Source organism: Oreochromis aureus, linkage group 19, assembly GCF_013358895.1.
Source record: "Oreochromis aureus strain Israel breed Guangdong linkage group 19, ZZ_aureus, whole genome shotgun sequence".
In the NCBI taxonomy this organism is placed as follows: domain Eukaryota; kingdom Metazoa; phylum Chordata; class Actinopteri; order Cichliformes; family Cichlidae; genus Oreochromis; species Oreochromis aureus.
This window is the reverse complement of record NC_052960.1, coordinates 23,236,535-23,380,713: the sequence shown is the minus strand read 5'-3', so window position 1 is coordinate 23,380,713 and position 144,179 is coordinate 23,236,535. Positions and strand designations below refer to the sequence as shown.

Sequence of the window (144,179 nt, the reverse complement as noted above, 5' to 3'; positions counted from 1 at the left end):
GGAGAGATTAAGGGACTATAACAGTATGTCCTCACCAAAAATACTACATTTTTCCATTACCTTTTTTTTCACCTTTTATGGTTTGACTACGGTTTAAAGCTTTTTCGTTTGCATCTGGAAAACAGAACGTGGCAGGAAAATTATAGACATCAGCTCAAATATGTATTTTCTGTCAGTATTGAATGTATTTTTAAATCAGGTAAGTAGAGATATAAACCTAACATTAACTACTCAACCCTTTTACACTTTTACAAATTTTCACATTACAAAGTGTTTACAGTTTTCCCAAATCCTATACTATGAACAACACGAGTTAACTTTGATGATTGACTGTTTGATGTCTAATTGTAAGGAAAAGCGATGCCATCTTGGTCCTTGCGGCATCACAAACCCATTGGATGTACTTACTGGTCTGATGATATAGTGACGCTTGAAGGGTACTTAAAATCATTCTTTGTCTTTGATCGCATTCCCTGCCTTAGTGGACCAAAGCGGTATTATTTTCCTTTAATAGTGCTGCAAATTTTAAACACTTGTTTCGAGACCCTGCTTCAGACTCACAGATGATTTTCTCTGAAGGCTCCCTGTAAAATGTAGAAGAAAAATAAGGCTAATGGATTAAAAGAGAGCGGGGTCAGATGGGGCGAATATGCCGACATGATTGGGGTTCCTGCCCAATTAACTGGAGATCACTTAAATGGTTGGCGAGCTGAAGAGGTCATTATCCTGAAGAGCTCTAAAGAAACCCATTAGGGCTTTTCAAAGCTGGACCCATGACTCTCCCACTTTAGTTTTACATTTCTCCAATAAAGAAAACACATGGCTGATTCTGCTTTATGGAGGCTGTTGGTCTCTTTGTTAAATTCTTTACCTTGATTGAATCTGAGGAACAGATGCAGTCATGCATGTCATGTGTCTGTAGGTTCAATCCTCTACACACTCTATCAGACATCCACTGCTATAAGCTGTGACGCATTGTATAAGCTATAGAGCAACTTTATCCTTTTTACGCCAAGCTAAGCCAAAAGGAAAAAAGACCAAAGAACAAATCAATGTTTTCCACAAACTGAGCACTGCACACAAAACAAATCCAAGAAATATTGACTTTCACGTTAGCCCTGAAAAAGAGATGGTAAACTAAACAAAGTACAAATGTTTCCCTGAACAGCCACAGAAACATGAATTGTAACATCAATATATACAGCTGCAAAGGGACCGGGTGTATAAAAGTGTTTTTCAACTGGATTCCACATGCACGTTGTGTGGGAATCATTCATTCATGCGCAGCAGCTCTACATAATCACACTCTAACTGTGAACATCACAGCAGCATCTCCTGTATTAGTCATGCAGTCCCACCAGCACGTTAAACATGAAGCAGTCTGTTTCAGCCTCCTCCGAATCCCCATCATCCCTTAACTGACTTCTGAATTAAAACTACATTTATTTAAAAGGGGTTTTTTTTTTCAAATGATGGCTGTAGAAAGTGGTTAAAAGTAGAGCATAAAATTATGATAAGATTGGAAGACCAGGGTATGACTGTAAGAGTGTTACTAGTTTCTCACTTTGCTTATATAGATGGACTCTAATTTCCTAACACTGTTACACACAATGGAAGTAAAATCAGCATCAGTGATAAACAGCTAAATTAATCTCAGTTACTTTTCATTTCTGGGTGGATTATGTTTTACCTATTTTTGGTCAACGTATTTACAAATAATCCAGATGAGCCGAGAGCTCATTAGGTTCTGTTTCAAATGGGTTTTTTTAATATGTTCATCACACACTGTGATATTATTACTTTTATTTAAGTGCATAATTACTTCTTAGTAACATTTAAACCTTTCTCTTATTGTTTAACTGTTAAAGAGTTCAAATTAAGTCTGCAATGTGAAAATGTAGAGAAAAGCAATTTCAGCTTGATGCCAAATTAGTCCAGAAAAAAACAAGGAGCACAGTTGCCTTGAAACAGATCCAGCAGATACAGTCATGTGAAAAAAACAAGAGTTTCGCAGGACTCAGTGCAGCGTTGCAAATAACTAAGTCGACTCAGTCAGTAGCATGTAGAACCACCTTTATTAGCAATTACATGAAGTAATTATTTTCTGTATGACTTGATCATTCTCTCATATTATTGTGAAGAATTTTGGCCCACTCGTCATGTTGTTTCATTTCGTTGCAAGTTTTGGGCATTCGTTCATGCACAGAACTCTTAGGATCCAACTTCTCCGATTGGGGTCTGGACTTTGACTGGGTCATTGCAACATCTTGATTCTTTTCTTTTTTCAGCCATTCTATTGGAGATTTGCTGCTGTTGCATGACTCAGTTTCAGCAACTCTTCAGCTCTTGGACAGATCTAGATCAAGTTGGTACACAGAGTTCATGGTTGACTCAATGACTGGAAGGTGTCCAGGTCCTGTGGCTGCAGAACAAAGTCAAATCAGGATATCTCCCCATTTTGCTTGACAGTTGGTATGAGGTGTTTGCGGTGCTATGCAGGGATTGGAATTGAGATCCAGTTCTTGGTAAGAACTGGTTCCCTTTAGTTCAATTCCTTGAAATTCTTAGTCTGCCGCTAATCAATCGTACAATCACCTGATTTCAGTTCTTGTACCAGAAGAGGACATTAGCAGTACAGTCTACAGCACTAATATGGCTACTTTATTTGTATTTTATAGTACTAAAAAAGGACAAGAGCACAATGGTAAAGTCATAAACTGCATCCAGAACAGAAACAACTGCATTATGCTGCTAACACAACTTCATGCCTGCAAGCATCTGCACAGCAGCATTCTAATACTAAGTTAGCCAAGAAAGCAAGAGTGATGTTAAAGCTGGGTGAATGGCGACTCCAGCCCAGCAGCCCAAAACTGCACTTCAACAGGTATCAAAAGCACTGATGAGGCTGCAGCCTCTGTTTCTACCTGTTTCTAAAGTAAAATCACCATGGCGATCCCTTTAAGTCTCTGTGCTGGTTTCCGTCTTTACTTTCTGTTGTCAGCTTTGTGTTCTTACCTAAATACTAAGAGAAAGATCATAGTGTGTCCTCATTAGCATAGGTGTTTGTGTTGGTGTGTGGAACCACACAGCATGCAATTACTTTGCACAAATACCTTTGATCTGCTGCTTAGCGATAGTGGTGAATCTCAAAGGGGAGCCAGTGAGAATCCAATGAGAATCGGATAAGAAAATCGATAATGGAACCGGAATCGCTAAATTCTTATCAATTTCCATCCCTACTGATATGCTAGCATGTGGTGTTGTTCATTATGAGCAAACATCTCCATTTTGGTCGTGTCTACCCAAGAGGCGTTATTCCAGAAGTCTTGGGGTTTGTTGAAATACAATTTTGCAACCCTAAGCTGTGCTGTCATGTTCTTTTCACAGGGAAGAGACTTTCTCCTGGTAAACACTTCAAACAAGCCTTACTTGTTCAGTTTTTTCTCATTTCAATGAGTCCTCTGAAACCGCTCTTTTTCACACGACTGGATAGAAATTTTGCATATCCTCTATCAGGTCCTTACTATCTTTTTGGGCGCAAAAATCTACTTTACTCCCTTGCATCTCTTGCCAGGTGTGTAGCGTGGCTTCTTGTAGAATTCGCACTGCTGGTGATGAAAAAGAGCATAACTTATTACTACTAATGAACTGCTCATTTGTAATGGTGGTACATAATGGTGATGAGCAACAGGGGTTCATAGTTTTTCCCACCTTTTTATTCCTAACCACATCTCTTGCACAGCCCCGGTAGAGACATTGCCATATGACCTAATTATCTCTCATTAGTGGCCTCAGTAATTACAGGCCCTTTTACAGCTCCATCTCCTCTGTCTCACATAGGAGGGGATTTCAATTAGGCTTGCCTTGCAGCTCTGCCTGCCTTACTTTCACAGCTAAGCCACACTGTCACCTGTGTAGCCAAGCATAGCCAAGCGGCATGAAGCCCAATGCTCACAGAAAGCTCCCAGCAAGTGTTTCTGCATCTGAGTTTTATTCATTCCATATCATACCCCCATCAATGAGACATGACAACGAGACAGCTTGAGGAGGTATCTTCTTTCACTGAAGAGAAAAATAACCTTTAATGCCATCTTCTTCAAGTAGCACATCATGAAAAATACATAAGAAACAAACTATGTATTGCAGCAGATCTGCCTGTCACAGGTAAATAGCATGTGATATGCAAAATCTCAGACATCTGAGTGACAGAAAATGCCTCCATCAAGCCACATTCGTCAAACATAACTAGAAGGGGAGAAAAGAAGATTGAATCAGAGGCCCTTACGTTATTCAGCTAAAAGCACAGTCAGATTCATAAGCATAGGAAAGCGGGGCGGGGAGGGGGGGATATGAACAGGAGGAGGCCTGAAATTGTTGAGTGGAGGCGAGGAATTGCTGCACACACCTCTTCCCTCTACTCATGCTTATCATTTAACTCTCACTCCAACCCCAGCGCCAAATCATTCACCCTAATTAAAAGGCCAACGAGGAACACCAATCAATACTGCAGAGGGATAATTAACCCCTTGTGTTCTCAATTGTCTCTACAAAGGTGAAATTGAAATTGATTGAGATTCCCTTTTGTTGGCTAATTGTTGCCCTCAGCTGGGTGAAAGAGTGTCTGCTAATAGTGCGTGCGCTGCTATCAGGAGCAAGGCATTGACGCCGGTTGCAGCAAAGAAGCTTCATGACTACAGTAGAAGGGTTGCTTTTATTTTGAAAATACACTGGGGAGTAGCCACTTTGAAAAGGAAACAGTGTACAGGAAAAGGATGAGCTTTATTACTTGATAAAGCATACTGTATTACCCTTAAGCCTGCTTACCTTTTTACATATGTGCATCAGTGCTGTGCAATATGAGAAATTTTGGTGTTGATCTGATACCAAGGAAATACATGGACGATACTGCCGATACCAGTGCAGATACTAGCCTATAAAGCCAGTTTATGTAGGAGAGAGTGTGTCATGATTTATGAGATGAATCATTATTAGTTTGCAACTTCTGAACACATTTTAATGACCACTAAATCACTGTGATTTTTACTTTCCACAGTAATTAGTAAATGCTACAAAGCACTCTTTTTGTTTTTTTGTAAATGTGCCTGTTTTTAAAGCACTTTGGGGAAACTTCTGTTGTTTAAATATGCTGAAATAGAGACAGTCAACACAAAAAGGTTCAGATATTTTTCATAGTGCATGTTTCAGTTCTATTTTTTTCATTTCCAAGAAAAAAAAGTAACACAATTCAGTAGGCTGCATAATGAACTTAGAGGATAAAAATAGAGGATCAATCACGGTAGTATTGATCCCATACAAATACCAGCGTCGATATTTGGATCAATCCGCCCACCTCTAATGTGCATACAAGTCAGCGCACTTCAAGCACGTGTGTTTAATGGATATTGGAAAAGGAAAACTGCTAAATATGCACAACACAATATGCAAACATATTTCAGCAGCCTGTTGCAGAGCAAGCCGAGGAAATACAGCATTCTCATATTTTCATCATTTTAACAAGTCCACTCTATTGGCACCCTCAGTGACCAGTGGATCCTACTAGAGCCACAGAAGCCCATTTCTCTTTTCACCACAACTTGAACAATGTCTGTCAAGCCCACACTCGGCTCAGCTTCATTTCATTTTCTTTTACCAGGCGTCGAGTCGCCTCAGGTGTCACAACCCCAAGAGAACACTTCGCCCAACAATCCTACTTCCTTTCTGGACTCTTTTTCTCATCTGTTCTAAACCAACCACCTTCTTGCACCTGTGTCCATCTATCCTCGGCGACTAAAGGCTATCCCTGCACATTACTAACCTCATTTGTTCTGGCCTCATTTTACCACCAAAGTTTGGGTTGTTTTTACCAACCTAGTCCACCATGACTTACACTGAAGTCGAATGACAGACGTTTCTTTCTTCTTCATTATGGGACTTCCTACTTTAGGGGCAGTGAACTGTACATACATGATCTCAGTAATAAAATTAGAAAATAGGGCAAGTCTGTAATTTCATTAGGGAGGTTAGGATGAAAGGTGTTGCTGCGCCCCAGCTCGCTGAATGAGGCTGAGCTGCAGGAACACAGAATTATTCCCATAATTCATTTTCTGGGACAGCTGAAGCTTGTGTCAGCACGCACTAAAACACCGAAACTCTACTTTTACCATGATCTGGATTGGTGTGGAAGTTTAGGCTCAATCAGAGGTCGTCAATTTACTCAAACATTCTTAGAAATTAAAATGTTTAGATGCATTCACCTTTTAAGATGCCCGAGGGCAAAGTGAACCAAAAGCTGAACGAAAACAGTGAGTAAGAAGAATCAGCATAAACGACATGTGGATTTACTTTCTGCAATTAAATACATTAACATTAGTCATCAATACAATACATACATAAATATTTGAATCAGAGCTGCAGAGTCTCTCGAGGTTTTTAATGTGGCAATCACCTGACTATCTTTTCTCTTTGAGAATGAGTCAGCAACGAACAAAAGGTCCAGTCTGAAAAGACATTAGACTTCAGGCAGGTTTAGCTTTGAAACCTGCTGTAATGAGCTGTGACAGTTGGAAAGCCGTGGACAGAAATTTCCCTCATTAGCACTGAGAGTAAAGACTAGCTAGTTATTAAATATTGCTTTCTATCCTGGGCAGGACAAGGTAATTTGGGGTTGATGCATGCCACCCTCATTGTAGGTACATATAAATCCATCCCTGCTGCAGGGGAAACAATTTTAAGAAAGAAAAAAAACTTCAAAAACATAGCTTACCTGGTCATCATTCCTCCACTGTCACTTTGGCTATAACAGCTGCACTAGATCAGAAGTATCAGTTTTGTTCCAACAAAACAAAAAGTCTCATTGGTGTTGCAAAACCCCGGGGGGGAGGGGAAGCTATTATTTCACAAAGATCGCGACGTGGAAAAGCAAATCCTTTTAGATATACGCTGCAATCGTATTAGCATTAGGTAATGATGCATAATTATTTGTATTTCAGCAAAATTTTTGAAAATCAATAAGCCTCTCTTCACAGTTTGGAGCCAGAGCTTTCCAGGTAAGAGAGGAGGACTCTGGGGAGTGGGCAGCTCTCTAACAGTTGAAACCGATAAAGGATCAAGGCGGGATAAGGCTAGGGATAAAAGTAGCTAAGCAGAGATGGGAGAGGAAAAATTAATTGCGACTCTCTGGAGACATGGAGTGGTGGACGGACAACCTCTGGAAACCTTAAAACAGGATGGGTAGTCACAAAGGAGTGTGAGAAAACTTCTGGAGTTCAGATGGAATGGGAAGAACAACTTTTTTTTATACTTCCTAACCTTTACCCATAGCAGGGCCCCTGTAGTGACAGAAACATGAATAAAATAGATCAGAGCAAGATTGCATCCGAAGCCATTCACTGCAAAGATATGGTAAAAATCTCACCTTTTAGAAAGGATGGGTAAAAGGCCAGCTCCTCCAGGAGGACCACCGGGGACTGCTAAGAGCCTTTGAGCTGCCTCTGACATTGTGTACGGCTCCATCTTCTACTCCCAACGGGAACAAAACACCGCAACTGTAACATCGCAAACTATACAACATACCCACTAATAACACCACTAATCACACCTCGGGGTACCATTTAGCTTTTAATTTATAAATATTTTAGTCTTTTATTTGACACTGTTTAATTGAAATACCCCAAATATGCTGCTGCTTTTGTGTTGCCTGAGACTCAAACTGGAACACACATGGGTAAAATTTGGCAAGGATTGCGAAAAATGCTAATCTTCTTGCATACTTTGGCACGTACATGCAAAGTTAATAGAAGGATAAAAAATAACAGCCTAATTTCCATGTTCGAGAAAATCCACAGCAAATAATTGTTCAGTAGATAACACAGAGACCTTTGTATGTGTCATTCACGTAAGTGTGCCAACGAATGTGGACGTGTCTCCAGAGATTATCGCTGGTAGAAATTATGGGACTCTTCCAACCCCTGCATGCATACACCTTGTTGGTTTGCAGTAAATTATACATCGCATGATAAAGGCCTGGACTCCAGCCAGAGCTGAGAAAGGGCGTCAGTCAAAAGTGTAACGTGTGATGTGTTCAAATGAGGTCACAGCTATTTTCAAAGATCTTTTCAAAGTGCTTTAAATATCAAATAGGTGACAACAACACAGCTACCCACACACACGGGTAATTATTAGGCTGCCATTACAAATGAATGGGGATTCTACCATTTATCCTTCAGTATCCCAACATCGCCTTCAAGGCATATATGATGGTCTAAAATAGCTTTACTACCTACACACGGTGATTCAAAAAATGTTACATTGACAACATTCCTATATCCAGTTAATCTAATCTCCTTATATGAGCGCAGTCCTTGTGACAGCTGTATTGCAACATATTAGAGGCTCTTTCTGTGAGGGATAATGGCCAGTAAGGAGAAAATTGGACAGGCTTGTCTTTAGAGTGTATCCAACCTGCCCAAACTGACGCCACTGACACCGGGGGCCGCTCCTGAGTGACTGCAGCTTAGTGAGAGATGACATGACAAGCACATAGTGCTTTCTGCTGCACATCCCTGGTGTCATAAGTGACCCACTTTCCCCCCCTCTCTCTAATTGCAATTCCCTCTTTAAAACTGTATTACTATGCACAACGAAGATTCATTGTTCAACTGCCTTCTGCAGTGAATCGCATAAAATGCAAAGGGAATTAGTGTTTATTCTCACAGTAGTTCTGTGTGTTTAGTTTGCAATTACAAGCACATACGTTATTATACACTTTGCCCCCCTTGAACTCATGCGGTGTATTTGTATTATGCGCTTTTATCCAGTGAATTCAAGGGGACTCTTCCTCCTAAAATGAGTCCAGAAATGTGAAAACTAATGTCTCATCAGGGAACTTTATACAGAGACAAACTTGTTTCACACATCCGCCATAACGCTTATCAAACCATCCACACCGAAACATTAAAACCACAGGTTTACAACATATGTTGTGACAGTTTACCTGCACTGTGAAATTTCTAAGTGTTAATGAAAAAGTAAAATGAATTTACTGTGATCAACAAATTGTTCAGAGTGCTAACAAGATACATTTCCATTGTTTCCAATTGGCACTGGGTTTTCATTTGCCTATAAGGTGATATATTTACCAGAGTCATATCAAATGACAGCAGAAGAGGCAAAAAAAAGCCTCAAAACATCTATTGCAGCTCACCAGACTGCAAAAAAAGTGATAAAGTGCAAGAATGCCCACAGACAAACATTTCGGTGTTACGTCTTCATCAGTGTCTCATCGTGCATCACAAGTCCTTGTACATACAATGTGGTTTTGTTATAAATCTCAACTACTGCGAGTTGATTAGGCTCTCCAGAATGCTTCATTAAACAACTTATCAGTGGACAATGGAGTGTAGCATGCCGGGGAGTCTAAAAGACCCGCCAGTATGTCCTCTAAATCAGCAGAAGGGTGCATTGCTTTGAAATGAGACACTGAGCTGATACAGAATCCAGATGCTGAATTAGGCTGCAGTTTGAGGTTGTATTAAATGCCATTATAATTGAATGGAGAGTGAAAAACACTAGAGTCTGGCAACGAGGGAGATGCTATTATCAAGAACGAAGAAAAGCCAGCTCATTTGATGAGGCCTCCTGGACATCCTGTAATTTATGTGAGCGAATGCTGCTTCTCCTGGGTTCCGAATGCAGAACTGGGTGTATCAACCAATCGGTTAATGGCTGGCAGAGAGAAAACCTCCCACACTTCCTGTTTTCCTGCTGGTTCTCACTCACAGGGGATTTTCCAAAAATGAATAATACATCTTTTCCATTTAACTTGGAAAGCAGTCATAATGAGGCATTTCCCATCTCCAGGCTCTCACGTGCCACGAGCACTGTGTGGTTGAATTCAAAGCTGTGGTGAACCAACGTAAAGATGAGGCTCTTAAGACATAAGACAGAGTCATATTTTAAACGGGTGCAAAATGGTGCATTTTATCTCAGAAGATCAGAAAAATTATTTTGTGAAAGGCCCAGCTAAATATTTTAGCATGACAAGCACAACTCAAGTGGTGCTCAGAAGCAAAGCAAGGCTCCAGACAGGGTTTCCACTTGTAACCCTTGTTTCTCTTTTCTAAACCGAACAGTTTCTATCACAAGGGTGTGCAGAAGTTAGTGAGGGTAGTCTCTGCATTTACAGATTACTAGGGCGACCCTTGGAAGAACCTGGTACCTAGTCTAATGGTCATCAAACCATGTCCTTATTGATATATACTGAGGTGTCAAAACCTGTCTCTAAGGGTGCTGGGAGATGGTGATATCTAGTCTTTATGGGAGAAAGAGTTCAAGTTTCCAAGTAAATTAAATTAAATATAAGTTAAATTAGTTCATTTAACAGTAAATGATGGTATTACTGTCAGTAAATCTGTATTAAAATTAAATATATAATGTTTGCCTATAGCACCACATTGCATTAAGTCAATTAAACATAAGCTGGCAAAAGCAGAATAACAAGCTGTGGTTAAAAATTAACAATCTGAGCTGTTTTATAGGTAAGATTAAGAATTCAATCCTCGGCTAGCTTTTCTTTTTTTTATATATATAATTTTGACATTTGTGATAAGTAGTAACAAGACAACGACCACAAATTGGGAACAAATGTGGTTTGTCTGAGTCCAAGGAAAAAAAACACTACCACTGCATCCATATTAAATGAAAAGCACGGCATATATTTTCTCAGAAATGGCTAAAGACCAAAATCAAAGCTGAAAACAGGTGAAATGTGGAGCTGGCTGCGAGTTTTACTGTGTGAATTTGCAGTTCTTTGCTAACATGTGGCCAGTAAGAACTTTAGAGCCTTGTCAGAGCTTTTTTCTAAGGTCTTCTGCCCCCTAGTGGCCAAAAATCAATAAACGTTGCTTTACGTGCTTAACTGAAAACTACATTGCTCAACAAAAGTTAAGAAAACACTTGTTTAATCACAGTATCGTGGAAATCCATTTATCCAGTTAGAAAGCACTAACAAGTGTGAATCTTTTTCCCCATTTCTTCAGTTGTGGTTTTTTGTTAGTGTCCTTATCACTGCTAGCATGAGATGGTGCCTGCAGCCCAAAGGTCAGGTTGCACAGATAGTCCAGCTCCTCCAGGATGTCATACGTGTGCAGCAGTATGGAGGACATAACAGGATATGGGCTGTTAACAAGCAGAGTCATACAGGTAAAACCCAGTTCTGTGCAGGAGTGCTGCTAAGATGTCCAGCAACCTACTCATGTGCACGTTTCTGACCAAACGCTCTAAAACAGATTCCATGAGCACAGCACAAGACTCAGCATCCTTTGATGGGACCTGTGCACACCAGGGCTTGGCAGCTCTACTGGCATTCACCACAGTACATCAGAACTTGCAGGTCCCCCGGCCACGGCCCACATGTGACAGGCACGAAAGAATTTGGAGATGCTGTGGATGGACGATAAAATCCTCAAGCCCATTATCAGAAATTGGGCTTGTGTCATGGGCCCTGAGTTCCTGCTGGTTCAAGAGAACGTCCAGTGTCCAACAAGAGTGTATAGGAAGTTCCCGGGTGATGACAGATATTAATACCATTAACCATGGACAGCCCTTCACATTCTCCAGGCCTAAATCGAACTGAGAACCTTTGGGATGTGTCAGTGAATCTGAAGCCATCAAATAGCACTTGTCATCCAGGTCTGGAAGGAAATCCCTAGGACCCCATCTACCATCTTATCAGTGGTGACATTGTCTGGAGTGAACACGGCCTGTGATTTCAAATTTCAAACCCTCAAGCCGTTTGTGATTTTTGTTTCCACTGACCATTTTGCTCTCAACAAATTACACAATTTATACCAGTAAAGGATTTCAACTTGGATATTTCATTCATTAAGAGCCAATATGTGATTGAAGCACTCCCTTATTTTACTGTGATTATTTGCTTCATATATCCTGATATATTCAGTTAAAATCAAAGAGGAAAGGTGAATTGTATGTGGCTGTATTTCTAAAACATAAACATAATACAGACAGCTTTTTTTCCCATCTGAATGAAGAAAAGTGCATCATGAGGAGCAGGGAGGAGACATATGGGAGTATTAATGTGATAAAGGGGCATGACCCATTAAAAAACCTCCAGGCCCGACTATAACACAGTGACACGCACTCTCACTGTAATTTTACCATAAAGGAGTCAACCATTCCCCGGATGTAAATTTATTGAGGAGGCTGTAACATTTTATAGCCGGTACTCTGTAGTGGATGTGACCACATTTGTTCAGAGCTGTTGAAATTATGATCCCAGACATACTGCTGAGGAGCTTCCAGCCTCGCTGAAATTATTTTCATCACTGCTGAAAATTGCAATTAATGGCTAATTGCAAGCTGTAAAGCAGCAGAAGGTTTTCTGCGTGATAAAGACGCGAGTGTGTTTTTGCTACAGTTCTTAGAACTTATTAGGAGTTTGTACGTAGCCGTGCGCGCACAGCCTGTCGCTGTGATTTTAAGAGAAAAGCGAAAAGTGAGTGAAAGTATCTCTATCTTTGATTTAAACAGTGGTGACAAATATTAAGAGCGCCTCCCGTGCAGAAACAGATGGCATCCAGTTTGCTATATAATCCCCTCTGAGTCACTATCAGAGCATCGGGAGCATGTGGCCTTTATCAGTCTAGACTACTTTATCGCTTAGCTTATTTACAGATCAACAAATCAATTTGGTGTGAAAAACAAAAAGAACACAAAAAGAAAGCAGAAAATCAACGACATAAAAGTCCCCGTTTTCATTTCTTGGTGTGAAGTTATTTACTCGACTTGTTTCCCCGCAGACCCACGCGCTGTCTTCATTGGTAATGAGCAAAAACAGAAATCCTACAGAGGCATCCCGCAGCAGAGGGAGCTTAATTAAGAAATAATTGACTTATATTTTCAATTAATGGGGTTGTTTGAAGTCTGCCTCTGACAAACCATACCTTTAGAAAGCAGGCACCTTGCGCGCATGTTGGTTGAAATGTGGAAAAGACGTTTTTTCAGAGACTGGAGAGGAAAAAAACTATGAAATAAAGGGTTTGAAATTGGAAATCTAACGCGATTTGAGATGCTAAGAGAGAACGTCTCACTTGTGATGCCTGATAGACTGGATGAGAGAGAATGCGATACTCCCTCTGCATATATGTGTGTGTGTTTTTAAAGATGATTCCAGGTATAATTTACAGAATTATGGAAAAAAAAATCATCATGACAAATTTATGTTTATTACATTCCAGCCATTAATTCAGGCTTGGCATGTGCGCACCCACGCACTCCACTTCAAACATGTAATCTCCCTCCTACGGATTCTGCAGAGAATGCAGAAATTTACAGATCACGCAGATCTGTTGTGACATCTAATATGAGTGGCGTTAAGCTGTTAGCACTGAGCATTCCTCCACCTCCACTCCAATAGAAACTCCACTTAGCTGTGGGCCAGGAGCAGAGGAACGTTTGAAATTCTAGCGATGTACGCGTGAAAGGGAATAGAAATGATGCTTAATGTATATGAATGGAAGCCATGGCGTTCAGGTATTTCACACTGCATGCCCTGACAGAGGCTAAAGTGAATAAGTCGTCAACTCGCATTGAAATTCATATTGTATCTCTGGCTGGGGCTGAGCCCATTTTCTCCACTGCGCTCTCGCCATGAGCCATACAATAGTCAGGGAGACATCTAATGAGGCAGGAGAAAAAATATTAAGAGCAAAATCCTTAAACTCAGGAGTTGGCATACTCAATGACCACACTCTAAATTCAATGAGAAAATCTTTTTTTTTTTTTTTTTGTTATGAGCTTCAGGCCGGTGGGAGGGAGAGAACAAAACGCGGGGAGAAGAAAAGATTGAGTGAGTGACTGAGATGGGCTGTGACAATGTCAGCTTTGGTCTGGTCAGCCCGCACAGATGATGAGTGAATATGAGGGAAGCTGGAAGAAGAAAGGCAGGAGGGCAGAGCCAGAGCACAAAACCAGAGCAGGAGGGGGCTACCAAGTGGATAAGGACATTGTAAAAAGAGTGAAAATCTGTGTAGGACAGCCACTCTGCTCGCTACTAGTATCAGGTGCTCTGGGAGACACCTTCTTTCTTGACTTGGTGGGTCAGCAGTGCAGTCCAGCTCGTGTGCAAAGCAGATACCCAGATTTTGCCTTTGATCCACTGGCTCTGCTGCTTCATGCAGCTTGACCTTTGGGTCTTCTCTATAACCTTGCCCCACTCACCATCTGCTTGCCATTCTCAGTACCGGGGCTGCAATGAAAGAAGAAAAAATTGCAAAGTTAGTGGGAGAGGCTGTTTTGGGGGGGGGTTAGCTATGAGAATTTTCTGTACTTCAGTTAATGGCCTTCAATTTATTCCCTCTGTAAGTGCTATTGAAGCCAGAGAGTGTTGAAGTTTTCATTTCAGCAACACATTAAAGCAGCCGGCTCGCGCCTTGTGCTAATCAGGGAGCGATCACCTGCAGTGTTTAGCCGGAATTCTTGGGCTTTTGGTAGCACTCAGTAGAAAAACCTCTTCATAACCTTCCTCCATTTAAACTTTGACCTGAGAGCGCCCTCCTTTCAAAGTCAAGACAACCTGCGCATGCTCATTTAGTGGCATCGCTGCATTTTCTGTCCCTGGGATTATTATTTTTTGTGCAATTATGCTGAGCGTCTCCTTCGCCCTTCTGACTTCCACTCTTTCTCTTCCACATGTTTATTTGTACACTGTGCTGCGTAACATGTCCTTTTTAATAGTCCCTGTTTTCAAACCGAGCTGTGCTGTAATTAAATGTAGCCAGGCCATTAAAATCACAGGCTTTGAAAGCACAGCATACACGCACACACAAACATGCTAAAAAAAAAATCTGCAGCAGATACTGTAAATTTAATCTCCACTTGACACCAAGTCATGCATTTTATCAAACAGCTGCTTGTTGGCAAAGATCAACTTCTGATTTTCCGAGCTTCACTAATTAGACGTAATCACAAACAGGATCCACACACATGAAAACAATTTGAGCGCCTGCTTGTTTTGATGTCTATCATATTGTTTTAAATGGTTTCAAATAAGTAGCATTTGTGATTTTTATGGCCGGTTCTGCTACTGTTTGTCTTCCATTAGAAGAAACACAGGGAGCAGCTGCTTGGATCGTCTTTGGCTACATACTGTCCCCTAGTGGTGAGGCGCTGCATTGTCAGTCCTTATGCTGCACCTGGTTGTCTAACACAACTTATTAAAGATGCCAAGTAACTGGATGGAGGCCAGCTTCCACATTTGAATCAACTAAATGTTTTGTTGGGAGATTATAAAATGAAGTAAACTAAATTTGCTAAACAATTTAAAGAACTCAGAAACTACCTGAAGTTAAGTTTGAATGCAATTAAAGACCGTTAAGAAGAGAGAGTTTTATGATTTTAACACACAAAGTCTGAATTCTTCTTCCTCAAAAGAACCAGACTCAACAAACATTCATTTAAGATGTTAATGCTATAAAAAAAAAAAAAACTAGCAATTGTTGATCTCAGTAAAGTTTTCCATTTCAAAAATAAAAATTTGACACTGGAAATAAACAAAAAGTTGTCAGTCCAGCAAATTTCACCCACCAGCTGCTCCACAGATAAAACCCTACTGACAAATGCGTCATGCATCTGCGCCTCCTTGTGAGTGCATGGCATGGCAGTGGCGCCCAATCATACTGATTGTTAATAAAACATGAGTGAATGTACAAGTTTTGCTTTTAGTATGCGTGCCCTGAAAAACACATTTGTAGCAATATTAATTTGCACAACACTGACGTTCGGTTGTGCCACCCATGCAAGAGCTGCATTCAAGGATTTGTGATAACTGCTAATGAGCCTTTTACATCACTGTGGAGAAATCGTGGCCCACTCTTCTCTGCAGAAGTGTTTTAATTCAGTCACACTAAAACGTTTCAAGCATGAACAGCCTGTTTAAGGTCATGCCAGAGCATCTCAATCGGATTTAAGTCCAGACTTTGACTCGGTCACTCAAACACGTCAAGTTTGACTTTTTGAGACTTTCAGAGGAGGACTTGCTGTTGTGTTTTGGATCATTGTCCTACTGCATAACCCAAGTGCCCTTGTGCTTCAGGGCATGAGCTGATATCCACATATCCTTTTTCATGATTTTCTGGTAGCGAGCACAATTCATGGTTTCATCAATTACAGCAAGTCGTCCAGGTCCCGAAGCAGCAAAGCAGACCGAGACCACCATGCTTGACTGGTGGAATGAAGTTCAACTGACTTTCATCAGTCCACAGAATATTTTCCCAAAGATTTCAGTGATCATCAAGATGTTTTTCTTTTCTTTTCTTTTTTTGGGGCCAGTAGTGGATTTTGGCTTGGAACTCTTCCCATGGACACAATTTCTTATTGTTGAATCATAAGCTCTGACCTTAACTGAGGCAAGTGGAGGTCTTTAGATGTTGTTCTAAGTTCTTCCTTCTGGGTGAGTCATTCATCACTCTTAGAGTAATTTCGGTAGGATGGCCACTCCTGGGAAGGTTCTCCATTGGGCTTCACTGGAGTCCCAAAGCCTTAGAAATGGCTTTGGAATCCTTTCCAGCCTGTAACATGTAAATGACTTTGTTTTGTCAGTTGTTTCTTTAGATCGTGGCACGATGGGTTGCTTTATGAGCCTACTTGACTTTGTGACAAGGTTCTATTAAAGTCATTTCTTGATTCAGCAGGTCTGACAGTGATCAGGCCTGGAAGTGACTAGTGAAACTGAACTTAGCTTTCCAAAAAATCTGGTTATTTATCTTGACTAATATGTTTTTTTTAATTATCTGAAATATGTTTGTGTGATAAGTGTTCAAAAAACAAAATAAATCAAGAAGGAGACGTATACATTTTTTTCACTCAAACTCAAATTTTGGGCCATAGTTTTTGTTGATACTGCAATATTCCTTTAGACAACAAAAACAGTGAAACAATCATTTTAACCACAGGTTTGATCATTTGATCATGAACACAGCAAAAACAAAAATAAACTTTATTATTCTGATGCGTTTCCTGTTGTTGTTGACTTGTGAATAATCTGCAGAAATTACAATTTTCACCAGACTAACAAGAAGATTTCTGTTTTTAAAGGTAGTAATGCATGAAATTAAAGCTAGAATTTTATAGAATATTGTAATTAGTCGAACAAGAAAACTGAAGATGCCAGAACTTAGTGCTCAGCCCGTTATTATTAGTAAAGTCAATAAAAATGTAGAAGAAAAAATCAAAAACTGTATTGAATTGAAATCAGCTGATATTTTAAGTTTAATGGGTTTTTTCTTTCTTACAGTGTGCATGTCAAAAGATGTCTCCTACTTAAAATCTCCCGCTTCAGATGTTATTGGACGATAATAAGACTTCCAGTCTTTTAAAGCTAATTGCTCCAAAGAAAAAGTGTTGCTCTCATTAGATTAGATCTACAAAAGGCATAGAAGTTAAAGAGGCGATATTATTCACATGAGGATAACACTCTAAGCAAGACTGGAGTTTTAGGGGTGGTGGTGAGACAAGAGCACCCATAGAAAGGTTTGAGCTCCCCAACAGTTCTGAGCTTAATGAACTTTTAAGAGGTTTTAGGCTTGTTCACATTCATTCATAATAAAGGTCAGCTAACGCACAGTTTAAAGCTTTATAAACACTTCTTAAACCTTGCTCAAGTAATCAGCAGAGATTGGCTCCTCCACGCAGCTGCACGGCACTTGGAAAATTAGAGTAATTGATGCCCCCAAAGCAGGAGAAGGCTGCAAGAAGACAGTAGGAAGATGGATGTTTCCTCAGTTAGAAGTGTAATTAGGAAATGTTAGTTAACAGGAACGGTGGAGGCCAGGCTGCGGTCAGGAAGACCTGGGAAACTTTGAGAAAATTGTTCATAGGATCGCTAGAGAGGCAAATCAAAAGCGCAGTCTGAGTGCAAAAGACCTTCAGGAAGATTTAGAGTGGTGCCACTGCATTCTGCTGTGTTCAAACAACAACTGTAAATCCCCCCAAACAAGAACTAAAAGACTCCTAGCCGCTACAGAAAGCGCCTTCATGCTGTGATCCTTGCCAAAGGGCACGCTGCTAAGCGCTGACCTATCCTTGCTGTGGGCCATTTTTCCTTTTTTATGTTGAAATTGTGGAATATGCAAATTAAAGAAAAGCAATTTGCGTGAAATATTAAAACAAATGTGTCCTCTTTAACTCGGTGCCTTTTAGAAATCAGGACATCTTTATTGGCCATTCAGAGTCATTTTGACGAGCACTACTGCCCAAACTTCTGCACGGCACTGCACGCAGAGAGAAAAGCAGGCCATGCGAGTGCAGCAGAGGACCTGCGCTGCCTGTCTGAACCAGCTCTGAGTTATTCATAAGGTCGCTCACTGATGTTGGGTGATGAGTTCTGGCTCGCAGTCAGTGTTCTAGTTCATCTCAAAGGTTTTGGATGGGGTTGAAGTCAGGTCTCTGCACGGGCCAGTTCTACACAACTCAAGCATTTCTTTATATGGCTGTTTTTGTTGGTTGGAAAAAAGGGAAATGTAACAATTTCTTGACTGAAAGAACTCTTGAGTTCCGTCTTCTATTTGGTGGATCTGTCCTTAGAAAATGTTCCCCTGGAGTCAGATACTTTTTCTGTGTTTTACACGCTATTAGTAGAAATGCTGTTATTGGAAAGCTGATGGACCAACACTTACTCAGCTGATGTTTCCACTGGCATTATTTATAATAGCTTCAGGATGGAAAGATGACCATTCTCAAAACACATAAACACAAAAGTACTTCAAAACACATTAAATACAGTACTGCCCCTCATTTCTTTATATTTTGCTAGGAAAATAGGAAATAGGAGCAATTTATTGAAAGCTGTGTGAACATAAATGTATGTATATATATATATATATATATATATATATATATATAAGATATATATATAAGGCAAAAACAATTTGTACAAGCTGGAAAGTCAATATTCAGTATGACCACCTTACCAACTTTCGAAGGCAAGCTTTCTTGACATCTCCGTAAGGACTCTTCAGTAATACTTCTTCTTGTCTTGTACTTGTCCTTTTAATTTGGCAATTATGTGGAAGTCTCCATCAGTCCAGTGTCCATTTTTTTAACAAGTTCTTTCACTACAAAGAAAGCTCCAAGTAAGATTTCCCCTCCAATGTCCTTCATGGCACACTGAAAGTCACAGTAAGAGCTCCCTCTCCTGGTCATACCATGAAATTACTTGTCACACGGATAACTACCACGATCAGTGTAAAGGTGTTTATGGTGGTTCTTTTTTTCAGTAATTTTTGCTCAGCATATCAAATTCTCCTCTTGTGTGCTACATCTCATTTAAGGTTCAATCCCCAGCTCCTCGCTGATATCTTTTTTTTTTTTGGGTGGGGGAGATGTGCCGCATCCTTGATTGCAGACTACACAAGTTTCAAAGCATCCGCCTTGGGTAATACAAGAAATTAGTTTTATTTTTAATACAGGGGGGAAAAAAAGAAGAAGATCAAAGCAATCAATGCTGGCATCCACACAATCTCCCCTCCACACACACACAGACACACACCTAAAAACACCGCTCTGGTTTTGGTTGCCAGCGCAAAAAATGGGGTTTAAGAAGCTCTTAAGAGGCCAGAAGGAGGAGCGGGAGAGTCTGGCTCAATGTGAGGAGAGGCAGTCGGGGGGGAACAACAGATGTTCACAAGACACAGGTATACATTTTTTATTTGTTGAGTCAGGATGTTTGTGTTTGTAGGTCTACTTGTCATCATTTCCTCATGTTTTGTTCCATGTTCTGCATGCCAACATTTCTGCTTTCATTCATAATAGTTTATCCAAACGTCTCCTCGCTTCCTGCCCTGTCCATTGTCCTTAGCATCACTGGCATTGCAGCATTTCTGCTTCAAATTGTCATAAAACAACTCAGATCCAGATCTTTTGCTCTTCCCTTTCTATTGTGCATTTCTTTAAGATGATTCATACTGTGTTCTTGTTCTCCCAAAACACTTTTTTTAAAAACCCATTCGCTATCCTGATGAGTAGTAGGAAATGTAAGGTCTTATGAGGAGTTACAATAAGGCAATAACACTCCGAGATTTCATTTATACTCACTGAAATCTCAAAAAGCACAAAAAAGGGTCAAGTCTGGCTCCTCAAGGTCACACTGTGACATTTCAAGTATGGTGAATCAGATAAATAGCAGGCTTTGATGCTGACAAGTACGTCTTAACTGGCCTCTGCGACTGCACTCTTTAATCTGCCACATTTTTCTTTCCACTCTTCAATTTGACAAACAGGATTTGAAGTGAAGCCACCCACACAGTAAACAGCCAAGAGTGAGCTGCAAGTGGATGAGGCAGGTATTTACCACTCTGTGTGTTTACACATCATGCAATCTCTAACAACAGCAGCAGCACCAGCAGCAGCTGGTAGTCCGCTCTTCGTCTTCCAGCGTGGAAATGTCACCGGAGGTGAGTGACAGAGGGCTTGTTTGCTTGGAAGCCAGCAGATATACCTAGAAGTAGCTGTAAATGATAGCCCGCCCTCCCTGAAAATGGCAACCGTGGCTGCTTGGCTTTATTTGGCCATATAAGCCGCTACTTCCTTTTCCAAACTCTGGGCAAAGCGGTGGTTGAGGAAGAGCAGCTGCCCGTGAGGAAGCAGGCGACTGAGCAGGACGTCGATCCGGTTGCTCTTCAACAGGACCTGGAGAGAAAAATGCCACAAGTGATGACCCTGAGCAGGCTTCTCGATTAATCAAGAGATGCTTAAAAGCTGGTAATAAAAATGCGCGCCGCTGCAATCTAGTTTCATTACTGCTGAATTTTGGTTTATTGATATTTTTCATAGCACGTAATGAGAGGCTGCTCTTGCGAGTCTGGATACCAGTGTTCGACAATCATCTTTCTTTGGGGAGGTAAACTGTTTAAGTTAATGGATTGCAGTCTGATGATGCCTTAGGAGGCATATAGACACAAACACTCGCTACAGTTTCTGAATACAAATGCACTTTACAGCAGCCAGAAGGTGCATGAGTCACAGTGATCTACTGTATGTTTGTGGTAAAGAAAAGATGTTTATGCAAGTATTCCTGTCAGAAAAAAAGAAAAATCAGAGAAATGAAATAAAATAATACATTTTATCAACAGCTGGTCAGTGACTCATGGCTTCACTAGGTTTGTACAAGTCAAAAGGCTCAAGAGGTCTTAGAAGTTTCACTGTTGAGGATAACTTCAAAGCTAATGACATTTCTCAGTGTTCTTCACACACTTGTCACTGAAGCAGCCATCAGAGATAACACTTCTTTAATCTATGAAAGCCTTAAACAGTATATAAAAGAAGGCATTAACAAACGTGATGTTGCACTTCAGCTTGTGACATCCCCATTTTTAGCATTTTAGCTGACACCAAGATTAGCCAGAAGCAACTATATTTTGATGAGAGCGCTAAGCTATCAGCAGGTTTATCGCACAGACGCTGAAAGTAAGCGCTGTGAAACACAAACACATAAAACACCATAACTTCATTCATCAAAACTGAAAGAAAGACTTCTTGCATGGTCTGTCAGCACAATCAGTGACACATGGCCCCATATTATTTGTCAGATAATTGAACTGATGACACTCAAAAGGCATCAATACCAGAGTTTTCGTTCAGTGACGTGAATCAACTGAGCTGAAGCTCATTAAACTGCTGCTGGCTACAACCCCGCAGGCAGGCGTCCACTTCTCAATCAAAGGGACAATACTCCTGATAATACAAAGTTTAAAGCCTAATGCAATTTAAATGGATTTTGCATACAAACATTCGTATGTCATACCGCACCAGACCATAGCCATTTATAAATTACAGTAACTGGAATTGGCAAGTTTGAACTATAGTGATATGGGCACTTATAATAATTCTGTCATATTTATTAAATCTAAACTGTATTTGTGAAAACAGATCCTGAATACTCCAGACTTGGTCCAGATTAAACACACATAGTGCAACAGACTGAGTATGCTCACTCTAGAAGAAGTCCAGCTCTCCTAGAGTAGCTGCCTGCCTGCTGGAATCTCCTGTGTGGTCTTGAGACTGTGCTGGGAGACACAGCAAACCTTCTGGCAATGGCACATATTGATGTGTCATCCTGGAGGAGTTGGAGTACCTGTGCAACCTCTGTAGGGTGCAGGTACCAGAAAACAGTCAGAAAAGATGATGAAGGAAAAATATGTCAGGGGCCTCGACCTGTAAAACCTGTTTTGGGGGTTGTCTCATTGTTGCCCCTCTAGTTCACCTACTCTTAATTTCAAAGCAACTGAAACTTATTTACAACCTACTGCTACTTAGCTGACCAGCTCAGTATCCCAGAAGCTTAACTGACTTGATGTTGTACGCTGATTAAAAAGTGTTCCTTTCATTTTTCTGAGCAGTAGCATGTGTGTTCACGGCTCACCTCGCTCCCTTGCCCCAGCATGTGCAGGTGCTCCAGGCAGTGGCGGGTCAGGTTGCGTAGTGTTCCCTCAGCCAGCAGCAGGTTCTCGTGGGGCTCACAGACGAGCGTGAAGCCCAGACTCTGAACCCCCAGCCACAGAGCGCTCGTCTCCTCAGAGAAGGGGTCTCCGGCTCTGAGCCGCACCACGCCGCAGTCTGCGTCCTGCAGGGCCAGATTCTCTTCGCCCGGCATCGTCTCCACTATCAGCCGACCCGAGGATTCCCGGGACAGAGAGACAGCACTCCGGACTTGTCTGAGACACAAAAAACGTTTTGCCATTAGTTAGGATGCTTTCATAGTCACACTAACTGTGGGGCTTGTTTTATTTTGAGCTATTTAACCAGTTTTACTGATAACATTAGAACAACCATTGTCTTTGACAGTAGTAATCACTAGTTACAGGCTGGAACAGGAGAAAAACAAACACACACAATGATTCATGAGTCACTGAAAAAGAATATTCTTGTCTGGCATTTTACACTGTGTTCCTCCATCAAAATAGCAGGATGCTTTATAGGAGAAAACTGAGAGATGATTGATGGTGAAAGAAATGCTATTATGAGTTATCAACAAGAACAAATCCTAAAAAGAATAAAATAAAATAAACCCATAGACAATGCTGTGCAAAGATTTAATCACTAGAAATAAAGCCAGGGTGCTATTTTCAGTATTTCTTAAAATTAACTTCATACAAATAGCAGTAAAAAAAAAAAAAGAAAAAGAAAAAAATAGCTCGAAAGCTAAAATGGCTCTAGGTACTCTTCTGTGCAGTTTTTTTCTTGGCAGGTAAATTCAGTTTTTTCAAAGCAATGAGACTGAGGCCATCTCAGTGTCTGGCAGACCATCTGTATAACAAGTAGTCCTGTGTTCTTGAGTCTAAACATAGCTCCTGTGCTCATTGCTGGATAGCTGTTGGATAGATCTTCGTGGCACTGCATGACGGATACGAATAGAACATTCAAAGAGCCTTTTGAACAATACTGTATGTGACAAACATCAAGAGGCAATGCAGGGACATGAACAGACACCACCCAACAGAACACACAGGCTGCATGTCTTTATCTGGACAGGTGTTAGTTCCAAAAAAAGAAAAGAAAACGCACATCAGCTATCAGAGCTGACTGAGACATTTAGTCTCTGCGTGAACTGCTGAATCCTGTTGTAAACACGAGGGAATAGTGTACATCAGAGGCATCCACAAAGCAGAATCAGAAGACTACCACAACAGGTCCACTGCGCAGGCCTGGGGCACTCTCTCTATCTACCTGGTGGAAAATGAATGAAGCTCAAGTAATGGGACAGAGCCTGGGGCTGTCAACTCATTTCCACTATGTTAATGTAATGCAAAAACGCAGAAAGGTGGTTAACTGAATGTAATTCTGTCTGCTGTCATCATCTCTTTACTCCTATAATCAAAATTACACAAAAAGAGCTTAATTAAAGTGTCCACTTCTGTCCCAATCTGAGGATGTCCAGAAAAAAATAATGACTTCGAATAATGATTTATTTTAAACTGTTAACCACAAACACCCACCTGGCTACTGCGGCCACCTTCTCCTTCTGCAGGAGCCTTCTTTCCTCCGGGCTGAGCTCTCGGTGCCGCTCGGACAGGACTCCGTCATCTGGACCGAAAACCCGGGAGTAAAGAACACGGCTCTCCCCGGCAGACAGAGCACTCACCGGGCACACGGTGTGGATGAGGAAACACCGAACCATGTTCTCGTACTAGGGGAGAAAAAGTCCTCCAAACAGAGCTTTTTACTTTATTTCTTCTGAATCGTTGTTTACAGTGCTGATTTTAAGCACTTCCGCGTTGGTCAGCTGACCAGTCTCGTGCACTGTTGCTTTTCATAAATATAACCACCAGAGGTCGCTCGCAGTCAGCGACTCCCACATATGCTCCCATCAGTGTTATTCAGAGCCATACAGGATCTTTGAGGACTTGTTTGTTTGTTTACACTTACAGATTATTGTTTTTAAACGGCAGCATGGAGCTGTGTGGTGGCGGTGTGTAAAATCAGAATGGTTTAGCCAGAATAACATTGCTTTAGCTGACAGTCTATAGTACACTGATCATAGACAATATTGTCAGGAGAAATTTGGTACTTTGCAGATTTTAATCCAAAATTCTTAACGTAACATTCTATTGAGCTGGTCACACGCAATGTTCCCTCTAATTTTCCATGTGTCTGAGCGAACACACAAACTCCCTGAGCGATCCCTTGGACCACTGTGAGCGACATCAGACGTGTGCACTGTGGTCACACCAACATCAAATCCATCCAAGTTACATGGTTTATTAAAATCAAATCAAATTACAGCAGTTACATTTATGTTAGACTACTTTTAATTAACTGCTTTAGCCCACTTACAATGAAAATGTAAAACAAATCTAGCCATTGGCCTGTGTAGTATGTTATTGGAAGTAAAAATAATTTGAACTCCAATTTCGAAAACACAACTTTCTTTCTTTTTTTTCTTTTTTTTTATAAAGCTCTGACTTGTATTATGAGTATGGGTCTGTGGTCTGGGCGAGTCCTGTAACTCTCTGTCTGCAAAATATAGTATATAATGACCAATGCTGAGCAATTAATTATATAGTTACTACTTCAAAAAAGTAACTGAGTTTAGCAAACAACAACGTTTTTTGCAGCTATTTTTTTAAATGCAGCCAATGCATTTTTAAATAAACATTTCAAACTATTTACAGAACAATCAGGTGTTCTGCATCAAATCTGATGCCACACAAATTATTTGTGCCACTCCAAAAAATAATTTCTGTCCACTATGAGATAAAGGAGAACAACAGCCTGATACCTGCAGGCCTGACAACAGGAGATGTATCACTCCTGTAACACCTGTAACATTCAGCAGTCGCCTCATTGTTTTTATCATAACTCTGGTTTTACGTGGCCTATCAACACAATTTAAAAACTGGTATAAAGTCCACACTTTTCCCGTCAATTGTTCCGTCTGTCCTGCTCACATCTCCAATGGTTGTACACGTTGTCATTAACACTAGAAGTCCCAGGCTTTTCTAACCCTCTGTCAGCCAAGTGGAAGCTAACTTGGCTAGTCTGTTAGCATCAATTCATATGTAAATTGGGTCGTTACCTGAGAATTGTGGAGGGGAGTGGGGGTGTGTGAATGATTGCGGATTTCTAACTGCAAACTGCCTCTTTGTTTGTGTGTGGGGAGGGGGAACTGCTAAAAGCTGTGAACTTCATTTTGTGTTCGTCTTGATGCATTCTCAATCATTCAGGAAAATAAATCTCCAAAAGATTTATTGATAAAAACAGTACAAAAAAAACAAAAAATATTTCTACAAAAACAACCATTTGTACACATATTTACAGATAATAATAAAAAGTGAGTGAGCACATTTCAATCACTCACAATCCTGGCACTGCCATGGTAGCTGTAGTCTGCATTTACCACATGTGTATCTGTAGCAGTGAACACATCGCACAGTGGCATGATTGTTCTTGCATTTGTGTTTGACCTGACACGTGGCTCTTTTTCCAGGGCTAGGTGTGGAGGGTTGTGTCTGAAGCAACTGTTCTTTTCTTGCCTTCTTCTCAGCCATATGAGAGTTAGCCAACTCTCTTGCAAACTCCACCAGGAAGTCCACCCGTCTTTCCTGCGTCCCGGTGCATGCTTGATACAGCACATGTGCATTCAGTGCTGCCATGTCAATCATGTTATAGGACCGTGTACTCCCGCACCATCTGGTCCATCACATCCACGCCACACTTTGTGGTGTTGCAAAGGGTGACAGTGTTTGGCTTCCTTTTGGTGGTGTTATCAGTCTGAACCACGCTGTGCATGCTGCTAAGAATATAGACTGTCTTCTTCCGTTTGGCCGCATACGCCGTCAGCGTGGCAGCAGTGGTTGAAAATACCTAAGAAATAAGATAAATTGTTATTTCCATAGCACTTTTACACACAATGAAACACATAAACATAGAACCACAAAAGACCTGCAGCCTACCTGAGTGGTGAATTCATTGCGATTTGTGTATCTAGCGGATTGAGGAATTTCCTGGCGAATCTTGTTGACTGTGCCGAGGATGGTGGTTTTCCGTCTAAGAAGTTTTTGCGCAAGTGAAAGTGATGTGAAGAAATTGTCCGTGGTAACATTTCTGCCCTTGTCTAGGAATAGTTCCATCAGCCTCATCACTACATTTTCAGACAGTCTCTCCCCACTGGGACGATTGGGGTCCTTGCCAAGATATGGGAGGACATTGCAAATGTACTTGGATTTTAGGTCATGAGGCCACCCAAAACTTGATCCCAAACCTGTTAGGTTTACTTGCAATATACTGCAGGAAACAGCACCGAGTCTTTGATGGGAAGAGCTGTTCATCAACGGTGATATGTAGACCAGGGTTGTAGCACGTGATGCAGTTGGTGACAAATGATCCCCACACACTGGAAATTGCAGCGAACTTATCAGTCTTTGCTCAATCACTGCGGGTGGACCTGTCATCAAAGCGTAGGTGTTGCATGATGTCTTGGAAGCGGTTACGCGGCATAGTTCCAATGATCTGTGGGTTTTCCAGGTTTGCTGACCAGCAGTCACGTAGTGATGGAACCCTAGTAACCCCTCAAGAAGATCAAGATCTTTGATCAAGATCAAGATCAAAGACTCGGTGCTGTTTCCTGCAGTATATTGCAAGTAAACCTGACAGGTTTGGGATCAAGTTTTGGGTGGCTCATGACCTAAAATCCAAGTACATTTGCAATGTCCTCCTATATCTTGGCAAGGACCCCAATCGTCCCAGTGGGGAGAGACTGTCTGAAAATGTAGTGATGAGGCTGATGGAACCATTCCTAGACAAGGGCAGAAATGTTACCACGGACAATTTCTTCACATCACTTTCACTTGCGCAAAAACTTTTTAGACGGAAAACCACCATCCTCGGCACAGTCAGCAAGATTCGCCGGGAAATTCCTCAATCCGCTAGATACACAAATCGCAATGAATTCACCACTCAGGTAGGCTGCAGGTCTTTTGTGGTTCTATGTTTATGTGTGTCATTGTGTGTAAAAGTGCTATGGAAATAACAATTTATCTTATTTCTTAGGTGTTTTCAACCTCTGCTGCCACGCTGACGGCGTATGCGGCCAAACGGAAGAAGACAGTCTATATTCTTAGCAGCATGCACAGCGTGGTTCAGACTGATAACACCACCAAAAGGAAGCCAAACACTGTCACCTTTACAACACCACAAAGTGTGGCGTGGATGTGATGGACCAGATGGTGCGGGAGTACACGGGTCGCAGAGGAACACGGCGCTGGCCAGTTGCCGTGTTCTATAACATGATTGACATGGCAGCACTGAATGCACATGTGCTGTATCAAGCATGCACCGGGACGCAGGAAAGACGGTGGACTTCCTGGTGGAGTTTGCAAGAGAGTTGGCTAACTCTCATATGGCTGGGAAGAAGGCAAGAAAAGAACAGTTGCTTCGGACGCAACCCTCCACACCTAGCCCTGGAAAAAGAGCCACGTGTCAGGTCAAACACAAATGCAAGAACAATCATGCCACTGTGCGATGTGTTCACTGCTACAGATACACATGTGGTACATGCAGACTACAGCTACCATGGCAGTGCCAGGATTGTGAGTGATTGCTGAAAATGTTGAAATGTACTCACTCACTTTTTATTGTTATTTGTAAATATGTGTACAAATGGTTGTTTTTTTTGTTTTGGTTTTTTGTACTGTTTTTATCAATAAATCTCAGCAACAAAGGAAATACACCCATGTGTGTTGATTTCTCCCTAAGGCAAACTGAAACACAAGTTTCCTTGTGGCTCAGGAAACTAACCACTCCCAGTGGTTCAGCATGGCCCCACCTTATTTACATAACAAAAGCAGCTGTTCACAGGTGATTAAGGATATTAGCTAAAAGCCTACCAGCCATTTGGCTCGACGGTGGGTTTTATAGGTAGAAAAGCCAAATGGCTCTTCTCTGGGACTTCTAGTGTTAACGTGGCTTCACTCCACATCAGCCACGCCGCTTTGCTAGCTAAAACTCCAGTGTCGGCACATAAGGACGCTGTCATAGCCTGTCAACCACGTTGATTGGCTGCGTATATACGAATATGAATCGCATCATTGGCTGGACTATGGGATAAGGTGGCATCGTTTTAATCCCATACGGGAGCAGCCAGTCACTTACTGACTAACACTGCAAAACAGAGTTGTTAAAGTTTTAATTTCAATTCAGGTTAGATTTTTTTTTTGTGCGCAACGCAGATTTTCTGTGCGCAGAGACCGTGCCAGCAGTGCGCAATTGCGCACGTGCGCAGCTTAGAGGGAACATTGGTCACACGTGAAATTAAAACTCCTGCTTTCAGCTCAACATACCTCTCTTGCTTCCTAGTACAGCTCTCAGGACTGAGGGACAGGAGAGGCTGCAGAGAGGCTGAGTGAGAACAGAGGGTTTCGGGGTCTCAGCAGATAAACAGAGGCAGCTGGTAATCCAACAGCTGCTGCTGGTCATGCTTCTTTACACTGAGAGGCCCTCCTCTGTGTGTGTGCATGTGTCTGTGTGTGTGGTGAAGAAGAAAGAGAGCATTCACTCTGCTTTGTTAGCATTCACTCCACCATCCTGTTAACCTCTTCACCCTCAGCCCTGAACTTACTTGCTGTGACTGAAACACAGTGTAACAAGACCTGGGGATAGTTCTGGCTCTACATAGGATTTATTTTATTTTATTTTATTTTGTTAGAAGAACCGCTGATTTTATGACATTCAGAACTCCGTATGTCATTATTACAACTCTAACAGCTGGAGAGTAGCATCACGAGGCTGCTAGCAGTCTGGCTTTATTATTAGGTAATAGGGACTCACGTTAGTTCACCACGTTGGTCTAGAATGAAACATCTCAGTAGGTATTTTAGGGATTTCTAGGCTAGACTAAACTAGACTCCTTAGCATCAGGCAGTTGTAAAAGTTCCCTGGAAATCCTTCTTTTGATCCAAAAGGCCACAGCAAACAAGTAACATGGGCAAGAAAGAAGGACTGTATTTCTCCCATATTAGCTTCTCTTCTTTGGCTCCAGGTAAAATCCAGAATGTCATTTAAAAACCCTTTTAAAAATCTGTCTTCTTACATGCAATTTGACATGACGATGAGACCCTGTCATATGTTAAAGATCTTTTAGCGTCATATTATCCCAGTAAAGCACCCTGCGCTCAGAGTGAAGGCTTACTTGTTGTTCCTAGAGTTTTCAAAAGTAGAATGGGAGGCAGAGCCTTCAGTTTTCAGGCCCCTCTTCTGTGGAAACAGCTTCCAGTTTGGATTTGGAAGACAGACACAATCTCTACTTTTAAGATTAGGCTTAAACTTTGCTTTTTGCTAAGGTTTATAGTTAGGGCTGGATCAGGTAACCCTGAACCCTCTCTTAGTTAGGCTACAATAAGTGTAGGCTGCTGGGGGATTCCCATGATGCATTGAGCCTTTCTTCTTCAGTCAGCCTTTCCACTCACAGTGTGTTTATACACCTCTCTGCATTTAATCATTAGTTATTGTTCATCTCTGACTCTCTTCCACAGCATGTCTTCTATCCTGCCTTGCTCCCCTCTCTCCAGCCGGTTGTGGCAGATGGCCCCGCCCCTCCCTGAGTCTGGTTCTGTTGGAGGTTTCTTCCTGTTAAAATGGAGTTTTTCCTTCCCACTTTCGCCAAAGTGCTTGCTCATAGGGGGTCATACGATTGTTGGGGCTTTCTCTGTTTTATTATTTTAGGGTCTACCTTACAATATAAAGCGCCTTGAGCGACTGTTGCTGTGATTTGGCGCTGCATAAATAAAATTGAATTGAATTGAATTGAATTGAATACAACGACTTCTCGCTGCTTTCGATCAGCTTCACATTTTGGTGATTCATCTTCCTGAATTCAGTGGTACCCTGACTCTTCTTTTAGTAATGCAGTTGGGTTTAGTTACCTCAGTCAGGTTTAACCTGAAATTAAGCTGTCTTGTTTCATTATTCAGCTAGGACACTCAAGTCACCTTTGTTTCTATGGCACATTTAAAACAACAGGAGTTCTGTCCAGTTAAGGCAGATGTATTTACACTCCAGTACCATAATTCACATAAAACAACACCAGTCAAATAGAAATAACTACATAAACAATGTCTAAGAATACAAACAGCAGCTGACATAAATGAGCAGTAATAAAACATTCACAATGGACTTGACAAAAACCATGAGGCCCCTCAGACTTAACTCAAAGTGAATAAAAATAAAAGTCAGTCTTCAGATTTGATTTAAAAACAATCACCTGTTTGACAGGTTTTTATATGGGATGGCAAATTATTCCAGAGCCTGAGGGCTATAAAAACAAAGACGCGGTTGCTTTTAGGCTTTAGGCGAAAAGGGGACACTGAGAGACGTTGCTGGAGGATGACCTCGGTGACCTGGAACCTGGAGGCAAAATATGGGCTTAAAACATCCGTGAACTATTGTGGAGCTGATTCTCAGAGGGCTTTAAAAGTAAATAATAAAATTTTAAAAGCAGCTCTATGTTTCACAGGTAGACAGTGCAACTGAGCTAAAAAGGGGGGATGTGTTGTCAGGCAGTTAGAAGTCAAGCAGCAGAGTTGTAAACCAACCACAACTGAGAAAGAGCGGAATTGGGTAGTCCTTACATAAGGAGTTACAGTATTCTAACCAAAAAGTAATAAAGGCACGAATAACTGTTTCTAAGTCCTTATGATAAATATATAAATAAAAATTTGTACAAAGACAGCTTATCTATCATGGATCATATCTTTTTCTGTAACCCCACACAGAAATTAGTTTTTTTTGTTTGAAATGTCTCCATATAAGCAGACAATATTGTACTGTAGCTTAAAATCAGTGTGTAAAATCTTACTACTAGATGTCTGTAGATTGCAGACTGCAGTCAACACACATGGGATGCTTACCATTTGTTCCAGAAGACAGTTTTATATAAATATGGAGGCATTTCATTTTCTTTTATCACCATTTTCCAAAACTATGAGATCACAACAATCTGATTGGTCAATTGCCATGTTGACCAACACAGGCATGTCATATTGACCCAGTACTGTTAGTGTAAAAAATATTTTTGTACCCACTATATTCTAATAATAATAACACTTAGTAATAACTCAGAAAATACAAACCTGTGTGTAAATATTTAGCAGAATTCTATGTTTTTATCTCAGAGACACCTTTCGAATCGTTAGTGAGTGTACTCAGGCAGTAAAGTGACTCTGGACCAAATCTGCCCTGGAGTCTTTTTGCTATCTGGGCAGGCCACTGTTTGCCTCAGCTGTTGATATGCACATCTATTTACTTTTTAGGAGGCTGTAAAACTTTGAAAAAGGAATCGAGTCAATACGAGTTGATGTGTCAGCAATGTTCACTTCTGTCCAATGGCACAGACAGTGATCAGTTGTTGAAGATATCCTGTTAGCTGTTAGCCACCATTAAACTCAGTTAGCCGGCGTTAACTGGTGTTAGAGAAAATGGGAACTTTGAAGTTAATATAACATTATTGAACTTGGACACTTTGCAAATAAACCCATACGAGTTACTCATACGTGAAAATGTAATCAAACTGTTTATCAGAGGGAAAGTGTAATTTTTAGGAAACTCCATTAGCTTGCACAATGTTAGCTTATAAACAGCTGTTGTTTTTATACTAGCTAGCATGAGGTGTCCAGATTCTCTTCTTCTCCGCCTTTTGCAAGTCTCCAGAGGCCTACATAAGATACGATTAGGTGGAACATGATGACCATCTTGACCATTGTATTCAAGATGGCGGAGCAACATGGCAGCTGCCACAAACTGGTGTCAACTCCTGTGTATTTTTAATGGATCAATTCAAAGTTATGCCAATGCATAAATTTGTTGGAACAATTACTGTACATTTATGAGAAGAACATTCTTTTTGACTCTATTAAAAAAATTAAGAAACAACTGACTGTACTTTTAAGATGTGCAGATCACTGGTTAAAATATGAATGTTGTGCAGGTAAAATCATTTTCTTCTTACTCTCAGACAGAAAAGAAACGAATGAATGTAACTTAATAACTAACTATTCTTTAGACCAGTGTGTCAAACGTAAGAACAAGCCTAACAAAGAGCTCAATCTGTACGACTGCGTGGCTGGTGCATTTCTCTATGATGACAGTGAAATGACTGAACATGGAAAAAATTAGTCAGAGCGTTGAAGATGCATTTATTTTCTCAAGACTTCATTAGCTTTTCGTCATCAATTTTTCTGAATGGGTGGTTCATCAAATGTGAACGTTTTCACAATATAAATCTTGAGACTAAAAGAAAAATGATCCAATACTTTTGCGTCCCACTTGAGATCAAGTGGCCCATGAACTAAAACGATTCTGCTGCTTTAAACACTGACTACTTTGGATTCAGTTCAAGTCTGGTTTTGATTCATGCTCGGAAACCAAGAGAGAATTTTCAGCCTACTGTTATGGAGCTTGTCATCAAAATAGACATAGGAGAGCAATATTTCTGCAACACACACATAAGGTAATGATCTACCCAAATCAGTTTGCACACATTGCTCCTCAGCAATAAAGGGTGGAGATCTCTGCAGGTAATAATTAGACAAAATCATTGAGAGCAGTCAGTGTGAAAGTGAAGGCAGATTATGCTGTCATTGTGAAATTTCAGCTTCAAACACCAGCTGTTTGATGAGGATCGCTTTTTCAGCGTGGAGGAAAACAGCAAAGCAAAAGCAGCGAGCGTGACTGAAGTGCAGAAACTTGTGTCGAGATCACCACAAAAAAAAGTCAGAACACGTTTCGGTGTTTTTGACCTATGAGTCACATTTCCTTGTGATGAAATAAAAGCCAGCTGAATATGAAGAACAACAGGATGTGGGTGATGGCAATGGCAATCAGCCAGTCATATGGACCAATAATGACGAGACCCGCGATTTTGAATTAAAGGAAGCTAAAGACAACATGCAGCGAGTGACATAAATAATATTTTGTCTGCTGCGCAGGGTGAAATCTTCTTAAATTGTGTGTGTGTGTGTGTGTGTGTGTGTGTGTGCAGAAAGCAGAACTGTGAGTGAGACATTAAGAAGTTTCTAATCCTCAAAAACTTTGACTTCACCTTACAAAACCACAATCTCCACCCTTTCCTTGAAACCACACTGTTACGCTTCAGAATTTCACCACCCTTGTTGGCCCGTGCGACCCTTTGATTTGCAGGCTGGTTTGTCAGTTTACTGACAATGTCGGCAGTCATCGAGTCGCGCAGCAAACAGAGGTTTATGGGTGACACCCAGGCTGGAGGTTTGTTGAGGGCACCTTTGATCGACTTTGCAGAAAAGGAAAGACAGTAACAGGAAGGGTGGCGAGGTTTTAAGGGCAGCTCTACTGAGCGCTGGCATGTTTTTTTTTATCTCATGTCAAGTCTTTACATATCTTCATCTGATCAAGGAGTCTTTGGCCATATTTGAATTAATTAAACTGATTTAACAGGAACATTGCTTCACACCACCAAGGGTCCACATTTAGTCATTTGACTAAATCCAAACCAAATTAATGAAAGGTCATCAAACACCATCAACCATCAGAGAGTCACACACTGTATATGCAAAGTATAGGTAGTGGGTCTGTGAAGTGAGTGCCTTAAACATGCATTCAGAATTTCCCTTTGTTGCAAAAAGAAGTCCAACGATATAACAAGCTGTGGGAAAACAGCCCTGGGCTCGCTTGAGCCATGCCCCCAGGAGACACTTTCCTCAAAGTTTACACACTCAATTGCTGTTTTTAAGTCTTCCTGAATGGAAAATGTTGTTTATTTTATTCTCTGTTGTGCCCAGAAGGTATCCTTTAGGGCATGTCTGCCTTAAGTTTGACTGAAAACGTATGTCTTCATAATATACACTGTTATCACTATGGTAATATGGGATTTCTCCACTATACAGGGAGTGAGACCTTTATTGTGGGAGGGAAAGAAAGGAAAACATTACACATAAGATATAGTTCCTGTTATATTTTATACAGTTTACATTCATTTAACTCTTTTGAAAGCCGTCAGACAAACAAAGCACACCTTTGAGAACAAGCCACTCGGTAATGCAGCATTCATTCATGGAAATCAGTTTAAGTGTCCCACTGTTGCTTCGCTGAATTCTTGAATCTCCTAATTGGATGAGTCTAATTGTAAAACCTGGCTCAGTTTACTTTTTGAGGACCTGCCAAGGACTCATCTACATTTTAAAACCGACTATTGAGGTGGAGAAGGGAAGCTTGTACTGAAAGGATCTCGCAAGTGTTGCATTATGTATGCCTCGTGTAAAGGTGTGAGGCCTCTCAAATCTAAGCAGCTGGCCTGGTAATTGCAAAAAAAAAAGGCGAAAGATACTGTAGACTCACGGACCAGTATGTGTAAAGACTGTGGAAGCTAAATAGTCTTTTATTAAGCTGTGTAGTGTTTGCTTTTTAGTGCTGCTGTCAGTAATTTTTTTAAGAGGATTTAGGAGAGACTTAAAGCAGCTTCAGTTGCACAATTCAACCAACAGACATTAGTTTCAGCAATTTGCCATTGGCTGTAAATAAGTTAGACTTCACTCACTGGAATGCAAACAAAGCCTTGCCCTTTCGTTCCCACAGCCACATGGCCATTGGGAAACTGTCTGATTTCAAACTTTGGTGAGGTGCCAGCAGGCTTGTGCTTTTACAACCTCCCCTCCTTCATGTCACATGTTTTCAGCACGTGGTGACTGTGATATTTTCCCTCCATTCCTTGTCCTGTAACAGGACAGTTAACCTCATGTCAGGACACGTCAAGCTGCCAGGTACTGCGTTCACAGAGAGGAATGCGTTTGTATGCGTGGACACGTGCTTGAAAGGAGAGGCCACTCCCACGGCCGACTCGAGAGGGAAAATTTGAAAAAACAGGAAGCTGCCTGTGGAAAGAAATCCTTCACCATGCAGAGCAGGCATGCTAAACAAAACGGCAGACGGGCTATTCTTAGAGATCAAATGTGGAAAACTGGCTTTGGGTGAACTCGGACTGAAAGCTGAAGGAAGTTTAGGTCCAGGATGTGTACAAATAATGTATATATCATGGAATATGAATAATGTTTCTTTAAACTGGTCTGTCAATTCTTTCCTACAGTTAGTTTTTGCCAGAAAACAGTGAATAAGATTACAAAAACAAATCTTGTTTAGAGGCTCCTATGTGATTCGTGCAGCTATCAAGAGAGCATTTCTTACATTATAAATCACTTTATTAATCAGAAACAACTCACTGTTTCAACTCGAATGAAATTTCAATATCACATCATCTTGGTCAATATTAATATACAAAATCAGTATTTTTCTTTAACGTAGTTTTGTACTCTGTGTATTTAAGACTAAAGTTAACCCTGAGACAAGAATAAGAGGAAATAAGAATAGTGGCCCTGTTAACACATAGCATGTATATCAATAAATAAGGTGTGAGATACACACATGCTAAAGTGACTTTACTTTGAACTGGTCATTGATTTTCAACACTAATCAGAAAAATAGTCGGGGGAAGACTCCCTCTGGGCAACCAAAAAAAAAAAGGTGACTTGTAAGAGCAACAAACATTCCCATAGGAGACTCAGAAATAAGTGAAGGCTCTTACTTTATAAGTCACTTAAATTACTGTTAATTATTGACAGGAAACCTGCTGCCTTTTCAAAGAAAGCAGTCAATTAGCAGTGTAATAAACTGACTACACTCACATATAATGTATACTGAAATGCATCAAAAGCTGAGAATTGCATTAAAGTATTGATCTATTGAGCCTTTTGTATATTTTTAAATCTAGGCCTTATTAAAGACTGAGATAAAATAAGGACTCGGTTCATAGATATATCTAAGTATTCATATTCATAGCTTGCCAAACCAACTCAACTCCTTAGCAGGACATACACGCTGTACATTGAGACTTTCTTATAGAACAGCTGGTTTCAGCTCAAAGACGTGGCAATCGTGAAGCCAGTGAGTGAGCTGTGGCCATTAGAGTTCAACACTTTCAATCTTTGATCGTCTTGCCAGCACCATAAAGGTTCAAGTTTGTCAAGCTCGACTTAAACCTGATTTTATTGAATAATTCTGACAAACCATTTTTAAAGAATTTTAAGTTTATTTTTAAAAGTATTATTCATTCACAAACTACTTGCAAAGAAATATAATTTTAAAATCCTGCGTGATAAAACACTCACAGAAAGAAGAGGCTACTATTCATCTCATTTCAATGCACATCAGATCTTTATTTCAGCAGCTCCCCCGCGAGCCTGAACCAAAATACCAAAAGCACCCTACTCATTATAAACCAACATTATTAGCTCGGCAGAGGGTTAGACAGTTTTCTCTGGATTTTAAAAGGTGTCAAAGCGAAACAAAAGACTTCTTATTAGACAGAAAACTGTCCACACTTGCTGACCTGCAGCATCAGAGAAATCTCACTGCAAAGTAAACAGGTAGCTTTGTTTGCTTTGGTATCTTCTGAGGAAAATTATTATTGCAACAGATGTAGGTGGTGGTGATGGGGGCAAAGCTCTGCATTAACCTTGTGCTTTTACATGTTATCATTAAATATCCAATTTGCATTTTGGAATGCCTGGAGAAACGCACACTTCAAAGAATACTCAATAAATCATTCTTAAAAAAAAAAAAAAAAAAAAAAAAAAAAAAAAAAAAAAAAGTTGTGTAAATATATATATAAAAAAAAAAAAAAAATCTTGGGGATGGGGACACCTCTCCATTTCAAGTTTTTTTTTTTTTTTTTTTAAATTAAGTGCTGAAATAATGTGGTACATGACATTAAAAGAAAAAATCCAGTGGGGGGACTGAAAGACAAAGTCCTGGCAGTGTGGTCTGTTTGTATATTGTATATCATTAATGCCAGCTTATATTATAAAAAAAAAAAAAAGAAAGAAAAAAGGAAAGGTAAAAAACAGGCAGTAGGTCCTAGTGGTTTGTTTTGTTAAAAATACAAGTTGTTTCAAATCACCTTTATAAAATCTGTTCACTGCACTGCTGATTTCTTCAAGGATCAAGGATTCGTCATTTCACATCCTTCCCTCTTTAACTTGCATAAATAACTAAATTGGCTATAAATGAAACTTGTGGGGAATTTAAAAATCCCTTTTTCTGCTGGTGCAATCACAGAAGGCATTTCTCCTTTGTTAGAGTGAGACATTAGAAACACGAGGAGGTTGTACTGAGTCCGTTTCATGGAGAGGCAGTGTGTTTTAGCGGGAGATTGGGAAGATGAGGATGTGCTCACAGCTTCTTCAGTCGTCCGTACATCTCCCTCTTACTGCGCTCTCCGGCCCAGGTGCGACTCTTGAGGCGGCACTTCCTCAGGTCCTCTTTGAAATCCTCGTGGTGCATGGGTCGGTAAGACTGAGGTTCACATTGTTTCTGCAGAAGAGAACGAGATGAGAGGATTCAGAGGACTGAACAGCTGAGATTCATGTGGGTCTGTGATAACTGATATGCTAAAATGTGAGCATGCAGTTCTTTTGACTAAAATTGAAGCATTATGTTCCAGATACACAAGGCCTCACCTGCATTTATATTTCACTCATTGAGAATCAATCAAAACCAACCTGAAAATGAGGGAAGAAGTCTTTGTAGCCGCCCTTGAGGATGTATAGCTCGGGGTAGTGAAGTTTGGGATACTCGTTCATGGCGCGGTCTTGCTCTCTGACGAAGCGGCACATTCGGGGGCCGCGCTCCGAGGAGAACTCACAGTGGAAGATGATGACGATTCGCTTGTCTGGGCTGGATGGGACAATCGGGTTCTTGAGGAGGAAATCCTTCACCTGTTCCTCCTGGTGTAGGTTTAGCGCTCCCTGGAACAACAACAAATACTTCACTTTTAGAGCTCAGGAATGGATCACCTACAGAGAAGTCTAATTAAGCAGTTTTAAAATCATCTGATTTGATGATTGACTTTTTTAATGGTCACGTGACATCAAAGTGTACTTATTTTGAAGCATTATCTAAATTAAGTAGGTAGTTAAGTTAGTAAATTAAGGATAATATTGCAGAGAAGAAATGTCACAACTCCTCATATTTATTAGAAGTTTACTAGGAAAGACTATACAAATAAATACGGCGTAGTTTCAATACTCAAGTCTGAGATGTTTACTCAAATATAAAAATACATAAATGTAAAATACAACGACTGAAGCACATTCATGATTAACTGAACTCAGCATTCTGTCATGTTTTCAGCTACAGTTGTTACTGAAAACATCCGTCACATCCCATCACCGATTTTCACATCGTTCTGTGCGATTTTTCAACAGAAATTAGGAAACAATCGAGTTTTTTGTATACTGCGATGTCTGTCACTGACTCACCTTGATATGTCCTCCTTCAAACTCATAAGGATAGCGGCAGTCAATGACGATGACTTGTTCAACTACATGATCAAACTGGCCAGTGAGAGCTGCCACCATCTGAAGACCACACAGAACATACTTTTAATGTTTTCAAAAGCAGCATTGATTACTGTGACGGGACTGAGAGCTTTGACACAGTACGTCTACTCACCATGTCTGAGGTAATGTATTTGAGGTCTTGGTGTTTTCCATCCACTGTGGGTAGAACGAAAGGCTAAGAGACGAAAGGATTCGAGAGTTATTCCACTTTTTCAAGCAACTAACTAACTAACAAGCACACAGAAGAGTTTTCATCCTTCCTTACCTTGGTGAAATCACCTATTAGCTCATTAGAACCAGCCTGACTGTCCAGCAGCTTTTCAATCTCTGCCTGGCAGAAGGACTTGGACCTCTGGAACAGTGAGCAGCCCTGGAAAGAGGAGGGGGGGGGGGGACACTTACTGAGGTAGCCAAGGAGAAAATGAAGCAATTTAAGATAAGCTTCAAAGCCTGGAACAATAGCCAGTAAGCCTCAGTGGATGCTTCAGAAGCCAGGTGACAGATGGTCAGTGGAGATTTTTTAAATCATGCCTACAGATCATTGCTGTGTGTTCAGAACAGCAGTTCTATGTTATCACTGGTTTTAAATGTTTCGATCAGAAAAGAACTTAAGCTCGACAGCACACTTTTGTAACACAAGACGGTTTTCATTCGTCTTGCACTGTGTGGCTTAGACCTGAGCAATGCTGGAAGATCAATCTCAGCATGCATGCACTTCATTCTGTTTTCATTTATAAGAGGATGCTGTTACTTCCTCCCATTCACCTCAGCTCCTCATGTTATTGGCCATCATATTAAAAATAATCCAAGTCATCCAACTAACTTGTATCAACTATCACAACAACAAAAGTGATGCAAGTTGGCCAAAGCAGTATGGCCTTACCATTCTTGGGGATTCGGGGTTTTGTTCCAAGGTGGTTACTTGTGTTCCTGCAAGGCTACGCCGCCTCTTCACCCTGACGGGTGTATTCTCATCTCCGGGGCGGTCAGCACGCTTCACAGAGGGACGGGAAACAGGACTGGGCATCGAAGGAGAGCGAAACAGGCTTCGTGGTCGGCACCGAATCACAGGCTAAAGAAATGCGAGAATACGTAAAATATTAAAGTCAACTCACATTGGCGTGAGGTGCTACAACTTATGACAGCAAAGCATCAAAATGTATTCTGGGTGATTGTATCAAAATACACCAGGACTATTCTTTATACTAAGCTGTGACATATTGTGTTTGTTGTAAATTGATTGTCAAGATGGTCAAGTCATCTGTGGCTACTGGGAAAACCAGGTACACACTTTACATACTGCACCTAGAGTACACACACTTACAGAGTCTTCTCCTATACTGTCAGCCACCAGTGGGGCAGTGAGTAAGCTGGCCATGCCCATCGGTACCCCAGAGTCATTCTGCAAACAACAAATGGGTGACGTTAAAAATCAAGTCTGACAAACAGGAATTGCAGAAAAAAAATTAATCCATAAAAATATATGAACGGCAGGGACTCACCTCCATGTTGTCGTCAAGTACTTCCAAAAAGCCATCGTCTTCATCATCATTTGAGGAGGTGAGGGAGGAACTTCTCAGAAACATGGGGCTGGAGTCATGAAAGTCAAGCTGCTGCACCGGAGGAGGTGAAGAAAGCTTTGTAGAAAAACAGGAAAAAAAAGAAAAAAAAAAGAAAGACAGTCAGCATCTTTCTAGAAGCAGATCACCCCTTTTTAACTTGCAGACAGATTCTTCACATACCATGAGGGCTGGTGCAGAGCTGGGACGGCAGGCAAAGGTATCCTTTGACTGCCCGTTGTTAAAGGATCGCCCACGACACCGTGACGCAGGTTTGGTTGGTTTCTTGAATTCAAAGCTTTCCTGAAATTAAATAAATAAATAAATAAACAAACAAACCATCGTTCACTGACATAAAATGCAAATATCCTGTTTTTAAACCAAATGATGAAATGCCGTCTCCACGGCTCATTTAGCATTACCTTAGCTCTAAGGCAGTGAGACTTAAGTAAATGATTTTGGTCTAACCATCCAACTGACCTCTGGCATGTTCTCCTTATTCTCATGCTGAGAGGTGGTTACTTGGGAAGGTTGCTGACCAAATACTCCATAGCGGTTTGGATCATTCTGCTGTCCCTTCAGAGCTGGACTGAAGCCCATGAGCTGGAGCTGAGGGGGGGGGGATAAAAGGGAATCAGTTAGCAAAGCGTTCAGGCTTTTCCTCCACTGTTCTGTTTGTTTAAGTTATATGTATTGTCAACTCCTCTTCAAGATTAAATACTATTCATGAGCCAAAATAACAACTACAACAGGACATATTATCTGTTATCCCCAGAGATAACAGAAAATATGCGTACGCATAATACACAAGGCTGTAAAATACTTACGGGCAATGAGTTGATTCTTCGAATTGGCATTCTCCTATAATCAACAGATGGCAGAGAAAAGAATTGCAGTCAAAAAAAAAAAAAAAAAAAAAAAAAAGCAATGTTGCTTTTATGGGGGGGGGCAAATAATACCAGGTACAAAACTTACTCATTGACAACTCTGCTTGACTCTCGAATGGCTTTTTCAAATCTGTAACAGAAAGAAGAGTAAGGAATGCTTCAAAAATTACAAAAACTAATATATTCTTGCAATAAGATCTGCTAAGAAACGAGACTAGGAAGGCCTCAACTGTCAGTCATTGCATGCTCATAAACTACAAAGAATCTGGGACTCTATTCAGACACCGAGGGGAACGGTTGGACTTGAGGAAGTTGGGTGAATGCATGGAGGCAAGATGTACTCTTTGCATTGGGAGTACAGCCCACCTGTATGCTAAATAAGTGGGCCTGAGAGCTCAGGGGGTGGGAGGGAGGTCAGGGGAAGGGATGCGGAGATCAGCTAATCTACCATATGCCTGCTGGAGCCAGTGCTGCCAAGCCCCCTTTCTGCAAGAGCTCTTTTGTTTGTTGAGGGGGGAGCGTGTCCCATTCAGTGCAGACCACAAGAGGGGAGGGCAGCTGTTCTCTGGGGGTGCCCTGATTTCAATAGCTGATGCAGAGAAACTCCAGCCCTCCTTTCCCTATTGAAACAAGGCTGCAGTGGAAGAGTGTGCCAAAGCTCAGAGGGGGTGGGTTATCAAACCAGAGCACGCACGCCACATCCTCCCCCATCATGGAAAACTCCTAGCAACCTAACAGCTGTAAAAGGAGGTGAATGAAGTCTTGAGCACCAACTGCTGCAAAAGAACTCACATCAGACCTCGGCAGATGTCTGCAGGGCAGACTCACCCAACTAAGAATAAGGAAAAGGGCCACCCAAGATTAGGCAGCTGAGGGTATGCTAACAAACTGATCAAGATAACAACGCTGAGCACAAGTGCAACAGTATTTTCAGTGAGCAGCACTAGAGTTTCCAACTGATTTTATGGAGCATATTGTCCCAGTTGTATTACTTCCCACCTACAAAATTGCAATATTTAACTATTAAGTTAATTCCATAATATGTCACACTACATTGGTTTAGAAAGTAAAGCTCACATGGTGTATCAGCTAATCTGCTTTGTCTAAGAAAAAGGAGCGAGGCCATCGTCTTAAAGTCAACGGCAGAAATATTAATCCCTCAGATGGTAAATGTGCTTAGCGCTGCTGAACCCAAGCGCTGGGGTGGGGGTGGAGGGTCGGGTGAAGGGGCAAAAGGGTAAGGAGAGACTCACTGCTCAAAGGCTGATAACAATAGTCAGAAGGAGGATAGTGTAACTTACGTGTCTTCTACTTCGATGGCATCTAGTGGGCTGGGGAGATCCATGCCCAGGCCTGAAGGAAGAGATATGTGTCATTAATAGATGATACTGACCTGCCACATGTGTATACACACACACACTTCTCATATTACAGTGCATAGGCAAGCTGTCTGGTGGAGTAAGGACTATACATTAGAAGACTTGAATTTCAAATAAATAAAAAAAAAGAATAAATAAAGACTACACTTGATATATTTGAGCCGTAACTGGCAAATTACAATACATAAAATAGTACTGGAGCTAAAATAAATAACAATAATAATAATAATGATACTACATTTCTCATAACCGCATCAAATCTTGTGGCTGAAATCAAATTCAGTCCATGAACATTTGGCCTTATAGCATCAATTAGCACAGACAATAGCTTTAACGGGGTCTCACCAGCATCAGATGAGACGTCAGAGGCAAAGGAGGGAACCTTCTCGAGGGGTGCATGCTTTCTCCTTTTCGGGGTATCACATTGGCTGCATGACAAAGAAAGAAACAGAAAAATTCCCTTAATGTCAAGACCAAAACGTATTGTGCATTGCAAAAACCGATCAAAAGGAATAAACAAATGACAGGGTAGTTAATGGTTTGAAAAACAGGAACTGCAGTTACATGAAAATAATTAATAAATAAAAACGTCTTTTTAGTACCTTCCGAGTCCAGCTAGATTGTTCATGTCCATAGCCAAATTGGTGACAGGAGACAGGACAGCCGTGGGTCCAGGGGAAAACAGATTCCTGCAGTGCGAGGTCTTAGTGCTGTGCTCAGGCAGAGAGAGCAAGGAAAGCTCGGGGATCCGGTCGGGCCTGTTCGTCTTAACAGGACTAATCCTGCTGAAAAAAGATTCCATGTTGCTTTTTTCGCTGTCCAATCTGCGCAAAAGTCACGCGGGAGTACTGCTGTATGATAGATTTGGTTTGAATTTTGAGTCGGAGAAAGCAAGACGGTCCAAATTTCGAGCTAACCCGGAAGCTAATCAGCTAGCTAGGCTGAATTGAGATTACATTTCCAAAAATACGAAGCAAAACACCGGTCGTAAGGTAGACGGTGGTTCCGTGAGGTGTAAAACCTAGATTTGGTCTTTCCAAATTACTAAAGCCACATCGCTGTTGTTTATGCCAGAGAGTTACAGCACAAGGTACCTCCTCTCTGACAACCCCTGATTTGTGAGAAAAAGACTGAGAGGCTGCTCGTATTTATGTTCAAAATAGAAGCTCAGAAGCGGCAACATGTGAGCCAATCAGCGACGTTTTTACATCTGGACAACCAATCAGAGTGCGAAAGTGCCTACGCTGTTGTCCCCTCACCGGATGAGGGAAAAAAGGAGGAGGATATGACACAATATTCATCTTTTTTTCCTCGCAATTCTTTTGTTCTGAGAAGAAATTTGAATTTTTTTATTTTTATTATTTATTTACACCCAGAGAAACATGTCTTCAGAGTGTTTTATTTGTTTTTCAATTTGTGGATTAAGATTTACTTAACTGTAAATGATGGATTTGATAGGGAACTTTGAATATTTTGAACAACAATGGACAGTCTTTCAAACAAAATGCCCGTTTTTGCAAACCTGTACTCAAATCTACGATTAAGGGCATCAATAATAATCTAACCTCAAGTACAAGCTGAAACAAAATGTTCTCCCTCATATTTCATGAATATATCTAGTGAAGGCAGACATATCAAAGTACTTTTTAAGTGAAAGACACTAACAAAGTAAAAAGCATAAAAATGCATGATTTTAAGTACAAAGCATTATCAACGTTAGGTTTAAAACATGAAATCAGTTGCAGAGATTACAAAAATGCTTCAAATGGGTGTTTTTGGTTGTGTGTGTGTAACAAACTTGTCAAATAGAGAAAACAGATATCCATTGTTCTTCAAAAGGCAGTGAAGAAGAATTGAAAAGCAAATGGAAAAACAAATTACAAGTACAATACTTCAATAATAGTTAAGCATAAAAGGCCCAAATATGTTACATAAATCTTACAGATGAACCACAGGTTGTTCCTTTCAGAGGACTGCGCTGCACAAAAATTTGGTAAATCCCATTGTAACACTGATTGTGTGCGTGCTTAATGGCAGACAAGCTAAACCAGCACCCACACAGAGTGAGTCAGTCAAAGAAATCAGCTCCTCACAGGGCGAACATGTAACACCACGTTCTTTCTCTTGTGCTTTTCTTTCCGAAATCATGTTAAATGCATGCAACATTTTATTGATTAGATGAGGAAATAGAACTCATGTTCTAACGAATGCTCCTTGTTGACTGTGAATGCTGTGAGGTGATATGGGAGTTGTTAGGTTGAAGTTCATGTTATTTGAAATGAAACATCACAGCCTTTCTCCTAAAATTACAACTAAATGTTTTAGAAAGCATCTCAAATAGAATGAACCCATTTTCATGCTGCTGGACAATATAGTTTACCACACATCTGTTTCAATTTAAAGCATGTACTTTTAACTGTACAATGTAATGATATTATAAACTGCAAAAAATGTAAATGGTTTATGGTTTCTGTATTTGTACGGCAGGTTATTACGTAGGTTCTGGTTCTAGCTGGTTTCAGCACAGACTTTTTTATTTCCTTTTATGCTTATCCCAATCTCCTATGTGCAGTGGGCTACCAGTCATAAAGTTTGTACATGCTCGCTGTTGACTGATATGCTGCCATATCTCGAACTGAAAGGCACACACCTTCCTGCAACTAGTTCAACCAGACAATTGAAGTTGTCCAACCGACAAAACCAGACAGATGTTCGTAAAACCACATCAGTATTCTGCCTGAGGTTAATGTCAGGCTTTATTTTTTGCTTTCATCCATCTCTGCATGATTCATTACGAAACTTCTTCCACCAGCAGCCCAGGTTTCCCACATTTTGATTGCATTCACAAAGCTAAGGGAGCAGTTGTGTATAATTGAAAATCTGATATCTTATCACTCATTTTAACATGACAACAGTGATTTAGTATTTCAGTGAGAAGATCCTCAGCTAACATTTTCAGCAAATGTAAGCAAAGTCGGTGTGTTGACCCTGTGACCTTCTGGTTTTAATCACTGTTCACTGGACTTCGCTCAGCTAAAGTATCCTTGTAACTGCAATCTGAAATGTAAATGAACTTTCTTTGGAGAGGTGTGAGCACAGAGATACGACCCAAGGCTCCACACCCCGCGAGTGAAAAAGGGAGACAAAAGGTGGGAGAGGGAAGGTGAATCATCCCAAATGAACCCCCATCAAAACTACTGCTCCCACTTGATAGTGCTGGTGCACTCCCACCACAATCTCAGCTGCACAAACATGCAAATAAGACTGAGATTGCTGAGAATCATTCTACTGAAAACAAGACTCTATATCATTCAAGTAATCCGATTGCATAAACATGTTGAGTTTTTGGATTTATGAGAATACATTTTCCTTCACACTTTAAAGAAATAATGCTGACATCAGTTTATGTATTTGTTGTTACTTTAAATAAGTGAATTGTAACCAAATACAGAAAAATTGCAACATGTAACACATGATGCAATTGCAAAAGAAGCACACGTAGGAGGGTAGAATTGGCCAGAAGTATTACATTTTCCCAAAGTTAGCTATGATTACACTTTCTGAGCTTCTGATCATACCAGGCTACAGTTTATTCATAATTGCAAAGATACACATCCACATACACAAACATTTGCAAAACCTCCGACTCGTTCGGCAAAACCACTCAAATGCCTCAAAACTGTTCTTATCTATTTCAAAACCACACAACAATTTCAGATCACACACACAGTCAGTCAAAATAACAACACTACTGAGCATTCAGTACTCAAACCAATCTCTGAACCAAATTTTCTGTCTTTTGTTTTTACCACTTTTACTTAATTAAATAAAGTTTGTACATCTCCTTTTTGCTTGTCTCTAAATATGTTCACCTATCATTAAACACAACTGCAACACATCTGCGCTGTAGTTGTGTTTAACTTCTGCCTGTTGCGATACCCATTACGCATCACAAGTGAATCGGTGTGTCGGGGAGTGATAATGTCTAAGACTACTATGTTTTCCTTATTGTCTCTGGTTTTGTGCTCCATCCAATTTACTGCAAATCACCTACACTTATGATTGCAGTACACCAAGTCAATACAGCTTTAAATATCACTGCAAGGGCAATGGCATTATGCAAAGCATGCTGCTGTGTAGTTTTTGCACCATAATGTACAAAGTGAATCAGTCAGATCAGTTAGCAGGCTGTTATCTGTGGGCAGCTGTCTGTGTTACTGTGGAATCCTGCAAGTGTGACGTTCATCAGTGCTTTTCCACCAATTGTCCCCCGACTAAACCATCTGCACTCTTTTCAACCCCCTCTGCAGATGTGTAACTACAAGGGAGCTGAGACACAGAGAGAGACACACACACACACGCACACACCTTGTAGTCTCATAGGTGTGAAACTGGACTTTCAAGGTGGTCTTTGTGAAAAACTTCTGAATTTGACTACAGAAGCTCATGGAGCTTGTCACTGTGTGAAACTGCATTTTGGCTATAAAAACGTGGCCCACAAATGCATCGCAGATACTCCCAGCAAAATGAACTTCAATTAAGTATCACAACGCAACGCAGTAGCACCAGTGGATCACTGAAACATTTCTATTACTACAGGAAGTGAGTTTACAGGAAGTACCTTTATATTATATGGAATATTTGGGAGCACCTAGTTATTTTTAACTATTAATTAAGGGGGCTTTGACAACTAGCAGACAACCTCAGCAGAGGTTAAGAGCTGATAAAAGCTGGAGCGGTTGATTGGACACTTAGGTACGCATTTGAATTTGTCTTATCTGGAAATGAATCCTGGAAGGAGCATTTACATTCACACTAGTTCAAACAGGCCATTAGCACAGTGGCAGAGCACTCAGACTGTCATGTGGACAGAGGAGACAGCTTACCACCTCAGGCTGATGACACCAGAGGGTAATTAACATGGAAGACTGCTCACAAAACAACGTCTCTGGTAGCTGCTAATAATGATCGCTCTGTAGGTTGAACAGCACTGCTGTAGCTATAGCTTTGTTCCTTTACAAAGAAAGAATTAAACAATGAAATTAACTAAATTTATAGGGATGTTTTCTCACTGTTGTTGCAGTCCAGCATGACTCATTTGAGCTATCTTTATTAACCTGTAAATGCAGACTAATATAAGCCCTGTGTTTCTTAATAGGACAATTAAAATGTGCTGTGTGATAAAAAAGTCTCTGCAGTGTTAAAAAAAAGTGGTACTCTGACAGAAATGCTGCAGTAAGTTAACATTTAACTGCTCCATGTATCGTTCTTCTTTTCATTTGACCAGTTTATTATGCAAATTTTCTTGCTTTCTCAGAGTTATTGCATTTTAAACCTGAACAACCTGCTAATCGATTAGCTTATTTAGCTTTGCTTGAAGATGAAAAGGAGAGGGTAAAACAGCTAGCCTAGTCTGGCTCTCTGCAAAGCTTTAAAAAATGCACTCAATCCAGATTTATGACACAGATTCACAACATTTCTTCTAGATGGAGCAGCTTCTCCACCTAAAACACAACTTGTGGTATTTATAGCTGCACAAAGACATAGTTTGGGTGTTTGTTGTTGTTTCATTTGATAAACCCAGGCTAGCTGTTTCAACCTGCTTTCTATCCTTATGCTAAGCTAAGCAGCAGTTACTGGGTAGCTTCATGGCAGTAGTATAACATTTTCCCATCTATAAAAAACAGTAGGCAAAACACCATATTCCTTATTGTGTTTCTTAAAGTTAAAACCCTATCACAGGATTTCTGGTTTCTCACCAGTGGACTTTTCACATAAGTGTTTTGTCAAGATAAGCATTTGCAAAGTAAGATGCATGTATGTTGCCAAAACACTGTTTCTTGTCATGGAAGCAAATTACGTGAGGTACTGTGCTGAAGTGTCTGTTGCTGCAAAACCCAATTTTAATAGACATTATGTAGAGGTGTTTTGGACTTGCACATTATATTATTATATTAAACCTTTTAGGTCATTTTATAGTGATGAGATCATTTCGTGAGCAGAAATCCTGCTGTAGTCATGAGCCTTGAATGCTTTAACTCGTCCTTTGTATGCTCATAGCCCTCCGCTGTACAGAGGAATGAAGGCTTCATATGCATGGACACAGTCAGGCAGCTATGTTACCCCCATCCTCCTCCCTGGTGTCCATCCATACCATTGTTTTTGCTCATTGTCTCTACTAGTGTCTGTGTGTATAGGTCAGCCTTTCACTCGTAGATACCCCAACTCCCTCCACATTCACCCACACCCCTAGGCGCGGGCCAATGCAACAGGAGTCAATATCAGCTCTTGGAGAAGGCTGACAGATGGACACAGGGGAAAGAGCTCCAGCCTTTGGCCGGAAATTCTGGAGGGAAAGACAGACAAAAGGCGAGGAGGGGGCAAAGACGGGAGGCTGCAGCGGGCGATTGAAGGGGTTAATGAAAGGGAGGAGGAGGAGGAGGAGATGGAGGTTAATAGAGTGAAATGACATCCTGATAAAGCTGAGAGTGTATTCTGTTAATACACAATATTAAAGCAAGAGAAAGCACAAATTTAAAAAAGGAGACATTATTACACATCTTCAGCTCCATTTTTGCTTGAAAGGTGCATATAAATGAAGTCATTCCTTTCTGTTATTATTATCATCATTATTTGAGAGTAGGAAGGAAATGAGCCTTTTCTTAAACAGCTGGAGCAACACAGTCTTCCTGTGTTAGTCTGCTCTTTTATGATTATAAAAATACAAAACAGAGCAGTTTAAAAACAGGAAAGAATAATAAACATAAGTTAAAAAGACCACACCACTAACTGTTACAAAAGAATGGGTAAAACGATATGAGCAGATCTGTGAATTTACATAAGCAATATCCTGAAAAGTCATATTTGAAGCTACAAAAATAAAGCAATTAAAAAATGAAGGATCTCAAATATGTCTGAAAGTTTGTGAAAAGGATTTCAGAAACAAAGCTGGAGGGAGGACTGAGTGTATGTTGAAAAAATGTGGACTGTTAAAAGAACGGGATCATGTTATTGTGTTTTTACAAGATTGTGCACATTCATGTTTGTTTAGATGTTACAGCTTGTTTTGTTTTTCTGGTTTATGGTATTCATACCTGCATGTGTATGCATGGTTAGCACTTTATTCCTGATTTATAACAGGTAGTTCCACATGTTTTCTATCATCGTTTTTAACCGTTTCCTGACACAACACCAAAGCAATCGCCTTCTCCTCAGTTTGAACCAGTGATCTTTCACTTGTTAGGTAAACTTTCATTATTTACTTTTATTTTTACTTTTGATTTATGTTATTTGTATATGGCACATATACCATATACCATACCATAGATATGGTATCTATGTTATATGTTTATTGTTTAGTGTAAATAACAGAAACTGTAAGGCAAAGAAGAAGAAATGTAGCCTTCAACAAACACAATCTTAGCTGCATTTAAATGTAAAAACGACAAAGATAAAGAAAAGTAATACAGAAATGTATAATTATAGAATAAAACAAACTGCTTTTAAGCCGAGCAAACGAGTGAGGCAAAGTTTATCATGTTGCGTTGAGCAGGCTGTTAAGTCGGGCTCCACACTGTGACAAAAAACATGACTTCAGTGGGAGAATTTGTGAGTGAATACCCTCGGCTGTTTACGGTTTCTGCTGAGCAGATCTTTATCTATGCAGCTTGCTGGGGAAATGGATTTAGATACCATCATAGTGTTTTACAGGGACACCTCAGAACAAACTCCACATACTGGTGACATTTAAAAATCTCCCCCTTTTAGCATTTTTAATTACTGTATTCTTCAAAATTGCTATTGACACGTTTATTATAAGCAGATAAAACCTTGTAAGTAGGTCATCAGTAGGAGATGGATTTAAACTTTTAAACTAAATGTGTTTATAACGCATCGTTTGCTTCAAAACATGAACAATTATCAGCTGAAGGACAAGATTTTCCCCCAGAGCTCTCAGTTTTAGGCTGTTTCATGGCATTTGATAGACACTGCTCTGTTGAGAGCAATGAAAAAAAGAATTTCTAAACGGCTTCAGTGACAAAGTGTACACTTATACTACACAGGAAACAGATAAACATATGCAGTACTACAGAGCATAGATCACACAGTTTAATGTGGTTTGTACATGAAGCAGATGCTTTTAGTCTTTGAAAATGTTCCTCGCACATGTTTTTTGGTCAAAAACAGTTTCATTTTTTTATGATAATAAGGCAGTTCAAAATGTCTTTTTGTCATTTTAGTTTTTATGTTCATTTTTAAAGAATAAAACACTAAATTGATGGGCTAGTGGTCTATTTTAGACACACACACACACACACACACACACACAAGAGAGCAATGTGCTTTATATTGTTATATTATAAAGTAAAACCCCAACAATAATATAGCGAAAACACCACCACATTCAAACGAACCCTATATGAACAAACACTTGGTGACAGTGGAGGAAGAAACCTCCAGCAGAACTAGGCTCAGGGAGGGGCGGGGCCATCTGTAGGTGAGGGGAGGGAGACAGGACAAAAGACAAGAGGCTGTATAAGAAAGCTAAAGATTAACAATAATTTATGATTAAACACAAAGTGGTGAATAAACACAAAGAGAGTGGAAACAGGAGCCTTGGCCTGTTGCAGTGTAACTAAGGGAGGGTACAGGGTCACCTGATTCAGGTCTAACTATAAGCTTTATCAAAAAAGGAAAGTTTTAAGTCTAATCATAAAACAGTTAGAGTGTATGTCTGTCAAATCCAAACTGGGAGCTGGGTCCATGCAATAGAGGCCTGGAAGCTGAGGGCACCATCCTAGGAACCACAAGTTTCTAACCTCTTCCTTTGAAAGCAGTTCCTCATTTCACCACCAAGTCTCCTCCTCCTCTTTTCCTTGATTGATTGATTGATTGATTGATATACCTTTATTAGTCCCACAAGGGGGAAATTTATGGTGTTTGTATTTGTCCTCTGGAGATAGGATTTACCTTCTTGGAAGTTTCCCTCAGCAATGCAGCAGATATACATTTAGCTGATATAGTGAGATAGTGAGTATCACTTAGTATCAGAGATACTGAGTGATAACGCGAGACTCCCAGAGTCAGAAAAGGGACAAAACTAAAGGCAGAAAGAGCCACTAGCAAACACTGCACATAGCTGCAGTAAAGTGTCACAATGGCAGAAATGCATGTAACAATAAACATCCGTCTTCAAGCCCTTGACCTAAAGCTCAGTTGCATCTTGATTATTTCATTTATAAGTTATTACATTTGTAATACAGAAAAAAATGATGCATAAAAATAAAGTATGTTACAGATAGCTCCGAAAATTCCTACAGTCATCATTCTATAACATCTCCCAGCTTTTCTCAAATAGCCCAAATTATGTTGCTGTTGTCACCTTGATGAATAACTAAAAGAAAAGAGGGGCAGCCTGTCTAGGAATAAAATCACCATCCTTGTGATACTGAGACTGTCCTTTTGTTCAACTGCCAATGTGAGCCATGGGCACTGTTTGTGTGTGTATATGTATGTCTCCGCGTGCACGCTCAGGCATATGCATCTTGAATATTGCATAGATAGCAGCTGGCAGCAGTTGGGCTGCCCATCTGTCAGAGCCAGTCCAGGGCTTCATTTTCACAGGATCAGACAGAGAGTTATTAATCATGGATGAGGTCAGGGATTAAAAGTTAATAAGTTCCACAAGTATCAGAGGAAACCTTACTAAATATTCGCAAACTCAACAATTAGGAGCTCTTGCCTATTATCACCCAAATGACTGATTCCTTATTATTACTGGACTAATTGGGATTAATGTCATTCATCTGTGCAGGGATTAAACCTCCTGTTCAGAAAACGTCCACTGATATAAACAGTTCCCCACACTTTTTCTGACCAGCAACATTTTAAAAACTCCCACTTTGCAGTCTAAAATGGTAAATGGTCTGTATTTATATAGCGCTTTACTAGTCCCTAAGGACCCCAAAGCGCTTTACATATCCAGACATCCACCCATTCACACACTGGTGATGGCAAGCTACGTTGTAGGCACAGCCACCCTGGGGCGCACTGACAGAGGCGAGGCTGCTGGACACTGGCGCCACCGGGCCCTCTGACCACCACCAGTAGGCAACGGGTGAAGTGTCTTGCCCAAGGACACAACGACCGAGACTGTCCAAGCTGGGGCTCGAACCGGCAACCTTCCGATTACAAGGCGAACTCCCAACTCTTGAGCCACGATCGCCTCGTCTACTGTTTTTTCTTTTGCAGTTAGTAATTTCCCCCTCAAAAATAATCCAAAGACATCTTTAAAATTGTGTTTGTTCTTATTTATTATAAAGTAACTGATTCAACATGTGCTGCAACCAAGTGATCTTTAGCAGTGGTATGCTGCCACCTACTGGTGACATTAGTGTAAGACAAAAACTGAAGTAAGAAAACCTTTGTTGGTTTTTTTTCTCTCTTCTTTAGGAAATAAATGTCAAATTCCAAGTGAGGATTCACAAACTATGCAGATTATTATTATTATTATTATTATTATTATTATTATTATTATTATTATTATTATTATTATTATTATTATTTTGCATCATCTTCATGGAGATGAACTGAATTGATGATTAACTGTTCTTTTACTGGCGGAGAGTTTATGTGAGAGGAGATATTTGGTTTCCATAGGCTCACTTTTAGCTTGCTTGGCACCTCGTTAACTCCTCCCAGCAAATAGAACTTCAGTTGAAGTTATAGGAAGTAGCTTTTACACTAGTTTTGTTCACTAATTTCCCCTGACATGTTTTTGTTTTTGTTTTGTTTTCTGTAACTTTATCCACCCAAGAAAGCAATCAGTTAAACCCTTGACAAATGTTTTGGGGGTGTTTAATGTGTAATAATATAATATAATATAATATAATATAATATAATATAATATAATATAAAAGGTTTTTTTGCTTGTTGGAGTTGTTTTATGTATTGACCATGTGGGTGTTGTGTTGGTGTCACTTGTAGTGTAACACCAGAGCACACGACAGTGTAGAAAAAGGTGCAGTTCCTTTAATGGCCTCTAGAGGCGAGCTCCGAAAGTGAATCAATCTCCTTTTTTTCATTTAAAAAAAATATTTTTACCCGATGTAAACAAAAACAAAACGAAAAAAAAGATTTGGATCTCCAGAGGTGCTATCACTCTTTGAAGCAAACATATGGTGGGTGAATTTCTTTTTTTTAATATCTCATAAATGGACTGGTACTCAATATAACGCCTTTCTACTCCGTTAAAAACTCAAAGTGGTTTTCTACTTTGAGTCGTTCACCAAATCACACACACATACACCCACAAACGCACACATTTGTTGTACAGGTAATTATTAAAATGAGAGGCATGGCTGCTGTGATCAATAAGCTGCAGGTCGTCTGTTTGCTTGCCTCACCTCTCCACGTGCTTCCGGTCTTGCACAAAATAAGTGAGCAAACTGCAGAGCCCAAGAAAACTTTCTAGAAGGAGTTGAGGGAGGTGGTTTGAACGGTACCAATTGAATGGAGAAACAAGGCATCTGGAGACGCAATACAGGCCCAAGTTCTTAGTTCCTACCATCACAGGAGACATATTGAAGGTTCTGAGCCACCCAAAGAGACAAGGTGAATGGCAAGACCTGTGGAATGGCCACACGGTCACATCTATAAGGCCAAATCTGCAGTGAAGAAAGGGAGTTCCAGGGGACCAAAAAGAAGTTGGCTTTAAACAATTAATTCCAGTCACTCCGGACCAGGTCAATGGATATGATGGCAGGGATATTACTCAGATGAATAACTAACACTTTGCAGAGACATGTCGCCAGGTAGTGGTAATGATGGTTAATGGCAAGAAAGTGACATGATTTTGCTAGATACTGAAGCAAATGTGACATTAATCTCTAAAGCCTGTTTAAAAAGAAGCCAGGAGATGCTGGCTGAAGCTGAAGCTGTCTAGGAGCTGCACAGAGTTTTCATTTAGCTAGGGGAGGAGATCGTCCCATCCTTAACTCTGCCTTATCTAGCTATGCTAACTGACTACAAAACCAGAGGAGAGCAGAACTTTAGGATGAAGTAAAGAAATTCCGAACTCTTAAATGTCCCAGAGAGGTGTTCCTCTGGGACTTCACTTTGTTTATGGTGATTACAACTGTTACAGCAGTTTGTAACCTTATCTGTGTTATTTTAATTGAAAAATATATTTCAATATAATATAAATATATTTAAGTTGAAAGTGTTCTGTTAATTCATTTCCTCTTTATCCCCTCCTACAGTCTCTAGCCCAACTTACATTTTACTAATCAATAAACCTCACATGGGTCATTTTTTTCATTTAACAATAAATCTTTGTTTGTTCCGCATCATTTTGTGCTTTGCCTGTTTCCCTTTTCTGTTATGATGATAGCTGAGACTGTTTTGATTCTCAAGGTCCTTCTGATCTTTGAAATTCAAATGTTTTGTAAGGCCTAGTAGACGATGTGCTGTAAAATACTTAATAAATATCCAGTAACTGCCTAAATTAACCATGGATATTAATTTTGGTGACTGTTAAGTTATATATGTGTGACGTATGTTGAACCTAACATGAAAAACAAAATAAGGAGAATGTCACCTACATATTGCATTTGCAGAAATCCAAATGAAAAGAACTGAGATTTATAATACTTTTTTTTTTAAAAAACATATAGATGTTAATAATTGCTGTATGCATTAAGATGTTAATGCAAAGTTTCATTCATATAGGCCTACCTGTTGACGAGGATTTAGGGTACATATGTACATACATAAGCTAAGATCATTATAGTAAGATTAATATGAATGCAGATATGATGTAACTCATGGAAGGTTAGCTCATATCTTAATCGTATGGAAAAATGTACATCTATAAACTTTCTTACTCATTTACTTAGATTTTCTAAATGATACCATGAGAAATAAAGAGCTCCTAAATCATTTTTGTACATTATTTAGAAATGGTTAATCCATCATTTACAAAGTATGAAAATGTTGTCATTAAACATGTTATATATGAATTTATTAGGCCTGAATAAAGCGTTTAAAATGATATAAATGAGGTACAAGCCGTCCAAGAGGTTTGTGCTTCAGTTTTGATAAGTTTTTGGCAAATTAAATTCTATTATTTTACCGGTCTTTTACTGACTGACTGCTTTGTGTACTTTGAACAGCAGGATATTGTGACAGTAGGATATTATAACCAGTTAATACTTTAATTTACTGTAAATGACAAAGGATCATGGGAAAAATAGTTGCGCGTGTGTACATAAGTGCAGCACATTACAGTTTATGAATACAATAGATGATAACTCAGCACTCCACCAGTACTTCAAGGACTGAGGAGAGCAACACTCTTTCTAAGGTGGGCTTCAGAACATAAGCAGGGGCAATACACTGAACATGACTTTGTGACTTTTTTTTAATTCCATGTGGATGTTTTTCATCACTTTAACAGCTTGTACCTCACTTGTCCACCAGATGTCACCAGATGTTTAGCCGTCCCTGGTTCTACCTGTGAGCCTGTGTGTGGTCTTGTTTGAAGTGCTCAGTCTGCCCTTGTGAAAAAACACTAAATAAGCCATTGTGTCCCTTGACTCTTTGCATACTGGAACAGACAGGGAAATGAGATGTAATGTGCCTTTAGGTGGGCCGTCCACTCTAATTATTGCACTCTGTCTATCATGGCCCACATAATCTGCAAATCTGTCTTTGTTTGTCATTTCTCCAAGGAGACAGCAGCTTTGATCTGCTGTTTAAAGCCCTGGTTGCTCAGCTCAAAGTTAGCCTACATGACAGAAACAAAAGACTACAGCCAAGGTGAGCCAACTGTAAACTTTGAAGTGAAGTGTCAAACCATAACATTCATTTACAGTTTCCTTCTAAATGTAAACAAATGTTTATCCCATCACCAAAATTACAACATAGGAATGAAATTAGTGCTTTCAAATTAGATCTGCACAAATAAAAATTGAATCAAGGGTTCCTGAGGGTCAGTCCTTGTTCATTAGTCTTCAACCTTTAATTGCTTTAATTATAAAGAATTCTAATATATCCTACTATTCTTATGCAGGTGATATTTCTATCATCTGTCTTTAAAGTGCATTGAGCAACTCAGGAGTCATTCTGAACAGTGCTCTGAAAACAGTGGTTTGCTAATCACGTCAATAGTGTTACATGAACTGCTTTCTGTCACTTAAAAAATATATGTAAGGTTAGAAGCTTACGAACACAAAATGATTCTAAAAAGAAATTGGTCAATACGTTCACATCAACCAGTTTACATTATTGCAATGCTGTATTTGCCTGATTATCCAAATTATCAATAGGACAACTTTAGCTCATTCAAAATGCACCATCCTTACGGGCACACGGACATTTTACCACTTTACTCCAGCATTAAAGGGACTTCATTGGCTCCCAGTGCAATGTGGAATTATCCCTAAAATATTTTTACTAGTTTATTGTAAAGAATTAGATTTAAGTGTGCTGAAGGTGCTATCAGCTGTTCTGGTTCTGTTCTGTGTAACAAGCTGCCTGCTGACCATCTGTGCATACATTTAAAAACAAACTAAAAACCTTTTTTTACACAGGGCCACAATCAATAGCTGTTTTTATTTGCTTTTTTACATTTAATTTTTAATAAACTTATACTTTTATCACTGCCTTTATGCATGAGGCAAGGGGCTATGACTTAAATCCAATCCACTGGTTTTTGGCTATGCAGCATGTGTTGCCTGTTCACCCAATGAGCTAAACCAGCACTTGCTCAGGTATTCTTCTGCTACATTGGGCATATACAGTTTGATTCAAGTATTTGGATAAAGTCAACTTTCTTTTCATTTTGGTTCTGTACATTACCACTGTATGTTCTGGTTCATTGTCCATCTGTATTATGAAATGCCTCCCAATCAATTTGAGTGCATTTAGCTGGATTTAAGCAGACAGTATGTCTGAACACCTCAGAATTCATTCGGCTGCTTCTGTCCTGTGTGTGTGCTGTGCTGGCTTTTTTAGAGGGTTTTTAACCAATCTAGCCTTTCTATTCATGATGCTTATGAGTGGCTTCCACCTTGCAGTGAACCTTCTGTATTTACTTTCATGCTGTCTTCTCTTTATGGTAGACTTGGATGTAGATATGCCTACCTCCTGAAGAGTGTTGTTCTCTTGGTTTCCTGCTGTGAAGGGATTTCTCTTCACCATGGAAATGATTCTGCGATCATCCTTCCATGGATGTCCAGGTCTTTTTGCATTGCTGAGCTCACCATGGCTTTTTTTCCCTTTCTTTTCTCAGGATATCTTGATGCATGCTTAACCGTCCAGGTAAGTAAATCCCAAAAGGTTGATTCAGTTCATCAGGAAGTAGCATTTTCAGTGGGAAAACGCTCCCACTGAAAACACTACATATCTTATCTTATCTTATCTTATCTTATCTTATCTTATCTTATCTTATCTTATCTTATCTTATCTTATCTTATCTTATCTTATCTTACATCCAGATGAACAGAATCAACCCTTTGGGTCCTTCTCGGGATGTACCAAAATGTAGATTTTACCACTCCTAATATTATAGCAGTTTCTTGGATGGGTTTTTTCTGTTTTCGCAGCTTAAGGATGGTTTGTTTCACCTGCAAAGAGAACTCATTTGACCGCATGTTGTCTGTTCACATCAAAAGATCAAGCTGAGGCTTTTGGTTTTGCATGGTGGATCAAGATCTGACTGTACTTTTCTTGTTTCATATTTCCTTACATTTTAACAGGATCACAGACACCACTGACTTAAGTGCAGCTCCAAACCATGACAGAGCCTCAATCATGCTTTATAGATAGATGTAGACACTCACTTTTGTACTTCATTCCTAATTTCCTCTATGCCTGGTGACAGTAATCTAATTTGCTAATGCAGGTCACATATTCAATCAGCTTATGTGATTATTTTTCAGACAATTTCATAAAAATTTAGATTTTTCACTACATGAGACCTGTTGTCACCTGCTGTCATTTCTTGTGCTTCTTCCCATGCCAGTCTTTTCTCTCCGTTTCCCTTAATAATGGCTTCTTGAGAGCCACTTTTCTACTGAGAGCATTTCTGATAAGGCTCCAGTGAATAGTAGATGGTTCAACTCAGGTCCTGTGTCAGGTCTTTGCTGGATTTTTCCTTCCTTAAGAGCGTGACTTTTAGATATTTTTAATGATAGTTTTTTAGGCCTGCCACTTATTCTTTTGTCTTCCACTTGTACAATTTCCTCCAGTTTCCACTGCACAGCATGCTGAGATCAAACGGTTTTATCTTTGGCATTTTTCATAATTTTACCTAAATAATTGGGAACAAATAGCTTGTTTTTTGTGACAGGCTGCAAATGACTAAAGATGCCTGAAGATGCAATTTTAAATGGGTTCTTTGCTCAGTTATGTGTCTACACAACATTGGATTATGCCTTAAGTTAGGTGTTTTAATCCTTGAATGATTCATAGTTCAATGTCAAACAGACTACAAAACAAAATCAATTCAATTTAATTTTTATAGCATCAAATCACAACAAGATTGCTTCAAGGTGGTTTATGTTGTAAGGTAAAGACCCTAAAGACCCTATTACTGGTTGGGGGTCAGTGGATGAAGACAGGACAAAGACATGCTGTGGAAGAGAGAAATTTGTTTCAATGCTGTTGAAAAAAACAAAACAAGTCTGGCTCCATGAAAGAAAAATATGTAAATCTTTAATATTGCAACAAATGTAAAAAAACATTTCTGTATTTGGTAAGTTTTTTTTTCTATTTTTAGGTTACTATTCAATGGTCAAGATCATTCATATACTTCTTGAGATGTGCAGCTCTTTTAAAAATCTGCAACAAGTCCTCTGTCAGAAAAGGTACTGATGCAAGCTCGATCATCCAGGTAAGGGAATCCCAGATGTTTGTCAGTGTTGGTTGCTCTTTGTCAATGTTTTTTGTTTTTGTTTTTTTAAGTGAAATAAAAACAAAAACAATATAATGCTAGTTTGTACAAAGTACAGATAAACACCTACTAATGCAGGTCACATATTCATTCAGCTCATGTGATTAGTCTCAGTAAAAAAGTTCTATTTTTAAGGCAAATTTCAGCTTTCTACCATTCATTAGATCTTTATTATCAGCCAGACGGTGACCTGAACAGTCGGGTTTGAATATGCAGGCTTGTCATCATTTCCTATAAAAGGCCCGAGGAGCTGAGTGTTGGGGGTGGAGGAAGTGTGGCAGTACCATAAGCAAACAGAGAATGTGAAGAGAGGAAATGGCTTGTCCCTATAATCACAGCCCAGGAGCAGCAGTGCATTGAGCTCGCAGCGCCAGGGTGCTTGGCCTCTCTCTGTCTTCTTTCAATGCTGCAAAACCCTCCAAGAAGTGCTTTATAGACAAGCTCTGACACCCACAGGAAGCGTAAACAGAGGTCAAGTGTTAAAGTCCAACCCGCCAATTCTCACCTCCATTAAAGATAGAGGGGGTCCCTCAAAGCACCTGGGAAGAGCCTCCCCTTTTAAACACTGGAAAGACTGGTTTCAAAAAGAAGCCTTATGACTTAGTGAAGATCTGAAAAGTCTACAATTTATGCATTTATCAAAAGACTAATGGGGATGCTAATTTGACTAGAGAGATAAGAAAAGTTTGGTTATTAAATGTGGTATCTACATCTGACCAAACTTTTCTCAAAAAATGTCTTTATTAAAGAAGTTATGACGATGCCACCTATAAGGCCTTTCACCAATCAGTGTATTTGCTCTCTTAAGATCTCTGCCTTCACTTTTTAATAAAAGAAATGTATGCTCTACTGGGATGAGATCAGGTGACTGACTTGGCCATTTAATTAGATGGATGCTTATTGGTATGGGAACGCACCCTTAATCTTATTACATTTTCAAGACAGACACTGCCAAATTTTTTACTTGAAAGCAAATAATATTATATATGATATTTAAAATCACCATATACCATTTTTCTAAATTTTGCCAATATAAACAAATGCAGCAGATTTTTAAGGAAAGTTTTAAAGATAAAAGACATTTTGTGGAAGTTTGACATTTTGAGGTCAAACGTGACAAAATATTTTAAATCTTTATGCAGTAATTTCTGTGGGTTGACAATACGCAGTACACTTGTAAGCCAAATTTTAATGGATTGTGAACAGGACCCCACTTTGCACCCCTATGACGTTTAATCAAATGTCATTTAAAAAACTGAATGATGACACACCTGCACGCAAATGCAGCTGAAAACATAATCGCCTTGTCAAAGGTAATTCTGGGATCGGGAATTACAGTCAGTCCCCCATTTTCACAGGCTTGAGATGAATTTGAAAGTTGACAAACAGTTTCATGGCTGTGTGAGACCTGTTCCCTTGTTATTACATGGCACATGATGCAAACATAATATCAAAATTCAAAGTGTTGATTTTGCATTTTGCAGCTTTTGGCCGTAATTTTTACTACAGGGCACAAATAGGCCATTTAAAGCCATCAGACACAGAAAAAACGTTAGGAATGGACAAATCAGCAATCTGGTAAATTCTTAAAAAGAATGAATGACCTTCTCAGCAACACCAAAAGGCTTGAAAGATCACAAAAATCAACTAAAGTGCATGATGACAGAATCATTTCCATCCTTAAGAAAAAGAACTTCACAAGGTCTAATCACGTCTCTGAAAATGGAGACTATGTGCAAAAATGGGTACAACTTCTAGAAAGTGTTGGGTTTTTTTTTTGAAAAACTCTTGAATTAAAGCTGAAAGCTGGTATTTCAATAACATCTTGGTTTTTTTTTTCATTTAAAATCCACTGCAGTGGTCAGAGCCATGCAGAGATGTTTGAAGGTGCTCAAAGTTAAAAAGGGGCACAAAGAACCAGGCTGACTAACAACAACCTACATTTATCAAGAATCTAATATGGAATCGCATCATATTATATCACTGTCATCAGGTGGGGACAATGCAAAGCAAACGTAGTCTATGTTTTACCTGATGGGTACAATGTTGCTGTTGAGGGGTTTCTGCTGCTCCTGCTGCTGATAATGCTGGTGGGCAGGGCTGTGCTGATCTGAGACTGTAGACTGTAAAAAGTTTATAGGAGAGATGGTAGCTGATTAAACAAGTGTTATGAGATAATAATAATAATTTGCAAAGATTGGTGACAGTACTTGGAACCATCAGGCAAGAGATTTTAAAAAAACTGTGGGAAATAAACTAGGCTCTGCCTGTGACTCACTCTTTGCCTCTCTTCCTCCTTCATCTCCTCATCTCATCTATCACTCTCCACTTGCTGTCCATCTGAGAACAAGGCACAGTTTACTATTGCATTAAACTATTATTTAGTTATCCACACTTAACAACTCTTGCTCCTAATCCATGATAAAGTAATGATAGAAAAATGTTATAGAACCAAAACATTGTGTTTATTATTGTTTTATACTTGAATACCTCTGCAATGCAACAGCTGGTACATGTGTTATTGTGACCTGTGCTCTTTGTAGTCCAGCTGGTGAGGGATCTTACCCAGTTAGCTAGCAGCTAATGACCAGCACTACTTGTGCAGTTAATAAAAGGACAGGTAATGTTTCGTCACGCTGTTGCACACACAGCACGCTCATTTGTTTCAATTTGTCAGTTGCCACAAGACAACTTACCAATGCGCACATAATAACCTAATACTCCTGTGTGCTATAGTCTACACTGTACACCCTACTTCCTGGTTTTCTTTGCATCAATCTAGGTCTCCCAGTTAATTGCTTCCCCTACACCTCCACTCCGCCCAGGCGGCAAAAAATGTGGTGAGCATTGGTTAATGGTAGTCATGTGACTGATGTAAGCCAGATCCTCGTATTTAGCAAAAATGTGATTAATGGTTAAATGTAATTGTTGAGGGGCACAGGCAGGACTCCACATGCACACACACATTAAAAAAATATTGGCATGGTATAGTTTAGTGCACAGGTGTCGAACTCCAGGCCTCGAGGGCCAGTGTCCTGCAGGTTTTAGATGTGTCCTTGATCCAACACAGCTGATTTAAATGGCTAAATTACCTCCTCAAAATGTCTTGAAGTTCTCCAGAAGCCTGGTAATGAACTAATCATTTGATTCAGATGTGTTGAAACAGGGTGATATCTAAAAACCTGCAGGACACCGGCCCTCGAGGCCTGGAGTTCGACACCCCTGGTTTAGTGTGTCCACATTACATAATAGTATCAATGAGGAATCCAAAAAAACAAATATATCTCCCGACTTCTGCCTCTTTTTTCCAGTATGTCAGTCAGACAAGACCAGTATAGTTGCACAATTTGAACATTCTTGGTGTATTAAAGTCATATGTTGGCTTGCAGCTCAGTTCTAACAGACCAGGCAGATTTGCACCCACAATCATCTGCACAGGCTTCACATACAGCAAGTGTCTCAGTTCATGTTGCAATTTTTTGACATTGCATGCAACAATAAATACCATATAAGGTCAGCAGCATGAATTCCTGTAAGTAAGGGAGAATTTGCACAACTTGGAATATATGGTTGAAGCGCAATGTTGGGCTACACCTTTCTACTTTGATTGCTAGGTTTAGCTTGTTAGCATGCTAAATTTACACTGAATTGTGTTGTGAACACAAGGTTTGCTAATGGGAATTTAATCATTTCTGTAGGTATGTGGTCATAAAGTAAATTAGTAACAAAATTAAGTTTTGTTAAATGTAATCTGGGGTCAGATGATTAGCTGTTAGATCATGAAACTTATTGGAATTCAGAGGAACGGGACATCAATTTCATGGCAAGCAACATCTTTTAAAAACAATCCACTTAAACCACATCTCCACCTTGTAGCAGTCCTAAAGGAAAGACATTGGGGGTTTGTTGACTGAGGACAGAAAGATTTAATATATACATATTTCTGTAGCTGACAGACATGATACCTAAGCTGCTAGCATGGCTGAAAAGGTCCTCCCATCTAAATATTGAAATGCTGTTTTTATTGTGTCTCACCATCACCACTTTTCTCTATCAAATGACTTATTGAAATCCCAATTTTTTTAAAGTTACTGAGGGAATTGGCTCTCTATTTTGGATTTTGCTCTGCTGAAATCAGGGATTGACACTCTCTCTTTGGCCCAGTAGTGGCTTGTCTGTGTCTGACAGCTCGAATACACTGATGCTCCGGTCCCTGTAAAGCCAGTCAACAGAAACTCCTCAGCAAGAAAGTTAATCCTTCATTAAGTTGACAGTATAGACGATTATTTAGGTAAATGGGTGGCAGAAAGCAGCTCATACAGTCAGTTCACAGCTCCGGTGTCGACACTGAAGAACAGAGCTGCAGTAAGGCTGTTTCTGCCGCCACACATTTAAATGGAAAACACACAGAATATACATAGTCACATGCAAAAGAAGCGATTTCCATTACTGTAATTACTTTGTTCATTAGAGAAAGACAAAATATTGCTTTTATACCGATTTTTATTTCTCTCCAGCTCTTTTAATGAGATCAGGTCTTATAGAGCAAAATTAAACACAGCCAGTTTATAACTGCTTTTAAATGACCTGTAGACTGAACCTGCTGTATGATTACAGGTAAATATATTAAAGTTAATGATTTGGCATAGTAAAACGCCAGAAGAACCAAATATATATAAGAAAGTCCCACAAGGCTTATCACAAATGTTATTTATATGTGATTGAAAGATTTTTATCTGAAACTAATGGCTGATGACACGGGTATAAAGTCTTTTACATTCAAAGACTCATTTGCAATTTAAAAGCCTGTGACCCCCCCTCAGTTTTATCATGAAAGTCTTGAGACATGTTGTGACAAAAGCTGACTTATTTCTAAAAAAAATATAGAACAACTATTAAGCTATCGACAGTATATATTAGAAGTCACCACACAGAGACAGAGAATGATATGCACTGGTGTTTTTTTGTTTTTTGTTAATATATCTCAATATTTCTGTGTGTCCTGCCTCTTCACACTTAAACAGCAACCCCTGAGGTTCAAGCACTGAAGCTGATTTTAAAGCCATCCGCTTCTAGCAGGTCAACTCGCTTTTTTAAGAAATCAAAAAAGGAAAAAAAAAAACACTTCGAAAGTAACAATTTTGAAAAACAGGCTCGTGTTATGGTTTCATCTTTAGGGCGTGTGAGGTTCTTCATTTGGCCAACTACAGCCACAGCCTACAGCAGTCCCTGAATGTGTATTGGAGTCAGACGGCGTGTACCTGCCCATTCACTGGACTCTCATTCATAGTCAAGGTGAGGGCCAGAGCCCAGCAGGCCCCGGTAATACCTAATGACTCCCAGTGGCAAAGCGATAGAAACAAGTCGTTCTTGATCGTTTAGTAAGTGGCTTCATAAAGTCATTAGTGGGGAATGTGTGGAGACAGGAAAGACTGAGATTACAGTGTATGTTAAATATGTCGAGCAGGTGAGAAAAAGATCCCTTTCACTGCAGCGGTAATAATGATGATGATGATGATGATAGTGTTTCTCTTTGCTTTTGTCTCATTCAGCTGCATGTGCACAGAGCTAAACAGACAGAGTTGTATAGCTCTCACTTCTCTGTCATGTGTCCATGAGCTGGAGTAATATTTCTGACATCCATTGTTTTAAAATGATGGCTTTGATCCTGAAAACCTCGCAGTAACTTGTAACTGAAAGTAAAACAGGAAAACAGAAGCATGTAGACAAGAGTAGGCTTACATCTCCAGGTGCCGTGTTTTGTTGGAACTTTTAATTCATTGTTTTATTTTACTTCATTCTACTTAAACTGTATTGTTAGCGGAATTATCTTTTATACAAGCATTTATTACACAACTTGATTGTATACCAAATGTGAGAATGTGAGATTCATTTCTGACGACAGCTCTTATGTTTTTTATGATTCTTGTATGCTTTTGATTAAAAACAGCACCTTTATTGTCTATCTTTCTGACTGCTCCTTGGGTAAACTTTCACAACTGACTGAATCGCAAATGAAATGAGAATCTAAATGCCACCCATCATTGACAGACTACTGTGATTTTTTTCCCCCTATAGAAGCGAAGGCTTGCATGTTTGCTGGTTGTATTAACATAAGTTTAATGGTATCTGTCAAAGCAGCTAATGGATCTCTCATATTCCACAAACTGCTGTTAAAACTCTGATGTATGAAAATGTTTCACTTTGTATGAAATTTTAAGATTTATGCATCATGTTAATTAGATGGAGTTTTGGTTGTTCACCAAGTGTGTGTGGAGGGTTGATTTTACTGTATGACCCCTTTATCTTGGTAGAGTTTTGCATCACTCACAGAAGTAAAACAAATACCAAGAGGCGAGAGAAACATGAGCCATCACTACATGCAGCCAGATGCTGAATGACTAAGTGATGCTGATGAGTTTCAAGCTTTTGCTGAGAGCCTCATTTGGGGAGGGTGGCCCACGGAGCCATTAGAGAGCAGCCCTTAGTTGTCTTTCTTCTCTGGAGCCATGACTATGAAAAGGGAACTCCCCTGGACAAAGGCGGTGTATTCCCTGTCTGGCTCCAATACACAAGCACTGTGACTACCTTGACCCAGAGAGGGTTTTTATTTCAGGTTAACTCTAAGAAAAGGAGTGTTGTTGAAGATGAAGTTATGTTATTAGATTAAAGATTTACAGCTGAAATATTGGAGGATTTGGCTGAAAATGAAAAAGAAATATATTAAGCACAGTTCAGAGTTAAAATGGAATTTATTTAATTTTCATTTTTAGCCTAAAATGTAAAGAAAATGCAGGAAATGTGCATCACCAGTCCCCACAGCTCAATGTGAATCCATCAAAGAATTTATTTATGTTCTATATTCCACTTTTGTCCATTTGTCCATCTTAATAGAAAAGAAACCTGGAAATATAAACCTTTATCTAACTTTTGGATCTAAATGTCTCTTAAAATAGACCTAGACTATTTTGTATTTGCTTATTAATTGTCTTGGCCTCACAGGAAGAATGTGAAGTAAATAATTTGTGTATTTTTCAATTCTTTTGATAATTTTTGACAATAGTCCTTTTCTCCGCGTCAGAAAATAAGGCCTTAGTCGACAAATAATTTCCAATGCTGTTTTAACTCTGAAATGTCTTACATTTGCGCACCAACTTAAAGCTTTTCCTTTTCAAGACTAAATGCGAATTAAAAGACTTGTCGGGGCAGAGGTTTTCCGCAGTACACGCCAGTAAACACCGCTCATGGGGTGGGTGGTCCGGTCGTAGAGGCATCAGAAGAAGGATCCTTTATTGTTCAGGCCGACTCGAGAAAGTCTGTGTTTGCCCTCTTCATTAGACATTCTAGTGTCAGCCACAGAGAATAAATAGATCGAACGGAGGTCAAAGGGAATGAGCGTTTCGCTTCGGTGTTTAAATGTGTTTTAACAGTTACTTAAGGCTCGGGAGGCGCTCTCTGCCACTTCCAAATGATGGAAATGAGCCTGGAAAGTTTGCAGAGCTGGCAACAATCCGGGTTGAAAGAGAGGAAGTTTTTTTGTCCTAGGGTTAGTGTAAAATCACCCCCTTTGAACAAAAAAGAAAGAAAGAAAACCTAAGAAGATTCGTTTTAAAAAATAAATGTATGCAAAATAGCCGTGCAGTGATAATACTCAACATTTTGTATTTTTAGACCATAAACAAACCCGAGCTCAGATTTAAGGCTCAGATTTAGAGCAACTTTAGATTGTTTGAGAAATTAAACAAATCAGCCTTCTCTGATGAGCTACAGTGAAACGCCTGGACAGATCCGCCTGTGGATTAACGGAGTAATTGAGATTAGCGGAGCTGCAGTTTGGTAAAACCTGCAGCGCTGCGCTCACCCGCTGAATTTGACGCCTCAATTACGCAGGGCTGTTATTCAGTTTCAAGAACCACACCGTTGCTGCTAAAAGAAACACTTTGGGAATGGAGTGCATTCGTTTTATACAGGAAACGCATCACAAACTGTTAACACACAGACGTGGTGCTTGATTTACAACTGCAAACACGTATCTTAGCGTGGAATTCAGAAAAAAAAGGATACAAAAACAGAAAGCAACACAACATTCCCTTTCTCTGTAGCTTAAAGGTGGTTTCCAATTATGAAGTGACTTGTTACGGTGTGTAAAGCATCTGTCGACCAGCCTGAACTTAAAGGACACCAAAATAAGATGATTTGGTAACATCAAGGCTTTCCCAGCGGTAATGATTACATTTGGACTTAAGATCCATGCAAGAATTTGTACCCTAGCAAATCTCTTGAGTCCCCACCGCCCCAGCCCTCTTCAAAAGGCTGCTCATTCAAAGGGTTAGGATGTTTGACAATCCCAGCTTGTATTACTCCAGCAATTAATTGGATACCTTGTCGGGATGTTCGCCTCTCTCATCTGCTACTTAGAAAGACAAAGGGCCGGCGGGGGGGCTGTTTACACCTCCGTGCGCCTCTGGACTATAAATTGAGACACTCCGCAGAGGAGCAGCATTCACCTTCCTGCTGGACTTGGAGAAGCAACTTTTTTTTCAGCAGATACCTTCATAGGCTAATTTTAAATAACCGTCAGCATGCAGGTACCGAACGGGCCGATCAGAGCTTATGGATACTCCGTGCGTAATTACGCACCGGCGTCGCTGCACCCGCACTACCAGGGAGGGCAGTGCGAGTCGAAACCACCCAGTGGGAAATCTTTCACTATTGAGGCTTTGCTCGCTAAACCCGAGGACACAACCAGCGGCCGCACGAGTCCTGCCCAGTGCGGAGTGAAATACGAGCCAGCACCATCCGCCGTGCCTTTTACCGGACACGTAGGCTTACCGATAGGACCAGCACCGTGGGTCTACTCCTCACCCAACGTGTTACACTCAGCGATCCACACGCAACCTGGATATTCCGTCTACTGTTATCCACCTTTCACCTACCAGCCATCGTGTCAAGGCGCACTTTACGCTCAAGGTAAAAAACAAAAAACAAAAAACAAAAAAACAAACAAAGCAAAAAAAAAAAAAAAAAGTAAAAGTAATTTTTCTGTAGAAACGGAGACGTTTACGTGGCAGTGTGTGGTTACATGTTTCATCTGTTCTGCAGCGGCAATGCCCAAAATCAACGTGGGGCTACATTCGCTCAAAACGAAAGGTGGGAAGTCAAAGAGGATGCGCACCAGCTTCACCAGCGAGCAGCTATCCCGCCTGGAGAAAGAGTTCGCCCGGCAGCAGTACATGGTGGGATCGGAGAGATTCCTCCTGGCGTCTTCTCTGCAGCTCACCGAAGCCCAGGTAATAAAAAAAAAACTTGTCTTACCGAACAAAACACAGTATAGGTATTCTTTGAGACATCTCACACAACTCAATCATCTTATATAAAGGTACTATTTCTAAGTGTCTTCTTTCTTTTTTTCCCCCCCACAGGTCAAAGTCTGGTTTCAGAACAGACGCATCAAGTGGCGCAAACAGAGTCTGGAACAGCAGCAGGCCAAACTGGCCAAACTGGGCCTGGCCGCTCCACCGAAAAGCCCCGGATCTCAAGGGAACGGGGATGAGGGCGATGAGGATGAAGAATTCTCCGATTCGGATGTGGATATTGACGTATCTGACGACTCCAATGAGCACTGCTGAACCAACCACCGGACTTTTGACTACAATAAAAAAAAGAGGATTTTTTTATATATATATATTTGTATGTATATATCTGAGAAAAGAGGCTAATAGTCTCCAACTAAAAATATTTAATAGATTTATAGTTTTTTATTTAATTTTCTACATTTATTGCCCTTTTGATGAGTTTGTTTTTGTATATCTGAAATATTAAGAAAATATATTTTATGAAATGAATGCAAAAACTTGTCCTGTTCATTCCTTTATATCCAGTTAGAGAGAGTTTAGAAGTTTAAGGCAACAGAAGCAAACTCTGCAAATTAGCAAAGCTGATTTTTCACCCATTTACTACAAAGGTTAGAAAAGTCCTGATTTATTATTGCTAGACATCTCAGCAGCTTAAAGTGGTTTGGGAAGCAGGGACACGTTACATCATGTTCTTCATATCTGAATTTTTAATAGTTTGAGTGAATTTGGTGGATGTTTGGTGGGGTTCATTGTTCATTGTCAGTGAAATTGGATCACACACGTATGAAGAAGCAAATGAGTTCATGTTTAAGGGATTCAGATCTTAACAAATGGCACTTATTTTAAACAAACATTAACTTCAAATGTGGTTCACTTAGTGTTTTAGAGAAAGACTTGAAATCCTGTTTTCAGATGCATCATTTAGATATTTCAGAGTCTTATTTAACAAATAAATGAACTTTTGTCTTTGCTACTCAGAGCAACGCTCATCTTTAATGTGTCCTAAGCATGTCATTCTTGTGCCTTTCTGGACTTTGCTCATTTTCCCTCTCATCTCACTCTGCCAAGTCTGAGGATGATGGGAGATATTTCCTTCCAGGTTTGATCCAATGTAAAGTCTAGGTTCCCCTCTGTTTTAAGCTAAGCAAATAAATAACCAGCTCAGGGATTAGCTGGGATATCTGTAACCCAGGGTGGTAGGGGTCACTGTGTCTCGGAGCAAGAGAGCTAGGTCTCACTGTTTAATCTGTTTAAATGGTCAATACGACAGTTCTCACTGGTTCTCAGTGGACAGGGCTTCCACATGCCCACCCACCGCCAGCAGGTGTCCTGTCTCTGCTCTATTGAAACTCAGCATCTTTCCTTCCAGGCGGAAAGGGACCCATGCTGTCTGCCTGGCAGACATGAGGGATAAAACAGGAGAGAAGACGGCACGTAGAAAGGATATGTGTCCATCAGAGCAGGTAATTGGGGTGGTCAACTGAAACTCGTTGGTCACATTAAACAAAGACGGCTGATGGGAACACGCAGCGTCTACCTCTTTAATCTTAAAAACATATGATGACAGATTTCATGTTAACAAATGCACGACAGAAGGTGTAAGTCAGGGATGTCAAATAGATTTTAGTTCCAGGTCACATACAGCTCACTTTGATCTTTAGTGGGTTGGCCAAGTGAAATTACAAGGTAAATGAGTAAAATGAAATAAAAAGTCTTGCCCCAGACTGTCCTGTAATTCTAAAATGTAATGTTTTTATTATTTCTCTGAAAAATGTCTGGGGAGGTTTTCTTTTCTTTTCTTTTTTTTTTGTGACCAGGAACATTTATGTCATTTAATTGTTTATTTTTTACTGAATTACTTTGGTATAGTGTGAATACCAATGGAAAGGTTGTCTTTAGAAACAGGAAAAGCTGGAAAACCTATAAAAATACAGCTAAAAGTTCCTAGCTAAAGCTATGCACTCCTTCACATTTTCTAGAGCCCTCCAGCAGGCCGGCTTGGAGTCTTTGCCGGGTCAATTTGGGCTCCCAGGCCTCATGTTTGACACCCCTGATGTAAATAATTGTGTGAATTTGGCCTACTATGGTTACAAATTTGGTTGCTGAAAGATTGTTAGCACATATATCATAAGCAAAGGTGATGATTTAAATTGATAATTTAGTTTCTAAGCTCACGTTATTTTACCCAAGGCAAAGAACAATTACACAAACATGACATTTGGAAGAAAAAAGCACACACAAACTCTCACTGACTTAACAAAGTAACTAACTATATATACAAACACAATCAACAGAACAACTCCAGATGCAGATACACTGCTGCTTTTCTGCTGAGGCACTTGTTTCTGTGTGTAAAATGTATTTCAGAATAAAGGTTTCCTTTCCCATGCAACATACTATATGCTCCTGACCAACAGGCCACTCAAGCTGACTAATTCACTACAAAAAGTGCAACAAAATCAAGTCAGATATTTCTTTTTCTTCTTTCGCTGCCGATCAATTTAACTGTCAATTTAAACGTCAGGGTGCAAGGAGACAAGGAGAAGACAGCTGGTAACCGTATCAAAGAGAAGAGTTTAATAAACGCTAACAGAGCTGATCTCTTTCACTGTCTCTTGTCCGCCACCCCCTGCCTGCTCTCTCTTGGTGCCCCCGTTCGGCCTGATTATGGCTTAAGCACCGCTGAAGGAGCAGAATTTGTGTAAAACCACAGAGAGCCGTTTCTGATGTGATCAGCCGGGAATCAGAGCCCCCTTCTCCTCTTCTCTGTCCACAGCTCGACGTAATCCCATTGAGGGACAGAAAGAAGCAGCCAGAGGCCTGGGAAAACCGAGAGAGTCCAGGGGAGGGGCGGTGGGGGTCACCGGGCTCATCGTCTCAATTAGCACAGGGCACCTTAACGGCTGGATGCTTGCCAGCGCTGACTGTGCTTCTTAAGACTCTCTGCAGGGCCCGAATTGAAGGCTTTTCTGAAAGGAAACTGTAACATCTTCACTTGTCTCTTGACTGGTCGCTCTCATCTGCTCTCGTGAGCTTTGCATTTCAGCACATTACACAATTTGTCTTGGCGACACAAACACAGTGGGCAATTTTGGTTTATCCACACGGGTCTCTTCAATCTGCCTTTGTTGGGCTGTGTTCATCTGAAACAACTCATCAGCAACTGTTTTGATAACTCGCTCAAGAGAAAAGACCAATCTTTGCTGGTTTTAGGGTTTAGAACGTGCACATTTCAAGCTATTACCTTTGCTCAAAGCTCAAAATGTTGGGAGAGGGTTTCAGTGAATAATTAATTGCAACTAAATCTTAATTTTAAAAATGAATTAGTCAATTTGAGTCAATCTGAGTTTCTCGTATTTGAAGCTGATGTCTCCAAGTCGCTTTGTTGGCCTCAAGAACAGATCAAAGGCTGAAGCATCATTATTATTATTAGTAGTAGTAGTAGTAGTACTGTATATTGACCTCACTTTTTTGGAGGATCATTAGTGGCAATGATATCTTATTTGCACCAGCGAGGCCTGTTTTATACTACCTGGTTTATATTGTCTGGTGTACCTAATTAATTGGCTACTGAGTTTCTCCCCACCAAAAAATTTGAATACAGTTCGTCATATGACTCCCATGAGTTCTTCTTCACCTTCAGATTGTAATGCAGCTTTGAGGAGGTGTGAAAGTTCTCATGGAATTCAACGACCTGCAGCCTCAATGGGGAGAGCGCACTCACGCTTTAACCAACATGCGTTTTAGAGCAGGCGATTGTAAAGGGGGGAATCCCTCTTTGCATTTTATTTGCAGAGGTAAGGGCCACTCTACTCCATCTAATAGTCATTAGCTTTCATTACAAGCGTTTGAAGTAGAGACAGGGCTTTGTCTCGACGTGAAAGGCTCGCATTTGAGATGCACAATGACTTCTGACACGGGCACGGACAAGAGGGGCTCATGCTCGGAGAACAAACTGCTTCTTTTCTTTGCCAGGAAACAGCAGATCCTGTTAACATTGTATACAGCGACGGAGGACGCCATTAAACAAGCTGCAGGCTAAAACAGAAAGACCGCTGGATATCAACTGTGCAACTTTTACGCTCGACAGCAAAACCTTTCATCAATTAAGTGTCATATTTAATTGTATTGTATCTGACGTCCCAAACTGAGATTTCAAACATATAATCTTAACACTAATGCATTTCCCATCCCATTATTTTTTCCCAGGCCGCGTTAAAAGTGGGATGTTTGTTTATGCTGAGCAGGGGAGCCGGTGGAAGAGCGGGGCCGTACAGGTGGCCGAACGACCGCACTTCTTATGCAGGTGCCACAAACGCAGTGACGTGCTACTTTTCTCATCTCGTTATAATGGGGTGAAATTTCCCAAGTATTTAAGTGGAAGAGATTAGCTGAACACACAACGCTAATGCGAAACAAAATGGCCAATTAGTTCATTAATGAACGGAGGAAGGGACCGAGGCGGTCTGCGGACTGATTTGATCTCATGGCTTTGATCAGCGTTAGGGGAGAAGGACCAGACGACACACGGTGCTGATGCTTTGTCACACAGCCCCAAAAGCTGAATATCCCAATATTTATTTAGTTATTTTCTTTTAATTCACAAGTAATTTCATTAAGTTTCATTAAAAAAAAATAATAATAATATGCATCAGTTAAAACTTAAACTTCTTGTTCTCCAACTTACAAGCCCTCGTGAAGCCCCTCGCCAACCTGGAACCGCTGAGGCCACAGCTTCCCTTTGATCTCTGCGGATAAACTCAAAATCCTTACAGCCTTACCGTTCCTCACCTCAACCGCTAGATGGCAGCATTGACATAAAGGTCGGTGTTTTTCAGTGAGCTGTAAGAGCATTTCAATCTTCCGCCACTAGAGGGCGGCACTAATCTAAACTGTCGTCACTCCTCACAGTTGTTTCCTTTTTTGACTGTGAGGAGCTGAACTGTTTAAAATGTATTATTATTATTATTATTAATTAATTAATTTATTTATTTATTTATCATCATTATTATTATTATTATTATTATTGCTTTTGTTGTTGTCCACTTCATATCAGTTGATTAACATTTAAAATTATAAGATACAAATTTATTTTAAGTTATGGATAAAAGCAGGCTGTTTAGGGTTTACCGTAAGGGTTTTTCCCCCCCCACTCTTCCCTCCGGTTATTTCTAGCTCCTGCAGGCTAACTGCATCTTGGAACATCTCCGATCTCTCTTCTAGGTTTTCTTAATACACAAAATGTGCAATGATTTTTTTCTCCGGTTACACTGGACATATTCATACGTGTGTTGTGTGCTTTAAAGAGTTGTCATTTATCTCGTTTTATTTGATTCTTCAAGCACTAAATGAGAATTAAGATCTCGAAAAGGTTTCAGATTGTTGCAGCTGCTACATAGAAATGTCACTATTAAAGCTTTAAGGGAAAAAAATCCATTAAACAGTCAGTGCACTATTCTTGAAGATCACTTTGGTCAGACTCTGAGTAATAAGGGGGCCTCGGGGGTGAAATCAACAACAGGTACGGAACAAGGTTAGAGCGCTTTCCTTTGTTTTTTGTTACAGCAGAGCGATTTGATCATCTATTAACCAGCCGCGATCAGGGTCAGCGCGTAAAGGCCCACAGGGTTTCATCATTAAACTCAAGGCGGCATTTTTAACCGACTCAGCCATCCTTCAAGTTCCTGCTTCTGATGCTCTGTCTGGACTGTTTAGATAGAGAACTGAGCTGCGTGACTGATTCCTGAAACGTTTCCCTATAAAGGCGGTGTATTCATCTGCGCTGTTTCCTTATTCCTGTGATCTCTCCTTACATTCTCCACCACTATAGGCTTATATGGAACTTACCGCTGACCTATACGACTAAAACACTTGTGAAGGTTAAATTTAAAGAGTTAAAAATCTCCAGGGTTTAATTTTACAGCTATTTCGCGGCAGACCTTTCAATAGAAACTTATAGTTATGCCACAGATGTGGATGATTTCCTGGCAAACTGTATTAGGAATTTATGATCCACCAAGAATGATTTTTAAAATAACTGAATAGCATTTATGCGTCGCCACAATCCTCACCGTGTAATTACTATAACTGAAAGAAATGGAAGTGTTCAAGGAACAGCCCCATATTAAGCTTTTCGAACAATGACCCATTCCCAGAACCGATTGCTGTCTTTAGGAGCCTTTAGCTCTAAAAGCCTAATCAACAGCTTGTTTTACCTCATAATTTCCATCGGTAATGATTTTCTAATGCAACCCCAACGCGAAGGAGCATATTAAGAGGATAATTATTAACTTGGTTAGCGCGCAATGGAAGCTGAGCGCCGAGGGAGCAGCTCCAGTAATGACAAACAGGCTTTCTCCTGCTAAACTGTCCTCATAGAGGACAAACTCACAGACGTTTTCTTAAAAATATATATTTAAAAAAAACACGAGGCGAATTAATGGCGCCGTTATGTGCTTACAATAAAAAGTAATAATAATAATAATAATAATAATAATAATAATAATAATAATAATAATAATAATAATAATAAATGAGCTAAATTTGTAACATAAAAACGCGAGCACACCATTAAAAAATAAAAATACACGTTGTGACCTGAAAGATGCGTCGATCTGATTGGACCAAATTTAAAAAAAACGTTTGCTTGACTACATTTAAATTTTAAGCAGGAAAAAAACTATAAACTAAAACTAAAACTAAAAATAACACCTGTAACAAATATTATTTCTTGCTTTTTCTCCTTTTTTAACCGGAGCTATTAAGTCGAACGTGTACTTATTATTGCCCCGATTGAGAAACGTTTAAAATCCACGGAAAATTAGATTTAAAAAACAAAAGAAAACAAAACAATCAGCTGCACATCCCACATTGTGGAGAGAAAGGATGCTCTGTTGCGGGGAGTCTGACTCACCAGAATCAACAGCATTCTTCACTGATTCATGTTGTTGTTGCTTTAAATCGTATGAAGATCACATAAAAACATTAAAGACAGCCGTGGAGTTTCGACTGTAGTAATAATAATAACATCAATAAAAGAAAAATAAGCGGATTTGAAGGTAAAACTTTGTATTGTCTTATTCTGAGAGGCACATAAATCTAATAATATAAATCTAATTTTGTTCTTTTGTGTGTGTGTGTGTTTGTAATGAGAGTTGAAAGAGAGCCTAAACGTTAAGTTAAAGGTGAAAGATCCAAAGTGTCTCACTGAGTCAGCTTTTTTAAAAACTTCTTAACGAGCATCAGTCAAATACTGACATTATGAGAATTCCTGAACTGGATGAATCTGCTCTGGGACGAGTGGGACCTTCTCACTCCCGCAGGCGGACTAGTTTTGTTCTTCCTCCTTTAGAAAAACTTGACATTAAAGCTTAACGCGACATGCAATGACTCATTAATTGGAGCATGCTAGTTTTTCTCAGCGTGCCCCTGTAACTAAGCTGCCCGGTCTTGTGTGATCTACGGAGCAGGTACTTGAGGAGACCTATTGGCAGGTGCTCTGGTCCAATCAGCTCCCTCTTTCCGCGCAACGTCAAGCCACATGGAAGGTTTCGGGCGCTTTTCTTGGTGCGCATTTGCGCGCAGAAACCCTCCGAGGGCGCACGGGCTCAGGACAATTTGCAGCACTGTTGAGTTTTCTAGCAGCATCTTAGAGCTCGTGTAGACAAACCCTTCACCCACCCTCCCCCTAACACCCCCACCATCTTTGGTCATGATGCATCTCTGAGAGTGGGCTCCTTTTTTTTCTTTTCAGCAAGAGGAAGGAGGAAAAATAATAAAGGCTGATCGCGTTCTTTTTTGTTTCCCTTTCTACCGAGAGATGATGTTTTCGTCTGCAGGCAAGCGCTGCTTCACGATAGAGTCTCTGGTCGCTAAAGAGAACCCTCTAACAGCAGAGGATCCCATCCGCCCGACGGCTTTAAGTTACTCCAACCCGACTACAGATGCCTTAATGAACAGTTACCAGGCTCCACCACCGGCCAGGTCCCTCTACCAGAGCCCGGACCTGGTGTTCCCGGAGACGATGAACCACCCCTCACTCACCGTGGCTCCTCACCAGCTCGGAGGATCCCACCTACAGCATCCGCACTTCTTTGGGACGCAACACCGAGACCCGCTCAACTTTTACCCCTGGGTGTTACGGAACAGATTTTTTGGACACAGATTTCAAGGTACGTGAAAAATGCGAATGCAAAACATAATAATATAATAATCATAGTAATACAAGTTTTTTAAATTATTATTTCGCTTAAAGACTTGCAGATGTGTGCGTATTTTGAGGTCCACTATTGGGCTATAAAGGCCAGGATTCTTAGCCTAGAATTAAACAATGCGTTATTCTGTGCGTAAAATGGTGAATAAAGTAGGTGCAGGTGATTAAACTAATAAAATAAGTGTGTGCATAACACGTGGTTTCCATAGTAAACAAAATATCTTTGTGTGGGATTTTTTTTTTCAACAATATGACTGTAGATTTCAAAAGCATTTTTAGTCGAACAATAAACTGTAGCCGCAGATATCACAATCCACAAGACCACTGACAGCTTGCAGCAGGCTTGTTGGGCTCCTCTCATGTTTCCCACTCTCGTTTGCCCTGCAGCTACTCTCGGAAAACCACAGGAGGAGAAGATAAGCACCCGTGTTGTGTTTTTTCCCCACATACAATAAAAATGCCTTAGGTGAGGCTACAGTTTTTTTTCCATTTAATTAAAAAATCCTACACAAAAGCCAGTCCACGGAGGCAAAATAGATCAAATCTACCTTAATAATTTCACCGTGAGGGGAGGGATGCGGAATAAAAATCTGATGCAGAGAGGCTTTGAGCACAGCTTGTGGTGACAAACCTCAGCCACACCTACGTACCTTCCAGTAAATACAACTCTAAGACCTGTTATTAGTAAGACAGGAAAAATAATCTACAGCTTTTTATTCATTCAATCATTTTTAATTACATATTTGTCTGGACAGAAAATGTCATTTTTTGGGGGGGGGGGCAACGTTGCAAACACATAAACAAAATCAAATAAATAAATCAAATATCTGTATCATAATTATACCATAGGCTAATTAATACATACATTAGACTTACTGGATGTAAGTGGGTAATATGGGACATTTAACAGAATTTGTAAATGTTAAAAAAAAATAAAAATACATTTATTTTAAATAAAACAGTTTGCACCAAAAAATAACTCTGAGGAATATTGACCATAAAAAAAAAATTCTCAAAAATATTTTCAGTCTCACCTCTTATACCCTAAAAATGCCAAATAGATCAGACTAAACACAATAACTTTCGCTGACAAGACGCATTTTATATATTTAGCTGTAGTCACAGAAATGTTCGATATATATTACGATGTGTTAATTTTATGACTATTCCGAATGTGTAGCCATGTAGTTTCTTATATTTATTTAACTATAAATGTCTGATCATGATTTTTGTCAAGATTTATTTATTTTTAATATGTGCGTAAAGTCATTCAGCCTAAAACTGCGTTATAGGGCAAAACTGTCTTTAATGAGTTTGCCAGATAATGAATTTATTGTGTTTTGTGTCGGGTTTGAACAGTTTACAATGGCACGTTCAAACGGGCCTAATAAATAAAATGATTGTGAAAAAAAGCATTTTGTCATCGTACTTTTGTGTTAATACACTTTTTTTTTTTCAAATGTTGATTTTATTTTATTAATAAAAACAGCAATAGGTGAACCATTATAACTTGTTTTGTTTTTTTCTCGGGAAAATAAAATAAGAATGAACTTTTTTTAGCCGCCATGACTGACGTTACCGTTTCGCTGTCAGGTAACGACGTGTCCCAGGACAGCCTGCTCCTCCACGGCCCTTTCGCCAGGAAACCCAAACGCATCCGGACGGCCTTCTCTCCCTCCCAGCTCCTCCGGCTGGAAAGAGCCTTCGAGAAGAACCACTATGTGGTCGGAGCCGAGAGGAAACAACTGGCCAACAGCCTGAGTTTATCTGAAACGCAAGTAGGTTAAGCTAACGTTTGCTTGTTTAAATTAATTGCTAACGTAGCTTAATTTTATCGTCAATACTATTACTGCTAATAAACTATTACTAGCATTTGGCTATTCTGGACACGTTATCCACACATAGCTACAGCTAAAATAGCCCCAATATTTTAAAGCCCAAGCAACGACATTAAAACGAACAGCAACAAGAGAAAAATAAAAAATAATTTATATTTATTTTTTTCTTACGTAGGCAATTATTTTTTTATATATTATATTATAGGTTTTTATTCGTCTGTTTAGTTGTTAGAATACATTTATTTGAATGAATGCACTGCATTGCAGAAAACTAGATTCAATTGTAACAGTTTATGGCAATTTTATTTGTATAGCACATTTTATTAAAAGTAAACTCAATGTGTTTAACATGAAAGATAAAAACATAAAAACCCATGTAGGTCTACTGTGCCTTGAGGCAGTAAAAATAACAAAACAATCTTTACAAAGATATAAAACACAACACGCACGTACAAGGTAACACACTGTTATTAAGTGCAGGGCTGCCAGAATGATAAAGTTTGTCTTTGACTGTGGACAGAGCTCTGACTGACCTCAGGGCAGCTTGTTCCTAAGAACAGGACCCGGGTAGCTGAGAGCATTCTCAGCACACGTTGATCTAATTCTGGGAACAGTTAAAAGATCTGCACCTGATGACCTGAGAGGTTTAATCGACAGTGAGCAAGTCAGAGATTTATTGCGGGGCCAAACCATTTGGAGCCTTCTGAATTAATAGGATTTTAACGATGATTCTGTACTGAGCTGGGAGACTTTAATATGTTCACATTTCTGCGTATTTATAAGGACTACTGATAGTTTGGATGATTCTTCAAATGGAGCATTACAGCACTCTTGATATGTATGCATCAACCAGTTTGATATAAGTATTTTCAAACTTTTAAAAATAGATATTTAAGTGTCAGAAAGAAAAAACAGTTATTGTGAACCTGTTAACACAATGAAAAACTGAGAATTAAAGTCCAAAATGAAACCAAAGTTCCTGACTTGATCACTATGTTTCAGAGACAGAGATGATAAATATACAAATATTTTCTTCTTGTTATTCTAATTTCAATAATGGATACATCAGAAATTTAAATTAACAATAATTAACTGAATTTATCTTACATGACATAGCTATAGGCCTATGCATGTGCATTTTTTTTAACATTTACCTGACCCATATTTTGCAAACAGTCTCTCAAAGGCATTTCACTCATGTATGCTCTATGGTAAGCTGTGGTAAATATTATTGATGCTTAAGTTTAATGAGCCCACACTCTGTGGGTGTCAATTAAGCTGCCTAATAGGTAATATTAAAAGATATTTCCTCAGTCAGCAGTGTGAATATATTCTGCTTGCAAGTTTCTGGTTTGTGTCAGTCAATAAGGCGGCTTGCAATTAAGCAGCAATTGAATTATGCAAATTTTAAAGACTGTCAAACGAATACTAATAAACTCACTTTATTGGATCAGCAAGATTAAACGATAGCATCTAAATGGGTGATAGTAAGGCCCATGTCATCGGTTTATCTTAAAGTTAGAAGAAAAATTTGGATAAGATTAATCAGGTCACTGTGGTCATGAAATAAGCACGAAATACTGTAATATAGTATAATGTATATAATACAGCTACACACGCTCACTCTCCACCCCTTTAGCTAAACAGGTCATTCACAAATTACTGCACTGTACCAAGGATCTTTAAGCGTTTGCTCTGAAAACAAGAATGACCCCCAAGCTGAGCAAAGTAAAGATAAAAGAAAAGTAATGTAAGTGTGAGTGTGTAGTACCCTGGCTACATACAGGTTAGTCAGACAGGTTCATATTACAAGGTCATAGCAGCAACCGTCTGGAAGCTTTTAAGCATGATATTTCCCGCATTTTATGCCATCCTTAGTCATTAAGTCTTTATGTGCATTTCTGTTTTCCCTCTCGTTTGCTAAACAGAATAAACTGCGTTGCTTTATTTTATTTCCCTTACTGCATTTCTCCAATACAAGTCAGAAACACAGTTTGCTAAAGCACATATTTTGTAGTACTATAAAGAAAGAGAGAAACAGCTGAGAAACCGGAGCGAGGCTGTGAAATGAAGGACTGATTTAGATTAATTATTGTGCTTTTTTTAGATCAACAAAACCACAACATGGCCATCATTTATCTTATTAGCTGCTTGTGCGTTGGGCAACTCAAAATGTGCATCTCAAGAGATGTTCATTAAGTCTTTTCCTTTATGCTCGGGTCACGCACTGAGTGCTTTTCTCTATCCAGGTGAAGGTGTGGTTCCAGAACAGGAGGACCAAGTACAAGCGACAGAAGCTGGAAGAGGAGGGACCAGACAGCCAGCAGAAGAAGAAGGGGAACCACCACATCAACAGATGGCGTATCGCCACCAAGCAGACCAGCTCCGAGGACATAGACGTGACCTCAGAGGACTAAATCTGCGGTCCAGCCTCTGACAATGCTGCCCTATCCCTGCGTCCGCTTGTGACGCATCAGAGGACCAATACTATTTATTATGTAATATTATTAAGTATAATTAGACACATTAGAGGACGACTCAAGGACTTAATATGTGATCACTGCTCATCTCTTCATCAAGGTGCTATACTCTGTGACACTGGGAGGGGGGGGGGCATCTTATTTAATGAAATCTCTTCTGATTGTCTCTGGATGCGGAGAGATTCTGTCATCATTTGATCATTTTGGTTGTGTGACAGCCAAACATGAAGAGACATGACACCCTCTACCATGGTGTTTTTGTTGGGTTTTTTAAAATTGTACATAGACCAGTGAAGGTTATGTGTTTCATGAAAGCTGTTTTTTTGTGGGGGGGGGTTACCACTTGCTTAGGTCATTAACACTTCATCGCTCACCCTACTCCACCACCTGTGTACCACGTTAATTTAAATTTCTCCTCACTTACAAGAAGGAGATGACGCACAGTACGAATCCACCCGGTGAGTCGGAGGACGCGCTCGGTGACAGACCGGAAGAACAAAAAAAACAACGTAAAGGAGCACGCATCAAAAGAAGACGAAAAGATCCTGCATGATTTTATTCCCACTTTCACGCCTTCGAAGCCGTCTCGGCGCTTTGTTACACCTCCTAATGAAGATTCTTCACAGTAATGTGACTCTTGGCCAGCTGTGCATGACTCTGGGACAGATGAGAAGCTGTAGAGACCTCTGGTGTTCGGGTTAACTTGAGCTGCATAGTACAAGTTCACAGCTTCGTGCTTCTTCTGCCATGGCACATTTGTGATCGTGAATGTGTGCAGATTTCATCCAGCGCTGTGTGTAGTGCAAAAACGTAATATGACCGGAACACGGTTGTGCGAGCGGAACGTGTAATTACAGAAAGATGTTTTAGAAATAAAAGTAAAAATTATTTCTCTGATGGGATAGGCAATTTTTTTTGTGTGTAACTCAAGTGTTTTCTTTTTAAACTTCAGATACTGCAAGATTACATTCCATTACAGCCATTGCAGTTGCAGATTTGATTTATTACGTCTTACTTTCAAACTCGAGGTGCATGCAAGTGATGGGAATGAAAACCCGGCAATACTGGAGCACAAATGAAGGATTTTACTGTGTTTTTTTGCTGTAAGCTGCAGCAAATCTGACACTTTAAGAAGTTTTAATTGCTGGTTAGGTGGGTGGTGCAATCCAACATCCCTTTAAGGTGGTTTCTCTTTGAGATTGATGTGTCAGGAATGTTGTCGGACAGCTGCACAGGTGTCAGGTGTGTTACCCATCAGTCTGTATTTCCTATGAATTCCAGCAGAAATAGCACAGAAATCATTCCCATCCAGAGGCTGAAATTCCTGGAAAAAAAGGAGGGAAAGTAGTTGGTATTGTGCAGAAGCCTTTTCACCAACTGCCACAGTAATCACCTGTCAAAGGAAACGGAAGGAGCCTCTGCCTAATGACCCCGAGGCTTTAGAGATGAGCCCTGACGGCTGACCCTGATGACTTGTTTTGTAAGCTAAGAGGCAATGGAGACGTACGAGTAAAATGCACTGCAGTAGTGCTCACTTTTTTTCTTTTCTTGTGTTTTTTTAACAACGGTGCACAATACATCAGACATCTGGAGGTGTAAAGGGGCCATATGTTTTGTTTTGAGTTCCAGGATATCCTATACTCACTGCAGGTGCAAATACATTGTAAGAGACATTGAGCATTTCTCATTATCTAAATAAACACAATCAAATGGGCTTATTTTTAACCAGTACACTGGCTCACTGACACTAAAAGTTGCCTTGTCGGTGAGCGGGTTGCTTAAGCCCAATCACATCTTGATTAGCTAAAAGGTCAGCGCAATTAACGCAAGCTGCACCTCTTAGTCGTCTGTTAGGAAAACAATTAAAGGCAAAAATCAAGCTCACCTCCCTAAACGCCCGGTCTCCTGTCGCCTTAGTCAGCAGAGGGGAGAGTTTAAGATGAGAGCATGAAACCAGCGTGTAAAACAAGTGTCTCTCCAGAGGTGTAGGGTTAGGAGCCGCTGCTGCTGTTGTTGCTGCAAAGGTGTTAGAAAACTCGACTGAATCACTGTGGGTTTAATCAGGATTTTCTCATTACTTGTTTTCTGGGGGATGATTGAAGCCTTCTGTTTTCTCAGCAAAAAGTACAAATTACACTGGCTTTAAAATTCCTCGTTGAGTGATAAATCATGCAGTGCAACGCACACACAGAATTACACGTCTAATTACTAAAAGAATGCTGCTAACTATGCCCTGGAAGCATTTACATGGAGTCTAAAGTATAGCTGAAAAACTGAAATTATAGGGCACAACCCACAGCACCTTTAGAGATGACGCTGAAAAACATTTGTTGGCTGAAAAATAATATTCAACATAGATTTATTGAATGTAATTAGAAATAAATAAATGCAGTATATCACCGTAACCACGTTAGGCAATTTTTATTTTTTGTTATTTAATGGCCATTTTATTGTTATTATTTTTGATGTTAAATAAAAAAAAATAAAAATAAAATAAATTTACTGAATTTCAGTGAGAACAGAATGTGCTCATAGTATCCATTCAGGGTGGATCCGTGGGTGAATATTTATGAGTCACTGACTCGAAACACAGCAATCACCTCCTCTGTACACATAGCGCTATGAATGTACGAGAATCCACACTTACACACACTTACAAAGCTTGTAAGCAGCTTCCTGTGATGGGACGCCTTGATCCTGCATTATAAATGTGTCGCAGTTGTTGCATGAGCTATGGCGGTGGAGCCACTCTGCTGGACAAACTATGACACAATTTCTCAAATCACACGATTTTAATGAGTTATGGCCTTCTTAAAAAAAAATAATAAAAAAATCATGACATTTTTTGCAACATATGTTTTCCACTGCTTTATGATATGCAAATATCAGCCAACAAATATCAATATCGTTCAAGTTCTGACAAAAAAAATCCAATAACTTTTGATTACCAGTTTATAATCTTGCTCAAAAGTTTCATATACTCACCTACAAGAGACACACACACCCCCCGTCTGGATTCATCAGACAGATGCTGATAAATCCACTGTGGATTACAATTTAAATTACTAGCTCAAAAGCTACAACATGGTCCTTTGTAACATCAGATGACATTACAGTTAACAGGCCAGAACTAAATCTGATGACAATAACTTGGTGAAAGATGTGCATCGTTATGAATGGGGTTTTGTTTCCATTTATTCATCTCACCCTGGTTGTGTGCCATAACTCACACCCAGCAACCTCCACTGATCCTGCATGTGGCTTCTTGTTGAATTATGCTGGAGTGCAGTCTACTGTGCTGTGTTCCCTCAGCAACCGGGCAAACACACTAATCACACACATCACAGCAAACCATCTTAATACTTAATAAGAATGTTTAGATAAATCAAGCATGAATATGTACACAAAGAGAGAGAGCGAGAGAGAAGTCCCTGGTTATAAAACTAATAAAAGAAACATTGTGGAAACAAAATGTCACAATTAAATGTTAACAATGTGTATTTATTTATGCTTTTGCAATATTTGCTTAATTATAATGTTCTGGCTTTCACTCTGAACCAAAACTGCAACTTTTTCATTATCTGCCACTGTGGGTAGAAACTGTGTCACTCTTTCACTGGAGGAATTTAAAGCTGTGGTCACAGGGAACACTTGGCTCAAACTTAAGCAAACACAATCAGGCTGTGTATATATTTGTTGCGCAGACACCAGAGAAACACAGCAGAGCTACTTTAAAAATACATAAATCAGTAGTTGCGAACGTGAGTCACAGCACCCCAAAAGAGCAAAAATAATCATTCAGATTCAAAAAGATTGATCTTGGCTGCCTTCTTATTTCCACTTTGATTGAAATACTTCCAGTTTACAGACATACATCGGCTTGGGTCACAGGAAGGTATTGATTCATATTGAAGAGTCAAAAACAAAAAAAAAGGCGAGAAGCATTTTTATCTTCATTTCATTCACAGTGTTTACACATTTATTTGTCCAGACATTTTAATTTGCCTGTTATCAATCCATCCATCTTTACATTGATCTATGGTTAGCGGTCTGTTCATTGTGGAAAAAGCTGCAAGGAACCAAGCAAGCTTATGGGTTTTGTTAACCTAATTAATCAACCTAACGGGGCTGTTACCCTCAAAATACACTTGTTTGGCATTGTCTCCTCGTGTTGTGATACATATTTTCTTATCACTGTTGCTGCTGATTCTTCGTATCAGCTGTTGTTGTCCAAACGTGTGCTAAAGCCACTGCAGCAACAGCCAAATTTGACACAATTAATTCCCTGGCAGCGTCGGGGCAGCTCGAGCCACGACGAGCTGCGCGTCCTTTCTTCACATTTCAGTTTTGGTAGCGATCACTCAAAGTCCTTTATTGTATGTCACAATCTTACAATCGGTTGCCATGGTGATCTCTGGCTCCAGCTGATCTACACTGATCTGTGGGAAACCGAAGCAAGACAGAAAAGGTCAGTAGTGCAAATGGAAATATTTAACACAAATAACAGCTTCCATACAGTATGTGCGTGCTCTATATGCAACCGTATATCACCGACACGAACCACTGCATAAAGACTGGAAACTGACTGTAATTCTCAAAGGCTTTAAATGTTCTGTATTTACTGCTAATGTGCAAAAAGAGCCAATTTGCCAGATTAAAGTCTAATTTGAGGTTTGCATCACCTAATATTTGAACCAGAGACAGATGGCTGTTGGAGTTGGAGGCAGAATCCTAATCAGACATCTTGGTAGGTGTGAAATGGGGAAGTGGGACAAATTGAGTAGGCGGGGGGTCCAAGGGAGTGGGGCATTCATGTTGCTTTTTGGGGAGATCTTTTTTTTTTTCCCTTTTTTTCTTCATCTGCTATCCTTGTGAAAGTGCAAAAAGGACTTGTGAGAAGAAAAAAAAAAACAGGCCCCTCTGTGGAACTGGAGGCAGCTTTTCACAGGACTGTTGGCGGCACATATGTCTGAAGTTTTTTGCCATATGGCTGTCTGAGCTATTTCAAGTGGTAATTAAATCCTAAACATTTTAAAGCCAGAGCTGGTTGGTTTGTGTCAGCAAGTCATTTGGCAGAGAGGAGACAAAGAGAGAGGGAGATGGAGTGGAAAAACATAATTGTGCCATTGCCGTTTAATGAGTAGAATGACACATACTGAGGCAATAAGGCTAAAGTTAGATCTCAGCCCGCTAGCCTGGATGGCATCAGTGGCGGTGAATAAAGGCAATGGTGGCTCTGGGCAGATCATAACAGAGCAGGTTGAGTCTCAGAGGGCTGCGCCTCATTAGGACAGCGCTGCTGCACAGCTCAATGGGAAATGCTGGAGAGGTCAGGAGACGCTGGTCACCGACATCATTCAACCTGAGGCGTGGTATCTTTACATTTGCAGCTCTGTGTTTGCAATCAACAAAATCTCAGGACTGAGCATGAGCATCCGAGCATTAGGCAGGAGAACAAAACTGTGCCACCGCAGAGACTCAAACATTCATAATTTAGACACAAATGCTGGAACACACATCCAGCACATCGGCAATTTTAGAAGACCCAATGTAAAGCCCTGCTTAAGTCTGTTCTGTTTTATTCGATGTTGAAAAATTACAGCGGGGGAAATGATTATTTGATCTCCTGATGAACTTGTAAGTTTGCTCACTTCAAAGTAAATGAACAGTCTTTTTTATGGTATTTTCATTTTGATGCAGAGAGAATATCAATGGAAGAAATATAAAATGACCATCAGTCAGTCTCGGTTTGCAGCTCCATGCAAGATCTTGGCTCATAGGATGAGGATGATCATGAGAACGGTGATGGATCAGCCCAAAACTAAACAGGAGGAGGTTGTTGATTATCTGAAGGCAGTTGGGACCACAGTCACCAAGAACACCATTGATAACACACTACTGTTATAATGGACAGAAAAGCCAGTGAGCATCTAAGTGATTCAGAGAAGGCTTGGGAGAAAGTGCTGTGGTCAAGTCAAATCAAAATCAAGCTCTGTGGCATCAACTCAACCTTCCATCTTTGGAGGAAGAGAAATGCAGAGTATGAACAAAGAACACCATCCCCACAGTCAAGGTGGAAACATTACGCTTTGGGGCTGTTTTTCTGCATAGTTTACAAGACGACTTCCTCAGTACCGTAAAATCTTGCCTGAGATCCTCCTTCTCTCAGCCAGAACACTAAAATTGGGTCATGGATGGATCTTCCATCAGATAGACCCCAAAACATACCCCCAAGGCAACAAGCAAGTGACTGGTTGATAGTTCGTCTCTCTCAATTAAAATAAAACTACCATAAAGATCAGCCTGTTCATCTCTTTGTGAGCAAACTTACAAATTTAGCAGGGGATCAAATAATTATGTCTCCAACTGTATGCTCCTTAAGAGAAAAAGAATTGGGCATGAAGTACCTGTGACATCTGTGGAAACAAACTGATGGCAAGCGGCAGAGCCAGGCTGAAAGCAGCGAGACACACGAGACTGTGGACAGGCAGGACGAGCCGCTTTTGTCTCTGCAGGAGAGGGAGCCTGACGGGACACAGAGAAGAAGAAACAAGTCAGTTGTCAGCCATACACCCAGACCATGTGCAAAAGCAACAGGTTCTCACACACAACACAGTGCAACATAGCCTGGGCTGCATATATAGTGAACAAACATGCTGTGAGTGTATAGGGGCCAACCAGCCACACATATTAAAATAAAGGTGAATAAAAGCTGGATGATCTTGTTATATTTATAATCTTCTATTGAAAACTTTAGGTTGTGGCCAAGGTCCCAGCAACTCTGCCAAATGTGCTTAAGAAAGGAACACGACAAAGACCCCAAGACATTGACGGAGTCTCCAACCCATGAAACCTAGAATCCACTGTTCAGGTGCCAGTCAGCACAAGACCTATGCAGCACTAGGCAGGCTACTTTTCCACACATTCATCACCAAAGTTAATTCAGTGCAGTTAAGCTAAATAAACCCCGGCAAGAAAGTCATTTGTCAGGACCTGATAAAACTCACATGGATCAGCAGGTGAGCACATCAAAACATTTTGATTTCACACACACTATCAGCCGTCCACTTACAGACTCAGTCGTTCCACATGTTTAGCTTAAACAAGCCTTTAATCACCATTTATGCAGTTAAAACTGAACCGCATGAGCTTTAGCTAACATTTTGCAAAAGGTTTCAAAAATGTATTCCCATGAGCTAAAGAAAACAAATGCATGTTAATTTTTTAAGGGCACTTAATAAATCAAAAGAATGAAACATGATTTCTCCTCTCTCTCCTCGCTAACCCTCCACTAGGATAATCCCCTTCTTCACTGAGCGGGACAGCGAAGCTCAGCAGGAGCTTGAGAAAGAGCCGCTCTGTCTCTCCACCGCTAGCGACGCCTCTCCCCCTAACGAGGAGAGCTACTGCCTAATGAGGGAGCTCATTAACACATATGGCTGCCATGGTTTAATTAGGCTGCGTGCACACACACGCTCGTGCATACACACACACGTGCAGATACACACACGTGGAAAACTGCATTTTTAACAAAAAAAAAGTCAATGGGAGAAAAGTTGCAAGGTACGCGAGACGTGACAGGAACTTGGGTTCGGGCTCATGTGCAAAATTTAAAAACCTTTTTTGGTCAGGTGAGAAACCTGAAACCAACCAAAATCGGTGATATCATTTAATGTAATACTGCATTCACGGGATGTGACTACAACCTGGCTAGTGGCCATATTTTGGTCAAGGTCTTACCCAGGTTGAACTGTTTACATGGACCTGTGTCTCCCTGTTACCATGATCAAACTGGCTGTTAGACTATCCCCTGCTGACCTGTGGTGAAACACAGCACTAGATGATGATGGGGGGAAAAAACAAAAAACAGCGTTATAATCAAACTTAATATTGTTAGTCTTTCTACTTATAATCAAGTGCATTTGTATGACATGAAAAAGCAAATAAAAGCATCAGGAATTAACTCATAATCAACTACAACAGTTTTTTCCCCCTTTAATGTGGAACATGTTGAACTGTACATAGCTATGTACTAATAGAAACAATTTCTAGATTACTAAATCTAGGATATCATTTTCATATTGTTAATTTTTATTATACAAGTGTCCTAGAGATTGCCCAAAATGTGCCCAGATGTGTTCCCATTTATTAAAAATGAATTCCTGAAAGCCACACGGTTCATTTTTATTCACTCGTTCGCTTCTGCCGAGTCATCATTTGATTTATTTTGACAGGTTGGCCAGTTAGAGCAGAAAGAAGTGTGCAAACATGTGTCAACATGTGTAATACAGACTTTTCACAAATGTTACAAAAAAAGGAAAAAATAACGATGAGCATGTCTATTTTCAGCAATATTTTTGGTGTCATATTTCAATATGAAACAGCCTTAACATGGCCAGTTTTGACCATTGTGTGTTTATCTAAACAGTCTCGCTACTGCTACTGCAGGAAATATGCTATAATTTATATTATTAAATTGTTATAAATTACACCTGACTTAGAATTTAAACGCTGAAACAGTAAACCTGACTCTGAATCAGGTAACCTGGGTATCTTACACCAAATGGAAATTCCCGTTGCAGATTAATGTAGTCTGGGACTTAAATAAATAAACAGATGAAAGTCCAGAATTCACTGCACCCCCTCACAGCTACTGAAGCACATGAAGGCCAGAACCTGCAGTCACTCCCCGTGTATCTGTTCTCAGCAGTGTAATCCATCATCGAGGGGCCGCCCGGGGACGTGTCTCTGTCCCCTTGTTCTCGCTCCATTAAGAGCCAGTGAAGGCGAGCTGATGTGGAGGATGGCTGAGCAGCACCGCAGCCAACCCTCGGAGATCTACGCTCACCCCACTGCTCCTTTCTCTCTCGCTCACAGTTCAGTCATTCAGCTGCCAGGAATCCCAAACACACCTGGGCAGTCGGCCCCACCGACTGAGCCCGCCCACTCTGAGAGGTCTAGACAAGTGCTGTCAAGGATCTGCAGAGATGGCTGCATTCCTCGCTGCACCACAGGCACAGTCGCGCCATCGATCAACGGGCATCTGCATAAACACCCTTCGTCATTAAGGCGCCGTTACTGTCATCGCACACAAAGCTGAACCAGTAGAGCTGATGTGCAGTATCGAATCAGTATTAAACAACAGCGGAGCAGATAACGAGAGAATCGGAAATATTCTTTTCTTGAACAAAAATTGGACGGCTTTATAATTAATTTGTCGTAATTTAATTAGAAGACAGCAGCATCATTGAATTATTCTAACTCACGAAACTTTCACCTCCTTCATTACCGCCATAACAGCATAATTAGCCTCTTTAAAAAATAGTTTATGGAGTTTGATAAAGACAGTGATTCTCTCCATTAAGACTTAATTAAATTTGTTATTTTCCTGCTGCAAACACTACAAAAAACTATTCATATCAAAATGAAATGCATATAAAGGGATGCATTTAAAGTGCAGAGCACAACCTCACTACTTGTACAGACAACAGAGGTCAACTTCAGCAGTTGCAACAGACACAATCTACAGAAAATTAATAGCATAAAAAGCCAGAAGAGTCAACTTTCAAGTGGAAGGAAGAGATCAGTCTCCATTTGAAAGTGAATATTATATTTTCATTTGAAAGACATTGCAGGGAATTCTTTATCTGATCAGGAACAGTGTGGTTCTTCTCCTGTTTTTGTGGATATAAAAGCGATGGATCTCAACAGCACACTTTCAGACAGACGATAAAGAATCAGAAAATCTAAACATCTAAACTGCATCAACGTCTTTCTGCCTTCAGTCGACCGATACATTCACAGGATAGCTTTATTAGGTGCACCTTGCTAGTATCGGGTTGGTTCCCGTTTTGCCTTCAGAGCAGTCTTAATTCTTCATGGCAGAGATTCAACAAGACGCTGGAAACATTCCAGTTGACATGACAGCATCACACAGGTGCTGCAGTCCGAAATGCAAATATCCCATTCATATTCAAGAAGCCAGTCTGAGATGATTTGAGCTTTGGGTCATCCTGGATCCTGCTGTGGTCATAAAGGGAAGGCCATCAACAATACTGGGCTGTGTAGGCTGTGGCTTTTAAACAACGCTCAACTGGTGCTAAGTGTGTCAGGAAAACACCCTACATACCATTACACCACCACCAGCCAAACATTTATATAAGGCAGGTGGGATCCTACCATCCGAGAGCTGTAGCAGGAATTGAAATGGCAGCAGATCAGTGGTTTCTGAAATACTCAGAGTGGCCTCTGCACCATCAAGAATCACTTCTCTTAACAATTCTTTTGCTGGATTTGAACTTCTGCAGGGTGTCTTGTGTTAAACAGCAGCTGAACAGGTGGAAACACAGATAGTTACATTGGCTAAACTAAGTGGAGAAGTGTTTCTTACTTTTCCAGTGCAGACATGATCAGGGGAGGAAGCACCAGGATTGGCATGGGCATGACTACTCTGGTCAGGGCTGTCTCCAAGAGTGCCTGCATAAGAAAACATACACCAGGAATATTAAAAAATACACATAAATTTGCTTTAAATCTGGGAAACAATGCAATCATTTAAGTGTTTAAATGCACCAATACTGACGTGTGAACGCAAAACATTTACACTATAAATTATTTGCCATTTAAAAGCATTATAGTGCATATGTTGCTAAACAGCAATACCAATAACATGATCAATTTACATAATTTAATTTTAAAAAGCTGAGGACATACATGCCTGGCAGCTACTTTTGATGTCCCCACCACGTTGCCATTGTTGTCGAGCACGCTGATGCCCTCTGACAGCTCAGAGTGTCTCATGAGCACCACGTTGCAGACATTTGCACTCGCTGTGAAGACAGAAGAATATTTTTTAAGATCAAAGGGAAAAGTCCCACTGCCACTAACATACTGTCATATTTCCAGACACTGACAGATTGGGTGGGGTTTTATTTTGGCTCTGTAACTCAGCTCAGTGGATTTGAAATGAGGAAATCATGATGTTCTGGATAGAGATAGATAGAGTTTCAATTGTTAAAAAAAGCTATTTTTAAATAGCCTCTCCGTTTTGACAGGCTTAAAAGTAATCAGACTACTAACTGATAAACAGCTTTTTTATGAAGACGCCCACTGGAAAAGGGAGGTTTGATTTCCTTTTATAAGTCCTATAAGGATGAAGGACTAAACTTTGTTTGTTCTGAACTGCATGGATGGATTCAGAAGTTACACATATTCTTTTTCAAGATCTAAACGCCACATCGGTGTCCTGTGATTATTAAATATTTGCTCAAAAATAATGAAGCATCTTGGCTCTAAGGATGGTAATATCAGTCAGTGGGTCATATGGCTGGTCCACCACTTTGATGAAATTCAGAGTGACTAACCTCTGGCGCTGACTTTTCCTCTTGGATTTCTATGAGCGTGACCTTTTGTTTTCTTGTGAAATATGTTTAAAAATCTGGACTGACATTAAATTTACTACAGACCCTGATGCACTACAATAACTTTGATGAGCCTTTAACTTTTTATCATGAAGTGAAAAATCATCACTTGTCCAAAATGTTGTAATGTAAGAATCAGCATAAAACTAACTATAGAACTGGCAGCAAGGCAGCAAAACTGCAAGGACACTCAACTGCCAACAAGAAATAATAATAGTTTAACAGACAGATTGATTAAAAAAGAAACTTGAAATAACCGTACATGTTTCTTTCAAATTATATCATATAAGGCTTGAGTCATCACTTATGTTTCTTTTTTGCTAGAAAAATAGGAAATAGCTGCAGTGTGTATATGCAAACATGTGCAAATATACACAGAAATACAGTATATTAGGCAAAAACAGAGTTTGTACAATTCTAATGAGATTTAACAGTCAGTATTTGGTGTGACCTCATTTATTCTCCAACACAGGCTGAACTCTCTTAGGCACTAGCACCACTGACTGAGATGTAGCTCCAAAGCATGACAGAGCCTCCGCTGTGCTTTACAGATGGCTACAGACACTCACTGTTGTACTTTTCTCTCGATTTCCTCCGTCCACACTGACAATGACTTGAATCAGACTTAAAAATTGGCTTCATCACTCCATAAAACCTGTTGCCACCAATTTTCAGTCCAGTTCTTGTTCAGTTTGGCATACTTCAGCCTTTTCTATTTGTTTACTTTCCATAAGAACAATGACAGCCACCCTTCTTTCACTGACACATGGATCAGCTGAGGGTTGGCTGTATCACTCAGGCGCTGTGTGAACCCTTTGCTGGATTTTTTCCTATTTCTTAAGGACAGAATGTTCAGATACTGTTAATCAGCTGTAGATGTTTTTAGGCCTGCCACAGTTTCCTCAGATTTTTAAAGACACACTGCACGCCATGCTGCAATAGGCCAAGTTGTTGACTCTCTGGTAATCACCTATTACTCAAGACCGCTTTTAAAAGATATAAAGAAATGAAGTGTGGCTCAAGACTTACACAAGACTATTCTTTCAAATGAAGTAACCTATTACCTACATTAACTCAAGGGTTGGTACTAGACCTATAATACAGCTAAATCATATATTTTTACATATTTACATTAAACATCTACAACTGCATGTTATTTGCAAATTTTTGGTTACATAATAATGTTAGATGAGCAGCCTCATTGATCTACAGTCCATTTTAACACATCAGGATATGCAATTGGGTCAGAAAACACCACAGCTTAAGAAATCGCTCTTGCCCTTGTTCCCTCCTGTATGGAAAATCATCTCTTCTAAAAGAAGCTAACACACTGAACTGATATTGTTATGAAAACTCCAAACTGCCAATTACCACTGCTGAGTGTCCCTGTGGAAGACACCGAACTCCTGTTTACTCTTCTCACTCCTCAAATGAAGAACATTATTGCCATGTCACTTGTGTCAGCGTTCAGAAAACTGAAGCCGTGCCTCTGCGAGACTCTGACACACACACACACACACACACACACACACACACACACACACACACACACACACACACACACACACACACACACACACACACACACACACACACACACACACACACACACACACCAGTCAGATCACAGAAAACAGAATCACGAAGGCTGGCAGGTTGACAAACAGCAGCGTCGCTCCCCTCTGATTATTCACGAAAGCTAAAATGAACACAAATGTATGTTAATATAGATTAACCTTTCTTCTTGACTCTAATAGGAATAAGACAAACTCATTTTAGAGAGTTTAGTGGTGCTGCCCCGAGCCTTTTTAATTTAAGACAACAGCGTTCAGAGTTATCTTTACTAAGGGCCGCAGGGCTGGCGGGTCGCTTTGTGAGGGGAATTCAATTGACTGAGCAAATAACTCTTTTTACCTATAAGGGATTTTTTTTTATCCAGACCAATTAATAATAAAAAGGGACAGACAGGATTTTGGCGAGGAACAAACACGAACAAACACTACAGTTAAATAGAAACTCTTAAATACATAAATAAAAGCATTAAAGTAATTACTAAATTAAATTGATAAATGCAAAATCTGCACAGCTTAATGTTGAAATATCTGCCTGTCATTTGTAACTATTTAAAATAATTACATTTGTGTACATTTTAATCATCATCTCATAACTAGTGGTACACTCATAGAAATACATCCAAGAATTTTTTTCGTACATAATTACTTTCTAAATATCACAAATAATGACAAATAAGACAACAAATAATTAACCCCCTAAATTTCTGCCAGCGTGGCTTTCCCTCCAGTTAAGGTCTTCATAATCTAATTGAATGACAGGCCGCTGCTTGATTAGGTTATTACAAATAAATCTAGCCTTAAGTAAGCAAACAAAATCAAATGGGCGAAAATTCAAACGGCCTTTTGCTTTCGTTCGCTTCAATTAGCCATTTTAATTACCTCTTATATTGGCCTAGCAAAACAACAACAGGAACAACAATGAACAAACAGAAATCAGGTAAATGAGGCCTTGACATAGACGCCACTTTAAGGGTAATTATCCAATTTGTTTGCGGCAGCAGAGTTCTAACAAGCAGCCAATTACCAGGCAAAGGCTGCGCTGTAGAAACCTGTTGATTTAATTAGAAGAACCGCCATGGTAAGGAAAGGGGGGGGGTGGGGGGGCAGGCAAACAATTTAATTATGAGCCAGCAGCCCGGGGCATTCTGGGACACGGGTCTATACCCCTGGGTGTGATTGTGTTTGCGGGAGAGTGGCATGAAAATCAGCTTTGTGGCTGCACACACAAAGCCGGCTCTCAACACGACGGTAAGCCTGCAGAGAGGAGAGCGGACGGAGGGGAGCAGCGTGAAACAAAAATCGCTCTATTTAGCTTTCATACAGGGAATTATTGTGATCACGAAACAGCTCAAATAAAAAGGCATGATATATCAAGAGCAAGGAAAAGAAAACAATCAGCTTGTGTGTGCGTTTTTTTAAATATACCTTTTAATAGCAATTATTGCAGAGCTGTTAGCCAAAGGCATTTCATTTTTTTCTATAAAATCCACAATTGTTTTTATTATTAGTATTACTAGAAAATATCCAAGCTATGACCTTTAATTTACTTTAAATGTCCATCATAATAAAGTCCTAGGCTTAACCCCTCTCTATCCCATGAGAAGCTCGCCTGACTTTTTACATTTTTATTTAACTTACCCACTGCTGGGAAGGGGATGAACCTCTGCACCAAAAGCCTGGTGGTTGGGCTGAAGCGGCTCGCTCTCTGGATTAAAACGTTTAACCCAACCTGGAGATGTACGAGACACAGATGATATGATCAGACACTGTGTGTTTGAAAAGCCAACACAGAAAATTTGGAATTCAGAGCTCTTTCTTTCAAAGGGGATGAGAAGAGCACGAGAACAGCCACCACCAGGCTCAGACATAAAAGCATCAGAAAAAGGATCACTGGGAGAAAGTGGACTAAAATTATGGGCAATGTGTTTAAACATTTGATGAACGTAACTTTGCAGTGTTTTAACGTTTCAGATTGGTGCATTCAAAAGGCTATATGCGCTCAAATAACACACCACCACACCACTTCATCCTCCTGCTCCCTCTAGCCCTGCGAGGGGTTGTCACCAGAGCGGACGTTTAATTGGAGCGCGCCTGCCCCCCTCCAGGGATGTCGTACCAAACTCCAGACACCCCGCAATTTCTTTCTGTGCTTGCTGCCATTGTCAAGCCTGAGGGCATCAGCCGGATGAACACCCAGCAGGACCAGTAATTGGCTTGGTTGGAGCTCCTTGTCCACACTAAGGGTTGTGTCAGGCAGGTGTGTGAACGGGTATTACGCCCCTATGACATTTTATTCTGTGATGACATAGAGGTAAGAAGAGAGGTTCAAGTGATTGGGGTATTATGAAATCTGCTTTTTTATAGTTATGTTGATATCCACCTTATTTGAAATTTGCCATTTTGTATATTTGGTGTTTAACTCAAGAAGTAATGCGGTGAAAGACCACATGCTGAAACTGCACAGAAGCCCAGATTTTCTTGTTTAGTGTCTAGTCTAGTTTCTTCGTTTAGTGGACGTAACAGACAAATTAAGAAATAACCAGCAAAAGAAAAAAAAAAGTCTGATTGGACATTTTTTTTCCATCTGTGGGCAATGAAGGAAGTTATATTTGCAGTAGACAAAGACCTGCTTCTATACATTGTTCCTAGTTTCAGTAAATATCAGTTAACCTAATGGATCCTTAGGTGTTGAATGAGACAGATATCACTATCTGGCGATTTTCAAAGTCCTATATAACGGCCGATGTAAACATAGATTTTTTTCAGACACACAGCACGTACACAGATCCCCCAAATAGTTGTTAACGAGCCTTTACTAGTCCTTACAATGCAGTAAAAATAATCTTTTTTAATGTGACAACAAATCATGGATTTCTCATTTACGTTACTTGGATCAGCTGGCTGTTGGGTTTTTGGTGTTCCAAACATTTGTTGCCAGAAGGGAAGTTGCACTGCTCTGGTGGAAAAACTATCCAACATCAACACTCATGCCAAGGTTGAAGTCTTTACTTTTTTTGGTTTTTCCTTTATCAGTCAACACAAGTCAACACAAGATTTGCCAGGACTTACAGCAATGGACACTGCACTGGTAACAGCCCCAAGGTATCCCTGCAGGAACTTGGAAGCTGGAGCTGGCTAAAGTGGCAGCAAACAAGAGGAGACAACATTATAAAAGCACTTTAGCTGAGCAACAAAAAAAGGCATTTGTAATGGGTGTAGTAATGGGCCAGCTGGGATACCATGCAGGTACAGTACCTTGGAGGCATTGCGGTTGCTGTAGTTAACACAGGCATTGTGACTTTGGTTCAACCACTGCAATACAAAGGAGAGGAAAGTGAAAAGTATAGTAAGATGTAATAAACTGCAATAATAATAAGTTTCATTCAAGGTGATTCTCCTGTGCATTTAAAATAAGCCAAAAGAAACTTATTTTTGACTATCTGTTATCATCTTAACCTACAGGCTCAGCCACTGGCTCTCTCAAGCATACGAGCAGAGTCAGTGACAGAAGAGACTCCATTATTTAAACAGTGGCAGCCTCTGTCTCACACCAGCCGGATTTCTTATAATTAATTCTTAATTTATTCTATTCATTATTGTTCCTGCTTTTTTAAAGCATTTTCCATTAATCCCACAGCTTTACAACTGATCATTCTTAGTTTTATCTAAACAAAATCATTAACATGGCAAAACATGATTAATAATGATTTATAATAATGGATGGTAATATATTGTCACATAAATAGTTAACACTTAGCTCATTAGTTGTTTGTCTTGAGGCCCTATCTACAGCATATGTGCCATCTTTACAAAGTGAAGTAATTTAGAAAACCAAACTTGTACTACGCCAGAGATGAATTTCGAAGAAATACCTGCCAGAAGACGGTAGATGCAAGTGTTTGATTAGGTAGGAGGAGGCCAACAACCTGCAAAAAAATAAAAAATATAAGAAAGAAAGGAAAATTTAAAAGGACTATGAGCCTTATATTGATAAACTATTATTATTTGGTACTGTATGAGTGTGTGCTGTGGAAGAACAGAGTTTATGAAAACCACTCTTACCACTGGTGTGCCAAACGGGATAAAACCTGGTAAAAGATGATCAGTATTACCACTCTTACAATTTTGCCTCTACCCTTTTTCTCAGATTTACTATAAATCTATTCTTTTGTGCACAAATGTCCAAGCCCTTCAAAAAACACTGTTCTCTTCTTTCTAACTTTGGATCATGAAACCAATTCGTATTGGTCTGACATTCATGTGGTATGTTGGTCCTAACATGTTAATTGCTTCTGTCCTTTCCTTCTTTTCTTTGTTCTCACTTCCACTACGGTCATCCTACAAAAAAGGGTGCTTTCAAACTGAACCAAAGTGCTAGCATTTGCTTCTTCACAAACCCCAAGTAGATCTCTGTCACCACAGCAGAGAGGTTTTAATCAGCGCCCAGCTGAGCGTGACCTTTTCCAGGCCTGAGACAACCTGAAGAGCCCTGTTGAGCCATGACAGTTTCTAAGGTGAAGAACGCCTCCATATTGGACCACTTAAAAGCCCCGAGATTTCCCTCCACCCCAAAGTTTCCACTCTTAGATACGCTACCTGACATCCGAAAAGGCATGAGGATCTTCTCCCCTGTGTCGGGGTGGATGATGGCCTGTAATAAGTGCATAATGATAACAATCAGACAGTAATGAGCACAGAATGATTTGGGTTAAGTCAGTTCATATGACTTTTAAACAGAGTATTGCTGTGAAAATAACTAAAGTTTAATTTTAATAAATTTAAAATTTAATTTTAACTTGCATATATGAAAACCACAGAGAGAATGGTTTCAAATCAATAGATTAACCAGTTATTGGTAATCTACTTATTTATTTACATCAATCATTTCATTATATTTCAGGAACACTTAATAGGACTTGGGGAGGTTTTGAAAAATAACCTTACTTCTTTGACAAATGGAACAGTTTGACATGTTTGCTAAAAAGAAAAGTAATTCAACAAAAATTGTTTGTTATCTTCACAAATAACAAATAGTGACTGAGTTGTCACTTACAGTATGATAAAGCTTTAAAGCAAGCCAAGAGTATTCACCACAGAAAAAGCTCCCTTTAAGAAGCTAAACATGCTAATGCTAATGTAAAATACTTGGAATAACAATGCTGATGCATAGAAAGTACGACACACCAGTGTCATTACCAATTGTGGGGTGCCGTAGAAAAACCTAACCCTAACACTTAACACAATTTGTACAACAAATCTAATTTCTGTTATGGTTTTGGGTAGCAAGCCATTTTTAGCATGTTAGCATGCTACCAACTTTATGTTAAAACACAAAGTAAAGTTGAACCAGGCAGCTTTCATGGACTGTTAAGTGATGTCTAGTGAATGAAATTTATCCTGCGGACTGTCTGCACACACTGTCAGCTGAATGTATGAACTGGTTGCAGCTCCATCCAAAGGTTTAATAGACTCACCCGAAACAGGGCGCAAATTTTAACAGCAGTCTATTCAACTAGACTTAGGTACGGGGCATTTTCAAGGTTTACCTTCTCATCTACCACACAAGAAAGCATTTGATCAGTTTCAGATTCATTCTACAACAAAAGCTCAAGAACACCATCAAAGTGATAAAGAACCGCAAGAATGACCGGCAACATTAGGTGAGGCCACCATAGAGCCGTGATTCCAGTGTCACTGAGTGAATCTTGGATGACATAAAGAGACAGAAGCAGACAAAAAGAATTATGGCACGTTTTTCTGGACAAATGGGTTTTCTAAAGTTAGTTAAATGGTTTTAAATGGATTGTGTGATGTTTTTTTGTCAATTCTACTCAAATTTTCAAGCAAGGACACGAGACATTATCCCGTCAGTTTGTTATTCCCACTGTTACAAAGCAGATAAGACAGATGGATGTGTCTTTCCCCCACTGCCTTAACAGTGATCAAATCTGCAGATTGGAAAAGAACGAAAGCGATTACACTGCTTCCTCAGGCTCATGGCACCAAGCTTCGACTTGTAAAAGACCACATAAGTACATGTGATAGATATACCACTATGATGGCTGAATATAGAGTTTCCTCTTAGTCTTGAATGAACTTGGGATGCAGTAAGAAAAATCTGGAGACTAGTTTAAACTACAATGATCTAACAAACTACACAAAGAGTTTTCCGTCTTTGACACTCAGCAAAGAGTATAAACCTTAGAAGTACATAAATAAGGCAAGCACCATGCTGAAGGATAGGTCAGTTTTGGTCAGTTTTGTCAGTTGACAACCCTGAAACCCTGCAAGAGCACCAACTGTTGCACGTTCTCATACAAAAACAAACCTGGACGTAAGCCAGCCTTCAGTGTTCACATGGAGCCCAGTTTGAGCCGGATTTGGTTTCATTCCTGCAGAGTGTGAAATAGTTTATGTAGACTGAACCGCATATCCTACACATGAAATGGAAGCAATAGCAACCATAATGATAAAAGACGAGTTACTTACTTAAGATTTGTCTTACCAGCCCTGTATACACACATTAAACCTGAACTAAAGACAAGTTTATGTCGACAAGATACATACTTTAACATAAAGTCCACTGCATCCCATATGTGGTTTTGAAAATTAGTTCTAAAGATGACAGGACACTTTTGGTTCATCTGTATTTAGAGCGTTTGATTAGATCCTTAAATACACATTTTAGTGTCGAGTTCAATATGAACAAAAACTGAGATGTGACGGCTTTTAATTTTTAATTTTCCAATGAAAATGCACATTTCAAATAACTAAGGTGGATGGGGGGAAGTCATAAGATTTAAACAGCATCTAAATCAAAGAAATACCAAACAAAGTACAACACTAATTTCACAGTGCTGACATTGCACTTAAAAATACATCCATTAAATAATTCATCAATTCATTACATTAATTAGGTTTTATTTAGGTGAGGCATAAATATCAAATATATAAATCTCTGGCAGTGTTGCACGTTGGCAGTTTGTAAATAGATATCAAAACTTTAAATAATTTTCTCCCACTTTAACCGGCTGCACCTGTAGTTCAACGACTGTCAGCCGTCTTGCAGAGCTGGCACTTCCAGCTAATTAGCACTGGAGGTAAAACCACTCGCCTGCTTCAGTGTCTAATTTTAATGTAGTTACTTCAACATGGAAGCCTTTTTTAATGTTGTTTTTGTACACTCTTCGGTATATTTGCGGTATAAGCACGTAACACCAGTCAAACCTTACCCGCTTCAAATGACGTTACTTTTTTTGGAGTGTTTCACTTAGACCGGACTCAATAATGACATGATATAGAGATGGATCATATTTCATCAGCTTCTCTTAATAGACAAAGTAAGCAAAAACGGAGAAATCTTACCTGCTTTATTTTCTGGGCTTGCCAAAGCTGTAAAATAAAATAAATAAGAAAAAGTAGAAAGTCTTTCAATGCTTCTGTGTTTAACGGGGATAGTTTGTCTGTAAAGTACAATATAGTTTACAAATGTAATATGTAAAAGAAAATTAAATAAAAAATTACATTAAAAAATGATAAAATTTCAATTATTATATTTTGCAATTATTAACAGGACCTCACGGTTAATAATATTGTTGAAATTAAATGAATTGAAATGACTAAATTTGGTTTATTTTTACAATTAAAATTGTTTGTAGTACATCAGCTATCGCAAAAGCAGTAGACATGAAAAGAACAGATATTTCAAATTTAAATATTTCATCTGAACGTTTAAAAAATTAAAAATATTGATTGTAAATACCTCCTTAGGTAAAATAGAAGGTTAAGTATATTCACAGAGAAATTACTGTACAACAAATAACGAATAAGTTGCTTCAACAGTGTAAATAAAATCTAATTATTAAAATGTTGCAACAATATAAACCTTGTTCATACCATAAATATTTCCCTGGCACATACATTAAAGCAGCCATTTTTGATTTAGCATTCAAAGGCCTGTTAGTGCCTGCAGTGCACAGATAATCCACTCAAGGGCAGAAGACACATGTCAGATTGCATAGAAGAGGCTTTTCAGAAAGGTTTGCAGCGTCTTTCAGATGCTGAATTCTCACAAACTCACGTTGATGTGAGTTTTCAGCTCAAGCTGACGCATATTTACCTGAGCATCCGTCACTCCCAGAGGCAGAGTTCCTTGCTTGAAATGGTCAAGCAGCTCGACGCACTCCCGCAGCCGTTTCTGATGTGACGGAACATGAAAGTCAATAAAATGTGAAACCAAGTCTGGCCACTCTCGCCTGAAGGTCTATGTCAGCTTAGATGTGTATTTGCCCTCCTGCTATTTAAGTCTAGGCCTCAATGTGTGATAATTATGTTTTACTAAAACTTCCGTGCTGATTTTCATGTGACAAATGAGTTCCTTAAAAGGTAATGAGGAGCTTACTGTGGTGTGATCATTGTCTAATATGGAGGAAAATACAAGGTCATGAGGACCAATTTGTTCTAATGAGCTCGCCATCTGTGTGTATATGTGTGTTCACGTTTCTGTAATTGTGCGTGTCAGTGTTAGCCGTGCACTTTTTTTTTTTACTGTATGCACAGGAGGTCATGTGTGCGTGCGACCGAAGGCAAATCAGGGCTGTCCCTGTTCCACTGTCTGCATTAGGGGCAAGTTGAGGCGATGCCTGGCCCAGCGAGGTGTCATGTGTATCAGTGTGTGTGTGTGGGTGAGTGTCTAAGCATATGCACTTTCCACCCCTCCCAGCAGCCCCATATGTCCACACCTCATCACATCCCGGGAGGTACTGCAGCTATTAGTGTCACCAAAGAACCCACTAACAGCTTCATTACCCAGAGCACTAGAGCTGTGATGGCTCCATGAGCAAAATTACTACAACACAACCAAGAACTGTGGAAATGTTGCAATGAGCAGAGCAGCCTAACATTTACAGAGAATATCCTGTAACCTAAAGGTGGCACATTTGCTGGCAGTAGCTGAGAATCCTTCATTTTAAGAAAACCTTTGAGGTTTTCTTCCTTTTCTCCACCACCTCCTTCAGTAAATGTTGGCTAATGTTGAAGCCCACAAGTTTATAGCCCAGCTAGGAAACCACTGCGGTTATATAAAACCTGACTTCTCTAGAGATCACCATCACAGATCATCTGATGGAGTTTAATATCAGTTGTATGCAGATATTGTGATACTGTGGCTAACTTGGGTAATAAGCAGCCCCCATAGGATGCATGTGATCCATGTAACAAATCCAAAGGTTTGTTTACCTCTGTCACAAAGAGTGTGCTGGGGTCAATCACGTCCAAGAAGTGCCTGAACCGGCCAAAAAACGTGTTCTGAGAGACAAACGAAATGCACATTCGTTCATTCATATACAAAGCAATTGTTAGCAATATTGTTTTTTATTTAAAGACCAAACATTAAACTGCAGATGGAACTTTAAATATATAATCAGTGAAAAAAAATCCTGATCTGGAATGTATAAGTTCAGAAAGTCCAACTTTCCACCCAGTCTGCATATAAATTGTTGATCAAATATATGCAGCCAAATCATGATTATGAATCGAGAGCCATGGAGATTCCAGCTGTCGCCCAGTAAACAGCAATATTACCGCTCGCCAGCTGTTTAAACACGCCAGGTGGAGCCTCCTCATTAATGCCAGAGACAAACTGTTTCCTATCTGCATCTTTTGCACACCCGAAACTACTCACACCGTTTTGCAATTAATTCTAATAATGAGGGTGCCAGAAATACCTTTCGAGCATTTATTCATAACCGAGCATAAGGAATAATTTAGGGGAATCAGCAGCGCGCCACGCAGCCTCGAAAGCCTCGAAAGCCTCCTATCCCTCCCTAACTGGAGTTTAATTACACTAACTGCTAATTTGGACGAAAATCTGGTATCTGACTCACTGCTGTGCCTCGTGACTTCCTGAACATATGGATGGTTTGTACAAACATGGCACGGGGGAAAAGTTGTTAAATCTGGTACATTCAATTACTCACCAGTGCCACTCCAGTTTGACCAGTTTACGAGTCGATACTCGAGTGTAATAGAGGGGACTTGTCTCAGCTTTACTGTAAGGGTAACAGGGGCTTAATCTTATCATTATGTTGTATCAGATCCTAATTTATGAACACGCAGCCTTTTGAGTTGGTTTCCACATTTCAGCTTCGGCTGAAATTCCACTTTCAAACTTAACAGTTTTTATAAAAGAAAATTCAAAAAAATATCTCCATATAATAATTTCACAGGATCAAAAAGGGGAATGCTGGAAATTCAATTTTTCCACAGTTCATGCCATACCGTTATACCGGAGTACAGATGGAGACTTATAACACCTAGCCATTACAGAAGGCTAAACCTCCCCAACTTAGACCAATAGAGTTGGAGTTAAGAAATGCAAATCACCTCAGTGATGGTTAAAAACACTATGAAAGCACAGAAATTAGAGCTTATATTAGGCTTTGGTCTTTTTCAAGCCATTCTCATAAACCCTACAGTAAATTCCCAGCAAACCATTGCTTTCTAAAATACTCAGACCAGCTCACCTGGCACTCAAATCACCGTTCGTCCTCATTCTGAAAATTAGTTTATGAGCACAGAGACCATGCCTACATGCCAAAATGCATGTGGGCTAATCACATATTTGTGTTGACAAGCAGTTGGACAGGTGTACCTAATAAAGAGGCTAGTGAGTGTATACATCTTATATCTTATGTTCTTCTTTTTAATTTTTACTGACTCAATATTTTAGTGTATAAAAATACCATATATTGCTGTAAATGTATATTTATAGCAGACTAAAAAGTGTATTAGGTTCACACAATAAATCTTCATTTTCTGTTAAAACTTTACTGATTCACCTGGGCGATGGTTTTTGTTACATGTGGCTTGTGGTGCTGAACCGCTATACCCCATATAGAGAGCTGTTTATGACATTTATCTCATTTATCTAAATGAGGCATATAAAAAGTCAGACACCAAAAGAAGGTTGTACAGTTCAAACTGATAAAGTAATAAACATTTCTCTGAAAGAGCCTCGAAGGTGCAGGATTGTGCGTATTCGCTTTAGGAGGGCACTAGGGTTGAAATATAAAAGACTAAAATAAGATGGAATAAAAACATATCTCGTGGGGTACCTGTATGATAACAGCTGACCTGTATATTTTCTGTTCGCACATACGGTGAGGGTCAAAAAGCATTTGAACAACGACACAGTATTTTGCAGTTTTAGCTCTGTGTGCCTCCACAGTGGATTTTAAATCAAGCAATCAAGGAACTATTTAACAATTACAGATATTTTTAAGAAGCTAAAAGCTTGTTGGATCAACATAATTTGAAATAAAATGACTGTTTTTAATACTCGGATGAAAATCCTTTGCAGTCAGTGACTGTCTGAAGTCTAGAATCCACGGCCATTAACAAATGCTGCGTTTCCTCCCTTGAGATGATCTCCCGGGCCTTCCCTGCAGCCACTGTGGGTCTCTCTGTCGTCAGTTTTATCTTCAATAAGTGAAAAGCATGCTCTGCTGGGTTGAGATAAGGTGACTGACTCGACCATTGAAAATTATTCAGTGTCTCTGACTTGCTGCTTTCGATGATTTTCTGCACTGTAAATCGCTTTCTGATCAGTTTTGCAGCATTTGAGCTGAATGGGAGCACAGAGTATATCCCTGTACACTTCACATTTCATCCTGCTACTTTTATCAGCAGTCATATCATCAGTAAACACTAGTGACCCGGTTCCTCTGGCAAGCATACAAGACCATGCCATAACATTGCCTCCACCCTGTTTGACAGATAATGAGGCATGTTTATCTCCTTCTCCATACTTTTCCCTCCCTGCACACTGTAGTACAAATTCATCTTGGTTTCACCTGTACAATGATTGACACCAACCACTGAACAAGTTATGTTTTCTAAACCCTTTAAATAGAAGCTGGAAGCCTTGACCTTAATCACATCTTGATTTTAAGTCAAGAGGCTAAACAACAAAAAACTGCGTCGCTGTCCAAACATTTATGGACCTAGCTGTATATTACAGATTTTTACAAGTTTACCTTTGCTCTTGTGATGCGTTCACTGCCCAACTACACCTACAGCCTTTGGGATACAGCTTTAAAAGTCACAAGGTTTCACCTAAAGTTATGGTATGACTTTCATTTCAAAAGCGCAATAAGATATGATATGATATAATGATCCTGATATGGGTTTAAGAATCTGCCTGCGGGACACCGCATGTAACCACACACACGCATAAACACGCTGACACGGTGAGTGGGTGTGGTCTGTTTGACACGCAAATTATGTCCAAAAAGTATATTTTGTTACAAGTGTATCTGTTTATGATCAGATAAAAACTGCAAGTACCTGGTCGAAACGAGACTTGCCATACTGGAAGGGCGGATATTCAGACATGCTGCTTCAAATCACCGCCAGCCCTCTTCTTCTCTGAGATTATTAAATGTTGTTTATTTCTTTCTCACCCTCCAACTAACTCTTACAGCTGTGGGACTGCCGTTCAACAGTCAGCTGGCCAGGTTGCATTGTTGGAAATGTAGTTTTTCCGGTCAGCTTCGCTCTGACAGGATGTGGCTTTAACCCCCTTACAGGGTGACTACATTTCCCAGAAGAGCTTGCATTGTTTTCGCCTCTTTTAAAACGGGAGGTTAATGTTGAAAGACCTGCACTGGGTTTGGAGTACAACAGTTAAAAAGAGAAATGCTCTTGGTGAGTGCAAGCTTGCTTGAGCTTATAGAGGATTACATAGCCCCCTAGTGGTGGTTCTGAGGAGCAAACAGTAGCAGCTTGCATCATACAAATGTGCAACAGGGTAACCCAGCAGGAGTTGGGTTTGGTTTGTAAATTTGAGTTCAAAGTATATGATGTCATGACGCACATGGTTTTTAGAAATTATGCATGCTTAAAATTGTTGATGACTATGCAGTATTCAGAAGAATATCAGTCCTGGAGGTGTGTAAGAGCATGTTCAAAGGATAATAAAACTGTAGGAAAAGATTCAAATAGGATATAAAAAATGTCATTGTTAATAGTGAAGAGGACTAACGACTTCAGTGTTCTGGTGTAAAGGCTACTAGAGGCATTGTGAAATCTCCAATAAGACTTCAGCCCCATCTTTTCAGTGTTTTTAAAGGTGGAACTAATAAAGCCATGACAAATGGGTGAAATCATGTGTATAATATGAGCCCAGTCACTGTCGATGAAAGGTTCCCAAAAGACAGAGTTCAACATGACATGGCAAGATCACTTGTTTTAATATATCACATTTTATTCAGTTACTACTTTGACTCTTTGAGATTAACTAGTTTGAAGAATATGCTCAAAGAACTACCTGAATGTCAGGAACATCTATAACACTGCTGTTTTAGCAACTTGGAATTGGATGCAAAATTGTCAGAAACAACCCAGAGTGAAGGATTATGAGTGTTTTTTTTTTTTAAAACAACCAGTGGAAAAATGGAAAGAAATAATTACCAGCAAACATAAGGTGAGCAAGAAACACAAAATATTCTTTATTAAATATACAAAATTTGTGAAACAGAATTGCATCACGGATTGTAAACTTTCCAATCTTACATACTACCTCAAGCACATTCCACCAGCTACACAGTTGAGGACAAAAATACAATCAGTTTAAACTGAAATGTAAAAAAAACAAAAAACAAAACAAAACCTCTGTTAAATGGAAGACGTGAAAGAGGATGTGCCGAGTCACACGTAATGTGCAGTCTCTACAGTCATCTATGCAACTCGATATTGCAATCGCACAGCAGGACTGAGACGACGGGATAGGTCCGGATGCTTGTGTATGCTCGTGTATGCTTTGAGCTCACTGGCTAGTTATCTGTCGTGATGTTAAAAGTAGGCCGAGCGCTTAAATCACGGAGCGATTAGAAAGTGCAGTACGGTGTAAAGAAGATCTAACTATACCGATATCAGACGGACAGGTACAGTTTTATTCTGACAGTTAAGTAGTGCAAGAACATCCACAAATGCTGTTAAAAGTGGCATCATATCAGAATACTTTATGGTGTATCACTCTGCTCCATAGATTAAGTTTCAAGGCTTCTTTTTAAATAAATATGTACACACTATATTTTTGGCATTTCACAGGAAATCACTGTTTCTACTCATTTTCTATTGTTATGCATACATTGTACTTTTGTGCAGCGGTGACCTAAACAATATCAAAACAAAGCATTAGAAGAGTTTAAAAAAAACAGAGAGAACAGAAAAATATCAGTGAACAGATGGCTTTTCTTTCTCAAAACCTGCCTCGGGCCCCGACAAGTTCAAACGAAGTGCTCGATTCTCAATGAACATCAAAAAACAAAAATAAGGCAGCATTTGGCATTTCAATACGGCATATATGCTGTAGAACGTGGTATATATCCCTTTGTAACACCTGAAAGCTGTAGCGATATGTGTGCTTGAGCAGAAGCATGTGTGACACCCAAGACACTGAGGGAGGGAAGTCAAGTACCAGCATGTTGCAGGCATCTTCTTCTTAACGTGGTGTCGAGAACGCACATGTGGGAAGGCAGAAGCATGAGATCAAATAGCTGGGATGGCTGATCCTGATACTGACTGGATACTGAGTGATACTGTCTTCACCTGATAACACCGTGACCCATGCTAGAATCAGTTAGCTTATGTGGCTGAGCATTCTGGGTAATTTCAAGACATGCCCAAAGAACAGAAAGAAGAAAAGAGGAAAAAAAAGAGGACGAAACAAGCAAATAAATGGGTGAAACGAAAAGAAGAAAACACCATTCACTTGCTGGCTAAGAACACTTTTGAACATTCAAAGGCTACAATCAGTTCCCAGTAATGTCCACGTGACAAAGGCTGAAATCTGCTCATTTGGTTTGTAGTTTCAAAAACGAGTCAGAGCACTCGGTACTTATCAGGGAACATTAGTAGAGTCTTAATCCAAAACCAAACACACACACGCACACACACACACACGCACACGCACACACACACTCTGGAAATAGTGGCACGACTCAAACGTTGCAGAAAGCCATACCAAAAGAAACATATCAGTGGTTTTGCACATTTTCATCATGAATTTGCCTTTTTAGTTCACTTTGCATGATTTCTATTTGAAGATTTCTTCCTTCCTTCCAGATAGCCAGAGTTTTGAGATCACTTCAATCAGGTCTCAACTTGCAGAGGCTTGAAACTTTCCCTCTATTGGAGGAAATGTTATGTTGCCTTTGTTATTTGTTAGCAGTGTGTTTCCATTGCGTATCGCAGTGGCTGTTGTTGGGGCTTCATTCTGACTCTATACACAGGGCTCAAAAAGCCAAATCCAACATAAACTTTCACAAGTTTTACACATGAACTCCAGACAATGCCGGGGAAACTAGGTTAGGGGATTGCCCAGTGAACTGCTCAATACACAACAGGAGATTCATACTGCTGCAAGTGTAGTTTTTCCCTCAAATGTCAGGATTTGTAGTCTCTTTATGTCATTTTTGGCTTTTGAACTAGCAGTTGAGCTAGCAACATCTCATTGCACTCCATAAAATGGCGACATTTTCTGTTAATGAGCTACTATGAAATGTAACAAGACAACAAAATGCTCCCCCTGATCGATCGTGTCTTGAGAGGCTTCATGCGTCTTTGATTTTCATGCCAAAAATAGCTGAAACCAAAGTCTGCCTTGAAAGAGGGGAATCAATCTACCACTTGACTGTATGCTAAAAAAAGGCCAACAACTGATGGACTAAATATGCAAAACCACCAGTATGTCTCTTCAGGTTGCTCTGCTCAAGCTACAAAGCTGCAACACTCATGTAGAAGTGTTGGTGTTGTTTCATCTTGAGTGAGGATATAGTCAGATAAGCGTCATGTGGACTGAAACCCTACAATTTTCTCTCTTTTGTGATAAGGTGATAGAAGTGACAGGTGAGGTGAGAAGGAAAATTAATTGTTTTTACAATCAAGATCCCACAATGGAAGCATCTGGGCTTTTTAAACCCACCAACTGGCTTTGTGAACCTGAAAACAACCTGAGGACGCGCGCTACATTCATAAAACCACTCAGACCAAACCCTTCACCGAGGACGTGTTTCAGTACAGTAAAGCATGCCAGCTGGAAAACGTCGCCTCGACATCTCTCAGTGCCTAAATATTTGTATCAAAAAAGACAGCATAGCAGTGAAAAGACTAAAGAGCTGTTGTGGAGGTTAGAGTGAACAGATGCAACGTGAACTGCAAACCCTCTACCCCCCCGCCTGAATTCGTCACTTAAATTTGGAGCGCACTTGCAGGAGGGTGGGCTTCTGCTCCATGATGCGCACCAGCAGTGTGTCAATGTAGTCCTCCAAATCTCTGACCTGCGGCTTCAGTTTCTTCAGCTCCGTCTCCCGCTTGGCCAGCAAAAGTTTCTGACGTTCATACTCCGCCTTCTGCCTCTCCAGCTCCGCCTCGCGTTGCACCAGCAGGTTGACCAGTTCACTGTGGGTCAGGTGGTAGTATGACCCCGCTCCTTCTGTCAGTGACTGGAGACAAAAAGAAAAACAAAAGGACAAGAAAAGAATATTCATTTAACAGGTACAGCCTCGTGTCTTTTCATTGCACTCATTACAGAACGAGATTCAGGAGTTACCTAGCTACCTTGTAGATGGGACCCAGTGCGTTTATACAGGCGGATACAAGTCAAGCTTCCTGGAGATCTCAAAACGAGTTTCTCAAGGTTCAACTACAGGCCCTGTTTTTTTCCCATATTAAAAAAAAAAAAAAAAATATTGCAAAGGATATGCCTGTACTTGAACTGCACCTTTATACAGATGATATAATACTCAGTTAGCTCTTCTCTAAGTCAGGCCATTTAGGAGATCCAGACTGCTTTTAAACTGCTGCAGGCATCATTGCCTAGTTTAAAATTGCTTCTTAATACTAAGGAAACAAAACTTATGTTGTTCACTCCCAGATCTCGACAGTGGCTAGGACTATATTGCCTCACAGCAAGAAGGTCCTGCGTTTGAATCCACTTATTGGTTGGGGTGCTTCCATGTTCAGGTTCTCCTTGAGGTTTTTCTCTGAGTGCTAGAGTTTCCTCCCACACTCTAAAGACATCCTGGTTATTCTAAGCCTGTAAATGTGATTGGGAGCATGAATGGTTGCCTTTTTTCTCTCTGTTAGCCCTTTTCATAGACACTCCACCCCTACCCCCTTCTCCCAACCTTAAACTGGATTAGTGGAAAAAACATAAATGGACAGACTAATGAACAATCCCAGATCTTAAATAATGTTGGTATTCATACCCTAGGAGAAGACTTACTGTAAAAAGAGTGATCCTACAAAAACATATGTGTCTTGCTGGATGATAGACTTTTCTTTAACAGCATATTGTGTACACACTGGATTTTTATTATCAGAATAGGGCCTTTTTTTATTATTTAGCACTCAGGAAAACACTCGGACATACTATGTTTTTAAAAGTTTTCATTATGATTATATTATTTGTTTTAGACTCTGTGTATCACAGTTATTTCGTATTTCATATCAAATTCATTGTCCAGTACAAATTCCCATGTACTTTATGGTCTAGACCAGGGGTCTGCAACCTTTTACACCCAAAGAGCCATTTGGACCCGGTTTCCACGCAAAAGAAAACACTGGGAGCCGCAAATACTTTTTGACATCTAAAATGAAGATAACACTGTATATATTGTGTTTTATCTTTATGCTTTGTGTGAACAACTAAGGTGTGCTGCTTATGAAATCCATGAAGTGCTACAGAGAAAATTAAATTATATTTATGTAATCAACACATTTTGAACTCTTAAAGAAATATAACAAAAGCAAAGACACCGAGCTGAACTAAAATGATCCATGTAGCAAACAAAAACTGTTGTCAGCCGCCACCCTTATATCGCCTTTGGGCTGTTGGAGCCTTGACCTGACTCTTAAAAAATAATTCGGAAAAAAAGCACTATGCTGCTGAAAAATGAAAAATAGATATTTGCAAAATTCTGCCTAAATATGTATTTTACCTGGTTAATGCGTGCGGCGGGGCGTGGTTTGCGGCGCCTCTGCAGGGGAGGTGGACGCACCTGAGCAACACCCGCAATTACACCTCGCTGCCTTTACGTCTGCGCTATCTGTGCTGTTGTGTTGTTGGTGGTGTATGTCGGGCTGTATGTCGGGCTGTGAGCTGAAAAGCTACAGCCGGCTGTATGCGTACAGCAACCGTGTGTGAAAAGTGCTCAATAAAGAGATTCTCAAAAGCATGCTCATGGAAACATCGTCGGGTCTGCCGTGATTTGTTTACAATGGGACTTCTGCTCCTGAACCTCTGCGCACAGAGTCCGCAAATCGGGGCTATACGAAGTCAGTTTACGCAGGACTGTAAGCTGTCATCTGTCAGGCATGAACGGTGTTTGTCTTTAACATAGTTCACGGTGGAGAACAGCTGCTGACATAATGTGGATCCGAAGATCCATAATTGGCCTACCTGGGGTTGAAAGTCTCGATAAATGCACGGCGTTTCGGTGGGTATACGTGTGACTCTTATTTTGAGCGATGAAAAAAATAATAGAATATAATTTTATTTTTATATTTCAATATCACAATAATCTTCCAATTTAGAACTACGAGTTAAAAAGAACTAACATAAATAAAATACACTTCAGCTAAATGCTTCTAATTTATTTGCCCAAACCAGGCGGAGCCGCACTATAAGGACTAAAGAGACTAAAGATGAACCTGTGTGCACAGCGTCTGCAAATCGGCGCTGTACGAAGTAAAACTAATAATTTTGCTGATTTTCTCTATCTGTGCAATATGGATTAACGTTACTGCTGAAGATGTGAGGACATCTGATCTCTGAAAAAACAACTGTTAATGGAGCTGGAAAAACAAACCCACATCTTGATCCTTAAAAAAAGCATATTAATATATAGTAAACGTGGAAGTAAGTAGAAGTAAAAGGCTTCAGCCTACTAATATTAGTTCATAAAATACATTCTCTGCGCCAAAAGTGATGAGTTAAGGTGCCCATGGAGGCAAGGGTGCCACCAGGCATTTGGCCCCGGGGCAGACCCAAGTCAGGCTGGAGAGATTATATCTCTTGGCTGGCCTGGAAACGCCTTGGTGTTCATATTCATATTAATATTCTTATTCTTCTATGACAAAAAGTACAAGTGTTCATTTAAAGAAATAAACAGAGCAGTAAGAGATGTTGTTTTTTTTTTGTTTTCTTTATTTTGATTAGCCGCCAATTACATGTTTTTATTTGTAATTCTTGTAGTGCTCCCTACTATGTGAACCCCTCACCTGAAGTTTGATGTTTATTAGTTTAGTTTAGATTCTAAACTATCAATCCCAACAATCACCTGATGTTTTACGTTTATTAGTTTAGTTTAGATTCTAAACTATCAACGCCAACATTCAAATGATCCCCTTTAATAGCAAGCACTGGGCGACGGTGGAAAGGAAAAACTCCCTTATAAAAAGGAAGAAACCTTTGACAGAACCAGGCTAAGAAAGGGGCAGCCATCTGTCATGACTGGTTGGGGGGTGAGAGGCAGAGGAAAAGAAAAATGAGAGCACATGTTAGCTATATGTTGTTCACATTGCCTAAAATGAACAACGTATGGTTTTCTGGACTGTGAAAGAAATGTCTCAAGTCAGTTTTCAGTGACGTGACTTAAGACTTTTCTTGATGGCCTTGCGGATGCTTGTCAGAAACACTTCATTTGCTTTCGTGTAAAAATGAACTCCAAAGCAGTTGGAGTTGTTGAAAAGCTTGAAGGGCGGATTCTCAATAACCACTCCATCAAAGCGGTCGACAGCCTTTCTAATGCTGGCATTCACAATCTTCCTGTCCTCATTGATTTCGTCTGGATTTTCATGTCTCCACACTTGACGCTCGTTGATGGATGAATATGCAATTGTCATTGAGGGGAACTCTGTGTGCAGTTGCATCAATTCCTTCTCAATGACAGAAGAAAGTTCATCAGCAGAAAAGAGTCCCAAATCATTGCCCCCAGCATGGATTACCAGTATGTCAGGTGGGCTCTGTGTGGATAGCTCCTCATAAAAACGAGGAAGGACTCCCGACCAGCGCATTCCTCCTTCGCCAAACCACTGGACTTTGGCATCAAGTCCAAAATTTTCTCCGAAAATCTTTCTTGCTTCACCCTCGGCTCGTCTGATGTCGATGGACCCAATGAGCCACACGTTTTTTCCTCTCTGGTCTTCTGGCCTCTCTTTCTTTTTTGGTGTGTTTTCAGAGGTTCTGGTACCACTCAAGGCCGTATCATTTGTTTTCTGACCTGGGAGATCGATAGTCCTGGACTTTTTTGGATACTCTGTGTCACTACGGTTACTTTTGGCCTTGTGTTTTCTTGGTGGTGCGATTTCAGAGGTTAAAGTATCGCTCGAGGTCGTAACGTCCATTTTCTCAACTTGGTGCTGGATAGACCTTGGCGTGCAACTTTTTTGGATGCTCGGAGTCACTGCCGTTTCTTTTTTCTCAGTGTCTGTTCTCTTCCTCTTCCTCTTTCTCTCTGGAGAGTAGCTCTCAGAGTTGTTTTTGCTGCCTTTTGAAGTCTGACTGGATTGTCTTTTCAACACAGTTTTTTCTTCACAGATTCGTCTGTTTTTCTTTGGTGGAAAGCAGCTGTCGGCACTTGTGCAATTCTGTGCAACATAATCCGGGTCTGCCTTCCTCTTGAGTGGAAGCTGGAAATGAGTTTCTTCCAAATTTGGCTCTGGATTTTGGTGGTCCATTGTAGTAAAGCCAGCGCGTTTACTCTGAGACATGTTGGAGTGTTGCTGAAGTGACTGTGTTAAAGATTCAACCGTTTTAAAATGTTTCTCAGGCGTACCTTTGAACGCTGCAATCTTGAGTGTTGCAAGTAAACTGCATGAAAGTATGGGAGTCTTACCCCTATTTAAGGATTCACAAATCAAAGGCATATGAAATGCCTTTGATCATCATGATGATGTCATAACATAACGTAACATTCTTTTTTTTTTCTTTTTTTTTTTTAAATTAAGTGTGCCTCTGTAATGGCACACTTATTACTATTCGACAGATTTATGCTGCTTATTATTCTCCTTTTTCCTGCCTAAAATTTCGCCGCATAACTCACCCCACAGTTTTGATACAAGCTTCACATATGTTATATCATTTTGTGCAGCTGGATCTGGAATGGTGTGTTATGACTTTTGGTGGCGCCAACCCAGGCCACTTTGAAGGCCTACCGCTCGGCCATACTTTGTTGTAGAAACGTCATTTAAACTTTAAGCAGGTCACAAGATTTTGGACTTTTATTGACCAAATCCTCGTTGCGATATCTTTTACGGTTGTTTCACAAGAGCAGTTTAAGTTTTAGGAAAATTGGGATTTTCACGGAATGTTCGCCCAACTGTCAACTGCCAATAAACCAGAGTGTGGAGAATAATTGAAAAAATTTGTCTTTCTCGTCCTGTCCCACCCAAACCGTTTACCCTACATCAATAATTTATACATCAAAATGTAGCTATCGTTGTCTTCTTTCATCCAATGTGTTTCTTATCAAGATCAGATTTACGTTTTTCTCACAAATGCCATCAAAGCGCAGCCTCCTCCCTCTCTGTCCCCCATAGACGACCATTCTAAAACTGCTCTCAATTTTCAGCTCAAACTTAACATTGAAGGGTGTCTTTACACTGTCACCACGTCAGTATGATACACTCTACAGGCATGAAAATTTAATATGTTGTAGTCTGGAAGTTCCTGCCACTCACGGTGAAAGAATTATTGCGATCGGACCTACAATTTTCTCTTGGCAAGCATTTGTTTCAGAGCTTAATTCCTGTTTGCCCATCTCTGTGTCTGACCCCAACTGCAGAGTGTGTGTGTGTGTGTGTCCCATCCCCTCCCCTCCTGCCACTCACAGGAGTTACTATAGCAACAGGCCCTAACAGCTGAGTACATGAACAGCTGATGACTCTCTGCTTAAAACTCAATAGTTTTTTGCTCCAAACACATACATCCTGATGTCTTTGGAAATTATAGTCATTTGTTTGAGGGGAATCCTCACTATGAGAAATAGACTAAAAGAAGCTGGTCTGTGTCTCTGTGCTGTGTGTGTGTAAACAGCCTCTCTGATTGGTGGATTCAAATTGACCAACTCCAGGCAATTTGACTGACCTAGAAACATGCAGGCAGCACCATTAACAGCCCCTGTTCACTTCCTGGTGTGTGTGTGTGTGTGTGTGTGTGTGTGTGTGTGTGTGTGTGTGTGTGTGTGTGTGTGTGTGTGTGTGTGTGTGTGTGTGAGTGTGTGAGAGAGTGAGAGAGACCCTTTTTATGGCAGCATCTCATTGTAGGATTCAAATTGATTATATTTAGACTGGTTGACTGGATTACATCCTGTGTGTGTGTCTCTCTGTGCATTTGTGTTTCCATATGTGTCCATAATTGTAATTGTGTGTATCTGCTGGTTGTTATTTCTTTCTTTTTTGTCAACTTTTTTACCTTTCAACAAGTACATTTGAGCGACCCTTCCCATGTTCAGCATTTTTTCAGCTGTCCATTTTGCTTTTCCAATTTTTCTATTTAAGTTATTACTATTCTGTTAAATCATACTATTTCTGCTATTTTATAAGATCTGTGCTAAATATAGTATTTCTGCTTAATTATAGTATTTCTACCAAATCATAATATGTCTGACACAAGCAGCATGTGTGTGTGTGTGTGTGTGTGTGTGTGTGTGTGTGTGTGTGTGTGTGTGTGTGAGAGAGAGAGTGAGTGAGTGAGTGAGTGAGTGAGTGAGTGAGTGAGAGACAGAGAGAGAGAGACCCCTTTTTGGCAGCATCTCATTGTAGGATATAAATTGAACATATTGAGACAAGTTGACAGGCATAGATCCTGTGTGTGTGTCCCTCTGTGCATTTGTGTTTCCATATGTGTCCATATTTGTAATTGTGTGTATCTGCTGGCTGTTATTTCTCTTGGTTTTGTTGTCTTTTTAGATTTCTGTGAATTTTTCCACAGTTGAACAAGTACACTTGATGGAACCTAACCATGTTCAGCATTTTTTCAGCGGTCCATTTTGCTTTTCCAATTTTTCTATTTAAGTTATTACTATTCTGTTAAGTCATGCCATTTCTACTATTTTATAGGTTTTCTGCTAAATATTATTATTTCTTCCAAATAATAGTATTTCTGCTAAGTTATTATGTTTCTCTTAAGTCACAATTTTTTTGCTAAGATGCTATGTCTGAAATACATTACAGAAAGCCCATGTCTCTGTTGGTGTGAGCAAGGGATGCAGCTGCATTGACAGGAACAACTACATAGCCTGATGAAGCAGACAGAAGTGGCAGCTCTGATTGGTGGATTCAGATTGAGCAGATCCAGGCTTTTTGACTCTCATAGATACAGCTGAAAATATAAAGCTGAAAAAAAAAAAACTGAATAAGCTGATGTCAGTGTTTGAAAAAGTTTTTGAACTTCTAATAACTTTACAGAAGTGTGTGTGTGCATGTGTGTGTGTGTGTGTGTGTGTGTGTGTGTGTGTGTGTGTGTGTGTGAGACTCAATTTTTATTCGTTGGTGACCAGCATCCATTAGTGGATTCAACTTGACCAGATTCAGACTGATTGACTGGCATAGGAACACACAGGACACTTCAGGCTCTGTTTGTCTCTGTGTGCTCTTGTGTGTGTGTATGTTTGTATGTCTGTGTTTATGCTTGCATCTATGTTTGTACACATTGTTTTCTGAACATGGGTTATGTGTCTGTGTGTGTGTGTGTCCATATTTGTAAACATTGCTAGGCATGTCATTTTTGCCTTAGCTTTGTGTATCTGCTGGCAGTTCCTTTGTAACTTTTCTAATGTTTCTGCCAATTTTTCACAGTTGAACAACAACTAATCTTTTGAGGGAACTTCAGCTTTTTGAAGCTGGCCGTTTTGCTTTTCCAATATTTCTGCTAAAGTTATTACTTTTCTGCTGAATTATACTATTTCAGCTCCTATGTTGCACTTCTACTACTTCCGAAATTTTCGCTTTCTAGTTTCAATTTACATTCTTTATCCTATGTTAGATGTTTTCAAACACTGCACCTTCTTCCTTTCGCTCTCCTGCTCTGTCAGCTGGCTGCTCCTTCCGTGGTGGATGGTCGACTTTAGCTTCTCCAGGCCTGTGGCCAGCACTGACCGCTTCTCCTCAGCCTGCATGGCAGTGGGCAGGGGCTTCACCGGGTGGGGGCTGGATGTGACAAGACATACACACATACACACAGTCACACCACCACACTTGATACAACACCGCTCTCTGACTCTTATATTTTATATGAAGTTTTTTTCAGTGGAGGTCAGGTGAAAAACCTGGTTGCCATACTGGGGTTCCACAACTCTTGGATATATTTAACTAAAAGAAAAGCCAACTATGCTTCAACAATATACATCAGGACTATTTCTGCATTTGAAATGATGATCGCAGCTACATTAATAATAACCCAGGATTCTACTATATAAGTGTAATACTGGATTCTATCACTTCAGCCCCAAATATCTTCTAAATAAACTAATGTAAGAAACCCAATCAGTCAGTAGCTTAAAAAAAAGGACTCACATCAGCCACATGGTGGCCGTGAGGAGCTTCAGACTGACAGTAGTGCATTTTACTAGGGCCACAAGTGACCCTTTATTCACCCTTTCTGAAAAATCACCAAAACCTTACTGTAACGAACAGAGATAAGAAAACCGTCTTGCTGCTTTGTTGGTAACAAACAGCCAAAAACTAGCCCTCTATTTGAGTCAGCTTAAAGCATCTTCTGAAACTCTACAATTGACCTACATTCATAGGAAGTCTGAGTCGACTTGCTGCACTTTCATTTATACTCTCAATCAGCAACGAATCTTTCTTTAGTCCAGGTATTGCAGGTTAAGCTGTTATTTGAACACAACAGATTGGCCTGTGGACCTCCAGGGTGACATCAGGTGCTTAAGGACTCCTTGCTTTAAGTGATTAAGACCAGAGGAGGTTAGACAGGTGTAAGATGTCTTATTAAAAGAAGTAATGGTGAAAATTGAAAAGACCTTAAAAACCGAGAGACTTAATTGCATGCACTAGTGCAATCAATCATGTAGAATTGTATTAAATATGTTATTACCCGGAGGTGGAAAGGAAATGCTACCAGTGATAAAACAACACCTTTTGTGTCTCACAAAAAAGCCTGTTTTTTGGTTGAGATTTTGGCAAATGAGCATGGCTGTGTGAGAACTCTAGCTGGCCCTGTGGGGAAAGGGGAGGTATGTGAGTGTTTGTGTGCATGTGTGTTGTGCGTGTGAGTGTGTGTATTCGAAAGGGAGTTGGAGGTGTGTGGTAGGAAATGGGGCAAAATAATAACTGCTAATTGGCCTGAGGTTTTGTTTCCCCTCCCGTTACCACAGCCAGGACACATGAAAGACACCTACAGAAGAGTTCTGTTAACACCAATGTTGTTGTGTGTGTGTTTTAACAAAGTGAAGAAAAAAGGGAAGATCACACCACAAGGATGAGACCCCCCGAGAGTTGGCACAGAAGAAAAGCAGGCGGAAGCAGAGCACCAGAAGGAGACCAAAGAGATGACAGGATAGAAATTTCTGCAAGTAGTCCTTCCTCTTCACCTCGTCACTAAGCACTGAGCATGTGCAACCTCACCTGTTTTGCTGATTGGCTGCCTGCTGCTGCTGCTGCTGCTCTGCCTCCTGTTGCAGTGGCATTGGCACTGGCTTTGGTGCTGTGGCTTGCGTTGAGCTGGGCGGTAACCTCGCTGAAGCGTTGGCAAAGGGAGAGAAGGTAGAAAGCGCTACAGGGGAGCAAATACTTTCAGGAGCAAGAGAAGGAGCAAAGGAAATCAGAGAGGGAAGGTCGGGGCCTGGCTGAGACGAGGTGGAACCCTGTACCCCGCCAGGATCGCTACCAAAAGAGGGTAGGAGGACCTCGTCGAAGGGAGTTGCCAGTGTGCCCTCAGACTGGGAGCGGTGTAGTGTAACATTCTGTGTAGGTGCGCATATCGAGGACGCAGCGTCCGAGACCTCACCCGCACTCTTCAGATTACAGCTCATAAAAGAGTCCGGCTGTGCTGCAGGGAATGATTGCAAGTCTTCTATTGGAAAGGTTGGCTCAAGAGTCGTCGTCTTGTCCTGAGCAGCATGGGGAGTTGCTTCAGATTTGTCAGTTTGGCCGATTTCCCCATTAGATGACTCGGATGCATTTGTAGAATCCATTAACCCCAAAGCAGCACCTGCAGTTGTTTTAACATCCTTCAACTGCATCGTCTCGTTTGGCTCAGAGACGCTGGAACTTTTGGAGGAAGAGTGAGACACGCAGGTTTGGTAATCCTGCGAGTCGATACTGACATTCAGACTTTGGAGAAAGCTGCTGGAGCTCTGATCAGATATCCGTCTGTGCAACTGAGTGTCACCAAAGTCTTGGCTAGGACTGTTTGCAATCTGACTGATGTCGAGTAAATCACTAAGGCTGCTAAATGGCACATGAGAATTGGGGCTAGCATCCTGGCCTGCTAAACGAGCCCCCTCAAAGGGTTCAACCAATGAAGCCTGCTTGACATCAGGGGAGGAGGTTGTGATGTGTAATGATGGCAGTGTGGAGGATCTTTCTTGATCTGAAGTTGCAGGATTCCTCACTTTTATATTATCGTCTTTAGAGCCATCATTTAACTCTTTAGAAAAATCCCCTATAGAGACCTTTAAATCATTTATGTTTCCTTCTTGCCCTTCATTGTCAGAATGTGAAAAGATGATGGACTTTAGTTGTGGTTCAGAGAGTTCAGGCAACAAGTCCAGGTACACAATATTAGAATTGTTAAGTGTTTCAGCATCTGCGCTATCAGTTCCTATCTCCTTTGTGATTGATGGATGTAGATGCCCAAGTACTGTGGACAGTGGTGCCAAAGACCCTGCTGAACCACTCAAGTCTACCTTTCCGCTATCCTTAGGCTCAATAACAGTTTGCTGAACAACATCAACTAAAGACAGATCATTTGACCTGTAAGTAGTGTCATCTTCAGATTCTGAGCCCATTTTATTTTTTACATCTGTTGACTCTGTGGTTTTTACCAACCCAAAGATGTTGCTTTCAGTTTCTTCAGATGAAGATGCAGAGACTTTATCAGAATAAGAGGAAACACAAGACAGAAAATCCTCTTCTGCTGAACTGCCGAGACCTGAAGAACTAGGATCTGGAGAGCTGCTGCTGAGTTGTACAGACAGGGTGTGGCAAGGAGCTCGACTCACGTTAGTGTCGGGTATTTCACTGGTAGCACTGGTGTCCTGATTAGTTTCAGAGCAAGTGTTCAGTTTCAGAGAGTTAGTGGAACTATTTAAAGTTACATCATCGTGCTCAAAGCTTCTGTGTTCTGGGATTGTTTCAAGGAATTGTGGGAAAGTGTTAAGGTAATGCATGTTAGTGTTGGTCACTTGGCTGGCGAGCTGATGATGATGCAGTGCATCAGTCACATTTGTGGTTCGATCGGCTTTATTATTGCAGTGTTCCAGCAGATGGTCGCTGGGTGGTTTTTGCTGTGTTTTGCAGCCTGTGGAGAGATCCTCAGGAGACTGCAGCCTGCCAGCTGCAAACGCTTCAAAGGATTCATCCCACTCTGAATCGGGTTCCACACTGCTAACAGACATAAAAGGGTTGGATGACTTCTTGAGTAATGGTTTCTTTCCTTCCACGAGAGTTGGAGGAAGTCCTCTAATCCCAGCTTTGGTGACCTCAGTGCTGCTTACATCAGCAGCAGAGATGGATTCCTCGGCAGCTGAGTTGCCGTGGCTCAAGACAGAGTTAGAGTTACTCGGCTGTGGAAAGAGTTGAGCTATAGGGGGCCGGGAACTGGAAAGATAGGGCAGAGGAGGCGGTGTAGGTTTAAGTTGCTGAGCGGTTATCATGTCTTCATAGAATGGGTTGTGTTGGATTAGAGAAAAGAAAGGGTTGGATTGTGATATAGGGGGTGGTGAGGTCGGTGAGTGGCAGAAAGGGTTAGTATGGTGCAGGTTTGGAACAACAGACGTATGCTCTACAGGGCGACCCAAAGGGTGGTGACTAGGTGGAAGAGGTGGTGAGTGGGGATCAGTGCTGGGCTCTAATTTAGGTGAGACCACCAGGCTGTGAAAGGAAGGCACACAGTCCTCTTGATTAGTTTGGATCATTTACACAGAATAACCGCACCCTGAAGAGGGCTTTCTGTCTCAAATCACAATTTAAAGCACGTACTTTTACAGAGTGCTCACATGAATCAAATCAATCGAGGCTGCAGTCCCCTTTATTCTTTAAAACCACTACTAATTAGTGTATAAATTAGGGCTGCCACAAACGATTATTTTGATAGTCGACTAGTCACCGATTATTTTTGCGATTAGTCGACTAATCAGATCATGCATCCATTGACCGTAAAACACACAGCTTATTGCACCAGCATGCATCTGCTCTTATATAACTATCATTATCTTACAGCTTTAAGTGTTTAAGGTGCTAACTAAAAATAAAGACAAGATGATAGTTTATTGAATTTAAATGAAATTTGCAGATTGTTTCGGAGGAGTTTAATAAACGCAGCCGTCTGCTCCTTTCTATCTAAAATATAACAGGACACCGGAGTATATTCTCGAGCATCTCACACTTCTGATAATCAGTCGTCTGCTTGACGTTTATTCAGCTGTGTAAAAACTATAAGTTTCATCTCAGCCAAACCGATTTACTCAGGAACAAATAAAATACTGAAAAAAGCCAAACAATAACATTTTTAAGTTATCTAAGTGACTCATATATGTTTAACCTGAGTAGAGAAAGACGGCGGTGGGTTTGAAAACGATTTGCCGGGAGTCCGGTGTTCTCACCGGCTCTAGTGAGCCTTCAACCCCGGCTAGCTATCGAGCTGGTGGGTAACAGACGTCTCCGAAAACGTCGGAGCGCTTTTGAAAATATGTGGTGTCTTGATAAACTGAGCAGATATTTTAAGTTTACACAGCTACATTCTCGCCTGAAAATATGTTAAACGTTTATTTTGTGACCCAGAAAGAATAATAAGAGTAACATTAAAACTAACTAGCTGCCGCCATTGTTGGAAACTGAGCAGGGCCGCGCTATGAATTCTGGGACAGTTTCTTCTTCTTCGGGGTTTAACGGCCGCTGGCATCCTTGTGCATGCAGTGCTGCCATCTTCTGTTTCAGTCCGTTATTACACTCTTAAATCCTACTACTTACTCTTGCGTCTTTTGGGATCTTACAAAGCTTCAAACAACGTGTCGACTATTAAATTAGTCGTCGACGATTTTGATAGTCGACGTAATCGTGACTAGTCGACTAATCGTGGCAGCCCTAGTATAAACTGAAGTGGAAGAGTTTGCACATACAATTTGATGCCAGCAACACATATCAAAAAGCTGCAGCAAAGCAAACATAATGTCAAAAAACAAAAACATGAAAAAAAACATGACTCACTTTAAAAATAGTATTCTAGAAGTAGAGTTGCAAAGAGGTTGGTAATCTCAACCTCTAACAGTGCATGATAGCATTAAGAAATTGAGAGAATCATAGTGGGAACGTCCAACTGCTGTAATTATCTACTATAAAATCTATAAAAACCTTTAAAAAGGCAAGTTTGTTACCGTATTTTCCGCACTATAAGGTGCACGTAAAATCCTTTAATTTTCTCAAAAATCGTCAGTGCGCCTTATAATCTGGTGTGCCTTATGTGGGAATTCTGGTTGTGTTTACTGACCTCGAACCGATTTTATGTGGTACATGGCGCTCAAAAATCTGTCAAAAAATGTTTTAGTATGACTTTAGTAAGCTACAAAGCCGCACCGCTTGATGGATTGTCGGAGCATTACGGCTACCGTAGCGGAGTAATCTGGGTCCAAAAATCCGTTTGCTTCAAGTCCTACAGTCAAACAAACACTGAGGGACACCGAGAGTTAAAAACTGCCTAAATTCTTTCATCTTTAATAAAATGATCAGCGTTGCTACTTTACCAGGTGTAACAATTAAGTTTAACATCCATGAAAACAGGATTTATTAAATTTAACGGAGTTAGAAGTTAGCAGGAAGTTAGCTCGCTGGTTTCGCTAGTTACCTAAACATGATATACCATGTTCTGACTGAGAGATTTCTGGAAAAAAATAAAACTTACAGCTCTGCTATCACTTCCTACGCAGCAGTGACTTTTGTAGGGTTACTGAAGTTGGACTAGCTGGTATATAATGCTGTGCTATGTGATCACTAGCAACACAGCTATGTTAGCATAACATCAACACAGTGAAGCTCGAGGATGAACGCTAACTTTTTTCCACTTGATAAAAGTTCCCGATGGTTTTTGGCAAATGCAATTGCATGGAAAGATGCTGTAAACGGACCAAACTTCAGTCAGGAGAACAACTGAGATAATCCATCCACAATATGAGGTTAGTCATTAATATAAGATAAGATAACCTTTATAAGTCCCACACGTGGGAAACGTGTGGGAAAGTGGACAGTGCAAAGTTACATAGCAAAAATTGTAAAAAATATAAAGTGTTTAATGCGCTTTATAATCTGGTGCGTCTTATGGTCCGAAAAATACGGTATGTAAGATCTTCAGTTCCAGGTAAACTTTAACAGCATAGAAAAAGTTCAATTAAAAACAGATATTATTTTTTAATTGTTGACATCAGCCATATGCATGTATATGTCTTCATGTCTTCCATCCAAAACATTAATAGCCGTCTCTTCACTGTTTTCATTGCCCCTTCGTATAATAATTTGCTAGAAAAGTTGACGTAGCTGGGCGTAGTCATTACTTAGCGCTAACTGCACCAACTTGGCACCTTTCTCAACTCCAGTATCTAAAAGCTTGTGGGTGCGTAGGCTCTGAAAATGTTCAGTTACAGAGGCAGCAGAAAGGCCGTGTGTGTACTATGGTCCAGAATAGCTGACCCCTTACTTCTACAAGCAGGTGCTTATCTGGCCAATATTTTGTTTACACTCGGTGTATGAAAATATTACGACATCGACTTCTTTTTTCCCCCACCTTGGTTAAGTAAATTGATTTAAAAAAAATTAAAATCATGAGTTTGGGGAGACCTGAATGAAAGATCAATAATCTATTTACTACTATTTACCACAGACAGCAGTGCAGAAAGTGCAGTAAGGCATGTGACACCCCCAAAATAAATTACCCACTTAAATATGCACTTGTGTTAGAAGTGGATATAAAATATGACAGAGTTTTCTCCCCCCACTTTCTCCCTGCCCACACACACACACCCTTTTTCCCAGCTCACATCATCATCTTTCCAATGAAATGAACATTATTACTGAAGCATATTACAGCGTGCACAAGGCTGAAAGTTGACAGAGCTAATTTCACAAGAGCAGCTCCCCTCCTCCATCTGCACTGCAGATACCTGCTGTAACCAGAGACTGAAACCAGGAGGGATATGTGCAAAGCTGGAAGCAACTTCTAGCTGTGATGCTGGTGCACAGGAAGTAAACATCTACGCCGTCATTTAACCCTCCTGTGAATGGGTTTAAGTTAAGCTTTTGCTGCACAGTGAGCGTCATCGGTTTAAGCAAATACTGGTAGACGAAAGATACCGTGCAATGTCACGCCAAATGAGGTGCTCCACAGGAAATGGAGTGCTAATTTAGAGCCAGGAAGGAAGTCTGTTTCACTGCTACTCTGTTTGTCAAAACCTGTCACTGCTAGCCTCTGTCGTAGTTTGGTTGCCATGTCTGGTGGCACTGGCCTGTGCTCACTGGCTGTATCTGACAACCTGCACTAGAGATGCTAGAGAAAAATTTGTGCAGAGATTCATTTTTTTTAAAGAACAAAATGATGGAGACTTGGAGCGCTATAGTAGACTGAAGATCAAGTGCAATATTTTAACTTTGCACAGCTGATTTTCTTTTTTAATTATGATCATTGATCTTGAAATAACATGCACATTTAAGGATTTTACGTAGTAATACTAGGTAACACCTCTATAACACTTTCTGTTACTCGAACATGCATTTGCATTCTGCTCTGCTGCCAAAATATCATCTTACACATCAAAAACATTCTTTGATGCCCTTATGATTGCCAAAGTAAGATAACAAGTATACGGGTCACATGCAATTACGCACCTCACTCTGTGAGTAATGATACTGGAAGTCTAAACGTGCAGGTACAAACTCTCAGTAGGCACTTCTTTTTTGGTTGCTTTTGACCTTCTTCATTCAAATAATATTTGTACCAAAGGTTTAAATTGGTCAGACGTCTTCTCTGTGATCAGTGTGTATCTCACCTGGGTTTGCTCTGCGAGTCCTTTGATCCAAACCTCCCCCTTTGTTTCTCGTCAGTCGTGGCATGGGCCCGCTCGGACTCATCCTTGGGCTGACTTTGTCCCTTCCCTGCATGTGAGAAAAAGTTCCTCCTCTGCTTTTTCCCCTGGATGTCCCCCCCCTCCACCGTGGAAGCAAAGGACCATGACGTGGCTTCTGTCGGAGCAGCCTGTCCCAGGCGCTCCTCTTTTTCACCCAGCATCGGGCCGCTTTTCTCCAGAGCCGCAGCTATGGCTGCTTTTTCCTCCTCGCCGGGCTTGTCAAAGGACCAGCGGCGCCCATCTCCCACACCACTTTTAGGGAGATCTATGGAGGCCTGCTGACTGAGGTTCTGCAGAGACACGGAGAGAGGCATAGACTTCTGCAACAGTCCCAGGCCTAAAGAACCTGCAGGTTTTCCTGAGCCTGGGGCCTGGGGCTGCAATTTGTAAGAATGGCTTCCATTGATGCAAACAGTGGGCTGAGGCACTGCAATGGTGATCTCACCGGCCTCATCACCGAACTCGCATTTGAGAGACGAAGACTTGGGCGACGTGTTTGCTGTGTGCTCTGCAAATCATGGCGAGGAGGAGAGAATGGAAGAAGATTGAGAAGAGAAGAAAACATATGACTTTACTCGATTAAACTTCAGTCAGCTGATAAAGCCTTGTTGACATTTTGCTGACAATGTCTTTCAAAACAGAGCTAATCAGTGTTTCTGGTGGACAAAGGTGTCAATGAAAGAGTCAATGGAATTTTACCCGTGATTGCAGAATCTTTTCTAGAAACTGTGCTTCGTAGTGCAGCTTTTGATGTAACAGTGTAGATGAGATTTCAGGGAGGACATGCCCCCATAAAATCTACACAACTATCAAGAAATAGAACTTCCACATGTATAAATTTAACTTAAAGTCTATGTGACATTTACAGAATAACCTCAAAAACTGTTGCTATCTAATATTTTTGTTCCTTTGGTTAAAACACGACAGCTAACAAATCCATGTTCTAGACATTATCATATAAGAAGAATATTTCACTTTGATACTAAAGTGACAACAAGCTCACCTGGGCTGTTGTCTCCTGTCAGGTTGCTGCTGTTACTGGGCGAGTTGGAGAGATCGGACACCACCACACTGATACCGGCCGTAGGACTGAGGCTCCCACCCCGTGACGATGACTCGCTGCTCTCCGAGCCCAGAGACGTGCTGGACCGAGTGTCGGACGATTTTCGCAACTTTCCCCTCAAAAAGAAGGTTCTCATCTTGCTCCTCCGGACCTCGCCCCCTTCGTCGTCCTCATAATCCTCCTCTCCGCCTCCGTCGCTAGGAAGTCTTTGGCGCATGCGGTACAAAGAGCCATACCCACTCGGCAGGACGGCCGAAGAGGAGTCCTCATCGCTGGATCTCCTCTTGCCTTTCATGCGCTCCTTCAGCTTGCTGAAGGTGGAGGCGCCCTTATCTTTGATGACAAGGTCGTACATGCTAGCTGTCAGGTTGTCGCGGGTGAACTGGATGGTCACTTGAATGTCTCCACGTTCCTTCTCCTTCTTCCCCGTCTTCGAGTTGAGCCTGTACCACCTGCAACAGAAAAGAATCCATTTGCATGATTAACACACAAACACACACCGTTTATCATGTAGTAAAAAGAAGCTGTATAATAGCATATTCAAATGTGCTGCTTTTCACTAGTTCATATCATCTTAAAGTCTGTGTGTCCTGACTGTCAGCAAAAGAATTATTTGTTATAGCTTCATGTTATTTGATACTTAAACTGGGCTTCTGTGCTTGCCCGGAAAAGAGCTGCAGAGTGCGAGGAACTATTTTGCGTTTAAAGTGCTCATCACGAATCTGACGGCTGACTAAATCCAAAACAACCTGAGAAAATATATTATGCATCATATTGAAAAATGCACAGGTGCATCTTTTTTTGCTGTCAATAAAAATCGAAACACAGAGCTGAAATGTTCTGGTGTTGATTACTCTTCTTAGTATAGTAACAACAAGTCAAAGTGCTTTTGTGACGAATCACATCAACAATTAGTTCGGCGCTGAGTGCAGCCATGAAGCAGTGTGAATGACTGTATTGTGATCATGAATGGGGCTAATCTGTCCTCGCACAGGGTAACAGGGTGTGTGAGTGTCTGCGACCTACTAATACCAAACAGCTGTGTGTCCTGACATACCACAGTACCCTGGGGGAGGCCCCTTGTTTTTGTCACCAGGGCCGGTAAGCAAGAACAATGAAGTAAAACAACGCTCACTTCTGATGTAACACTCAGTGCCCCACATGAATATGAAGGCCTGAAAAGTGTGTGGAACGGTGCCACCAAGTTCACCGCACTGTGACTCATAGGAAAGTCTCATCTGATCTGTAGTGACTGGTTTAAAAAATAAAAATAAATGAGTGAGAAAAATTCCCCAGGTAGCATAAATATGCTGCCAACGGGAAGTTGTCAGCTCTGTCAGGAAGACAAACAAACAGGCCTCAAACGGGTATCTGCTTATAGATTTTTCACTTCCTGTGCTACTGGGTGGCCACATTATTATAAACCTCACACCTCGACCACATCGTCTCTTTATTCATATGTGCATTACGAAGCTGGGAGGCACATACGTAACCAAAGTGAATATTCACCATTGTTCTGAGAAAGAGTACAGACATCCATAGATATATATGGATAAAGCAGGAGATCCACACTCCATATTCAAGCTTCATTTGGAGAGACAGAAATACTTTCTTTGTCATGTAAAAAACTATTTTTATATCTTTTGAAATATTCAGACAACTTAAGCTGGTGTTGTGATATAATATATAAATTTGAGTCTTTTTAAACAGAATTCATTGCAGGAAATACAGTTTATCTGAGATGTTAAATAACGGTCATTAACTAAATCAAGCGTGCTTACATGTAATTTTCTGATTGCATTAAGTGCTTGTGAAACTTTTCATTGCACAAATGAAAAAACAGGATGTTAAACAGGTTGTTGAAGTTGCTTCATGCTCATCTACAAATGTTCTGTTCTGTTGAGTAAACAAGAAAATCTAAATGTCGTGCACTGGAAACTCAAACGTGAAACTGAGGAAAGTTAAAAGAACAGAGGTTTAAGAATCAAAGGCAAAACATGAAAGCTCCAACATGAAAGAAAACGGGGACTACCCCAGTCGTGTACGAGAAAGGAACCTCACACATTCGTCTTCTTAGAAACCAGAAAGCTTTTTATTTCTCCCCCACGGGATCCCTTCCTTTTTTCTGTAAACCTCTGCTGTGACTCTGCAGAAACACTGAAGTTGAAAATTAACACGGGTCACAATGCAAACACTTGATAAATATGTTGGATTGTCGCAACAATGTGGCACATGTTTAGTATGTTGTCATGCTAACATCGTGTAGGTGTAAATGTACGGTACAGTTCATAATTTAATTCAACTGACACTTAAAGTATAAGCTATAATGTTAAAATAGCACGAGTTATTCTTTTTAAAAACAGAACTAGAATAACAAAAAATAAGAAATAGGTTTAATTTTGTCTGTTTCTATTACCAAAACTGCACATTCACTAATTACATGCTAACACTCCAGTTATGGCTTGATAGTATAACATAGTGTTTGTATGATAAGTTTTTCTTTTTCAAAAGTCCTAAATAACACTATATTAAATAGCTAAGGTATGCTATAGTTCAATTTTTATAACTTAAATGAAACCATTAGCAACTTCGTGGTCCAAATACTCTTTCAGAAGCACTTAAGCAGTATTAAATGTTGAACACTGTTCAAATTCTATCACCTCCAATTAAATTACCAAGGTGGCTGGTCTACTCTCTCTCTATGAAGTTACATTACAGCTTAACATACTGCAACTGCCCATCAGTCCCTCCAGCAGATCTGGACACACTCGATAAAAGGAAAACTAAATTTCAGTAGGATTTGGAGAGTTAGTGAAGTTAGGGTAGCTAAAATATAAAGACACGCTACCCATGTCAGCTCTATTACTCAGTGTCCCAATCAGCAGAGACAAATGCAATCATATGGAAGAACGAAGACACCTAAAATGGACAAAGCATCTAAATGACTCCATCCACAAAAAGACACATTGTACTGTAAACACAGCAATAGTTGCACCATTTTGCACAATCTCTAGAGTAAAATAACAAATGACAAAGTTCACAGGTTAGAGTAAAATGTCAATCAGACATATTCCACCTCTGTAATATTCTTCATATTTATAATTGAGCAACTTGTATATTAGTGCTATTTCTTAAATTTCTGTAACATCTTATATTATTTAATTAGTTTTGTCTGTTACTGTTTCTGTCTTGGACCAACTGTAACCCACATCATTTCCTTAGGGATTAATAAAGTATTTTGATTCTGATTCTGATTGCAGAGTGGTTTGGATTACTTGGCGCTGAAATCTTAGATGACCCCAAGAGTGTAAATATATGCTGCACATGTATGCTGCTAATAAAAAGCTGCAGAGGCCAAGAATAAAAACTTTGTGGGGGGGCTTGTTTCTATTTAGAGAACAAGGTGCACAGCACTACAAGACATTAATAACACATTCAACAGTCAGGGTTGTTATCATCGCTTAACGCCTATAGGCAACAAATGCTTAGCCTATGAGATAAACATATACTTATGAAACAAATTAGCATTTGCCAGCTTACTAAGCTCCATCAATCTAAGAAGCCAGACTTGACAGGATTCAGTTTTAGACTGAAATGTTGAAAAACTACATCCTACAGCACCTGGTCAAAAACATGACTAATATATAATGTATTGAAGAAACAATACAATGGAGAAAAAAATGGATTTCCTGATGACTATGGAATAGGACTGACAGACTGATAAACCCAACATAAAATCATTAAATCTAATCAGAATACCAGACTCTGTTCTCTTCAACACATCTTCTGTTTGATTACAGACGAACAGAGACAGGAAAGTTGTTTCTGGCAACAACACTGGTGTAATAGTAGGCTGCAGAGAAGAAATAACACAAGTCATATAATTCACTGCACAGGCTGTTATGTAATCATCATCATCCTGCCTCTGACCTCAAGTTCAGCCCTGAAAACATGGTAACACCCAAGAAGAATGTCACTGAAAACAATTAGTAAAGCAACTCCTAAAAGTCAAACTCCGAGAGGCGCGACTAATGAGCAGGTGGAGCTCGGCGTAAGAGAAGAGAGGAATGCTTTTTACGGCCCGAGAACAAGAGAACTATACCTCACAGAAATCAGGCAACAATGGAAATCTACCACGTGAGCACGTTGTTTTCATTAACGAACCAGATATCATTCACACACATGAAAAAGGTGTAGGCGGGAGCAGCACTCCAATGAAGCAAGTACACACAGCCTATAAGCCTGGGTCTTATGTTTCTACATTTGCTGAATGATGAGTTTGAGGCTGATTTAGTCTAATCCAGATAAGGTATTTATATTGGCGCGTTTCATTAAGACAAATCCCGTTAAGGGATTATCGAGCTACATGTCAACAAAGTCAGTTCCTCAGCTCTGAACTCGTCTTTTTTCTTTTTAATGTTTGGAGCCAACACAGATTTTTGTGTGGGCTCGTTCTCCTGTCACTAATATTATGTCTCAAACGCCTGTTAGGTGTGGATTCGAATTTCACATCGACGTGTCAACAATAGTATCGGTCCTCCTCCTGGCACGTCAGCCGAGGTGGGGTTCACATTCCAAACCCAGGGCCAGGGAAGCTATGCAAGCTTTCCTCAGGGATACCTACTACTACAACTGTGATCACATCACTAACATTACAGGGATTGTAATTCATTAAAAGTATGTACATCTTTCTCTAAGCCCATACACGGTAACATTTTGTGCCTTTGCCTTCTCAAAATAACATTTCTAACTGGTTAGATAAAAATAAAGAAGTTGCAAAATACTTAAAGGCTACGTACAGTTCCGTTGTACGTGCACCTGTTCTTGCCTGATGCATGACTAAGCCTGACAATAATAAATGTGAACAACAAGTAAAACACACAAGAGGTCCAAATACAGAAACTGCAAGAGAGACAAAAGCAGCAACCTACATTTTGTAGCCCACATACTCAGGCAGAGCACAGCCTGCTACTGAAGAGGAGCCAGTTTCCCAAAAGCATCATCCCACACAGAAACTGTATAGTTCACTAAGGCCATCGTGCAAACGCGGTTTTCGTTATAAGCACTAAGTGAAAAGACAATAAAGACGGCAAATGTTCTGCTTGTTTTTGGGAACTTGTGGAAGTCTAAACAGGTTTTTAATTGTCTTAAGAGAGGGGAAAAAATGCCATTCCAGAGCTGCAGAGCATAACTACATATCTGCTTCCCCATCTTGGGAAAACAGGAAATCACAACACTCCACCCCATCCCAGCATGACACCACCATCTCCTCATCTCCCTGATCTACCACAGAGCAGACAGGAAGATGTTCCCACTCTGAAGCTGCTGTCTTATTGCAGACTTCAACTTACAGGCTATATGTCAATCCCTAGAAACCACCCTTCGGAGCAGACGAGAGCTGAAATTACGACACAAGTAGGCTATCAGCCCGTTTCATCCAGTGTGTAGTCGGCCTCTGTGGGGCTCTGTGAGCCTCTGTGGTATCGGGGCCAGACACAAGAGTGAAATGAAACCATTGCCAAGGGCGTGTCAGCTGTGGAACTTAGCAGCACATGATTTAACAAATATGTTGGCATTTAAGGTCGTATCGCTCTCTTCTTCTCTTTTTTTTGCATTTATCTAGCAGAGGCATCAGACGGGTTTCAGTTTCAGGGAGGCTCAGAGTAATCTCCAGGGGCACGAGTGCAGAGTGCATCTTGCAATACAACTTTAGAAAACACAAGCAAGTGAAGAAACTTTGTCACCTCTTGAACACTCTGTCACATTTAGAAATGATGCTAACAGCTTTTCTAGCAGCTCTAGAGGTCTGTGCTCATGCTAACGCACAAGGACTTCAGTAGATGAGAGTATTTTTGAAACAAAACCCTTGACCTTTACCAAACCTTCAAACACACTACAAACTGCTATAGTACAACATAATGCAAAAACCCCCCCACAAGGTTTTCTTTTTAATAATACTCTGTTAGAAATCTTCATCAAAGTTCAGCTCTAGTGCTGGCATGGATTTTCTGTTGGGGGCAAAAACAGGTAAGAAAAGGGTCAACTTTTTATCCAAAATGATGAAATGATGAAATATTCATCAGAAAAGTCATAAAATAATGAACAATTACAGCCAAAAGCACAGGATATAGTGAAAAAATACAGCCGTCAATGGTCTTCAACAATGATAGCAGACCATCACCTCGATATCATGTCCAAGTGCATAAAAAAGGGTGTAAGTGGTGTTGTTCATTTGAGTTACCGATTGAACACTTCCCATTACACCTTTCTGAATTAATTAGGCCAACAAGCCCTTCAGGAGTACTGTGGGTAATACTGGTAATATGCCCTGGATTCCTGCTTCCTCAGCAGAAGAAGCTGACAGGCTGCGAGACCCAAACCACATTCCACATCTGGATGCTATGAGCGAAAAACCTACCGACCAACTTCCCTCCCAATTCTTTAAAACCACATAGCCGCAGATACACATTAGGGATCAATGAGTGATAAAAAAACCTGGACATGAATGCTCGTTGTATAAAAACTAGATAGACTGCAATAATGGACAGAAAAAAAAAAAAGAATGCACAATAAAAGAAAATGCAAAATAAAAATAAATGCAGATTACAGAATACTAACGCAGGCTATGCCAAATAATACATTGTAATCAGGTTTCGAGCCTAATCTACTAGAGTCAGGTGCTAATATGCAAGGCCATCAGAAGACATCCAAGAACATTTTTTGCAATGCAAAGCTACGACTTTCAGGAAGGGGGACTCGATGGGAAACTTAAGCAATCGGGGATGTATAACTTTTCCCTATCATCTTTCAATAAACTGTATTTCTCTACAGTGGACTCCTGCATACTCGGCTATCTGTATAATCTATACAGATTATTGTCTGAAAAATCTCCATGGAAAATTTTTCCAGAAAGCCATGCTACATTTATATTATCTAGGGTGACTTAACAGGTCACACTGTTATATAACCTTTAATGTCCATTAGAGTAGATTTCTCCAGCTTGCAGCTACGGAAAGTCTGTCGGCTCTTAGCAGAGGATTTTTCTGGATGTACATCTCTCTCTCACACACACAGAAATAAACACACCATCTTCCTGGCTCACTCATCAGATAGACGTTCAGCTCTCAGCCCTGAAACAACATCACAGATTTTCTTCCTACACATATACAACAGGCCAGGGAACTGTGACAGAGAGCCGATACAAAGAAGAAGTTGTAAAGCACCAAATCTAAATATATAATCTTAGCACAACAAGAAGCACTGAACCAGTAACGAATCACTGGTATACAGCAAACAATAAATTAATAACTAAATAAAAGTGCTGACATCTATACTCTTGGGAAGAAACTTGATTATAAAGGAAACCTGAATATGGCAAATCTGATAATCAGCGAACGCCTGGCAAAATGAATTTTCTGTTAGCAACATGGGTTCCTTGCTATGCATGCTGCACTGGCAGGGCCTTTGTAGCTTCCTCCTGACAGACCCAGTAGGGGAATTCACCGAACACCCACCTTTCCAGTAATCTGCTCTACACCAGTAATGCAACATGCAAATATGCCGTGGTCACTCTTTTGAGGGAAGATCCACTTCTATCTTTGTTTCTTGAAGAAATTACTGAAGGAGGAACATATTTGATGTGTTTTTTACTTCTGTCATTGCTAACTGTGAATATGAATTGTGTTTTTAATACTCTTACATAGTTGTGTAAAGCTTCTCTGTTACTATAAAAAGTTAGCGAACCTAGAGTACTTATTGATTGAAATTGCCTCAGATTTCACTGTAGGCAACAGCAAATTTGTTTTCACAATAGATTAATAATGATTTAACATTTTGCAGTCTTACAATGAGTCCAAACTCCAATATTTTCAGTGTCATGTATATTAAAACTAAAATAAAGGTGCAAATCTCATTTAAACCAGTTACTAGAACTTGATGTATTTAAAAAAAATTAATTACCATTAATTTAGTCATGAATTAGGAAGAAGTCGAGGTACTAAACACTGTTTTAGTACCAACTTAGTCATTTTGAACCCTTCAACAAATTTGATACCTTTTGAATATTTGAACAATAATTATTGAAACTCTACTACCAATAAACACTTGATTTTGATCACTTTTCTTAATTTGTTAAGCTAGCAATAGATAGTAACATAACTAGCTTAAGCTAACATTAGCTACATGATAAGATTGAAATCATTGTTGCTATGGGACTTTTTGTTTTTTAATTGACTTGTTTAAAGAAATTAAACCAATACATGCACTTGATGACACATACATACAAGACAAACTGGCAGCATCCTCATTGGTTTCATACAAATATATGGTATAACACTTTTATTAAAGCATTAAGCTAGCCAGTCCTAGTGAAACAGAAGCTAGCAAGTAATGCAACTTTTCTGACCTACTGACACAATAATGTAGCTAATTTATTTAATGACATGTTCCTTGAAGTAACAATTGTGCTACTTGAGGTAAACCGTAAGTTAAACGTATCGGAGGTTGCAACTCATGTTAAAGATAAACACTTGGTTAAATTCATTACCAACACTTTTCCTCTCGCATTCTTGGGTTTTAAAAAGGCAAGTAAGACTCCATCTAAGTCAAAAGGCTCAGCTCAAAGTGAAGTCCTGCGTTAATGTTGAATTACAAGTTGTTTATCGATTCATTTTTAACAGATTCGCAAGGCCAGTCAAATGAGCAGAGTAAACTCATGCAGTCCAATATAAATGCATCTAAATTTAAAGCTCATTCCTCATTTCCACTCACTGACTGGAACATGCTGATTCAGAAGTACACTGTATGGAAAATGATGAATCCTGCAGACAATAAGTCAGAAAATAGGGTGGCTGGGGGGGGGGGTAGAAATATACGACGTGGAGCTCTATATCAGTGTGACGCTTCAAACTCCTCCAAAGGGCTAACTATTAAAATCTGTAAAGTTACAAATGCACACCTTGCTTCTTAACCTCTGCTAAAATAATTACAAGGCTGTTGTCACTGCATTATTCTGTGTTTTCCCAATAAATTGCATGACAGTCTAAAAGGAAAGTCACTTTTAATCTCGTTTCATGGGTGTTGAGTGAGTTGAAAAGCTACCGGTTCTCTTTCCAACCTTATGTAAGCCGTTTATCAGTCGTACTTTCAGCATGTTTTTATTATCAGATTTTACAGCCATCATTTATGTTTCCCTCTAGATTTGATCACCATCCAAAAAAAACTCAACTAACACAAACAGTGCACTTGAGGAAACCAATTTTGCATTGTGTATGTCAAACTAGACTTCTCGTCTTTCTCGTGTTCATTTTCCTTAAAAATATTTCAATATTGTCACCTTAATGATCGTATATGTATTCAAACCTCGATACATGAATTGCCAGCTGCACTATATGGCTGAAATCTCCGTTTTATCAGATTAATTATTTCTCTACAAAAACAATATGGAAAATATAGAAAATGTATACAACGTATGGAAAGTTACATAAAATGATCAACCTCATGACAAAATATTCTCCAAAGCAGAAGATCACAGTAATGATGGAGAGGGCTATGTTAAGTGTCAAGCATCAACTGTCAACTCAAACTGAATATTAATAAACTGAGCTGTTTTGTCCCATTATCACTGTAACACTTTATTTTCTGGTTTTGACAAACAGTTCAGTTCAATTTGGTTTTGAACTTTAAGGTTGCATTCGGAAGGGCATTCGGCATAAGCTCTGCCAAATCAAACATGCGGAGCGTCCCGCTGTGGTGACCCCTTGTGAAGAGGGAGCTGCCAAAAGTAGCTACTAGATTTAACAGGGTTCTATCAAAACACAATCTACTGAAGTTGTTCATTAGTTAGGATCACTAGCGTGTACAGCACTGTACATCAAAAAAAAAGAAGAAAAGAAAATGATAAACATGCCAACAATAACACAGTTTGACTTGCATAAAAATAGTATTTTTGTACCAACAAGGTGATTCCCAAAGAGCTATTAGCCGAAAACTTTGTATATCTCGGCGTAGTGTGCAATTTGAAAAAGAAACTAGACAAGTGGAGGCGAAAAGAAAAAGTAGTAAGCCTAAAAAAGCAAAGAAAACCCATCTTGAACAGTATTTGAAAACAATATTCTTCAGTTGGTCCATCTACTGTTTGAGGTATTCCAGTGTACACAAGAACTGAGCTTAAAAGCAGTGGCAACAGGTCTTAGAGAGTGACGAATCTTAATATTAGTTCAAATCGTCATTAATATGTATAAGGGAGTTAGGAGAGAGACACAACAGTGAGTGTCTACAGCAATCTGTAAAACACGGTGGAGGCTTAGTCTTGGTTTGAAGCTGCATCTCAGTCAGTGGTGTCAGAAAACTTGTAAAATATTGATGTAAATATGAACACCCAAAGTAATGTCAGATTTTAATGCACCATGCATTATCGGTTTTGACTGCATCTGATTGGCTACAGCTTCATTTTTAAGCATGGAATTGATTCCAAGCATATGGCCAACACAGTAAAAGCATACCTTGATAGAAAAACACCCAATGGAACTGTCAGTCATCTTGACAGAATGAAACAAAAGGCAGCTAAAATCTAAAGAAGAGCTTTGGAAGACCATCCAGAAGCCTGGTGAAGTATTCCTGAAAACTTCCCAAAGAAAGCTGCCTAAGTGAATTCAGACTATGTTGAAGAATTAAAGTAAGTCATACCAAATATTGACTATCAAGCTTTTTAGAATTGTACAAACTGTGCTTTTGATTTATATACTGTATTTCCATGTTTGCACATTTCAAAATAGCTACACCTATTTCATAAAAAATAACAGGTAGTGCAAGACTTTTGCACAGTACTGTGAATCCTTCATTAGTTTATCTGTACTTCACTAGCTTCCATATTAGCCAAATGTTAGACAAAGCTCTTATGCGAGTTTTTGTTTGAATCAAACTTTAAACACTGGTGCACTTGAGAAATTCAGCAAGTTCTGCAGAAAACGCATTAACATGCAGCAAACAAATACTACTTTTCTCAGAAAGAGAATAGCCATTATCCTACAAAATGAAAAGCCAATACACTCAGAGGGGTTTGTTGTGATACAAGGCCTAATACGACCAGTGGCTTATAGTAGTAGCTAGTAGTTGGAAGTATCTTTTTAAAATGAGCAAACTTTTCCATTTGTTCTAAGTTCCTGTTTGAACATTTCCCATGATTTAATGCAACAGCAGTCAGAATATACAGGCTCTGATTGTGTAGCAAAACTCCCAGAACAGGGAGCGAGCAGATGCTGAATACCTTCAGCCTGCAGGTAGCCTTTTTTGTCTTTAAATTATACACACATTGGCTGGGTATAGTGTTTTGGTGTTGGAAGAATAAGAGGAAAGGTCTAATTATAAGCTTTGTATGTATCAAAGTCAACTATTATAAATCGTCATGTTGAAATGTTTGTTTTGGGGGGTCTTTTGCAAACCTTCTAGCATATCTTTTCTCTTCAGTAGCAAAGAGGAGAATTGAAGCTGGAAGCTTTGAAAGCTGCTGGTGTTGCTAATAACCAGTGAACATTCACCGAATCCCACGTGAAGACACTGAATGTACCACAGCACCAAACTGCTGACACATCATCATCATCACAGGCTGGCTCTAACCTTCAAGTGACCAGCTCCAACAGGGCCTACTGGAGGAGACTTGCTCCCCTTTCGTCTCAAATTCATGGCTCTGTTTTGACTGAAAGCACACTTAGGTCAGGTGGCAGTCACTTAAAAGATTAAAAAAAACTGCTTTATGTGGCATTTTGTTAGCCAACAGGACAAAACATAACATCTTTTAGTGTGGTGTCAGCATGATGGGGCAAGATCATGTACCAGTTCTGAGTAGCACCTATTGCTACTGTCAGATATAACAACAGGACTTACTTTTTTATTGACCCTGGTTTGGTGGATGAAAAGTAGAAGGGAAGCTCGTCAATTTTTGGAGCAGTGGTATGAACACACAAACAACAGGAAAACCTTTAGGTATCCAAAACCTTCCTGTAAATGTCAGGTCTTTTGCTAAAAGTGCAAAACCCACCTTTTTATCTAACAGCTAACTGCTTGTGTGCCATTATTACTCAACCTACAAATGTCACACATTTAGCTATTCTCTGAAGGTGTTGAAAGGTGTTATCAACAAAAAAGAAAAGAAAAGCTCCTGTTTGCACCGTTAGAGAGATGCACAAAAAAATGATTTCTGTTACCATGAAAAAGAAACAAAAAGATTCCTCCAAAGATTTAGCACCAAACTTCCTGCTGTAGTGGGCGGGGCTTGTGTGAAACAGCATGTTATTGCTAAAAATACCTTGAAGCTTTATTGGGATCATGAAACTGTTGGTTAATCCCTGGATTTGGGACAAGCATTAATCCAGCTCTGCGCCACTCTATGTCTCAGCTATGGGGAAACAACAGTTGTTGTTGGTGGGGTTTTTTTCTTTTCTAAAGAACCGACCGCAAGCAGCTGATGATGTAAACATTGTGGAGGATGTGAGGTTTGCAGAAGTTGTAGGGGAGCCTTGAGCCTCAGTGGGGAGTGCGTTGATGGTTGCTCAGAGTTAGTTTGGTCTGTCTGTGGGAGGAGGGAGGGTGTGTCTGCAGGGCCCTGATGCAGCACCAGAGATTTGACAGCTGTGTTTGTATCTAACAACAAACTGTGTGGCGAGTGAAACGGGACAAAAAAAGCGGACTGAACAAGAGAAACACCCTTGACGGGTTCAAGGGATATGGGAAATTAGATAAAACAACGACACGTGAAAGCATATCCACGCAGCTTTTTTTTTTTTGCCACACTGTAGCAGGTTCTCGTACTGAAAACACACAACTATTACAAGCAGAGACAGTTTGACTTACTCGTTTTTCACGCATCTACTCTCGAGAAAGACTTTATCCAGAGGGATCACAGCCTGTCCGAGGAACACGTCCAGCCCAATGAGCGCCCTGTGCATCACCGTCAGGATTAGCTCGCAGCTCCCCGCCGGGTATCCGCTCTGCCCGCCGCTCTCCAGCACACCGGGCTGCAGCTCGAACGAGCACTCCTCCTTCCACTCCGGCTCGGTGGTCTTCTCCGCCACGCCGGTCGAGTACTTCTCCTTCCCGAGCTGGATGATGGTGTACACATCGCTGGTGCCGTGCTTGCCCTTGCCCCGTAAACCCCTGCCTCTCAGAACCGTCACCTGGACGTGTGTCGGTACCCATTTCTGGTCCTCCTGTACGTTTAGCGAGGACATATCCGTCCCCCCACCTCCTCCCTCCAGACAGACAGAACGACAAACCGACCGGCTGCGCACACACCGAGAGAGAGAGAGCGAAGGGAGGTGGTGGTGTCCGCCGCTTCCTCCCGGTTCTGGTTGTGCACAGTCACATCAGCTCCGGGGTCGTCGGCGGGCGGTGCCGCATTATGGCCGTCTGGCGTCTCTTCAAAGTTGCCGTGGTTGCCGGTTGTTTCGTGCCCCGGCTGCTCCTGCGATTCTTCAGTCTGCTCTGCGGCAGCAGCAGCGTCCGTCCCTGCCTGTCTCCCCCTGCCGCACGGGCCTGTCTGCGGCCAGCGACGTCACGCCTCTCTATCCTCCTTCTAATGCAGGACGAGGAAGTTCAGCGCCGACTCGACACATGGCTGCACGCACCGAGAAATCACACACACACACGTGCCTGGGCTGGAACGTAGGGCCCGATGTATCCCCCGGGTGAAGGCTATTATTCAAGCACATCAACAGCACTCCGCCCTTAAACTGTTTGAGTTACAAGCTGCACAACTACAAAGCCAGACGAAGTTTCCGTGATAGTGTATGCCAGCGCAACTCCACCACAACACACCAGAGTTATTAGTTTCCTATCTTTTATTATTATTATTTTGAGTTCAATTTAACTTTTTTGTTTTTTCAGTTTAGTTTTTTTAATGTTTAGTTTTTTTGTTAGTTTCACTTTATTTTAGTGTTTTTAATCTTAGTGCAGTGTGAAACTGCAAATTTTGGCATTGCTCTGATACCAAGTACTGTAAATGCAGGGCCAGTATTACTGATACCAATTATGATATGCAGTGGAGAGCAGTGTGTCATGATTTATAATTTATGAGCTGAATTTTCATTTATTTTCAAATTCTGTACACATTTTAATGACCACTAAATCACTGTGAGGTTTACTTTCAAAATAATTTGTTAATACAACAAAGCATCTTTCAGTTGTTCATGTATTTTGAGTTTTTAGGAGACCTACAACCAAACACGTCGCTCTAGTATCAATAGAATCCAGTGAAGTGGATTAGTCCTAAATATCAGATCTTTCAGCAGATTGTGTCGTAGATACTTAAGCCTCCCATTTAGTGTTAAAATTATTGATGAAGAGACCAATAATTTAATTCAGGGCTCCCAGATCAGTTTGCTGGCTGTTGTTTGACCACTTTTCCATCACTTTTATCTCAGTGTAATTCACTTCTATGTTATATTGTTTTTAACAGACTGTGTCTTTATCCACGCTGGTTGTTTTCCATCACTGATGCATACAATGGGCCGATTGTCAGCCATTTATGATGATTTACAAATACTTTGTCTTTGTCTGAATTTGGATCAAATAACTGCAGAATTACCCACCTTCCTGAACATCCACTATGTTAGCAGTATGCTAACACTTACACATGAGCTGGCAAGCTTATGAGTTCTAGAGTTTTCTGAAGACTTTTGGGTAGTTCTGCACAAACAATTTAACATTGTGTTTCTATTAGCATTGTGTGCTTGTACAGAAGAGTTTTTGGGTATCTGTAAAGATAAAAAATATAAAAGCCACGTTGTCTTAATCAGCCCTGCAGACAGGATTTTCCCCATCGAAACTGACAAAGGTCATGACATTAAATCAACAATAACTGACATGTAGGCGACTACACGGATATTATTGGCACATCCTGTTGTCACATGATGATTTCACCGTATTTAATGTTTCCAGAACTCAACCGCAGATTATCACTTCTTGCAGGCTGTTTTTTCTAATTACACAGAGTTTGGCATAAACGTCAACATATTCTTCGCCTCTGTAACAAGAGATGCACCGTCCCTGATTACTGAGTTCCCAGGCAGAGCTTGCCTCATGTTTACGGCATGTTTTAACTGTTTGTGGTTGCTCATGTCATTTGTCAGGCTGTTTGCTGTTTACGGCTTCACATTTATGCCAGTTTGTTCTGTTTTCTTTTGTCCTGTGCAGACTTGTGGTCCTCTTATCCGTCATCCACACTTTTTTCTCTTCACCAGTCAGACCCCCGTTTGCCTCATAGCAGCTGTCACTGTGAAGAAGACTTTGTTCCTTGTTGACTCGCCTGCTTCAGTCCATCTGAACCGACGTGACCTGCAGTGGAGACAAACGCCATGTGACCCAGGGTCACATGTGAAACTGAGAGTGGCTGATGCCCATTAATGCTGTAGTGCTGAAGTGCCCATAACTTGCATGTAAGATAAGATAAGATAAGATAAGATAAGATAAGATAAGACTTTATTGATCCCACGACGGGGAAATTTTTGCATCACCTCAGCTCAGGTACAGATATCAGAAAGAAATACAAAAAAAAATACAAATAAGTACAATCAATGAAAAAAGTAAGATAATACACTATATACAATGGCAGCACACACAGTATAATACACTATATACAATGGCAGCACACACAGTATAATACACTATATACAATGGCAGCACACACAGTATAATACACTATATACAATGGTAGCATACACAGTATGTGATTATGGATATGGTTGGAAATATGGAAGACATAAACTATATCGCTTGATATAGCTATTGTACCACTACTGCTATTCCTATTTATAGACATGTACACACACACATGTACACACTAAATATACATATGTATACATATACATACATATATACCTGCACATGTCCATACACATGGAAGGTCCATTATGCATGAAGTGGTGACCGTGGATGTTCACAGTGTCCAGTGACTTATGACATTGTGATTGAGGAGTTATAGAGTCTAACTGCTGTTGGGATGAATGATCTGCGAAAGCGCAGAAAGAAAGTCTTGAAACAACTCTAGAAACATCTACTGCCAATCACATCATTTTATTGATGAAGTCAAAAGGTTCATTTATTTTAATTAAGAGTAATTATCTTGACTATTTTATACTATTTCTGCCTCCTCTGCTTCCTAGCCAGCGTCTCAGACTG

General features: G+C 40.1%; 6 protein-coding genes across 12 annotated transcripts; 2 read left to right on the top strand and 4 right to left on the bottom strand.

The window, feature by feature from the left end:
* Positions 1-19,701: 19,701 nt before the first annotated feature.
* Positions 19,702-24,287, bottom strand: ap5s1 (adaptor related protein complex 5 subunit sigma 1). Its single transcript, XM_031742082.2, has 3 exons — positions 24,006-24,287; positions 22,433-22,724; positions 19,702-20,700 (listed from the first exon to the last, which is right to left on the bottom strand). Exons 1-3 carry the CDS (start codon positions 24,185-24,187, stop codon positions 20,572-20,574), a joined length of 603 nt encoding a protein of 200 aa, XP_031597942.2. The 5' UTR covers positions 24,188-24,287; the 3' UTR covers positions 19,702-20,571.
* A 12,432-nt stretch (positions 24,288-36,719) lies between these two features.
* cdc25b (cell division cycle 25B) lies at positions 36,720-43,879 on the bottom strand. The gene is made up of 15 exons (XM_031742081.2): positions 43,355-43,879; positions 43,098-43,180; positions 42,675-42,726; positions 41,462-41,503; positions 41,314-41,347; positions 40,967-41,095; positions 40,670-40,789; positions 40,430-40,564; positions 40,252-40,329; positions 39,811-39,999; positions 39,193-39,297; positions 39,040-39,102; positions 38,847-38,945; positions 38,088-38,333; positions 36,720-37,899 (listed from the first exon to the last, which is right to left on the bottom strand). Exons 1-15 carry the CDS (start codon positions 43,552-43,554, stop codon positions 37,759-37,761), a joined length of 1,716 nt encoding a protein of 571 aa, XP_031597941.1. The 5' UTR covers positions 43,555-43,879; the 3' UTR covers positions 36,720-37,758.
* Positions 43,880-68,288: 24,409 nt separating this feature from the next.
* noto (notochord homeobox) lies at positions 68,289-69,335 on the top strand. Its single transcript, XM_031742049.2, has 3 exons — positions 68,289-68,676; positions 68,809-68,996; positions 69,129-69,335. Exons 1-3 carry the CDS (start codon positions 68,289-68,291, stop codon positions 69,333-69,335), a joined length of 783 nt encoding a protein of 260 aa, XP_031597909.2.
* Positions 69,336-72,834: 3,499 nt separating this feature from the next.
* On the top strand, positions 72,835-83,306 carry emx1 (empty spiracles homeobox 1). The gene is made up of 4 exons (XM_031742047.2): positions 72,835-72,859; positions 76,882-77,233; positions 78,868-79,052; positions 81,362-83,306. Exons 2-4 carry the CDS (start codon positions 76,882-76,884, stop codon positions 81,527-81,529), a joined length of 705 nt encoding a protein of 234 aa, XP_031597907.2. The 5' UTR covers positions 72,835-72,859; the 3' UTR covers positions 81,530-83,306.
* Positions 83,307-85,072: 1,766 nt separating this feature from the next.
* Positions 85,073-107,098, bottom strand: sfxn5a (sideroflexin 5a). Of its 3 annotated transcripts, XM_031742073.2 has the most exons (14): positions 106,932-107,098; positions 103,824-103,892; positions 102,706-102,783; positions 101,952-101,978; positions 99,183-99,237; positions 98,649-98,674; positions 98,459-98,512; positions 97,842-97,898; positions 97,656-97,721; positions 96,225-96,315; positions 92,306-92,421; positions 91,983-92,068; positions 88,000-88,117; positions 85,073-86,031 (listed from the first exon to the last, which is right to left on the bottom strand). In XM_031742073.2, the coding sequence occupies exons 1-14, from the start codon at positions 106,977-106,979 to the stop codon at positions 85,954-85,956; spliced, it is 969 nt and encodes a 322-aa protein (XP_031597933.1). In that variant the 5' UTR covers positions 106,980-107,098; the 3' UTR covers positions 85,073-85,953. The 3 variants fall into 3 exon arrangements, with proteins under 3 accessions (XP_031597933.1, XP_031597935.1, XP_039459282.1); XM_031742075.2 differs by lacking the exons at positions 98,649-98,674; positions 106,932-107,098 and adding an exon at positions 100,915-100,978 and having other exon boundaries at positions 103,824-103,842; XM_039603348.1 differs by lacking the exons at positions 103,824-103,892; positions 106,932-107,098 and adding an exon at positions 100,915-100,978 and having other exon boundaries at positions 102,706-102,731.
* A 972-nt stretch (positions 107,099-108,070) lies between these two features.
* rab11fip5a (RAB11 family interacting protein 5a (class I)) lies at positions 108,071-141,734 on the bottom strand. 5 transcript variants are annotated; one of them, XM_039603349.1, is made up of 6 exons: positions 140,856-141,734; positions 127,947-128,458; positions 126,866-127,451; positions 120,237-122,705; positions 118,655-118,799; positions 108,071-111,091 (listed from the first exon to the last, which is right to left on the bottom strand). In XM_039603349.1, the coding sequence occupies exons 1-6, from the start codon at positions 141,230-141,232 to the stop codon at positions 110,834-110,836; spliced, it is 4,347 nt and encodes a 1,448-aa protein (XP_039459283.1). In that variant the 5' UTR covers positions 141,233-141,734; the 3' UTR covers positions 108,071-110,833. The 5 variants fall into 5 exon arrangements, with proteins under 5 accessions (XP_039459283.1, XP_031597915.2, XP_039459284.1 ...); XM_031742055.2 differs by having other exon boundaries at positions 120,237-122,432; XM_039603350.1 differs by having other exon boundaries at positions 120,237-122,219; positions 140,856-141,733.
* Between the last annotated feature and the right edge of the window lie 2,445 nt (positions 141,735-144,179).

Coding starts and splice junctions, on each gene's coding strand:
- ap5s1 (XM_031742082.2), bottom strand. CDS start 24,187: ATGGTTCGGTGTTTCCTCATCCACACCGTGTGCCCGGTGAGTGCTCTG. Junction 22,725..24,005: donor AAGGTGGCCGCAGTAGCCAG/GTGGGTGTTTGT, acceptor TTTGTGTCTCAG/ACAAGTCCGGAGTGCTGTCT. Junction 20,701..22,432: donor TGCTGGGGCAAGGGAGCGAG/GTGAGCCGTGAA, acceptor TTTTCTCTCCAG/GTCCTGTTGAAGAGCAACCG.
- cdc25b (XM_031742081.2), bottom strand. CDS start 43,554: ATGGAATCTTTTTTCAGCAGGATTAGTCCTGTTAAGACGAACAGGCCC. Junction 38,946..39,039: donor AATACATTACCTCAGACATG/GTGAGTAGACGT, acceptor TGTGGTCTTCAG/ATGGTGGCAGCTCTCACTGG. Junction 37,900..38,087: donor ACTTCTTCCCTCATTTTCAG/GTTGGTTTTGAT, acceptor TCTCTTCTGCAG/AAACAATGTGAACCTCAGTC.
- noto (XM_031742049.2), top strand. CDS start 68,289: ATGCAGGTACCGAACGGGCCGATCAGAGCTTATGGATACTCCGTGCGT. Junction 68,677..68,808: donor AGGCGCACTTTACGCTCAAG/GTAAAAAACAAA, acceptor TCTGTTCTGCAG/CGGCAATGCCCAAAATCAAC. Junction 68,997..69,128: donor TGCAGCTCACCGAAGCCCAG/GTAATAAAAAAA, acceptor TCCCCCCCACAG/GTCAAAGTCTGGTTTCAGAA.
- emx1 (XM_031742047.2), top strand. CDS start 76,882: ATGATGTTTTCGTCTGCAGGCAAGCGCTGCTTCACGATAGAGTCTCTG. Junction 77,234..78,867: donor TTTTGGACACAGATTTCAAG/GTACGTGAAAAA, acceptor TTTCGCTGTCAG/GTAACGACGTGTCCCAGGAC. Junction 79,053..81,361: donor TGAGTTTATCTGAAACGCAA/GTAGGTTAAGCT, acceptor TTCTCTATCCAG/GTGAAGGTGTGGTTCCAGAA.
- sfxn5a (XM_031742073.2), bottom strand. CDS start 106,979: ATGTCTGAATATCCGCCCTTCCAGTATGGCAAGTCTCGTTTCGACCAG. Junction 97,899..98,458: donor CATCTACCGTCTTCTGGCAG/GTATTTCTTCGA, acceptor TTTGTATTGCAG/TGGTTGAACCAAAGTCACAA. Junction 96,316..97,655: donor CCAGTGCAGTGTCCATTGCT/GTAAGTCCTGGC, acceptor GTACATCTCCAG/GTTGGGTTAAACGTTTTAAT.
- rab11fip5a (XM_039603349.1), bottom strand. CDS start 141,232: ATGTCCTCGCTAAACGTACAGGAGGACCAGAAATGGGTACCGACACAC. Junction 127,452..127,946: donor GACAGGAGACAACAGCCCAG/GTGAGCTTGTTG, acceptor CATGATTTGCAG/AGCACACAGCAAACACGTCG. Junction 122,706..126,865: donor GACTCGCAGAGCAAACCCAG/GTGAGATACACA, acceptor TTCCTTTCACAG/CCTGGTGGTCTCACCTAAAT.